This window comes from Talpa occidentalis, unplaced genomic scaffold (genome assembly GCF_014898055.3).
Source record: "Talpa occidentalis isolate TD23 unplaced genomic scaffold, MPIMG_talOcc4v2.1 talOcc4.4, whole genome shotgun sequence".
NCBI lineage: Eukaryota > Metazoa > Chordata > Mammalia > Eulipotyphla > Talpidae > Talpa > Talpa occidentalis.
The window spans coordinates 131,509,447-131,617,619 of NW_023604295.1; the positions used below are offsets into that span (position 1 = coordinate 131,509,447).

Consider the following 108,173-nt stretch of genomic DNA (forward strand, 5'->3'; position numbering starts at 1 on the left):
TAACATATATTGAGCTACATCCAAATGCACTTTTAAACTTAAAACATCAATAACTATTATATACTATAACCTTGAAGATTTACTAAGAATAAAAACTTTAAAATTTTGCTTTCTATTTGATTGCAAATTTTATATTGAAATGGTGTTAATCTGTCGTTTTATTCTTTGTTACATTGGTGCAAACAAATCATGTTTTATTTAGTAGCATCTTATATAATACCTCAAAAATGAAAATCATTTTCCTGCTGCTAGGAGCACCATGTTAGATTGAAACATGAAATAACTTTGTAACTAGTTGGTCCAGAGATAATTTAACCCCCTGCCAATTTAGCTTACCAAAGTGAATGGTATTCTTAAGTTTTGTTCATTCTATTCCTGTTTATTTTACTGTTTGGTCCAAGGATCTTCTCCAGCCATCCTTGGTTGCTGCCTAAAGCTTGCATATTAGCAAGGATTTCTTAGACAAGACTGTGAGGATTGACCAACAACTGTTCTCTAAAACACTAACTCGGTATAGTGAGGGCTAGTAAAAAGATGGCAACAGTATTCTGAGATTCTGTTACAGGACTGGGAGAGGGGCAGCCCAAACCCCGCAAACCTGCCTATTTTAAATGGGTTCTGCCATCCGCCGCATCAACACAAAACACATGAGACTTTAATGGGAAGGAACTTTAATAAAACTAGGAAACAATACAGGAAAGGCAAAGAGTCTAGTTTCTAAGTGAAGCACCCAAAGTTACCCGTCCCCTCATAGGTAAAAATCCATCCATATGGGATCGGCCCAGAGCAAGGCCCCAAAGCCTGCCACAAGCCTAAAGCATCTTCCAGTGGGGACCCACAGAAAAGGATCAGAAACTACCAGACAAGCCCAGAAGGAAAAGAGCAAAATCAACATCAAGATAAAAGCTGCCATTTTCACCTCCCCACGGGTCTCACCCACATCTGTGTCACCCCGTCCACGACCAGAAGACAAGCGCAGTTTCTTCACGTGTCTCTAGGCTCCATGCGCCTCCTCCAGGTCTCCTGACTCCATCCTGCTTCCTTCTTTCCTCAGTCTCCTCTGCAGCCTCTTTTCTCCCTACTCAGCTCCACCCTACCTTTGGTGGGGCAGGGAACCTGGAACTTCCCCCTTTCTTGGGGACCACCCTGTTACAATTTCACAATTAAGAATTATTCCCTTTTAATATGGCAACACACCTGCTCTCCAGCTTTTATTAGTTACAGCCCAAAGAGTCCCACAATAGAATCTGGCAGCGATTAACATCTAATTCTGGCCAAGGAATGACTGGGGAAAGGGTTTTCTTCCAGAAACAATGACCAAGAGAGAATTAAGGCAAAAAATCGAAAAAAAAAAAAAAAAAAAACCCATAGCTTTTACTTAAATAATGAGCATTGCTTAAAAGCACAGCTCTAAGAAATTGTACTAAATCTATACAGTCTGGAAACATAATAATTTATTTTTCTTCTAGATTGAATGACAGATTATGAACCTGATGACATATCTTTACTTTTCTTTTTAGTCTTGATAGATACCCTATTTTATGTGTTCTTATCCTTTAAAATCTCAAATTTTAGGTTTAGTTTAACACAATACTCCATTTTCTTACCTCCAGTGATTAGCCTGAGAATAGGCACTTTGACCTGAGTCTGCTGGGCCCATCCTAGAATATTTCTTTGGTTTTTTTTTTTTTTTCCTTTAAAGATTTATTTATTTATTTGTTTATTTATACAAGCACTGGGTACAGTCAGAAGCGCAGGAGGGTGAGAGAATTCACCAGAGCCAGAGCGGGGAACAGAATAGGCAGACTGACGAAGAAGCACACTGCTGAGGGGAGCAGCAGGCCTGGCAGGAGAGGTCTGCGTGCCATGTCAGGCCCTAACCGGCAGCAGGGGGATCAAACCAGCGCTACAGAGGCTGCAGGCAGCTTCACAGCCCAGTGCTCAACTGCTGTGCCACCAGGGAAGGCCCTCTTTGGGGTTTTTTGCATGCACATTGAGAGAGAGCTCAAAGTGTCTACAGAAATCCCTGCAGAAGTCTCATGGACTGGGACGAAGTTAACACAAAGGTTAAGGTAATAAAAGGAACCTCGAAGGTGGATGGATAGATAAATAGATTCCTGATGCTGGCTGAGTCCTTGAAGAAGCTGGGAAGGAATCAGCTCTGTTTATGTAAATTAGTAAGTTCCCTCCCTTCCTTTCTTTCCTCACATCTTCTTTCCCTCCCTCCCTCTTTTCTTTTCTGCCTGCTTTCCTTCCCTTCTTTCTATTTATGCCATTTTGAATTCAATTTATTTTAGTTGCAACAAAGCAAGTCCTAACTAGTTCACCTATTCAGGACGCCAAACTCGGTGGAGCTACATTCCAGATTCCCTGTGATTGCAACATGTATCTGCATCAGAATAATAATTCCCTCCATCTGCACACATCGAGGGCTTTCAGCTACTTCCTGCAGTTAGAGAAGTGGGTGCAGCTTAATGAATGTAAATTCCAAGCAGGCTATTTTGCATTGTTGAGGCCCAACCTAGTGGCTAAGTATCTGATGTCCACAGAAGAGCACAGTTTGATCTCTTTTAAAATATAGGCCTTGGGCCTTGGGCCTTCCTGGTGGTGCAAGTGGTTAAGAGCCTCACTATGAGGCAGTCCGCAGCCCCTGAAGCCCCGAGTTCCATCCCCGGCCTGCCAGGGAGCAGCCCACATGGGGCAGGCTCCTCAGCAGTGTATTTCAGTCAGTCTGCCTGTTCTGCTCCCCACTCTGTCTCTGGTGAGTCCTCTCACCACCCCGCATCTCTGACCTGTACCCCAGCTCTTGTATGCATAAATAAATAATTAAATCTTTAAAAATAACTAAATAAATAAAAATGTAGGCCTTATTCAGTCAATAAAGATTTACTAAGTTTCAATTATGTATCAAACTCTGCTAGGCACTAGGATATTGTAGAGGGCATGATTCCGGCCCTCACACAATTTATAGGGACATGACAGTCAAATAAATAAGGAATTATTTATAAGCCCTGAGTAGAGAGAGAGGTATAAGGAATCACCTAGCTGTGGGCTATTTGTCGCTTGATGGAGGTTATTAGGGAAGGTTCTCTCACAGGAAGTTCTGTTAAATCTAGACCTGAGTGAGAACAAAGGTTAAACAGAAATGGAATAGGAGTGAGGGGGTGGGACAGAAGGGGAAGAATCATCCAAGTAAAAGGAACACCACGTGTTAAGATGTGGAGTTTTGAAGATATGGATATGACTGAGAGAAGGATGGGCGCATGGGGGCGAAGGGGAAAGAAGTTGGAGAAATAAAGCTAGGTCCTCGTGTGCTTTGGAGTTTGGTTCTGCAGTTGTCATTTTTTTTTAAAGATTTATTTATGCATACAAGAACTGGGGTACAGGCCAGAGGTGCAGGGGGTGAGAAGATTCACCAGAGACAGAGTGGGGAACAGAACAGGCAGACTGACCGAAGTACACTGCTGAGGGGAGCAGCAGGCGAGTCAGGAGAGGTCTGCTGTGCCATGTGGGTTGCTCCCTGGTGGGCTGGGGATTGAACTTGTGCTGCAGAGGCTGCGGATAGCTTCATAGCTTAACCCCTGGTGCCACCAGGGAGGCCCTAAAGTTGTCATTTTTTTCCATCCATCCATCCATCCATCCATCCATCCATCCATCCATCCATCCATCCATCCATCATCTATCTGGCAGTTTCTTGACTTTATTGGCCTGGAATGCTTCCTATCAGTCCCCAGGACTGGTCCCCAAGCACAGTGAATAGGATTAAAGTAGACAGGTTTGCCCCGGCCCCTGGACATCTGTGACAAAGGGTCAGCAGGTACAAAAGTAGAAATGCTGACACTCGAGTGTGACATATACACAGCCAGGCCAGGGTGAAGCAGGGCCTTCCACAGCAGGTGGACTGGGCACTGTGGTCCTGTTTGAGCAGAGGAACAGGGGAGACCCTGTTCAGGCAGTGCTTTCCTTCTAGACAGCAGCGTGGGAGCACCTTGTGAGTCTAGTCAGAAACGGCTGTGCCCATTACCCGCCCAGGTCAAAGCGCAGATAGTTAGAAATATTTTAGATAAGGGAGCTTGCCCTGTGCTGAAGCCAACACAAGGGGCAAACTGAGGCAGAAAGATGGCCATGGGGACTTATTACTCATTTTCTACCAGAGCACCTGTGACTAACTCTCACTGTATTTCTGTCCCAGCTAATTCCATCAGTGCAAGGTAGCATTTGAGGCCCTGTGCTCTGTGGTGCTGTTGCCCTGTCTCCCTGTTGGCTGTCCAGTCAAGTATGGCTAGTCATAGGCATCTAGGGGTAGTGAGCGAAATAGCAGAGATGTTAAGCCTGTAAGGAACATGGGGTATTCGGGGTCTTTTTTTGCCTCCCGCCACCAGTCTCTATAGCTGACATCAGCGGCTTTGCTTTTCTCCCAGTGTTCGTGGTGTAATTGCAAAAGGTGCTTGGGAGCATGAGCACAGGGCCACACACACCTGTAATTGTGGATACCTGGCCTGAGAACCAGAGAGCATGGGGTGTGCACATATGTAAATATGGACACCTGGGCCAAGAAGCGAGGGATAAAGGGGGAAATTCACCTAGGCTGGGGGCTCAGTTGCTACCTGTCTGCTACTTCTCTGCCTACCGGTCTGCCTGAGTCCAGTCCCCTGATTCAGCATTAAAGGCTTATTAAAGGGCCTCCCCGGTGGCGCAGCAGTTGAGTGCTGGGTTGCGATGCTGCTCGCAGCCTCTGTAGCGCCGGTTCGATCCCTGGCCACTGGGAGAGGGTCCTACATGGCGCGCAGACCTCTCCTGCCGCCCACTGCTCCCCTCAGCAGTGTACTTTGTCAGTCTGCCTGCTCTGCTCTCCCCTCCGGCTCTGGTGAATTCTCTCACCCTTCCGCGCTTTTGACTGTACCCAGTGCTTGTATAAATAAATAAATAAATCTTTAAAAAAAAAAGGCTTATTAGAGATACCAAAGGCTCCAAAATTCTCTTCTTCTCTGCCCAAATCAGCAAAGAACCTTCCCAGCCTGGGATGGTTGCACAGCACAGCCTGAACCAGATAAGAAGATAAAATGTGAAACCAGAATAAAAAAGACACAGTCGCTGGGATGTTAGGGTTTCTGGAAGCATTCAATAAAATAGAAGCAAAATCAAGGAGTTCAAATAATAATTTGCTGAGGCAGAGAGTGAAACACTGAGGCTTAGAAGAATGCTTCGTGAGATCATTTTGACAACATGGCAGTTGAACATAATTTCTCTACCCCATCAGGAAGAATTAATGACTCAGTACATTGGGTAACATTCCTGCCACAAGAGGATTCCCAGGTGCTAGAGGATGCTATGTGCTGAATCTGTGAGTTTAACCAACCTAGTGACTAGTTATTTATTGTATATTGTTTACAAAATGCTTAAAATGCTCAACAAATCACTTATTAAATAGCACCTGTTTTTCCTAGACTTCAATTCTGCTAAATCCCAATTGCAATAAATTCCCCTATGCATGGTGATTGGTTCTCACAAGACAACATACATTGCTGGACCAGTCAATCTTGTGGGTCTAGACTGGAGGATGAGCTAGTAGCTCTCAGGCAAGAACCACAGGTTGGTCAATTGCATATTCCTCACCAGCACATCCCACCAAGTAACTACCAAGGCCATGGCATTCAGCAGGTGCTAAGTAAAAGTTTGAAGGAATGACTGTATTGAAAGCATTATGTCCAAAAAATACTGTGGTGCTTTCACTGTAAAATGTGGTAACAAGGTAGATTAAAGCCAATAATTAGTACATGTGTACTTCAAAGATTTTAGATATTAAGGCTTTTGGGAATGATATTCTTTTAAATGTAGGTGGGATGTTTCAAAGCTATTTCTTGAAATCGTTAAAGGCATAAAGACCTGTGTTTCCAACAGGTATATATTGAGACTCTTCTGGGTTAGACTTGTGGTGGGAAGCTAGCCTCAGGGCGTTTACCTTCTAGAGGGAAAAGAGAGCAACAAGTAAAGAAACATCGTTTTGTGATGAGTATGATAAAGGGAAAGAATGGGAAGGTAAGACAGGCAGTGCCTGGGAGTGCCTATGACACAAGGAGCACCTCAGAGAACTCTGGAGAACATGAGAGAGGCAGGCTGGAGACAGATTCCACAAGACTGTGCATTGTGAGAAGTTGGGAATTTATTCCAAATATATTGGAAAGCTGCGAGAAATTTTTCAGTAAGGGAGTGATATAATCTGATATAAATTTTGAAAATGGGTTGCTATGTAAATAATAAATTCTAGGTGAACAGGTGTAGGAGTATTTGAAGGAGATTGCAATGACTCTTGTATGAAAAGTTGCTGACTTAAATTAGGGTAGTGACAGTGGCTATGGCCAGAAGAGGCAGATTCTATATAAATGCATATATGTTGAAAATAGGACTGATAGAAATTGCTAATGTGGGGCATGGGGTAAAGGGAAAAATTTAATGGATAAATTGGAATTGTATTGAATGAATAGATAATGAAGCCATTTCTGTGATGAAGTATATTGGGTGAAAAACAGGGGGTTTTTTGGGGGGGGGAGAGAGAAGCCAGAATCAAGACTTTTACAAGTGTGTTAAAGTTCCAAGTAAATATGAATATTGATTATAATAGAAAAGTTAGAATTTGAAGACAGTATAAAACATATTTCATTATATATTAGAAGGAGGGATAAAAGTTTTGGTATATTTGAAGAGCTTGTACCTGGATTTTTTTTTTAAAAAAAGACTTATTTATGCATACAAGAACTGGGGTGTAGGCCAAGGGTACATTGGTGAGAAGATTCACCAGAGACAGAGTGGGGAGCAGAACAGATATATATATATATATATATATATATATATATATATTTATTTTTTTTTTTTTGTGGGACCCTCTCCGGTGGCCGGGGATCGAACTGGTGCTGCAGCAGCCTCACAACCCAGCGCTCAACTGCTGAGCCACACAGAACAGGTATATTTACTGAAATACACTGCTAAGGGGAGCAGCAGGCAAGACAGGAGAGGTCTTCTGCGCCATGTGGGTCATCTTCCTGGCTGAGGATTGAGCTCTTGCCTCAGTGGCTATCTATAATTTGATAGCACTGAGACGTTAACCCCTGCACTACCAGGGAGGCACCTCATACCTGGATTTGAAAACAGTAGAGGCAAAGCTGAAAGTGGAAGTTGGAGAGCATAAATATGTCCTTACAGGAGTTCAGATGTGGCAGGATAAAAAGACCACTCTCTTCTATCTCTCTTTTTTGCTTGCAGGTGCATCCACACACACAATTTAAAATGTGGGTTATGTGGGCCTCCCCTGGTGGTGCAGAGGTTGAGCACTGGGTTGCGAGGCTGCCTGTAGCCTCTGCAGCACCAGTTCGATCCCTGGTCCCACAAATAATAAATAAATACATACATAAAGGAAAATAAAATGTGGGTTATGTACTAGATGTAACTATGGTTACACACAGCTAAACACATTAACATCTTGGCATGCAAGATTGTCTGTTTATCAATGAAGATGGCATAACTTTTTCCATGGTTACCTATAAAGTCACAAACAAGTAATTTATGCTCCAGTCCAGCTGACTTATATCTCAAATAGGCCAGAAATTCAAGGCCAAGTTTCACTTCCTTTGAACTGATTCCTTGACGGGTGTGGTTTGTCCAATAACAGAGGAGGAGCTCTACCATCCAAGATTTTTTTAATAAAGAAAATTTCCAGAACTATAACATTTTAGATCTGAAGGAGATCCAGGAAAACATGGGACAGTAGTTCTCAAAGGATGTTTGTCCATAAATGTCAAAATCTGAAATACCCCGAATTCTTGTTAAGACCTGGAATCTTGTTAAAACCTGGGACCCATCTCAGACAAATCTGGTGGGATTTGGTGATTGGCACATTCTACAAACTTCCAGATGATTCTGCTATATTTGAATGAGTAGTCTTACCCAAACCCTTTCTTTTGTTTTATAGATGAGGAAGACAGACATTGAGGGTGCAAAGAGGCCCCCCACCCCAAGTGAGACCACATAGGTGGGAGAATTTCACCCATTAGAAAAGATAGTAAAAACAACCAGTAAAACTGAGATTTGCGAGAAAATAGAAGACATCCTTTGTTTAAAGAGACAGATAAAAGTCAGCACAGGATTGCAATGAATAACATGTTGTCCATGTGTGTAGTTCCTAGTATATATGCCCCACCTAACCACAAATTAGTGTGGTTATCTGAAATTGCTAACATGAAGACCTTAGCCTTCCACTTCTGAAGTTATTGGTTTTAGCTACTCTGTTTTCTTTTTCTAGGCTTCCAAGGTTGCTCTTTTGGGGATGATTTTAGAAATGTAATTATAACTCTGGTTTCAAACTACTGGGCCATGTAATCAAACACAGATTGGACGTAGTGAAAAATAGACAGTTCTTAACTTTGCTTACTCTGACAAGGACTATGGCTGAATCCAAACTCAATTGCGTGGCATGTCTTTATAGTGGCAGTTTTCCCTAAAAACCCCAAAGAGAAGATTCATGCAGCTGTAGGAAGTGTAGACAGTTGGAAGATTTTGGAGCCAGCCTCTCTAGAAGCATTTTTTAAAGTCCAACACATCATTTAAATATCTGGATCTGTTTCCAGAAGAGTTTTTATTCAGTGCCATGTATTGTTAAGTGAAGAAAGAGCAAGTTTAGGAAAAAAAAAAATGCCTAACATGAAAAATTACCCAGATGGTGTCCAGTTTTTCTATTTGGTTGGAATACCTAGTGGGTTATGTATTTAGATTTATTATTTACTCAGATTTATTTAGTGTGATTCTTGAATCCAAAAGGCAACCTCTACAGAATAGCATCTGCTCCAGAGTTTCTCCAGAAATATAAATTCCATCTAAATCATCTGCGTATTTAAAGCTGTACCTGATTTAAATTTTTACCTAACTTTGTGTGGGGACAAAGTAGATGTTCTTTGTCATGATCAGAGTTTTTGTTCAATAGCAGGATTTAATCTTCTTTCTTTTTTTCTCTTGGAAGCAGTCTCCAGCCTCAGCCAAGTTTTCAGATGTCTATAGTGGTGGCCAATACCTCAGTTGCAATCTCATAAGAGACCCTGAGCCAAAATCACCCGCGTAAATTCCTGCAAGAGTTCATCTTAGTGCCAAACTAGATCCTTTGTCTAATGCATCCCTAAAATTGTACTTGATTTTCCCTACAGGCCTTCCAAAAGGGGGTTGAAATAATACTACCATATGGCATCGCCTTACCTTTTCTTTTTCCCTCCCTGGAATACAGGCATGTGCATAAGTACAATGAAAGAGAGTGTCTGTGAAATGATGATTACATTTTTATTCTCGCAAACCTACATCACAGTGCACCAGCCAGCCTCGTCAATAGATGGAAATGTCACCTTTTGCTTTGTGTTCGGACTAGCAGTACAGTTAGGCAAGTGGTCGCTAAATTTCCTTTCTTTCCTGGACTCTTCTCCAATTCTTGGCGCATCAAGATGGAAACCGGGGTGGGCTTGGTATAGATGTCACTGTAAAAGGCTCCACTAGCAACCCAAGAATATGTTTTTCCATAGGCAGGGGTCACGGGTCTCTCAATGACAACCGCGTTCCCCAACCCAGACCTGCGCTGTCCTTCCACCTGCGCGCCCCGGGCGTCACCTGGCTTTTGACGAGGTTCTGAGCTCACAAATAACACCCGCCGTGCGGGCGGCTGCCCCCGGGCTGGCGCTCGCCTCCGGCGCCCGCCCCTGCTCGCAGTGGTTTCTCCTGCAGCTCCCCTGGGCTCGGCGGCCAGTAGTGCAGCCCGCGCCGCCGCTGCGCCCCTGTCCTCTGGGCGGCCCCCGCGCGCAGGCTGACACTCGCTCCTCGGGAAGGTGAGGCGCGCGGGCTGCTGCGGACCTTGCCGCCCCCCAGTCGCGCCCGAGCTCGGCCCCGGAGCCGGGAAGACAAAAGAGGCCGCCGGCGCGATGGCCGGGCGCGGAGGCCGGGCGCTGCTGGCGCTGTGCGGGGCGCTGGCCGCCTGCGGGTGGCTGCTGGGCGCCGGGGCGCAGGAGCCCGGGGCGCCCGCGGCGGGCCTGAGGCGGCGCCGGCGGCTGCAGCAGGAGGACGGCATCTCCTTCGAGTACCACCGCTACCCGGAGCTGCGCGAGGCGCTGGTGTCCGTGTGGCTGCAGTGCACCGCCATCAGCAGGATCTACACGGTGGGGCGCAGCTTCGAGGGCCGGGAGCTCCTGGTCATCGAGCTGTCGGACAACCCCGGCGTCCACGAGCCTGGTAAGGGCGCTGCACCCCGCTCTCCCGGGGGGCGGCCCGCGGGGCCGCGGGGCTTGGACAGGCGCGCCGGGGAGGCCGGAGAGGTGGGCCCTGGGGTGCCTTCCGAAAAGGGCGTCTGGGGTGAGAGGTGGGAAGTGGACGGAGGGATGGAGATTGGCTTGAACCAGACCTAGGGCGCCGTGGTGGGCCGGGTCCCCAGATCTACCGCCTCTTCGCCCCCAGCCCCAATCCCTGCCCCAGTCTTACACCACCCGTGGGTGGGCAAAGGCCGGAGAGGCTGGAGGGGGCGCGGGTGGGCGCATCCTGCAAGGCAGCCGCGCGCGCCCGGCCCGCGGTCTCTCGACTTTGCTGTAGCAGAGACCCGAGGGGATGATTGGGAGCCAGGCGGGAGGCCCCTCTTGCTGGCAGACTGGATAGAAACACAAGGTGCAGTTAGGGATTTAGAGGCGACGAGGGAGAGTCATTCATTATTTGCTGCCTAATTTCCAGAGGGCCGGCTTGCGGGGTGCCCAGGCTCTGCGTGCTCGTGTCTCCCCTGTGTGTGCGTGTTGGGTGCTCGCGCCGCTGTGGCTGTTGAGGGACCATGAAGCATGTTGGCTGCACCGGGCGCGGGTGTGTGGGGACACGGCCCGAGGGTGGGAGAGTGGCCTTCGGCATTCCCATTTAGGAACAGCCGAGAGGCCTCTCCAAGGAAAAAGGAATATTCCGTTTTCTCTCCTTTAGCCACTTGGGATGAGTGGTCTGAAACCAGCTTTTCATTCCAGCTGTTTCCATGTAGTCATTTGTGCACCTTCCTCCTGAGAATGTCAAGGCACTCTTTATGTTCAATGTGATACCTTTATTACGAATAAAGAGGTATTTTTAAAAAACGTTCCTGGAACTTTTCTTTTTCTTTTTTCTTTTTGGACATGATATGAGTCTAAAGCCCTGTTTTCTGATAGCAAGGTTTTGTTAAAGTAATCTCTTCTAATAATATCAGTAAGGGGTGCTTCAATTTTTTTTTTTTGACAAAGAAAGCAAAAAAAATTGGCTAAAAATTTTCAATGCAGGCAGGGCCAGAATAGGTTTATAATGATCTTTAAGAGTCAAGCGTAGAAGGGATTTAAATGGGTGATCAATAGAGACACTTGGATACTCAAAAGTATAGTGTATGGGGTTAATTAATAATAAATCTTCAAACAGGAAATATTTCTTGCTTTCAGGTATAGAAGCAAAGAGATTTATATATATATTTACTGTCAAACTCCTAAAATCAGATCCTAGAAAGCATTTTATACCACATGGCTTAGCAGGATTCGGAATGTCGAATCTGAAAATTATACAGAGATAAAGAAAAATTCAAGTGTGATGACTCATTTTCAATTGTTTCCAAAAACCAGTCTTGATATCCTAGGAACAGATTAAAGCTGATGTAAATATTTGTGATTTGCTTACTCCCTACTTAATTAGAAACTTTGGTTAGTCTGCTCTATAGATGTTCCTCAGAATTTGTTACTTTTAAGAGTTTATGTGAAAGCTAATGTTAACTTTTTGTTGTCTTGTTTCAAATTAAAAAATTCTAAATAATATTCTTAGAATACAATATGCTCTTGAAAATGAAAACAATAATGGTTTTGCTTGAATGTCTAGAGTGCATAGCCCAGCAGGCTTCATATCCCTCTCTTAGATTGCAAGCTATGTGCGGGAAGGACTGTCCCCAGCTCCAGCCAGTATCTGGCACACAGCCTGCTCTCTCTATACACATTATGGAAAAAATGAGTTATCACTAGCTGAATAGCATAGTGTTTTGAAATAAAATCTATTATTCCTCATAAACACAAAATACACAAATTTAATTCATTTTATAAAGGCAAACTCTTGTTAACTGTGTGCTTTATAAACCCTTGTTAAATGACGGAAAGATTAAGTTCATGGTTTTAATAGAATATGAAAAATATCTATTCTTGTATTTTTAAAGGTAGAAATAAATTATGAACCGGCACTAAAAGAACACATAGGTAAGTGCCTCTTCCACCACCTTTTGTAAGGAGATAACTAGGTTAGAAATCTTCAGGGAACTAGTGTTAGAAAACAAAATTCAACAGAGTAAAATCTGAAGATCTCATTGACTTTGTTCAGTGATTTATGAATCGGGTGGCCCCCAATCTACCAGAGAGAAAGGAGTTCTGAGAAACTGGGTAAAAGGAAACTGGGGCACGGAGATTCTGTGAGGCAAAAAGCAGATTGGTTATTGCAAGGTCTTTTTCCTTTAAGGGAAGGCTGGGGTCTACCAAGCAGGTAACCTCACTTGGGCTCATGGGGTGATTCCTGATTGACTGGTTTAATATTTCATTTCTTGGAGAACCAAAACTATAATTCTCGCTTGGTGACATGAGACTAATGGATCCCCCACTCCATTAGTGCCTCTTCTCTTTTTTCACACTAGTTAATGAAGAGGTCTGATCAGTATATATGTTTGATAGCACTTGTGTGAATTACCTTTTTAGGCCGTTTTGGAGAAATAAGGTGTTCCCCATTCTTAAGCAACCTTCAAATTCCTTTAGATAAAGTTATTTTGAGAAATGACAAAGGAACATCCATAACTTTATTCTGAGGTAGGAATGGATGCATCTGGTGTATTTTGAGAGCCCAGATAGTCTACTAGGTCAAGTGCTCTGGGTTATGGAGGGATATAGGAGGGTCTTTGACTTTTGGGGAATGGAGAATCAGGAGTTGGAAGGACAGCATCAAAGTGCATAATGGTGCACAGAGGGTGCGGGAGAACTGGAGAAAGGAGTTAGAGACATTAGGTCAGAGGATTTGGTTATTGAAGAATGGATGATAAGAAGGCAGGAAATGCAAAAATTATGAAAATTCACCAACTCAGTATAGTTCATATACCTATATATTTTAACAGAACCCCCTACTTTTTGGGGGGACTTGAAATACATTTTCTTATTAAGCTTTTAGGAAATAATATTTCTTTTAAATTAGTTTAACAATTTCATTTGTTTGTCTACAACTTTGAAGTTACTGATACTCATTTTATTTTGCAGGAAAAGGGAGGTGTCATGTTTGTTTTCTTAATATAAATTTTTTCTGAACTTAAAGAAATATAGCTGATGTTTGATGATAGAGTTATCATCATAGAAAGACTCTACTAAAACAAAACAACATATCCACATAAAGCCTATGCCTATGTAAAACCAGACAGAGGTTTACTTATTTAGATGAGCAGGTGATGGACAGGGATTGTGATCATCCTTGTCTGGTACCACGCCATGGGCTGAACTTGGACTTATTGTCTGAAAATGACTCATTTGCTTAGATGATTAGTATTTGAATTCATCAAAAAAGAAAGAAAATTCCATTTTAAATTGATCAGCAAGGACTGTGTCTGTTCTGTAATGACACCATAGAAATCAGTGTGATTCTTGACTAGTTGTTTGCTGTGTGTCAGTTAATCATTTTATATCACCTTGGCAACCTGCAAAATCTACTGGAGGAGGGTTGTGGGTATCAGTTACCTCAAAAGACATGCAAATGGTCTTGGCACTGATTCTTCTCACACATCATAAATCTGGACCCCAGATGTGGGACAAACAAGACTGGGCTCATGCTGAATCTCTGTGTTGAGGTTGCACCCTTGGAAGATTCTATGTGCTCAGCTATGTTCCCATTACACATGATATCTGCCAGGCATGATCATCTCCCCCAGATTTCTTCCTTTTGCTTATATTTTATGTTTTAAAATATTTCTACATATAGAGACTCATGTGCTCAAACTCAAACATATGGCCTCTTAGGGCACTATAGGTGCATATCCATCATTGCTGTACTTATAAAAGAAACCTTTATTAATGTGTGTCTAAGTGATGGAATTTGTATTCCCAGACCACTCTTTCCAGAATTAAACATGCGCTAAGATTAGTTTGTTTAAAATGTGAATTCTTTTACGTGTAGCTCAAGATTGTTTTTTGGGACTAAATCTGATTTATAGCTAAAATGCTATCTTGGAAACATTCTTTAGAGCATAGAGTTTTCTTTTTCAAAGGCTGGAATGATTATTTTGGACCTATTCTCCTCCCCCCACCAAATCTGTTAGAATTTAAAGTGTATGAATGCCAGTGTACATTTGCCAAAGATTGTGATGGAACGTTTAATGCTGGCAGAATTTCTACACAACTTAAAAAAAAAGGGAGTTTGGATTATTTTGTCTCTCTTTTTTCATGACAGATGAGTATGTATTTATTAGTGGGAAACAATTACAATTCCTAACACTATAATTGGTGAAGATAGGTGAATTACATATTTGTTGTATCACATATGGTCAAGAATTATTTTTAGACCCAAGTGAGTCAACGCAGTTTTTGCCAGAAATAATGTACTTGATTGACTTGAGATTAGCTAATGGCAGAGAGGAAGTTGGGCCGACCTCTAATGTTATATCCTGTACACAGACAAAACAGGTAGCTTTTGATGGATACCGATTTGACAGGTTGCAAAGGAATCGTCTTCCAGCATCTCCCTTATTGAGGGAAATAGGAGGGAGATTCCCACCTTTATAGCCATTTCCTTCGGAAGTTATTTTTGACAAATGCAGACATAGTCTCTGTAAGAGGTGACACATAACCCAGGTTTCCCAAAAATGTATTCAATGGAATATTCCTTAGTTCAGCTTGGTTTGACAAGTATTAGGTAATAAACAGGTTTGCATATTGCAAGACTTATCAGAGTTCTTTACTAATTTAGGCTTCAAATCCAATTTAGTTGTACAAGAAGCAGGATTTTCCAATCTTTCATGACAGAACCCCCTTTTTCTTGGAGGAGTTGGTCTTGGAACTAATGTTGCCCCCGTTCAAGAAACCACTCATTATCATATTAAGGATAATTTGGTAATTCTCTGGAGGAACTCAAACAGGGAGTTCTTCAGGGATAGAGAGCTTATGTTTTCTTCTCCCTCCCTCCCTCTGTGAATAGCTAGCAGAGTGAGTTATGTAGAGCAAGCTCTTAAAGATGTGTTTATTGAATGGAGGATGTGATTCTGGGGGAATGAGGCATAGAACAGATAAACGGAACTGAAAGATTAAACTTACAAACATATTTCGATTCTTTTATTGTTCAGTAACTTCATGCTTTTGACTTCTGTTTGCCTCTTTTTCTTGTCTATAAAATAGGAATGCTTAAAAAACTTGAGGCTCACAGACTTGCTGTGAGGCCAAAGTAGTTTTGTGTACAAGAAAACTGGTGAAGTTCCTTGCATCGAGTTATCAAGAAGATGGCTCATTTGCCAGCATTTTCCTTCACTTTCAGTGGGTCTGGAAAAAGTGCCCCACTGACTGTCCATTTCCTTGGTGAGCCCGCCCCACACTGACCTGTCACATTGGTGTTGCACGAGCCAGGTTAAAGGTCCAGAAGGACTTTCCCTCTCACCACTTTTCTTGTTCACAAATGTTTATCTTGTATCACTTTTTAAAAGGCAGGGCATTCCTGCTTTTCTGCAGCTTCACATCTTACTTTGCTTCGTTCAGTAGGAACAGTGAGAGTGTTCGTTATTATTTAAAAATATCTTTAAAGGTTGTTTCTTCAAATAGCTAAATAAATCTAGGGCGATCCCAACATTTACCTTGGCTAAGTAACACACTCTCCTAAGGAATTTATAGGGAAACTGCTTAGGGCCTAATTTATTCTTTTACAGACTCAGTGTAAGGAAAAGATCTTTGAAACTTCCTCTCTTACTCCTCTCTGACTTTCTCACCCACCCTGGCCTCCTCTCTTCTTGTTTCCATCACTCTCTATAGAGCTGTAATATAAAGGTTTATAGTATATACTTTGATGTCAGGACCTGAGTTCAAACTCTGTCTCTTCCTATTTTAACTAAATACTCTTGGACAAGTCACTTAGCTTCTCTCTGAGCCCCCAAGTCATCACCTATGAAATGACAACTATGCTATGATTAAGTGAGATAATACATAAAGTTTTAATTCACTCATGTCAACAATTATTATGACCTCTATTATGGCATTTTCCATTGTTGACCTGAGTTTTCCCCCCAGAAGCTTCTTGGGGTCAGGGCTTATAGTTTGTTCATTTGTTTATCCTAAATGTCACTTTGTATAGGACACTCAGTGTTTGTAGACTAAATTAAATTTCTCAAATGGGCAAAGATGTGTATCATGAAACAAAGTGGTATTGAAGGTCATTGTTGATGTGATGCACATTAGCATGTTAGCATGCCAGATGATGATGATGTTACCAGCCAGTGGGGGTGTATTCTTGAGTTCCTCACTCAAGAAGGAAATGAGGACTCTCACCATGGAAGTTGACTTTGAAGCTGAAATTTATTGAGTGATAATGTTACAGGGCAGGGAGAGGGACACCTCAGAGCCCCCAAACCTGCCTGCTCCAAACAGGTTCTGCCATCTGCCACATCAACAAAAAACATGGAAGACTTTAATACAATCAGGAAACAACACAGAAAAGACAAAGAATATGGTTTCTAAACCAAGCACCCAAAGTTACCTGTCCCCTTCTGGGTAAAAGTCCACCCAAGCAGGATTGGCCCAGAGCAAGGCCCCAAAGCCTGCCACAACACTAAAGCATCTTCCAGTGGGGACCCACAGAAAAGGATCAGAAACAACCAGACAAGTCTGGGAGGAAAAGAGCAAAATCTGGACCTCTTTCCTCTTGAGGCATTTTAGAAAGTTAAACTGCTGTTCAAGTATTAAATGAAAGTGCTAAAGATGATCAGGAAGAATTTACGTAGTAAAATTTTGGTCTTTTAAAAATCTGGGTGGGCCCTTGGTGTGGGTACTAAGAATTACATGCTGTTTTGAACAGAGAAGTCATAGTCTTGGTTTTCTTTTTCTTTTTTTTTGGTGGGACCCTCGCCGGCGGCCAGGGAACGAACTGGGCCTCACAGCCCAGCGCTCAACCGCTGCGCCACCAGGGGAGGCCCTTCTTTTTCTTTTTTAAAGATTTATTTATTTATTTATGCATACAAGAACTGAGCACAGGCCAGAGGTGTGGGGGTGAGAGGATTCACCAGAGAAGAGGGTGGGGTGGGGAACAGAACAGGCAGATCTACTGTATACACTGCTGAGGGGAGCAGTGGGTGAGACAGGAGAGGTCTGCTGCGCCATGTGGGTTAGCTCCCTGGCTGGGCGTCGAACTCGTGCTGCAGAGGCTGCAGATGGCTTCATACAACCCTTGTGCCACCAGGGAGGCCCCATCTCAGGTTTTAATTTCCCTTCCCTCATGAAATGGCTTTCCACTCTTGCACTTGAAGATGCCATAAAGGAGGAGTTTTATCTGAAAACTAGCTGATGGGTCAGATGAGCTCACATTTAAAACATGTTTAAATTTGCTCTTTCCTTCCCTTTTCACTAATTATTGGAATGACTGCCAGTTCTTTACTCTGAATGTTTTTCTTTCTTTAAAAATTCAGGATATGATGTTTTGTAAGCGATCCAGCAGCCAGCTCTTTCTAATAAAATGTAGCCTGTGAGAAGAGCCTGTTTGTTACCAGTAACTTTCATTATTTTCAAAAGATTTCCCTACATTTTACCCATCCCCGTTAGTAATCTTTGAAGGATAAGATGTCTCATGTAGAGCATTACAGGGTTTAATCTTTTAAAAAATGAGTTAATTATGATAATAATCCTTGGACCAAGTTTCTTTCTTATTTTTCGTTGAAGGAGAATTTTTATTTTTACGCAAAGCAGATGCAACAGCATATACTTAGCCCAGATTGGTGTCACCTTCTTTAATCTTCACCTTCTCCAGCTTGGCCATTAGAGCCACAGACTTTTGGACCCAGGACAGTGCCTCCTCAGTGACGACAGATCTCACTGTATCTGTCATTGTCATTGGTCCTGATAGCTCCCACTAGCTTTAGTCCCACTGGACTCCTTTGTCTTCTGAGTTAACTGGTGTGCAGTTGATAGAGGAATGAGACACCCCAGCCTGATCTTCCTCTTGACAATGCAGTAGGGAACCCCCATATTCCCACACAGGGCTGGCAGGAAAACAGTCAACTCGATGGGATCCAGGTCACATGCCATTACCACCAGCTGAGCCTTCTTGTTCTCCACCAGGGTGGTGACAGTATAACCTCTGCTTGATGGACAATTGGCCTGTTGATGGGACATCTCCTGTGCCAGCAGCTTCTCAGCCTGGGCCAAGCATCTGCTTCTTCTCTTGCTTGGTCTCTGGTCTGTATTTGTGGGCCAGTATAAGCAGTTGAGTAGCTGTTTGGGGTCCAAGGTCTGGGTGAACTCGCTCACAGCAGGAGGCACTCTCAGTCTGTTACAGAGAATCAGCCTTGAGGAGGAAGTGGATGGTATTTATCTTAACTGGCACTTGAAGATGCAGGAAGAGTCTGGCTCTTGATGAAAAGCAGATTAAAAGATTAAAAGAAAAATTAAAAATGTAAATTTTCATTTTTTAATATCATGTCATTATGATCTTAGTTGATTCCCAGTATGTATTAAAAGAATCTTAGTGAATGCATTTAGAAGAGTTACACTATTAAAAAACAGGTAACTTGAATTTCATTTTTAAGGTTGTTATTTTTAGAAGGCTGGATGGAGCTGTGGAAGGAACAATAAGAGCCTTAACATAGTGCATTTTGGCTAAATCTCTATTGCCTTTTTTATCAAATAGTGACATCCCACTATGAGTTACTAAAAGACCCTGATTCTGCACTTTCTTGTGACTAAAATCAGAGTTGTCAAAGGAGGCTACAAAAATATATTTGGAAATTCAGTTGCAAGTTAATAGTTTAAAGCATTGCCTGTACTAGAGTTTTCCTTCTTTCTAGAAGATAACCCTTGCTAATTTTCTTCATTTATTTGCCAAACATATTAAAACTGTTAGAAGGTTTTGGTGGCTTTTAACCACTTCTATATTTAAAAAGTTTATAAAGTTTTTGGCATGTAGATATTATTAAAATGTGACTAAAATTATACATGAAAAAGTTCTAATGTCAAATGAAAATAATAATTTCAATTAAATTTATAATGTCAGTGCTTACTTTTCAGCTGCCAAGTCATAAAATTATGGGTCTTCCCATTTCTTAAAGGGAGATAGCCAAACTTATCTGTCCTCTCCTAATAAGTTGAATATTGATTCTCAAAGACTAAGTTAATATCCAAATATTCTCTAGTCACATAAGCCACCTCCTGGCACGTCAAAAGGTCTACACTTAATATTAGTCTGTGCATGCAGTGCCTCGAGAACAGTCCTTGACATCGGGACCCTTGCCCTCTGAAAGAATTTTTGCTTCCAAATGCATGAACTGCTGGAGACTATGAAGCTGTTGAACATGTGCAAAACACCTGATTAAGAAAATTCCTTCATCTGTGTGTTAATGCAAGGTAGGATTCCATAAGCTTTTCTCAAATTAACTTTCTTTTCCTTAGAACAACCTCTGTTGGGTCCACTGTTCAGGATAGCAGCTGGGATTAATGGAATGTCATGTTTTTTGTTTTTTAAAGATTTATTTATTTATGCATACAAGAACTGTCGTACAGGTCAGAGGCATGGGAGGGTGAGACAGAGTGGGGAACAGAACAGGCAGACTGACTGAAATGCACTGCTGAGGGGAGCAGCAGGCAAGACAGGAAAGGTCTGCTGCTCCATGTGGGTAGCTCCCTGGCCGGCCGGGGATCAAAGTCATGCTACAATGGCTGCGGATAGCTTCCTAGTGCTGCGTCCTACCCCTCGCACCACCAGGGAAGCCCTGGAATGTCATGTTTTTAAGTGTGAATTATGCACAATTTTATTGTACCTCTTAAACCCATTTCAGCTCCTAATTTGATCTCCAGTGGTAACTGGAGTGAGCCGAGAATCTTCATTAAGACAGTGTATTCATTTTACTTATGAAAACTTATGTAAGTTACTCACATAACTAAGTTGGTGGGTTGTAGGTTGAGGACAACTCTAGGCCTCACACAAGCAGCAAAACCACCCACTGTGTGATACTTATTTTTAATATTTTTGAGACTGTTTCCCCCTTATTTCTAAACTTCTAGATTTCTAGATTTATGGGCATGCTCCATATAGGAGATTCAGGTGGTTGGGTAGGTAGGAACTAGGGACACCTCACACTATTATAGCAAACATCCCCCCTTTTCCTTTGACTCTTTCAGTTCTTGCAAACTGTATCCTTGAAAATTAAATATAACATTCAGAAACAGGAAGTATCTTTCCTGAAAAGTTTTAAAATTCTTGTTGCTATTTTTATTTTAACACTGAACCTGATTCTATTGGTTGCTGTAATTCGGAGTCCTGTGTACATGGAGAGGGCGTGAATGAGAATGTGTTTCTTAAATGAATGTTCAGAAGGGTAAGATTGGTCCGTTATTTCCCCCCAAATTCCGAGAATCAAGGTATTTATAGACTCTGTAAAGACAGCAGCATAAGCAACATATTCATCCCTCTTCCAACATTTCTAAGACGTGAGAAGGCTCTCATTTGCAGACCATACGACACTTTCCATGATTCTCTCAATCCCACACCAAGGTACTATGAATGCTTCATTATCCAAAAAGTCCTACTAAAAGCTTGATATGTAAATGACCCTTACAGAATGAATTACCAAAAAAATTAGAGACATTCATTCATAAGCACTTGTAACTATCAGATATAAATGCCTTTAAACCAGTTCACGATCAGAAATCAAAAACTCTGAGTAGTAGAGGGCAACAAATGAGGTATCTTTCATTCCTGAATATGTCTTATATTTGCAGTTCTACTTTACTTATTTAATAGTAACAATCAAGTGACTGATATATGAGTGACACCCTGAAATGTGAAGAGACAGTTATGAAAGGGATCACCAAACAACAGTATTTCAACAAGTCCTTAATGTGAAGGTTTTGACCCATATTCTATAGGGGAGAGATGGGTCATCCATTGGAGGGATTTCAGGAGATGGGGATTGAGTACATTTTAAAGAATGAATTTGCATCTGGAAAGTAAAAGAAAGACTTCATTCTATGCCAGTATAAGATCATGCATGCTAATTATGGCCTTTTCTCATTGTCCCCAATAGTGTGACATAGAAATATGCAATAAATATTGTGACAGAGGATAATGTTCCGTTAACATATGAAATTTCCACCCAATTAGCTAGAATATAGTTTTTTGGGTATTGTCTTTTGTGGTTGAACTTATTATGAAGTCTTCAGGTGAGACTTGATGGCTGGTGGCATAAGAGGAACTTTGGGGATAACAGAAATGTTGGATGGCAGTGTCAGATTCTACTGCTCCTGACTGCTTTGTTGAGTAGGTTACTTTGGGAATGGTATGCAGTACTTAATCTTACTTGAGGATAAGCACTGGCAAAACCAGGTTGTCTAAGGAAGAACAGGTGCATGTAAGTTACAATACAATTACCAGACCTTATTAACAACCATCAGGTTTGCTCTATACCACAGTACTCCCAGGCAGGTTTTGGGGAATGGAAACCAGCTGTCTCGCAGCTCACTGACTTACTGGATAGTCTTAGATTCCTGAACTGTGATTTCCAAGTTGGAATCCCAGGAGAACATAAATACTGGGAGAAGGTCTTTGGGAGGGTGTTGCGATCTATTAGGCCAGCTTGAGGTGTGTGTAAAGCGTGCAAAAAGAACCAGGTTGTGTTGTTGGAGGTTATGGGGGCCAGAATATAAATAATTGAAATTGGGTGCAATTTCCTCTTAAAAATAGTACTTGTGTTGATGTGTTCATGTGTCTCCATTAAATTTTAATGTGAACATAAATAAAATTATATTTATTTTTTAAAGATTTATTTATTTATGCATACAAGAACTGGGGTATAAGTCAGAGTGGGGGAGGTGAGAGGATTTACCAGAGAGAGTGGGGAGCAGAACAGGCAGATCTACTGAAATACACTGCTGAGGGGAGCAGCGGGTGAGACAGGAGAGGTCTGCTACGTCATGTGGGTAGCTCCCTGGCTGGGTGGGGATGTAACTTGTATTGCAGTGGTTGGCAGTAGCTTGATCGCACTGTCTTTAACCCCTGTGCCACCAGGGAGGCCCCTAAATACAATTTTAATGAAACAATTATTTGTGCTTAAGAGGATGACATACTTGTTGAGAGTTTTTCCAAACCAGCAAATAGATTCTTAAAGAACTTGATTTCCATATTAGGAGATGTTTATAAAACATTGTGATGGTATTAGAATTATTGGCATTATATTGTTTATCTAACAAATTGCCTTAAAAACAATAAATATGTATAAGAACTCTACCTGAAAGGAGCCTAGTTAAATTGTGATAGAGAAAATAGTATATATTATTGTAAGAATATAAGAATATATATGAAATATGTATGGGGGAAATTTCTGTGAAATGAATTTCCAAGCTAAAATAGGTAGAAATAATATGAAACTGGGCCCTCCTGTCTCTATTCTAACCCATGTATGTAACAGAATGTGGGAAACAATCCTACAAAATCACTTTTCATTATCTTAGCAAAGAAATGGCCGCTATTAAAACTGCCTATCAAATCACTGCTAGTATTCGTTCTTGACGCTGACACATAAAACTCTCTCCCTAAAAGAATCAGAGGATACATTTTGATGGTAATTTATAATCAGGATATGAGCAAGCCAAAAAAAAAAAAGCCCAAATCTCCAGACTACTGTTTTTGTGAGAGGGTGTGTACCAAGAGCAGGAAATGGGATCATAATGTAGTGGAAAGACTTGAGAATTTTACAGTTAACTTGGGATAAAATAACTTTCCTTTTGATTGTCCTATTATTTCAGGTGAAAGTATTTAGTCTGAATTATTCAGACAATTGCTTTAATTCTCCATTTGATCTGTGCATAGCCATAAATAACCTTTGTGCTAGTGTCCGTGGAGTCCAGAGCCTCCTCAGGTGTGAGGTTAGGAAGGAGGCCTGGGGGAGAGAGTTTTATGTGTCAGGGTCAAGAATGAATACTAGCAGTGATTTGATAGGCAGTTTTAATAGCGACCATTTCTTTGCTAAGATAATGAAAAGTGATTTTGTAGGATTGTTTACCACGTTCTCTTACATACATGGGTTAGAATAGAATAGGGCTCAGTTTCATATTATTTCTTGCTTTTTATTACCTATTTTAGCTTGGAAACTCAAGAGACAGCACAGCAAAATACGTGGAATTACAAATGTGGTGAATTCTGTTGAGTTCAAGGGTATTACATGTGCCTTTACATATAGAAAATTGTGCAGGACTCTTGGGGAAAGTGTGTAAGCCTCAGAGAATGCGAAGCCAGAGAATGGGAACCCTGCAGGTCCTGATGTATTCCAGAAGTAGAATGACTGAAAAAAACCTTAGAGTGAAAGATTTGTGACAGCTTCATCTTGCCTGTGCGGTCCAGATGACTGGGCTAATTTGATAGGAAGACACCGCCATCATCTTAAGTGAAAAGAAAGCTAGACAGACTTTTGTGTACCATTTATTCTAGGATCTGAAAAAAAGCAAAAGAATATTTTTTCTTCACAAAATGCAGTACTTCAGTGATGTTAAATTTATTTTACTCTTGTCTCTCTTCCCTTTCAAGGAAAAAAAAAGTGTGTGCACCATGTGTATGTTAACCTTTCAAATAGAGCAGTTTCCATGGAAAACTACTTTTCAGATAGTCAGATGTGTTCCTTGCACAGTGGGGTTTTGGTTCCTGGGCTAAATATTACTTCCCACCCCTGAATTAGTCCCTAGAGTCGCTTTAGCTGGAATGAAGGATGTATTAGGTTTGTGGCCTGTGGTCTCTGTTTCATCACCTACAAACTGGCTTTGAGGTAGCTCTTTGAAAGCAAGCTGTCGAATGTAGGGAATATCAGAGAAGAAGGGAAGAGGATAAAAATGGCTAAAAAAGGTGGACAGGCTGAAACATAACCTTAAAATAAAAGAAGAAAATGAGGCAAACGTAAAAGCAAAATACATCAAGGACAGTGTTATAAGTAGAAAATAAAGCGTAAAAGATGAAAGAGGCTAAGCAAAAAATTTAATTTTTTGACATTAAATTTGTCAAAAGAATACAAATTTCCTTTTTTCCCTCACACATATAATACTCAGTATATGCCAAGCACTGTTTAAAGGTTTTAGCTCATCTAATCCTCAACTTTTAGTTGGAACTATTATCCATCTTCATCTGCAAATTAGGAAACCGAGGCACAGAAATTACGGGACTTGTTTACTATCACAGGTTTGTAAGTGGCAAAATCAAGATCAGAATATATATACCTACATTGGGGTACGTGTGTGTGTGTGTGTGTGTACATAGCTATATAGCTACACTGTTAAATGTCAAATAAATAAACAAAATCACTCTACTGATCAGTATACCTATGGGACACTTATTTGTGTTTAACTTCTTTCGAGACTAGCTTTTCTCTTCTTGTCACTCTTTTCTTTTGTAGGAATTCTCCTTTCTTATGAAATTTGGTGGGAGCTGCTGCTGTGTACTTAAATACTCTCTCCTTGCTTCCCAAGGAAGCATCCTGTCCACAGCTCTATATTAATAAAAGGCTGAAAAGAACATGTACCAGTGGAAATTTTCCAAAACATTAACATTTGTCTTTGTATTCAGAACTACTCGCCTACAAGTGCATTCACATATTCACACCTTTGAGTAGAGCATGTTCATCTAGGAAATCAAGGAAATCAGGAACTGCGTATAAATAAATATTAAAAAATGGAAAGACAAATGATTTCATAGATAGATCTGATTTGAGGTGAGTGAAAAGACGCAGGGTGTCTTTAGCCATGGTACCCGAGCAGCACAGTTCAAAGGATACTAGAGTTTTAAGATGGGTGGCTTATTGGACTTGAAAATCCATGTTTTTTTTTTTCCTGAAGTAGGTATTACCATGGTGACAGAATGGCCTAGCAACTGAATTCTGATTTCATTGGTTGAGTGTCTCCAGACTTGCTTGTTGAATAGCATTAATATGTTGCCTCCTGCTGCTTTTTATTGAGGAGACCATCTGGCATTAGCTGTATTTAAAGGTACAGGTTTGTTAGACAAAGAATCCCGGATGACATAATCAGAGGTGTTAAAAATAGGTTTTGCGGGCCTCCCCAGTGGTGCAGCGGGTAAAGTGCAGCGCTGTGAAGCTGTCCACAGCCTCTGCAGCGTGGGTTCGATTCCCGGCCAGCCAGGGAGATTCCCACATGGCGCGGCAGACCTCTCCTGTCTTGCCCGCTGCTCCCCTCAGCAGTGTATTTCATCAGTCTGCCTGTTCTGTTCCCCGCTCTGTCTCTGGTGAATTCTCTCACCCTCCTGCACCTCTGGCCTGTATCCTAGTGCTTGTATAAATAAATAAATCTTTAAAAAAATAGTTTTTGCAAGCATTTGTAGTTTAATAAGTGATAAACCAGTTCCATGTCATATGCCTGTTATAACCAAATACTTCATGATTCTAGGCTCCGACACTTGGAATTAAGGGGGTTTCCTTTTTGAACTTCCTTATGTTATATACATGGAGTGATCTAAATATACATCTTTGTATCTTCACGTGCCTAAAGATGAACCCAGGTGATAACATGTTCTCTCACATTATGTGTCCATAAGCTATAGAGTTAGAAATATATTTTTAAAATATTAATTATTGAGGATATTTAATATATTAGCACATGAATAATTTTTTTTCTTTTGCATTTTGGGCCAGTAAACATAAGGGGTTTTTCAAGTAAAGTGAAAAAAGTACAAAGTGTACTTATTACATATAAATGATAACTATCCTTTCTAAAGAATATCTATTGTGTATCTGCTAAGAGACTTACCCTGTTTCTAAAGCACTTCCAATAGAATAGGGCGGGAAAGGTGCATGTGTATTTACGATCATCAGGACAGTCTATGCTATGTATCTTAACAGAAATACAAAGTAAAGTTTGAGGTTAAAGAAATGGGAGAGGATACATTTAATGAGGATACCATTAAATTTCCTGCTTGGAACACTTGTTCCAAAAGACAGTTATTAGGATTCCATTAAATAAAAACTAATTTTTGCATACTGATGGGGAAGCAAAGTGAAATGATATGGAAAGTATTTGAGAAGTCTGTTTTTGTAAATCTGGGAGTTGGAAGAGGCAATCTCTAGGGTTCCAGCTCCAAATCCTGCCACTACTATTAATGTGGCAGTGGTTTATTATTGAACAAAATTTTAAATTACAACATATGCCACAGGGAATGTCTTGTCTGGCTCCCTAGTAACATAAAAGAGGACGTCCAAAGTCTCTTGTAATTAATTCATATTTCTAATCTCATTTTTATCTTTTTATTTCTTTTGATACATTATAATCAAGGAGAATATAATTGAACTGACTTCACAGTTTTTGTCTTGAGACTTCAGAGTGATGCTATTCTCAAGCTTGATCCTGAAACTTGCCTCTTTTAAGACTTGAAAATCTTGCTGTTATTATTTACTGATAAAGTTTTATTGAGATAGCATACCTGCACCATACAGTTCTCACTTTAAGGGATCAAATTCACTGTTTTTAGGTATATTCATGGGGTTACACAACCATCACCACAATTAATTTTTGAATATCTTCATGACCCTGGAAAAGAAGCTTTGTGCCCACTAGCACCTGCTCCCGTGCTCTGTTTCCTCCCAGTCTCCCCCAGCAGCTCTAGGCAGTGGCTAATATGCTTCTGTCTCTTCAAATTTGCCTGTTCTAGACATTTTATGTAAATAGAATCTTGCAACATGTGGGCTTTTGTGAAGACTTCATTCAGTGAGCTCATGGCCTTTGCAAGTTTCATCCAAGTTGTAGCATGTATCAGTACTTTGTTCATTCTATTGCCAAATAATATTCCATTATATGAATATTCTGTATTTTGTTTATCTATTCACCAATTGATGGACATTTAGGTCATTTATACTTTTTGGTTATGTGACTAATGTTGCTATAAACATTTGTGCAAAAGTTTTTATGTGGGTATTTATTTTTATTTCTTTTGGATATAGAGATCAAGTAGGGAAGTTACTAGGTCATACCATAACTCTCTGTTAACACTTCTAGAAACTGCCAGACTGTTTTCCAAAGTGGTTTCACCATTTAAAATTTCTGCCATCAGTGTATGAAGTTTCCAATTTTTCCACATCCTCCCAAACTTGTTATTTTCTGTCATTTTGATGATGGCCATACTACTTGGTGTGAAGTGGTATCTCATTTTGATTTGATTTGCATTTCTCTAATGCTTATGATACTGAACATTTTTACATATGCCTACTGACTGACCATATGTATATCTTCTTCGGAGAAATGTTTTTTTTTTCCCCAGATCTCTTTGATTTGGGGTTTTTGATTGGGCTATTGCCTGTTTATTGTTGAGTTTTAAGAGTTTGGTTTGTTTTTCAGTATGTCCTAAAATTAAGTCCCTTATCATATATGTGACTTGGAAACTTTTTCCCCTTTTCTGCAGGATGTCACTGGTATTTTGCATTTTTAGCATGTTTCTGAGGATGTTAATGCTGTTGGTCCAGGAACCACACTTTTGAGAGCCTTTGTAATATACTGTGATCATTCCCTGTGTATACTTATCAATACTCAAAGAGCTTTCAGTTAGGGTAGACGAAGATTCAAGAGAAAATAATATAAAATCAGTAATAGTTACACAGGGCTAAGAGTGCATAGAGAAGGAAAACATTGATTCTGGTTAGAGGGTTGGGAAATATTTCTGTAAGACAAATGGGGATGGGATTGTTTATGGATAGTCTAAGTTTGTTTATGGATAGATAAAGTCTACTGCTTTATCTCTGAACAGTGAAATCACAGAGTTGCAACTATTCCTTACATTTATTTCATTACAACATGCCTGGAAGAGCTAAGCTTTTGAGCACTTGAGCAAGGTCATTGTGGAGGGCATGGTGTTTCTGGAGTGCCTGATTGTCTGAGCAGACAGAACAGTCAGATGATGAAATGGAATGCAGAAAAGTCATATAAATGAGGCTGTCTAGAGTTTTCCGGCAGTGCTGTGTCCTGTAGTTAGGTTCTGTGAATTGATAACCTTTTGTATAAGAGATTAAAATAAATAATGGACTTAATTTGATGATAATTTTTGACTCTAATACTTTCAATGTATAAATGCAACCTTGATAAAGAAAATAAAAAACATCAGTATATCAAAGTTTTTAAATAGTTTTCTTCTTCTAGAAACTGTAAAATAACATGGTGGTCTAATTCTGGTGTAAACGTGGATGGACCAGTGTTAATAAATTTGTGTTATACTATAGTTAATTTAGGTTTTATGCTCACCCAATAACCTTTGGTATTGCTGAATTCTGTAAATTTCATTGTAGACTCATTTTAATGGTATTTATAGTATCTCAGGGTTGTGTACCAGTTGCCACTCTTTTCAAAGTGGTTTTGTCTTAATTGATTGATAATTTAAAATGAATTCGTTAATTAATTGACTAAATTAAAACTCAGATATCTTAGTGAGTTAGTCTTGAACTGTATGAACAATTCACTCAGAAGAAAATTTCATTTTGTAACAGGTCAAAAAAAAAAAAAAGTCCTTGAAGCCCAGGGCTAGGGACTGATCCCTTTTTGGTGTAGCCTAGTTTGTAACGGTCCTTTTCACAGCTGTGCCCAAAGTAGATCTCACACCCACACTGGTGAGAAGAGAGAGACTCTGACTCTCTCAGCTGCCAAAGACCCAGATATTAATGGAGGTTTAATTTTATTATACATTGGAATCCTGTCATTGCAGAAGGTTCTGGAAGAAAATCTCAGCAATACTGGAATGAAGAGAGAAAGTTTATAAGGTTGTAGCTATGAGAAATGAAAAGATAACAGTGAGGAGGGGGTTCTGTGTTTTGTATTTGTTCCTTTCTCAAAATAGAAGATGACACTACTTACTAAAAGATATTTCAAAGGCCAAACTGAAAACCCGGGATTAGTTTAGAAAATGAGAAAATCTTGTTTAAAATTAGTTTCATTTGTGAAAAGAAGTGCCTCTAGGTATGTGTGTGTGTGTTTGTGTGTGTGTGTTGTGTTCCCTTTCTGTGCATGCTGCGGAATCTGCCGCTAAAGGACTCGGATGAGATGTCAGAGGAAATAGGGAGGTGGTTATTTCAATATTACCTTTGGGGATCTTGACCACAGTATCACTTAAGGTAAAGATCTAGCTCATTATTTCTGAGAGTTGGCCTCTTCTCTCTGGAGGAAATAAATATTTCCCCCTACTTATCACCTCTGTGGGAAGATGTTATTAAAACAAAAAGGTGTCATGAGATGCTACCAGACCTTGTTTAAAAATAGGCATTTTTGTTAGCATTTCCCTTCATTCTTCGCTCCTTTCTTTACTTCCCTCTCTCCCCTGCTTTTCCCATCATCCCTCGCCCTCCCTTCCCCTTCCCCTTGATTAATTGTTTTGTTTACTTTATGGACCAGACAGTCAACCACCAGGTGTAGTATAGTGACTAGCTGAACAGTTGGCTTGGAACAGCCTTGATCAGTGCATGCCCTGCGTTCTCCATTGAGTAAAGAAGGAAACTAGCTTTCTCCTCTCTCTTCTGGCTGTGGCCACTTGAATTCTACTGCTTCTATACACAAGAGGAACCTTGTGATGTGCTGATGTGGGTTTATCATGGTGTAGGGAAGATGGCAACTACATTCTGTCCGTGTGATCGAAAGATCAGAGCAATAATTTTATTCAAAGTAAAGAGTGTGTTCTTATCACAGTGCTTGGTAAGTTTTCCTGTGGATTCTGCTGGATGAAATGCTACACCTGCCACTGAAAATTTGAGAAAGAAACTTTTTTTTAGTGGAAGGAGAGGGGAGAAGAGCAATGTGGAAAAGAGCGTTGAGGCTGTCTCTAAATTCCTCCACGAGATGAAAACATTCCTTTCTGTTCTCAAGGGAACCATCTTTTAATAATCAGTCCTGTTTCGGTGCAGCAATGACCGAATGTGAGGAGACAGGATCTGCGCAGCCTCCACTGGCTGAGCTCCTCTGTCTATTAAAGGTGTTGAGCCTACACCTAATGGACCACTTTTCTAACATAGCAGGTTTAGGTGATTTTAGGGGGCTTTTGGGCCCCAGTCAGTGTGAAAGTGAGGGCTTATAAATACATTCAGCAGATGCGGATTTGTTTAAAAGAGTGAGGCACATTATGGAAAAGTTGAGGAGGAAACAAAACAGAAGGATGTAAACTTTCCATGATGTGTGGTCATTGTCTGTTCCCACTTCCTTCCCTGAACTGGGAATCTGGTGAGGCAGAGCTGGAGGGATAAAGGATGGGGTTTTGGTCCATACACATCTGTCCAGCGCCCAACATGGCATCTCAGAATGTGATGTATTAATCCATTTACTAAATTAATGGACATCTCTTTATTTTAATTAATTAATTAATTTTTTTGTGGGACTCTCGCCGGTGGCCGGGGATCGAACTGGCGCTGCAGAGGCTGCAGGCAGCCTCGCAACCCAGCACTCAACCGCTGTGCCACCAGGGGAGGCCCGACATCTCTTTTTTTTAAAAAGATTTATTTATGCATACAAGAACTGGGGTGCAGGCCAGAGGTGCAGGGGGTGAGAGAAATCACCAGAGACAGAGTGGGGAACAGAACAGGCAGACTGACTGAAATACACTGCTGAGGGGAGCAGTGGACAAATCAGGAGAGGTCTGCTGCACCATGTGGGTCACTCCCTGGCTGGCCAGGGATGGAACTCCTGCTGCAGAGGCTGCAGATAGCTTCACAGTGTTGTGCTTAACCCCTTGCACCACCAGGGAGGCCCATGGACATCTTTTGAACACCGCCTTTGGCAGGTATGTTGCTAGTTTCAGCAGCTTTGAAATCAGATAGGTCTTATTTGATTTCTAGTTTTATCACTTAGCACTTTTGAGACTTTAAGCCAGTTACTCGATCTTAATGAGCTTGTCTCGCAAATGAAAAGAGAAGATCACTAAAATGGCTTGGAATTTCTTTTGTGGAAAACTGACTTGTGTATAGATAAGTATGGCATGTACTGCATGTTGTGATGTGAACTCGCTGAGCTCTGTGGCAGCACGGAGGAAGGGCAACCAGTGCCACCCAATGCGTCAGGGAAGAAGCGGCTGAAACCTTTTCTTCTCTTCCTCACACCTTCTGGCATAAAAGGTACCTTGGGCTACCTGAACACTAAGCACCTGTTCATCTTTCTGGAAAAGTGTAGTCCAAGGTCTTTCTGAGCGTGGGGATCGATCTAGCCAAGTGATCTTGCACTCATGCATATTTATGATACTGTTCTACATTAAATTATTAATAGCTTTTGGAGGAATAGTCTATTTTTAATATGGACAAGGAGAATGTTCAGTTTGAAACATTTCCTGAGCTTGCTGTTGCATTCAGGGAAAAAAAAGCCTTCACTTTTTTATTTTCACAGAAGATTTATGTCTTTTTCCTGCAGTAAAGTAACAAAATATAATCCATACGGGATTTAGAACTTTGAAAGTTATATAATTCACATTTTATACTTTTATTTTTTTCATTAATTTTCCTAAAATAACTTGAGGATCTACTGGACCAGGGCATTCATTTATCAAATCAATCAGATGACTATATTTTGAAAATAGTTCTGCATCTTTGGGTGAAATCCATTTTATTCCAAAGAAAGATTTTGGTGGTAAATAAAAGCAAAGCTACATATTTTAAGCATTTTATAATGAATGGGATGAATTGCTTTAAAAAAGGAATGAGCTCAAATAATCTGAATATATTTATATGCAATTAAAAGCAAGGTATTTTTATTTGAAAAATGAAATTTGTTATGCTACTATGAATAGTTTTTATTTAAGAAAATAGTGATGTAATCAGGAAGTTAAGAATGTTTTCTTGGATAAACTGTGTGTGCGTGTGTGTTAACAGCTTGAACAGTATTCCATTGTAGGCTACCTGGCTCCATCATTACTGTTCTGTGATGAAAAGCAGCTGGATTGCACAATCAGTCCAAAAATATTGAACAAAAATAGCCTAGATCTATCAAGTAAGGTAATTCAGAAGAATACATCCAGAAATAAAATGGAGCTTGAAAAGTACCACCTAACATAACTGCAGGGGCAACGTGTTATTTGCTCAGGGTAATCTTTGCATTTTGAAGTGACTTTGCAAAGTATCAGATGCAAAGAGCAGGAAGCCAGTTATTGTAAACAAAGTATAATCAACATGGGGATAATGGATTTACCTATAATTGCCTCGTTATTATAAACTGATTCCAAATGAATATGTTTGAATAAGATATTGATCTAGGGTCTTTGTTTCATTCTGGGCTGCTCATAAGTCACATGTTGGTAAAATGAATGAATGAATGAATGAGATTCTAGAAAAAGAGCCAGATTTATGACATTCAGCTTTCCTTGACCATATGTATATTTCCTTCACTATAATCTTGTAGCACTGGGGTTGGGTTTTATTTAGAAAGGTGGTAGGTTTTCTCACAAAGGTGCACATCAGCCACTGAGTTTAAGAGGTGGAGAAGGGCCATGTTCTTAGACTAGGAAATAATGAGGAATAGAATAGGTAGTGACAAGTGTGGTGTTGGTGGTTATGGAAATTGGAAAGCTGTCCAATTTTTCATAGTTGGGACTTGTAAAGAAAGAGTGAATTTCGTAAGCGTCAGATGTAGCTATATAAAAAAATTGGGGCTAGTTAATGTGATTCCCTTGAGACAGAGCTACCCATTATTGAGCAATATCTATGGGTCAGATCTTTCTTTATACAACAGTCTAATAAAGTAGGAATGGGACTTCCATTTCCAGATAAGGAAACAAGCACAAAGGGATTAATTAATGCTAAGCTTGTAAAACTAATGAACAGTAGAACTGGGAGCTCTTTGTACATTCATTCATCAACAAATATTTATTGGCAGTAAATATTTTTCATTATTGGTTTTGTCTTTTTCAATGGTAACAATTATGCTTCATTTACAAGGATGATTTTAATCCAGAGAAAGCCATGTGGAAAAGAACCCGGTAGAATAAATGTGAAATCTCACATTTTACCATCCCAAAGTGTCTAGGCCTTTAAGTTTAGTTCCTTTTATTATAATTTGTACATCCTGTTTGTTCTTTTTTTTTTTTTTTAAACCACCGAATCCCCAGTCTCTGAAATAGTGTCTGGAACATGGTGAGCACTTAATAAATAATTTATAGTGGATGAGAGAAATCAGAAGCACAGATTATTTTCTGTTCAGTATTAATTAAGTCTGACTGTCCCCCTCTGGTTCCTTGTGAAGGGCATTCTACTGAGTTTGTTATGAAGGACTTAAAATTCACCTGTGTTTCTTTCTTTCTTTTTAAAAAATATTTCTTTTATTTATGCTTCCAAGAAATGGTGTATAGGCAGCAGTGGTTGGGGGGTGAGAGGATTCACCAGAGACAGAGTGGGGAGCAGAATAGGTGGATTGACTAAAATTCACTGTGCCATGTGGGTCAGTTCCCTGGCCAGGGATTGAACTCGTGCTGCAGTGGCTGCCAATAGCTTCATTGTGCTGAGACATAAACCCCGCACCACCAGGGAGGCCCTCACATGTGATTCTTGGACTTACTGATGGGACAAAATTCTGAGGGTGACAGAGTTTTTTTTTTATCCTGTCTTTAAGGTAGAGGACACCCTTGCAGGTGGTTGTGAGGATAATGGAGGCAGGAATTTAACAAGTGTGTTGATTAAAAACACAAATATCATCAGCCAGCAGTGATTCAAACACATTTTGTGTGGATAAGAACTTTACTCAGTGACTGACATTCAAGACCATTGGAAAAATCAGGAAACACAAGAGTGGGAAGGACCCAGAATTGATCAAATTGGAGCCGCACTCCAAAAAATACAGAAGGCCAGAAGGTGGTGAGAAAAATGCCAGACAACAAACTGTGGAGAAAAATAAACAAGCCAAGAAAAGTCCTATTTAGCCTTAAAAGAGGCAGATGGTGACAGGAAGTATTCAGCGAGGGGTGATTGTGCCAAAAATCACAGAGGCTATAAAATTATCCATCTGTAGTTTGGGAATTGGGGGAAAAATTAAAACTCTTTGCTAGTATTACAAGAAAGAGAGATAGCACAGAAACAGAATATTAAGTAAGTGTGGATTTGTGTTAGCGTGATAGAAATGTGAGATGCATCCTACCACTAGAATAGAAGTTTTGTTGAGTTAGTGATTGTGACCGAAATTATAAAAAGGGTTTTGTTTTGCATAAAAGGAGTTGGATTTGTATTAAATCTGTTCTTTTCACATTATTGACCCAAGAAGAATTCTCCAAAGAATGTTAACAGGTTGCTAAGGTAGCAATCATCGTTTTCTAAGTGAAAGAAAGTACAAATCATTCCTATTCTTTTTTCTCCCTTAGAAAGGTCTTTGGAATGGGAGGTAGAAAATGAGAAATTACAATGTTAGGTTTATGGTAAAGAATTTTAATCTGAAAGTTGAGAAAAAGAAGGGAAAAACCAATCATTTGGAATTGTAATGCAAAAATTTGCAAAAAGTCATTGTAGGTATTTTAAGATAGAGTTAGGATTGGGAATAGTTTTAAAATAAAGAATCTAGGAACTGGAACTGAGCATGGCAGCACACCCAGTTTAGGATGTGAGACCCAGGGAACCTTCCTAAAGAGTGTCTTTTGAGGAAATCTGGAAGCGGTCCTGAACATGCACCTGGGGCAGCTACTGGAAAGCACTGGAAGCATCCACAAAGAAAACAAACTGTTCACTGAAAAACAACGGACAGATTTGAAGCTCTTGTTTATGAGAACCCACAGCCCACTTCTGGGGTTTGGAGAGAAAGGGAGATAATCCAGCTGTCCTGCAGGTTTGGCTCTGGGGTCACAGAACAAAAGACACGAAAGCCAAATATAAGCCTGTTCAACCAAAACAGCAGGAGTTGAACCACAGCAACTAGCTCAAGGACAAGTGAAGACCCCTTTTTCCAAGAGAAACATGGACACACCTTCCAGATTCCCCAGCAATGCCTATCCTGTACCCCTAGTTTATATAAATCATCCAGTGCCTCCATTCCCACTCACCGTATGCCCCAGTCTGGAGTCCCTGCAGACCACTCCACTGGCCACCAATGGTGGGCTCTGGCTGCTGCCGAGATCTTAATATTTACTACCTGCCTCTCACATTTTGGAATCCCAAGTTATTTCCACAAGCTTTGATTTTAATTCTTTTGGCTCTTCAGCTCCACAAAGAACTTGTCAATGAGAGAAGCTGGATGCAGATCCACAATAATGATTTATAATGATTCCCTTATAAGGGAAAACTTTTCAGCAACAAAAAGGAAGAAATACCATCCTCATACAGCATATACAGATGGCAAACTATATGCTGTGCACCTGAAATGTGCATATTGTTGTAAACTAATGCTACTGCAATGCAAGTTTTTTAAAAAGGAACAAGCACAAGGTATACATGACATGGATGCATTTCAAAAACATATTGAGTGAGAAAAAAAAAAAAACCCAAATGACTGCAAGTTGTATAATTCCATTATATGAATTCCTAGAGCTGCAAAGATAATCTGTAGTGGCAAAAGCATATTAGAATTACAGAGCATGTGTCAGAAGGAGTTGAGTGGAAAGAAGAATTGAACAAATTTTGGGGATGATGGAAGTGTTTTATATCTTAATTAGGATGCCAGTTATTTGGGTATATAATTAAAATTCATAGAACTGTAGTACTGTATTATTTATACCTGAAATTTGCTAAGAGAACAGATCTTAACTGTTCTCTTCACAAAAAAAGAAGTGATAACTATCTAGTGGAATTAGTTAATGCTATAGTAATCATTTTACAGTATATAAATGTATCAAATCATGGTATTATGCACTTGAAACTTACACAATGTTATATGTCAATTGTGTCTCAATAAAGCTGGCGATAGAAAAAAGAACCCAATTTCTGTGCTGAAATTTTTATTCAGAACTACTTATTCCAATTTCCTATGGCCCAACTTAAGGAATCAAATAAGACTGGGTTTTTATAATCTTCTTCTAGATCACTGAAGCATTTCTGCTACGTGCTTGAATATGTCTTTGATTTCATGCATGGATAACTTCACTCTCCTTCTGTAAAGGAAGTTAATAATGTAATGTCTTGGATTCTTACCTATTTTTGTTTTTGGATTTTTAATCATACTTGTATTTTAATGAATAAGGTAAAAGGGTGGGAAGTGGATGGTGTGGTGGAAACTTCTGCCTTTTCCTTGAGAACAGAAAGCAAAGAATTAAATCTATTATGAAATTTTACTTTCTGTTTAAAAACCATAGTTTCCAGACAGAGAAACAAGTATTGGGATATTTTTAAATTAACTAGAATCACAAAGTCTAGATACTTTATGAAAATTATTTAACCCTCAAAGTAACATTTTAACGTAGTTATTACTTTTTTCCTCATTTTATAATTGGGGAAAGAAGGTCGTATGAACCAAGCTAATATCCTAAAGTCACACATATAATAAGTACTGGCGTGAGAATTTGCACTCAGTTCTTTCTGTTTCCCAGCTCTTCCCATTATGCCAGTGCTTCTTAACAGGGGAAGTAGTTTTGCATTGGACTATTGAATCGCATTGTCCATTAGTCTAATTGGCCTTTGCACTTTACAAGGGGGGTTGTGCAAGCTTATGCATATTGAAAAAATTCTAGAAAGGCTCTGATTCCAAACATTTAGCTGGAACTGCTGAGGTAAAGTTTCAAAAGGCAATCAGCCAACCAACCAAACCACCAGCCAAAAACTCACCCACCTACCCACCCCAAACCCACACGATCTATAATGTAGGTAGTAGAGAAGGATCTAAATATTATTTTCTGCAAGTTGCTAGTCAATTAATCCAGCTTCCTTCATTGAATATTTTAAACCACATATTTAGAATGCTTTTTATCAGATTAAGAAATATAATTTCAGAATTTCTAGTATATTGTTTCATAATAATGCAATGGCTGTCTCTTCCCTTTGACTTAGTGGGAATGACTCTTCTGTGTTACTACAGAGTGATGGTCCATGTGTTTACTAGAGCATGAAAATAACTATGCCTCTGTACTTGCAGGTCAGATATGTTAAACATCTGTAATAATTAGTTTTATCAAATGTCATTTTGATATGAAATAAATGTTAATTTAAAGGCTACTAGGAATAAACTATGCTTGGGGATGTTTACTCAATCTATTTTTCTTTTCTGATGTTTCATTTATATATTCATAACTATGATCATAAAGGAGGTTTCCCTGGACTTTTTTATTTTATATAATCTTGGTCAGATTTGGAATTAGAGTTCTGATTTATTTCCAGAAAATCATGTCAGTTAGGCCTGCATATTTATTAATGTGATGGAATATGACTATTTAGGTCTGCATCTTACAGAAAAATTACAGTTTTTCACATTTTGTCTTATCAGCTATTTTTCCATAATTGCCTAAAATTGGTCAAAAGAAGCTGGATCTTAAGGCAGAAACAGTGGGTATGTAGGAGTAAAGTACAGGAGATGTTTGGCAATCCCACTTTGCTTTTTTCTAGTCTCCCTGAACTAGGATTTAGTCTTTTACTTGCTATGTTTTGCGGGTTGATGGTTTCTTCAAGGCAGAAAAAAATAGATGTTCCAAAAGATACTCTTTTAGGACCTACACACCTGGTGATGGATGGCTCCTTCTCTGTCAGTGGGCCGAGGAGGAGTTGAATCTTGACTCTGATGTCCCTTGTGTTGGTGACCAGCCTCTGCACTGTTCTATCTCCTAGGCCTGACCACTTAGGCTCCAGTCTCTGTGTCTTACTGTGAGTGACAAGGCCCATCCTGAGATTTTTCAATTTCTTACTCTTGTCCAAGTTTGCCCAACATGTGCCTAATACTCCCTCGATCCCTCCTACTTTTCCATTAGGGACCCTTGAAGTTTCTTTGTCTTCCCTCAAAAGTGCTTTTTCCCCCAGGCAAGGAGTTATTACAGAATGCTCACTTAAAGTTTGATTAAAGCTAAATATTTTGCTCACATTTTCATTCAGTTTATAATCCTAATTAAGAACACATCCTGATTTAAAACAAAAGTTACATAAACAAGAAGGCTTATCTGGACAATGGGTGCTTTCTGAATCATGGTTCCCTTTGTTAATGAATGTGTAATCATACATGATTTTCCATTTTTAACACGTTTTTCTTGATTTGCTATTATTTCCATTTTTTATTCCTAATCTGTTTTTTTTTTCCTGCCTTTTTTCATGAATAGTTTTTGCTAGAGGTTTGTCTAGTTCTGAATTTTGTGAGCTGTTCTCTCAGAATACTAAAAAAGGGCAAATGAGCTTGGGAAATTGTACCAAATACCACTCTTGAGAATTCAAAGTACATATTAACATAAGAAAAGATCTGAGGAGTTTTAAAATAAAAGGAAAAACTTGTGAAGTCTATTTAATGTTTTAAAGATCTTAGAAATAAAGAACTTATTTGTGTAGTGAAAGACTTTTTCTTGGCACAGTTATTAATTTTTTCCTTAACACCAATTTGAGAAATCTTAGTCTTTTTCATCATTATTATTCCCTTAAATAAGGAGTTTGGAAGTTTATTTTTTGAAATCATTGTTTTTCTCCTTTTTTACTTTTAAAGGAATCTTTAATTTTTTGGCAACTTAAAAATGATTTAGCTCACTCATCTTAATATTTAAACATGAAAAAAATTAAAACCATGGTAAAATCTGAGTGCACCTCTGAACATTTCTAAATATTTACTATTCGGCAACTAATTACCGCTATTTTAAAAATTAATTATTTAATATTTAATTTTTTCTTTGATCACTTTTTTAAGAAAAAGTTAAAAAATTTTAGTTGTATGCCTATTTTCAATATTTTATGAATTTCCAGCTTCATTATATGATTACTGGAGAATATGACTTTTTTTTATTGTAAAATTTTATTTTTAAAAATTTTTCACGTTTCTCTCTGACCAATTATGTAATTAGCCATTATGTAATTAGCCCCAGAGACACAGTGGGGAACAGAACAGGCCGATTGACCGAAGTACTCTGCTGAGGGGAGCAGCGGGCGAGTCAGGAGAGGTCTGCTGCGCCATGTGGGATGCTCCCTGGCAGGACAGGGATCGAACTCGTGCTGCAGAGACTTCGGATTGCTCCATCGTGCAGTGCTTAACCCCTTGTGCCACCAGGGAGGCCTTGTGCTTTTATTTTTTATTACTATCTGTTCTTTATCCTGCAGTCTGCAATATGGTCATCTTTATTCTTAATTTCTGTAATGATTTAAAAGTAGACACTTTTTAATTCCACTGATGCTTACCATAAAGATAATATAAATTTATAATCTCTTTATTATGAAAATATAAACCCTCTTTCAATATTTGTTAGTTTTTTATAGTCAACTTTGGAGATGTTAATCTGGTTTGAAGACCTCTATATTTTTATCTTGCTACAAAACTATTTTAGATCCTTCTTTACTACATCTTGTCAGTCTTGAATTAATCTCTTGGATCCAAGGAATTTATAAACTCTGCTCAACTTTCCTTTTACGTGCCTGCAAATAGAATAAGCCCAGGTTTGTCTAAATGCTGTTTAGGAAAACAGAAAATTTGACCTATTTCTTGGTTGGATTATAACCAGAAGGAAGTGGAAAAAAAAAAAGTAACAAACCTGTCCTATCGAAATAAAAACTATTCATATAAAAATAGTATACCAGAGTTACTAAGCTACTTGCAATTCAGTTATATCATGCAAAGATTGCTTGATTGCAAAGATCTATTTAAAAGCAAAACATTTCCTCAAAAAAAAAAAAAATCACTGAATGCCAACAAAATCAAGAAGAACTTAGTTGGGGGAGGATTTAGCTTCCCCAGGAATTTTTGTCAGTGACTAGAGACATTTTTGATTGTTACACCTGGAGAGATGCTGTTGGCAACTGTGGGGTAGAGGCCAGAGAACTGCTAAGCATCCTGCAGTTTGCAGAACAGCTCCTTGCAAAAATGAATGATCTGATCTCCACTGTCAGTATCTCTATGGTTATGTCTACTTTAGCTTAGGTGATACCTTACATTAAGTGGTTTTGTACAATAATAATATAATGTTGATGTGTTTTGTGTAAGTTTTCCAGGAGAGAAGCAGAAATCCAGATATCTGTTGATGTCTCAGTGACTTCAGCAATACATTTTGCTATCTTGTTCTCTATATTTTAATTTTTATTTTTCAAACATCCTTGTTTATTTTTTCACAATATAGGATTTCTCCCCTCAGGTGTGGTCACCATAGTTTCCCTACCACAGTCCTCTGCCACACTCTCCTCTCATCTCCCCCTCTTCTCTCTCTTACTGAGTTCTCAGATCTACGGTCTACTTTCAAGGGTCAGTCTTACAGTTTGTTTTTGTCTGAGCCTTTGTTTGGTTTCGCTCGATTCCACATATAAATGAAACCATCTGGTATTTGTCTTTCTCCTTTTGGCTCACTGCACTTAGAATAATCCCTTCCGGCTCCATTCATGTTGCCGCAAATGGCATGAGTTTATCTTTTTTGATGGCTGAGTAGTAGTCCACTGTGTATACACCACATCTTTTTTTTAATTTTTTTTTATTTATACAAGAGCTGGGGTACAGGGCGGATTTGTGGGAGGGCAAGAGGATTCACCGGAGCGAGTGGGGAGCAGAACAAGCTGACTGACTAAATACACTGCTGAGGGGAGCAGTGGGCGCAACAGGAGAGGTCTGATCGCCGTGTGGGTTCCTCTGAGACTGGCAGGGATCGAACCGGCACTGCAGAGGCTGAGGACAGCTTCACAGCACTGCGCTCAACTGCCTGCACCACCAGGGAGGCCCCCTACACCACATTTTCTTGATCCACTCATCTGTTCTGGGCAGTAGGTTGTTTCCATGACTTGGCAACCGTAAATAGTGCTGCAATAAAGACAGCTGTGCAGGCTTCCTTTTGCATTAGTATTTTTGTGCTATTTGGATAGATATCTACAAGTAGAAGTCTGTATTTTGGACTTGAGGATTCCTCCTACTTATGTAGACTCTAAAGTCTTTAGTCTGACTGGGGCATTTTTTTTTTTTTTAAAGATTTATTTATGCATAGCAGAACTGGGATGTAGGTTAGAGGTGGGAGGATGAGAGGATTCACCAGAGACAGAGTGGGGAGCAGAACAGGTGGACCTACTGAAATACACTGCTGAGGGGAGCAGCGGGTGAGACAGTAGAGGTCTGCCGTGCCATGTGGGTCATTTTCCTGGCTGGGGATTGAACTCAGGTGGTTATGGTGATAGCGCTGACTCTACCCCAGGCCACTGGGGAGGGCCCGGGAATGTCTTTCAAATCCCAAATCGTTAGACTCTATCCTGAGAGGGTTCTTCACCTTGTGTAGGTCTATGAATATCATTCCTTCAGAAGGACACATAGCATCTATTTCTGTTCTGACTTTTGCAAAGCAAAATTGAAGGCTAGGTTATTGGAACGATTCTTTTTACTGAATTAGAGTGTAAGGATCACCTTTGTTACATTGAGTGACTTACTCTGTTTAAACAGGAAAAAGGCTAAATCCAGCATCAGATGTAGTGATTGAGTTATCTCAGATGCTCAATGTCACCCTCCCTGTGTTTCTTCCCTTGTTCCTCAAATGTGGTGCCCACCCCTGACCCTTTCCAGCCATATCAGCAACACCTGGATCTTGTTAGAAATGCAGGCTGTGGGCCCGGGACCAGAGTCACCTAATCTGCTTGGTAATGAGGTGATTTCTGTGCACAATAAAGTTTCAGAATAAGCCTCTTTTATTGACTTTGGTTTAATTTTCAATTTTAATGGTGTAGTTTATATAATGTTCAATTGTGTAAATCATTTTATTTGAAAGTAGGAAGAAATAAAAATCTTTTATCTGAGGTGGATCATTTCCCATTTGTAAAAGAAATACAGGCACACACATCCATGGGAAAATTTAAAAAAGTATAAATCATCTAACCAAAATATTTCGCCTTTTTGTCTTCTTTCTATGTGTAGGTGTCTCTCTCTCTATTAGTTTTGCCCTCTGTTTTAAAAATATCATGCCATAAACATTTTCTCAAGCATTTTCTGTAGTCATTTATAGGACATATTGTTATTCTACTTATTATGCTGTGCATAATGCCCTATTTTGTGAATGTAACATGATTATTTTGTGGAGAATGATTTCCAATTTAAAAAGAAGAGATTAATATGGGTGTCAGGTAATAACTTACAAAAGTTTTAAATTAATTTCTTTCTGAATATTAGACCCTCTAAAGGAGGCCATGTCTTCTGTAGATAATGTGGCTAGAATTCTCTGTGATGCTTTTATTCCCCTAAGACTCCATTGTCCCAGTCACACAAAATAGAAGTGGATATAATACTTTTCAATATTCTTCATGGAATTTCCTCTAGCAACAGAGGGTGGTATTTAGGACCTCCAACAATCTCTGGTATAGTCCAAAGCACCTGCAATTTTACATCTGCTTTTTGTAGATGTGATTTCTTCTTTAAAAAATCATATGAGTTTGCATTGCATTCTATAATATAAAAATATTGTTGTTACTAGTGAAATGGACACTTAAGTTTTCCTTAAGATTATGCCTTGCTTTTCTATATTTTCTTCAACCCCTTGATAAGATTTAACTGTTCCAATGTGGGAGCAAAGAATGACCAATTGCTTACATAAAAAGACTGATCTTTTTCTTTGTAATGGGAGATAATTTTCCCTTGACATAAAAACAGAGACATCCTGGGCTCCTATACACATGTGTTACACATGGTATTCGGCTCCTGTGGGCACTAGAACAAATTACCACAAACTTGTTGTTTAAAATAACAGAAATTTGTCCTTTAGCGTTTTGGAGATATTGAGTAAATTAACTAGAGGCCTGAATTTTTATATTAGTTATCATTGTTTTGAAATCAAGGTGTTGTGGGGTCAGCTGCTCCCTCCAGAGGCCCTAAGGGACAACCCCTTCCTTCCCACTTCCTGCTTCTGGTGGCTGCTGGCTGTGGGCTTTTGGCTACCATCACTGGTCTCTGCATTGAGGATCCACCCAGATAATCCAGGATAATCCTTCATGTCAAGATTATTAATTGAATCAATAACTGCAAAGACCCTTCCTTTTTTAAGGTAACAGTCACAGGTGCCAGGAACTAGGCACAGGGGACATTTTAAAACCTGCCATGCCAATCTTTCCTCTTTCTTGTAAACAATTTTGTCATCTTTTGTACTATTTATCTATTACTATAATAAAACCTAGTGTCTTTTTTTTTTAATAATGTTTATTGAGGTTATATGGATTCAGAACACTGTATATGTTTCAAGTGTATAGTTTCATGCCTCTGCAAATGTACGTTACCCCAGGGGGCCCATTACCAAAGCTCCAATAATCATCAATAATAGTCCATTGAGCCCCCTCCCCTGGGGTCTCATCCCACTCCCTACTTCTGAGAGCCTCAATTTTGTTGTCAGATTTTAAGGGTTCATTTTGCTCTGCTCCATTGCTTTGTTTTTTATATTCCACATACGAGTAAAATCATCTGGTATTTGTCTTTCTCCTTCTGAGTTATATTGCTTAACATAATCCCCTCGAGTTCCATACATGTTTTCACAAATGGCAGTATTTCATCTTTTTTTTTTTTATATATAGCTGAATGGTATTTCATTGTGTATACATACCACATCTTCTTAATCCCCTCATCTGTCATTGGGCACTTTCGTTGTTTCCATAGTTTGACTGTTGTTAACAGTGGTTGTTTCCATAGTTTGACTGTTGTAAATAGTGCTGTAATTAACATAGATGTGACTATATCTCTCCCAGTTAGTGTTGTTATGCTTTTTGGGTAGCTATCTAGAAGTGGAATTGTTGACTCATAAGGAAGATCTATTTTTAATTTTTTGAGAAAACATACTGTTTTCCATAGGGACTAGACCAGTCTACATTTCCACCAATGATGGACAAGGGTTCCTTTTTCTCCACATCTTCACCAACACTTCTTGTTTCTGTCCTTAGGGGTATGAGCCATCCTCACAATTGTGTTACCTCATTGTGGTTTTGATTTGCATTTCCCTGATGATAAGGGATGATGAGCATTTTTTTCATTTGCCTCTTGGCCATCTGTATGTCTTCTTTGGAGAAGTATCTACTCTTCTCTACACTTTTTGATTGGTTTATTTATTTTCTTTTTGTTGAGCTTTATGAGCTTTTTGTAGACTTGGATATTAGCGCTTTGTCAGATGAATGGTGTGCAAATATCTCCTTCCATTTATCAGGGTGCTTTTTTGTTTTAATGATAGTTTCTTTCACTCTGTGACTTTGTAATTTGATGTAGTCCCATTTATTTTTTCTTTTATTTCCCTTGCCACTGTAGTTGGGTCTCCAAAGACATTCCTTGAAACTAATATCATAGGGAAAACTCTGACGTTGAAACAGCAATCATTTGAATTTTTAAATTTGTGGGTCAACAATTTGGACTGACGTCAGTTGAGTGATTCTTCTGTTAGTCTTTCCTGAATTCTCTAGGAAGCTGACTGTTTCCTGTATTCACTAATGTCTGACTATCCAGGCTGTGAATTACCTGCAAGCTAGAGAAGATTCCACAGAGATGTGGGCTCAGGGAGTTGTGATTTTTTTTATTTAACAAGATAAAAAATTTTGATTTTGCATTTTTTTAAATAAAAAAAAATTAACAATTTCTAGTAGTTTCCGGCATCTCCCATTTTAAGTAATGGGATTTAATTATTTGATAATTAAATAATAGAGTAAGGATATTGGGGGAATATCCTTTGGTCTTTTATACAAACTTAAAAAAATTATTACGCATTTCTCATGTTACCAACACTTCAAGTTTCTAGGTAAGTTTAAATAGAGATATACATAGTGTAAAAACCAAGACAAACCATAAGAAATTATAAGACTTTATTTATGCTGTGCTTATGTTTTGGGGTTATTTTTTCATGATGTATATATGACAAACAGTAAGAAAAATTTTACACTTAGCATCTAATCCTTGGAAAGTCAGCTGGCTTGAGGTCAACCACAATTGTGTTGGGAGTTATTCTGCAGGTCATTTTCATGTACCTGGATGATTTCTGCTTGCTTGAAAACTAAGTGGAAATATCAAAGAAAAATAGTAATGTTCTTGCTATTGCTACTGTGTATTTAATAATGGATTGATTCTAGTCATTTTTATTTTTCTACCAGTTTTTAATAGCTACAGAAATCACATAACCCAGAGGTAATTTTCATTAAAAAATATTACTGTTTGCAATAACCATATGTGGCCAAATGGATTGCATGTGTTGACTCAATTTTTGGAAGAAGTAACCTTAGTCATACTTAATACAAGACCTTCTTGTTCTCTGAGGAAAATGTGTCTTTGGGAAGTTTGTTCAAAAAAATTTTTTGAAGTAGTGCAAAACAACATGTGACAAAATAACATTAAAATTTTTTTTGGGGGGGGTGCTGATTTTCCAGATCTGAGTGCTTGTATAGGATTTCAGAATGTTTATAGATATATTCTAAAGCATACTTTTCAGTGACATTTTGAAGATGGGAGAACAGAAATGTTGTCAATTAATATTTAAGCTGCCTCATTTCTAGCTCAAATTGCCAAAGATAATAAGGACTTTCTGAAAATCCTATTATGATTGATGGGTGAAACTATATGATATGATAGTAAAACATACAGTTTTATGGAGTTTGAAAAAATACAGATATGTATGAAAGTGATTTTTATTTATATGTAGTATCTTCCATACAAAAGCAATGAAAAGGAAAATTTTTTTTACTCTTTTTAGGTTTATTTTTAAATAATTAAAATTTTTTTTACATCATTGTTCATTTTTAAACATTTGCTTCCCCCCACCCCCTCAGATCTAGTCCCCATAGAGTTTCCTTCCCCAATGCACCTGTGCACCATCACCTCAGTCCCCTGTGCTCCTCCCTCCCTCCCTCTGATCCCTCTCCCTCCTCCCCTGCAGGATGTCTCTGATTGATAATTGTCTGTTTTTGCTTTGTTGTGTTTTGTGCTGTTACTATTTTTTTACACTGATGTCTTATTGAGTTCCCCTATATTCTTGCTATAAGTGAAACCATCCGATATTTTTCTGAAAAAGAAAATTTTTAAAGGATATATACCTCAGGCCTACTAAGACGTAGAATTTTGAGTGAGGAAATTGTATTTCAAAAAAAAGCAATGAGAAAATTCACAAAATGATTTAGGGTGAATATTTGGATTTAGTCTGAAGACATGAAGGTTGAAAAATGTTGGCTCAGTCCCAAGGAAACAGAAGGCTGAAGGGACGATGCACAGGCCTGAGCCACCATCTTGTTATTACTAATGCAACCTTATCTCCCTAGAAGAAGCTGGCTGTGATGGTCGCCTATGGTCAGGCTTGTGCTCTGGTTTTCTTTAATAACCTTACCTCACCTGGACATTTTGTGCTTGTTCCAAAGATAGCTCTTCAGTGAACTGGTCCCAGCTACCTGCAGAGCCTGACCACTCTGGGATGAATCCTGACCTTCATCCTTAGTGAATTTCCAGTGAGTCCCCTGCTTTCCACCAGCCTCCTGGTTTTCTTGTCTTGGATCTCCTTTCGTGACCCAGTGAGCTGGATTTCGACTATGCTTTAGGGGCTGTGTTAACTCTCTATCTAGCAATTCCTGTTCTGGTGGGACGTCCTTGTTTTCCTCTGTCCACACTCATGCTATACCACCCAGATTAACTTTGGTATTGTTTTTGAGTCTGCTGCATGCCAGTCTGGCTATAGTGTAGGCACATTATTATTACAAATCTTCCTTGCAAAAAAAGGGCTAGCAGAACTGACTATCTTTCTGTATTAAGAGAGGGAAAAAGAGGGATTGAGAGCTCTGGGCCAGATACTTCCCACTTACTCTATATTTAACGGCACAGCTCTCTATGAAGCAAGTGTTAATATCCCCATCAATTAAGGACATATAATTAATAACAGAGAGGGGTTTTCTCACAAATACCACACTGTTCCCACTACATCATGCTGTTTCCTCACCAGTTTGAGACATCTGAAATGGAAAGATTCCACTTTTTCTGTATAACATTACACTATGTGGGTAACTGAAATGAAGGTCAGAAGAGCTTGGAATTTGGGGCAGAGCTATGTGAAAGGCGATCAGATTTTGCTTAGCATACAAAGACATTAAGTTATGATATGAGAGTGATAAAGATCACAGAGAGTAATAGAATGGTTCAATGTATGAGGAAAGATCTGAAGGGAAGGAAGTATGTTGAAGGCTTTACAGAGTCAAGTACAGAGTCAAATACAGTCCTTCCATTGCTGTGGCTAATACAGAACACAGATAACAAAGGTGATGTTACAGGGCAGGGAGAGAGGCACCCCAGAGCCCCCAAACCTGCCTGCTCCAAACATGTTCTGCCATCTGCCACATCAACAAAAAACATGGAAGACTTTAATACAATCAGGAAACAACACAGAAAAGACAAAGAATATGGTTTCTAAACCAAGCACCCAAAGTGACCCATTCCCTTGTGGGTAAAAGTCCACCCAAACATGATTAGCCCAGAGCAAGGCCCCAAAGCCTGCCACAAGTCTAAAGCACCTTCCAGTGGGGACCCACAGAAAAGGATCAGAAACAACCAGACAAGTCTGGGCAGAAAAGAGCAAAATCAAAATCAAGATAAAAGCTGCCATTGTCACCTCCCCACGGGTCTCTCACCCACATCTGTGTCACGCAGTCCAGGTCCAAGAAGCATGTGCAGCTTCTTCACGTGTCTCTGCTCCACACGCCTCCTCCAGGTCTCCTTCTTGCTCTTACGTCCTGCTTGTCTCCTCCCCAGCTTCTCCTCCCTGCTCACCTCCACCCTTCTCTGGGTGGGGCAGGGAACATGAAACTTCCCCTTTTCCAGAGGACCACCCTGTTAAGGTGAGAGAGATGAATCTAGTAGATAGGAAACCGAAGCAAAAGCATCCCCTGGATCAGGGTGGGCTGCAAGGAGATACGATATCCAGGATTTGAGTTGCCTGATCTGAAGGAGAAATCCTGTATGGTTTTCCTTAGCTCTTATCTTTAGCTGGTCAATAATGGCTGACCTAATGCTGGTCAAGGGCTGACATTCTGCTCCCTATGCCACCCACTCTCACCTTATCCACGACCTGAGTGTTCTTCTAAAATGGTATTTTTGCTTGTTAGCCTTGCCTACCTTCAAGCATCTTGACTTCTGCATATGTGTCATCCCTTCCCAGTTTGGCGCCTGTGTCTGCTGCAACTTGTGGAGGTCACCAATTGTTAAGAAGTCCAGCTATATCCCGGAGAGCCATGGAATATTATTGCCATTCGCTGTATCCTTGCAGCTTCTGGCTTCTTCCCCTTCTCATAGACTCAGATTTTGCAGGATCCTTTTGAGTTATGTCATATTATTGTTGTAACACTTCAAAAAAACAAACAAAAACATCCTTTCTCCCCAGATTATCACCCCTCCAAAAATAAAAGAAAAACCAAAGCAAACATGTCAGGCAAACAATGTGACTGTCCGGGTGTTGCCAGAGAAAAATAAGGCCAGAGAAGATAAAGGCACTTCCAGAACATATTTTATGGGCTCAAAGAATATGCCCGTCTTCCTTCCTACAGTGTTGGGTGAGCACAGCTATCTTCTAGTGTTTGGTCTTGGCATAGAAGATAGACATGCTGGCGATGAAGACACAGCATGAGGACCTGAAAATAATTGCAGATTTTTAAAATAAAACCTTTTCCTTAGAAAAATCTCAGAGAAGGGAATAAAATGAGTGTTTGTCCCCCACCCCAGTGGTTCACATGTTCCAGATGATTTTTCTAATTTATCTCTATAAAGTTCATAACATGTTTTTGATTTGCCTCTACCCCCCCTAAATCTTACATTTATTCTTTGTTTCCTAATTGCCTAAGTGGCACCAGCCTCTGACCTCCCCCAACTCTGTCTACCGAACCCCATGACCTCCATCACCATCCACATACAAGGTAACGGCATCTCTGATGTGAAGAACTACTGTGTCTCCTGATTTCTTTCCTTATTTCCTTCTTTGTCCCTCCAATTCATCTTCCAGACAGGGGCCATCACACTTTTTTTTTTTCTGTTAATTAATATTTCTGGCTTTGTATCTGTCTCAAGCTCTCAACTCTGTCATGTAAGAAGAAAGAATCCAGGGCCAGTATATAAACAGAAGGGCGTGTATTTCATTCCAGCTCATCTTTATTTACAAAGCAGAGAGCAGCAGGATTTGGTGTTCTGGCCATAGCTTGCTGAGGAGCCCTGCTCCACACATCAGCTAATCATCCTTCTTATATGTAAATGGAATCACCTCAGACTCCAGCTAAAAGCTATTTAATTGCTTCAGGCAAGCGCTTGCTTACAAGAATTAATTAGGTAGGCCTTGCTTCTTTCTTCTGCTTATTTTGAGCCCCTTCCTTCTTAATCATTTTGAGTCAGTCCTTTTGACCTGACTTCTTTCAGATCCTTGAAAGCTCCAAGTTGTTACCCTGATGCAGGCTGTTAAATGGGTTGGTTTCCTTTCCCTGGAGAACAACGCTCCTAACTCCCACTCAGCCTTCTGTTCTCAGCTTAAATGTCACTTTGTCGGGAACCATCCCTAGCCTCTCATATTAACTTAAGTTCTTTCTGCTGTATCTGTACTTTTGTCAAAACTTTTATCTCAATTTAAATGAAATACTTGTGTGATTGTCTATCATTTAGACATTAACTTTCAGATGAAAAAACCATAGTCTCAAATAATTTATACAGCCTCAACGAAGTAAAAAGGGGACATGATTTTGGTTAAATGACTTTCTGGGAGAATTGAAATGGTGATGCTTTTCTGACAATGGAGAAACTATACCTTGGAAAATAATACCAATAAGCAAAGGAAGAAAAGATGAAATCTTGAGCCCAAACTCGAATATTTGGAATAGTCTATGACTTGGTCTTTGAACTGTAACAGGGTGGTCCCCAGGAAAGGGGGAGGTTCCAGGTTCCCTGCCCCACCCAAAAGGAGGGTGGAGCTGAGCAGGGAGAAGAAGCCGCAGAGGAGACTGAGGAAGGAAGGAAGCAGGATGGAGCCAGGAGACCTGGAGGAGGCGCATGGAGCCTAGAGACACGTGAAGAAACTGCGCTTGTCTTTTGGTCGTGGACTGGGTGACACAGATGTGGGTGAGACCCGTGGGGAGGTGACCATGGCAGCTTTTATCTTGATTTTGATTTTGCTCTTTTCCTTCCGGGCTTGTCTGGTTGTTTCTGATCCTTTTCTGTGGGTCCCCACTGGAAGATGCTTTAGGCTTGTGGCAGGCTTTGGGGCCTTGCTCTGGGTCGATCCCATATGGATGGACTTTTACCCATGAGGGGACGGGTAACTTTGGGTGCTTCATTTAGAAACTAGAATCTTTGCCTTTTCTGTATTGTTTCCTAGTTTTATTAAAGTTCCTTCCCATTAAAGTCTCATATGTTTTGTGTTGATGCGGTGGATGGCAGAACCCTATATAGAATAGGCAGGTTTGTGGGGTTTGGGCTGCCCCTCTCCCTGTCCTGTAACAGATTCTCTTCTGTCTACACCCATTTCCTATATCTGTGGTTTTCAAATCCTAATTGTAACAGCCCCTTGATTATCTTCATTTCTAACACGGATCCTGCGAATATGGTATGAACCAGTTTCCATTTACCACCTTTCAGTGGGTCCAGAAAAAATCTGGTTCTTAACCTTTGTTTAATATTTCCTCACATTGTAATGAGTATTATGAAGTCAGACTCCTAGCTTTTGTTCCTGTGTTCTTCTTTTGTTATAACATCTTTTTCCCCCTAAATTAACATACATTTTTGTGATGTTTTCTGAATTCCATCTAAGTTCCCACAATGTTCTTTGGTTTTGTAAGTGTCCTTTGGTGAAGTAGCTATCTTAGTGGTAATGACCAGTATCTGCATATCAAAGACGAAAGGATCACTTTTGAATGGAGCCAGAATAAACACTTTTTGTTGTTGATGTGCGGAGATTTGGTGTGCTTGGTACTGGGAGGGCATCTACTTTTGGGATAGGAGGATCCAAATCTGGATTTTCCAGTATTGCCACTTGGTGGCAAAGTCATCTTGAGCAAATCACTTTACTTGGTTTAAGTTCTCTCACCTATTAAGTCAAATGATTAATACCAGCTCTACACAATCTCTGAGGCTTATATAAGGTAAAGTGATGATCAACTAGGATGATAATAATTTAGAAAGCACCCCATAAATTGAAGAACATTATATGAATTATAAGAAACTTTTTTTCCTCAGTTGCTTCCCTTCATCTATGCATACTGGTGGTTTGGGGTACAAGAATGATTCACAATCTATATTTCTTTGTAGTTCACCATTATTCCTAATAAGAATAATCTTGCATTCTGAGTAAAGCCAATTCAACTGGCTTGATCAGCATTTGGGGGAGAGGTGTTGTGGCCCCAGCTGTTGTCTGTGGGCAGTCCTTTGTGCCATGTTGAATGATGACATGGTCACCCATAAGACTTTAGATCCTGAATTGTCACTTGCCCCTAGGGTTCACCTCATCCCTGCTCCCTTCTCTGAGTTACTCCTTTTCTTGGCTGTTGACCAGTCCAGGTTTAACACCTGGCTGGTGATGAGAACCTTAGGATGGCTTGGATCCTAAGCTGAGGGTAAGAGGGTCTGCTTTGCTTTCTCTGCACCTCTGCCCACCTGTTGGAGGTCAGAGGTGAAGGATGTCACCCCAGTGACTTCTACATCCCCATGACTGCAGGTACCTCTCATTCTAGGCACCACAAAAGACTACACTTTTTATTTGGGAGTTTTGTATCACTATGTGACTTCACCTTTAAAGCTTTGCCATGAAGTGGTTTTTCTTCAGGTTAGTGTAGAGTGCTTTTACTGAGCTTAAAATGCCCCAAGATGTTTGTCTGTTTCCTGTCAAAACACACTTAGAGAATAGCACTACATTATTGGGCCCGAGTTTTTCAAGCCCAGCCAATTTTCTGTTTGGTCTATTTTAGAGACAGCCTGATGTAAAATAGATTTTAATAATTTATGTAATGGTCTTTTTTTGTACTGAGTAGTTTTATAGAAGAATTCAGGGATATAAAAAACTAAATTTTAATGTATAGGGAAATTATAACCTTCACTAGTTACTATTCTCTACTACTCTTTATATTCCATTTTTTTCTGGTTTTGGAACTTAATATTTCAAGTGATTTTTTAAGTTTAACACAGTATTGAAATTCTCGTGGCAAGGGACAGACAGCCCACCTCTAGGGAAAAGGGGATATATTAGTTATTAGAAATGACAAGCTCTGGGATTCATCCTGTTTCAGGCATGGCTGGGTCAAGTGAAAGTGAGACCCCCAAGGGCTTGGACATGAGGACTGCTGTGCTCTGCATTGTGTCCTTCTTCTGATAGGCACCTTTCTAGAAGTCACATTTCCACAAAGGTGCTTAGTTAGGCTTTTTTGGTCTGACTTGGTCACATACTTATATCTGAAACAGCTGTTGTGGTCTAGAGAGATGGAGTTTGCTGACCAGCTTAGGCCTGGATTATATGAACTGAGAATGGAGGAAATTGCGGTCCTTTTACTCAACAAAAATGTTATCAATTCTGGACTGGTGAAAGCATCCGATGTCTATTTTATACACCATTAAAGTGCTATTTTCAGGCTTCTTTATATAGCACCTGGATCTTGTATAAATCCATTAGTCTGTTTTTAAGGTATTCTGGATGGAGGGAAGATTAATCTGAAAACTTCCTGCTGATTATTTGTTAAATAATAATTCAGGCTGTCTGCTAGATCCTGGAGTTATAATGACAAGAAGACAAGGTACTGTTGTGGCTCTTGAAGTCATTGTGTGTAATTGAAGATATGTAGACATATAAATTCAGGCAATGTAATATCTACTCTGATGCCACTTGCCTTGGGTATTATGGGAGGAGAGGTAAACAGCCAATCTGGGATCAGGGAGTGGGGAACAGGAAAAATACAGGCCAGGTTGTCTGGAGGTGCAAACATCTGTGCTGAATCTTAAAACATGAGTAAGAATTTCAGGATGAAGAAGGTGAAACAGGTGTCTGGACAGAAGGACCATGAAGTGTACGTGGAGTTGTGACAGCATGACTTGACAGCCACCCTTGACTTAGCGCTGCTTGAGGATGAAGTATGAGTCCTGGAGAGGCTGGAGGGGTAGATATTGGAAGCCAGCCTCAGCTTTCTGGAGCTTAGATAAAGTCCAACTATAAAAGAATTTAGACTTTGTCCTGTGAGAAGTAAGGAGATTGTGAGGGAGCTCGCTTAGGAGAAGGACAAAGTCTGATATGATTTCAGAAAACTTGTTCTGGAGACCTGTGGCCCATAGTTAAGGGGGTCAGTTCTGGAGGATGGAAGAGACTTTAGGAGGCTATTTTAGATATGAGAGGGCAGTAAATAGAAGAATGTTGAGAAATATTGTGATACTGCCAATATAAGAAAGAAATATTGGCAAAATTTGGTATTGCATCTGTTTGAGAGGGTTGTTGTACAGTATAGGACTCTGCCAGCTACTAGCCTTCAGGTTGGGGAGATCATTTTGGTCTAGACAAAGCAAGAGGTATATTTGAAAGTACAGAAAAGCCTCCGGGCAAAGAACAGGGGCATCTGTCTTCTTGTTTGAGACACAGTTCTGCTGCATCCATCTTCTCCTCTATCATCTCATCCTCCTAGATCCATTGAGCATCTTCCATATAACAGTGTTGGGATCCTAATAATTAACCAAACAATCGCAATTACAGATGGAGCATTTGAACTGGTCATTTCAAACATGCTTAGTGTTACAAAGTCTCTAAGATAAAAACGGTTTTAAAAAGAAAACCATCCTAAACATTCTGGCTTGAAGACTGGTGTGTATCAACAACTGTAGAGGTTACTGGCGGTAGCTGTTACTGGACAGTGACTAGAGCAGAGTCTGGGTTTCCTGGAACTCAGTGGTGGTAGAGTTTGTAAGAGTTTCAAGGATGCTTGCTTAAAAAATGAGCACCAATGGCCAGAAACAGAGAAGGAGATTCTTAGATTTGCCCCCAGTGCAAAGACTGGTCCCTTAATGTAGGACAGCCTGACACAAATGCAGATTTGGTGCAGGGCACTCTTGACTAATAAGCATCCTGGCATTATAAAAGAGTAATGGTACTTTTCAAAAGTACCTGATTTGTAGTCAGGAAGAGGTTTAAGCCTTCAGAGAATTAGGCTCCTAGAATTCTTACTTAGAAAAAAGAGAATAATGAGAACACTTTATTTGCCTGGTTCATTAAAAATGCTTCTAGATAAATAGTTTCGCTTCCTGTTCGAAAAAATCAACCAACTAACCAACCTGATATTAACAACAACGAAATCACCACCCAAATAATGACATACAACCAATTGTCTGATAATTGCCAAAGGGTGTCTTTAAAGTTTAAAGACACTTTAAACACTTCAGAGTTTGGTAAACAACAAAAAGACTATGTGAAAAGGGAAATAGATATTAGGAAAAGTGAAAAAAAAAAAAAAAAAAACCCATGGAATTAACTGGAAGAAGGAAAGTGAACTGTGTCTTGTTTATCATCCTGATTTATAAGTCAAGGGAAATTCATTTCCTAGTTAAAAATTGTTAGAGATAAATTATTCATGGACGCGCCATCTGCGTTCCCTATTGCCAATTTATCCACAAAGAAGGGACAATATGCTGGTGTAGAAGTCTGCTGAAGCATTTTTTTTTTTTTTTTTTTGGTGTGACTCATCACTTTGAAGATTTACTTTAGTTTCAGACTTAAATGTAATATATCAGAGTGACAGGAGGTGCAGTCTGCTTTTTTTACTCATAAAAAAATTCAGAGAGACCAACAACAAAAGGTTGCTGTTACTGATAAGGAGATAAATGTTTGCAGTTGATGCTAGAAATTTCTATATACAAAGGGATAGGGGCAGCCATCTGATTTGACAAGGACAGCAGTTTTCTTAAATTGAGAACATGTCAGTGTTCTAGATAAAAGCATGTTGAAGTGATGGGTGAGCTGATGGAGTTATGAGACAGCTAAGCCACACCCCCAGATTGACTCATCAACATGTTGAATGAATGAATTGCAGCTCACTTCTCTGTTGAGTTTGCTTCTCTGATTTCTACAAGTCGTGCCTACTACCTGTCATTAACCAAAGTGTTGGGAAGCGATAGATGACTAATTTCACATAAGATTTCCACATCAACCTTTCTCGATTTCTTTAGTTTTTCCTCTCCAAAACACTGTGTGTGTATGTGTTTTTCTATGTTCTTGATACAGGGCAGCAAGGGGCACTAAAGCTGGCCAAGGACACTGCCCAAATAGTTTACCTGTCACTGTCTGAGTTCTTCACCTGTATGCATAATTGCAAGACTACTCAGGTTCAGGGCACAACAACAATGGGATTTATTTAACAAACCAGGGAAAAACAAAGTTACTGAAGCCAAAAATGTCTGTTTAACTCACCTGAGTCAGTGTCCAGTGTTTTTCAGTCCCAAACAAAAGCAGGTAAGATGGTGTCTTTCTGCCACTGCGGACATGCAGCAGCTATACTCTAGGTCAGGTTCCAACTCATGAAGACAACAGAAGACACAGCAGGAGATGCTGCTGGAGCTGCTGAGATGCCCCAGTGCAGCACCAGACAAGCGACACTCAAAACAGCAGCTGCAGTGACTGAACGACCCTACAAACGGCCCCCGCTCACACAGCTCAGTGAGGAGCCTGGCTCCGGGTCTTTGCCTTCTCTGCTAGGCTGTAACAGCAGCAAAACTGGGAAAAGTTTCAGTGGTTCAGCTACTTGCAAAGCCTCCAAACTTTTCCTCTCTGAGGTTGACTGCTGGAGGCCTTTCCATGTTCAGAGGCCCACAACAACCTTCTGGAAGATCGGCCGCAGTGGGGGCCAAAATCTGCTAATCCCAAATGCTGAAGATCCAAAAACGCTGAATCCTGAAGATGGAATGAATCGGTGCTCCCTTCTGCAGTCACTTATATTTCCTTTCAGTTTTAGCATTTCCCCTGGGGCTATCTGTCCTCACCAGCAACCCCCTCCAGGGGGCACCACCTGTAACAGTCTATGGCTTCAGTGTATGCTCTCTAGGTTTCCAGCATACCTCTCATCCTGTGATGGCTTTAACCAAAAAGACTATTATTTTTCTGTTAGTGCTGAGTCACCAGAAGGCAGGAAGAACGGTGGTTTTAAAGTGAATCTTCATCAACATCTTTAAGAACTGTATCTCATTACTTATCCAGGAGGCAGATCTGTTTGAGCTCAGGCCTCATCATGCAGAGGCTGGCAAATGGAAGCATTAGCAAGGCGTTCCATCATCGCAGAGATGTACCCAGCATTACCTAAGTTTCAGAATCCTCCAGCTACTGTTATGCTGCCTCCCAAACTGTGGTTTCTGGGACAGTGGTGTAATTTATAGGCTTTTGCGAAATGTCACTGATTTCATGATTCATAGGAGCGCTGTGGCAATAAATCACTTTATTTAATGATTTATATTCTCTAAGCCTAATCCACTACATAGGATATCCTCTTTCTCCCTTTCCCAACGAGTGTTGAGACAACCCACAGCTTTTAACAAACGTGAGCATCATTGCTGGGAGAACTCCAAGGAGGGAGCCAGACAACACACCTCTGTCAGTGTCTTTCCAGTTGGGAAATAAATGTCCTGAGGAGATTTCCTCAGTGACTTTTGAGTCCTTCCTAAGTGCTAGCCAATTAGTGCTTGAAAAATTTCCTCTGAGAGAATGGACTTTTCAAAAATTTATTTCTAACTTTTAATTAATTTATTTTTTATATGTTTTTTTATTTTTTTACATCATTGTTCATTTTTTAAACAATATTTACTTCCCCCACCCCCTCAGGTGGAGTCCCCTTAGAGTTTCCTTCCCCAACGCCCTGTGCACCATCACCTCAGTCCCCTGTGCTCCTCCCTCCCTCCCTCTGATCCCTCTCCTGCCTCCTCCCCTGCAGGATGTCTCTCATTTATCATTGTCCATTTTTGCTTTGTTGTGTTTTGTACTGATATTATTTTTTTACACTGATGTCTTATTGGGTTCCTCTATATTCCTGCTATAAGTGAAACCATCCGAGATTTTTCTTTTTCCTTCTGGCTTATTTCACTGAGCATAATTCCTTCTAGTTCCGTCCACGTTGCTGCGAATGGCATGAGTTTATCTTTTTTGATTGCTGAATAATATTCCATTGTGTATATGTACCACATCTTCCTGATCCGATCATCTATTTTTTGGCATTTGGGTTGTTTCCAGGTTTTACCTATTGTAAATAGTGCTGCAATACACATAGGTGTACAGGTGTTCTTTTGAATCAATGTTTCTGTGTCCTTTGGATAGATCCCTAGGAATGGAATTGCCAGGTGGTATGGTAGCTCCATTTTTGGTAGACTGAGGAACCTCCAGACAGCTCTCCATAGTAGTTGGGCCAGTTTGCACTCCCACCATCAGTGCAGGAGAGTTCCTTTTTCACCACATCCTCACCAACATTTATTGTTGCTTGTTTTTTTGATATGTGCCATTCTTACTGGTGTAAGGTGGTATCTCAGTGTGGTTTTGATTTGCATTTCCCTGATGATAAGGGATGTTGAACATTTTTTCATATGCCTGTTGGCCATTTGCATTTCCTCTTTGGAGAAATGTCTTTTGAGTTCTTCTGCCCATTTCTTGACTGGATTGTTTATTTTGTTTTTGTTGAGCCATGTGAGTTCTTTGTATATCTTTGTGATCAGTCCCTTATCAGTTGACTGGAGTGCAAAGACTTTTTCCTAATCAGTGGGGTATCTCTATGTTTTGGTTAATGTCTCTTGCTGTGCAGAAGCTTTTCAGTTTGATGTAATCCCAGGTGTTTTTCTTTTCTTGACTTTCTTTGCTTTGGGTGATGAGTCTTTAAAGATGTTATTGCGATGTATGTCTTGTAGTGTTTTACCTATATTTTCTTCTATATATTTTATGGTTTCAGGTCTTATGTCCAGTTCTTTTATCAGAGACTGGACTTCTTGGTGGTTAGAGAGGCTGGTGTGGGTCTTCTCACGGATGCCAGTAGACATACATCTTAAAAATTTATACCTGAAAGAATATATTAAAGCAACTGCTGGATGTCACTTGATGGAAAACCCATCAGACAGAGGCACATCCAAAGGGAAACAGTGAGGGAAATGCAGGTGCGGAAACAGTTCCTGCCTGCTCACCGCTCTGACACCAATTGCTCAGTTATTGTTAGGGTGCCTTCCCATCCAAAGGCACACAGAATTTTCTTCTGTGTTTTCTGTATCTTTCCCATCCTGCAGAGTACCTCTAGAGCACTTGAAATGGGGTGAGGGCAACAAAGAGCTGAATTTTTAATTATGCTTATTTTAATTAATTTGAATTTAAATAATACGAGGCTACCATATTGAACGGTAGTTCAGCAGCATGGTTCCATATTCCTCCAACCTGTGCTCCTGCCCCATTTTGTGTGTGCAGGTGCATTCAGAGTCACTTTTGTAAATGGTTCTAATCATGATCGATTATCTCTGCTAGTAAAACTGGGAGTATGGAATGCATTCCTCCTTTTGTATGAAAGATAGCATTCTTTTTGTAAACACTTATTATTTAAATAGCACTTGGGTTTGGCAGAGCTGCCTAAAATTTTCCTGCTAAAGGAAAATTTTGGGATAGCTTTGGAGGGCCAGGTTCATGACTGTTTGCCTTGCTAATCCTCGAAGCCCCTGCACTCTCAAGCTTCCTGATTTGGTTGGTAATTTGATAAATAGTGCAATTTTTTTATTTTTTTATTTTATTTATTTATTTATTTTTTTTTATAGAGGCATGTTTTTATTTATTTATTTATTATGTTTGTTTGTTTGTTTTGTTTATACATGCACTGGGTACAGTCAGAAGCGCGGGAGGGTGAGAGAATTCACCAGAGCCAGAGTGGGGAGCAGAGCAGGCAGAAGGACTGAAGCACACTGCTGAGGGGAGCAGCGGGTGGCAGGAGAGGTCTGCACACCATGTGGGATCCTCCTCCGGTGGCCGGGGAGCAGCCGGGGATCGAAACTTTCGAGTTTTGTGTGCCTGGGGAATAGAGAATAGGTAGCTCAGACATATCCTAAGCTCCTGAAGAAGCCTGGTGGATAATTCTTGGTGGGTCAGTTTTCCCAGGACACAGGACTTCATGATCACTCAGTCATTTTGCTGAGGAATGATGCCAACATTGGAACGTCCTGCTGTTGGCTGGCCCTGGAGCAAACCAGGGCAGTACTTGAGTTTTCAGGATATACTCATGTCACTGAGATGTGATTTCTATAGAACATTCTAGAACCAACAATGGAACTTTCGGGGTGGATATTTTTCATGAGATTCTAAGCTTCCGTAACTTTCAGTTACGTCTCCTGTCACGTTTGGGATTTCATTACAGATCTTTTTTGTTTTCCTTCGGCTGCATTCCAAGTTCACCAAAATTTTGGGTTTGGCTTTCATCCCCAGTTGTTGGGTATGGACTGTGGTTGAGGACCTATAGTTGTTTTGGTAAAACTAAAATGACCATATTCCTCCAACCTGTGCTCCTGCCCCATTTTGTGTGTGCAGGTGCATTCAGAGTCACTTTCGTAAATGGTTCTAATCATGATCGATTATCTCTGCCAGTAAAACTGGGAGTATGGAATGCATTCCTCCTTTTGTATGAAAGATAGCATTCTTTTTGTAAACACTTATTATTTAAATAGCACTTGGGTTTGGCAGAGCCGCCTAAAATTTTCCTGCTAAGAAAAGTCTCTTCCTAGAGCAAAACAATGTTTTTATTCAGGAGCATAACTATAGCTTTCACTAGGATATTCACTGCACTGCTTCCAGATTTCCTTCAGATTTTCCTCCAACTTATCTTCCTTGGATGTAAATAAAGTCAACATACAGGAAATTCATGCAAAATTCCAAATGCAGTTTCCACATTAAAACAATAAAAGATAAGGTGTTAGAACCATGCTGCTGAACTACCGTTCAATATGGTAGCCTCGTATTATTTAAATTCAAATTAATTAAAATAAGCATAATTAAAAATTCAGCTCTTAGTTGCCCTCACCCCATTTCAAGTGCTCTAGAGGTACTCTGCAGGACGGGAAAGATACAGAAAACACAGAAGAAAATTCTGTGTGCCTTTGGATGGGTAGGTGGTCAAGTTGATTGAAATGAGCCAACAATAAGGAAAAAAAACACTCAAGTTCCTAAAGAGTTCTTTTATTACTAAAAGTCAGTCTTTCTTTCTCCTTCTCTCCCACACTCTGATTCTAGCAGTTGCAAATATTCTTTCTGCACTCAGTGGTCCACAGCCTAGCAGCCTGGCACCCTCGGGAACTTACTAGAACTTCTGGCTCAGGCTGAGCTCCAGACCTGCTGAATTGGAATCTGCATTGTAACAGGACTGTCAGGGGATTCCCAGGGGCGTCCACATTTGAAGAGTTCTGCCAAATGGGAGAGATTGATACCAGCTATATTGTTGTCTTGCTGGAAAGATGGATTAATTTTCCAGACCCACTTAAGTGCCACAGTTATTTTTATTGCTCTTAGTAAAAACTTTTTAGTTGACATGTGTAGCTTTTAGGTGTTCAGTATAATAATTCAATGCCTGCGTATAGTGAAGTGATCACCGCAATCAGTCTAGTTAACATCCATCACTGTATATAGCTAACATTTTCTCTCTTGTGATAAGGACTTTTAAGATCTAGTCTTAGCAACTTTCAAATATGCATTCTGGTATTATTCACTATAGTTGTCATGCTGTACATTGCATTTCCGCCATTTATTTTATAACTGAAAGTTTGTACCTTTTGATCCATTTCATCCATTTCATGTCCCTCTTTTTTTTTTTTTTTTCCAGTTCAACATACTTTTATTACAACTTCAGTATAGGTTGAAGTTTACAGATTGTTTTATACTGAGTGCCTTTCAGGTAAGCTGTTACTTGTTGAAATAGGGGGAAGCAGGATAATCACATGGATACATTGCCTCCAAATCCAAGTTTTGCCTTTACGCTAAAATATCACTAGGGCACTTTAGACACTAATGGCCTTGAATTCAGTAGGGTCTGGGTATCCTTGACCTTATATTCTTCCATGATCACATTTGACTTGTCTTATTGGGATCTGCAACACTGTCAAAAAAAACACAAAGCTAGGCATGAACATTTATTTTAACTAAAATAAATGCTTTATATGCCCAGGACAGAGTCTGATGCAGTAGGTGGTTAAGTATTTACTAAAAGGAAGTGGATTTTAAAATACATATATTTTATTTGGAAAAAAAGTTTCATTTTATAAGAAACAAGAAAAGAAAATAGAAAAAAATAAACTAATGAAATTATATATAAGGAGCTTATAGAAATAGCCTCTATATAGTTGACTTGTTCAGACACTCACAAGGATCTCAGGTTATAATATATCTGGTAAGTTCTCCGGCAGTGTTGTAAAATATTCGGTATCACACGAGACCTCTTGTAAACTTTCTAAGCTGTGAAGTCTTTTATGGCAGCTACCATCATAAAACAATGATGTTTGAATCCTTCATCTCTGTATCAGTAAATATTTGAAAGAGAATTTGGACACAGAATTCACAGGCTTTTTTGGTTGATGTAGAACCTTGTATTTACCAACTACTGCCTTGTTGATTTTTTTAGTACTGTCATTAACTAGACAATAAGTTACGAGGGGTTTCATATATTCTGGAATGTCATTAAACTCATCAGGAGTTATAAATGGCATTTGTTTAATTTGTTTTGGGGGGAGTTTCTTTGTCGGTCTAGGATCCTCAGTTTTGCTTATTATTCTGGTCAAGACCTGAAGTATATACCAAAGATCTGGCTACTGCATCTTAAGGCAATTGGGGTGGCGTGTCTTCTTTGTTCAATGTTCCATATCTTTATACTCTTCATCAAGGGGTTCATAGAGTTCTTTTTATAAATATTTATTTATTTATACATACAAGAACTGGGGTACAGGTCAGAGATGTGGGGGTGAGAAGATTCCCCAGAGAGAGAACATGGGGGAACAGAACAGGCAGATCTACTGAAATACACTGCTGAGGGGAGCAGCAGGTGAGACAGGAGAGGTCTGCTGCTTCACGTGGACTATCTCCCTGGCTGGAGATGGAACTCATGTTGTAGCGGCAGGTGACTGCATAATAGCACTGTGTCTTTAACCCCTGCACCACCAGGGAGGTCTGGTTCATAGAGTTCTTTTAGTGAATTGTTGGTTTGTTTCTGAGACCAAATTTTCCAATTTATTTAGAAGCTCACGTACTATTATGAGCTCATTTTCTGTTTTAAAAACACAATCTTCAAGGTATGCTCTTGACTTTGACCCAGAATCTTAACTGTGACTCTGGGTTGAAATTCAAACTGCCCCCAAGGAACCACATCTCCATAGCCCTTTGGAAGATTCAGGGGCCCCAGCTATTCCTGTTGGAGTTTCTATGGTCTCAAATAGGGAAGATGGTTTCTATTATGCTAACAGTGGGACTCGTGGGCAATATTTCCATTTATTGGTTGCCTACTAGTTAGTTGTTGGACATGGTGTGCAATGTCTTATTTATATACTTATTTAATCCTTTCAGTAACTCATAATTGAATTAGTAAGCCAATTTACAGAAAAGAATACGGAGTCTAAGGTAAGGGGTTAGTTGTTCAAGCTTAGGTATACAATCTTAGAGCTGAAATTCAAGTCCAAGTCCATGCTCCACACTCCCTCAAATTTTTTTTTTTTAAGAGTGCTTTATTGTCACGCTGCTGTGTTCCATTTGCACTAAGGATGGACAAGTGAGTGTACTTGGGATCAGAAAAGAAATCTGTGTACACACATGAGGTATGCTTATATTTATGGTGGTTGTGATTTCCCTTTTCCCTCATTCTGACTTATTAGTGCTAGTTATAATATTTCTTAAGTTTTGTAAAGTCTTTGCATACTTTCATGGATTTTTTTTTCAAGTGTGAGGGGAGAAAATTCGTAGTTTTATTGAGATCAAATTTTTAAAAAGTCCATAACCCATACATTGTCAAAAGTCATTATTCTACTCAGTGTACGATCAGAATTCCTGGAGGCCCCTGAAAGTCCCACCTACACACTGGCATCATTGAACTGCTCCCCATAACTAGATTTTCCCTGTGCTTACCTCTCAATCTTTCCTTCTTAGTCCTGGAAGGACATCAGAATCACCTCTAGATCCTTTAGAGAATACAGATGTTCAGGCTGCCATCCCTTTTGGAATATGATCTTTTAGAATGAAGCTCAGAAATCTGTGTGTATAAGAAATCCACAAATGACCCTGAGCTATGGTGTTATAAGCCAGTGCAATTTTTTAAAAAAATTTTTGAACAAAAGAGGATGTTCAAGCCTGCTGTGGGGTGTAATCTTTTGGAAGGAGACCTAGAGTCAACACAATGCTCCCATGGGAGAATCTTCACAAGCTCAGTCCTGGCTTTCTATAATGCTGAGACCTGCAGAAAGATCCAGAGAGCTCCATTTGGCTCCCTTATCTCCTTTAAAAGATTCTATTGCATTGCCTACTGCTTCTGAGACTGGCATATGTTCAGCGTTGCAAGTCTTTAGTTATGATGTTGAAAAAATAACATCCTGAAGATATTTTGCAAATCAATTTGACTTGAGAGAGAGCAGCTTCCTCAGAGGAATTTTTTGGAGTTCACGTTGGTTCTGGGAAGAGATTGTTCAAGTAAGCTTTTATATTGCTGTTTTTGTTTTAGGTGGTTAATGTTGCTGTCACTTTATCTGTTCATTAGCAAACTGAAGTTTCTCCAGATTTGCTGCCATTGTTTGACATTGTCCACCCACACTGATTCTGATGACATCACGTTTACTCATCCTCTCATTCATTTGAAACTGGCTGTGCTGTTCATTTATGGGCATAAAGAGATGAGTTGTGGAATAGAGTTGTGTTTTTCCATTCCTTTTTGTAATCATGTCTTAGTTCTACCATTTTCTCTTTGCTTCAGATTACTACCAGCGTTGTCAACTAATATTTCTTGAGAACTGTAGCTACATAGGATAAGCTTAGAAGCTCGAATACCCAATACTTTTTCAAAGAAAGGATATTAGTTAAACCGTTTTTTACTGTGAAATTGTAGGGTGTTTAGAAGATCATTTAGTCCAACCTCTACAGCATATCTCTGAAATGCTTTTTTGCCTTTTGGGAGATTAATAACTGCCAGAAGCTGTTCAGTCTCCTGACAGCTTTAACTGAAAGCAAGTTTGTTTTTCAGCTGTTTCTCTCTGTGCCTTCTAGTCACGATTCTACTTTTGTCCTTTGGAGTTTTGCAGAATGAATCAAATTTTTCTCCACTTAACAACCTTCAGAAACTTGGAACAACATCCCCCAAAATGAAAATAAAAAGAAAAAAGAAAAACTTGAATAACCTTCAACCTTCAGAAATGTGATGTTGAATCTGAACTTCTGATGTCATGAAATGAACTTTTTTTTTAATTGAAGTAATGCATTTTCAACATTGTTTTATTTCAGAGGTATGGGGTCTCCTCCTGAATTTCTTATGGACATTATTTTCCAAAACAGACATACAAAGCACAGCCAAGTACGCTAATGAGTGTGTCAGCAAAGGCCCAAATAAATCACGATCACTTGTCATAAGCCAGGTCCATTCATATTTTCTCTCTCCCTATTCTTAGTACCAGATTGTGTGACTGTTTTGTTCTTATCCCCGTAGATTAATTTATATAAATTTTTTTTAATAAGATTACTAGTGAAAGATGGTAGACTCTTCCAAGAAGTTTATTCAAAATAACTAGAAATGAATACTTTTGAAAGAGGTTTTACTGTCACCAAACCATCTATCTTCAGTAAATAAATCCACAAATGCATTCTGGTAAGCACTTGATATAGCCCATAACTTTTGTACTTAAAAAATGATCCTTTGTCTATCTTGATAATTAATATCTACAGAAAAATTACAGATCAGTCTCTGTTTTTTGGATTTATGGATTGAAATTTCTGTGTTCATGATGGTCTTTTTATTTCATTGAGGTGCCATTGGTTTACAGCACTGTATATGATTTAGAGATATGGATTTATACCTCTTTAGATACATGTTGCCACACCACACCCACCACCAAAGCACCCATAATCCTCTCCATCGTCCACTGAACCCTTCCCCACTTTACTCCTGCCTTCACCCGACCCCTCATGATGTTTTTTAAATAAGTCAGAGATTTCCCTGAAACTAAGACTTTTGTTGACACTATCTCCTGAGATGATAATAATAATAAAGAACTTCACATTACTAGTTTTAAATAACTAATTTCTGTGATTTTTAAAATTGTGACTTTCTATGAGCATGCACAGAAGGTATATTGCTTTTTTTAAAATTTTTTAATTTTTTTAAAAGATTTATCTATCTATGCACACAAGAACTAGGGTACAGGCCAGAGGTGTGTGTGGGGGGTGAGAACACCCACCATTGACATAGCGGGGAACAGAACAGGCAGACTGACCGAAACACACTGCTGAGGGGAGCAGCGGGCAAGCCAGGAGAGGTCCGCTGCTGCCATGTGGGTAGCTCCCTGGCCAGGAATTGAACCCATGCTGCAGCGGCTGTGACCAGCTTCACAGGCTGCGTCCCAACCCCCTGTGCCACCAGGGAGGCCCAAGTACATTGCGTTTCTGATTGGTAAGATAATCTTGTAGGTCAAGACTATAAGAACAGCAGTTTTGAATACCTGTTAACAATGGTTGATAAGCATTTTAGAAAAACTATTTAATAGCTAAAGTACAATTTTTTTATTGATTTATTATGACTAATTTTAGAGCAAAGGCTGCATATAATCCAGTGAACCAGTAAGCTGCTAGAATAATCAATTATAGCAAAAAAAAATACCCTTACTCATCTTTACTTTCCTAAATTTCCCCCTGACTTAACAAATAATGTATAGTGCTTTGGAAAATAGCCTTCTCTTAATGCAAGAAAGAACCCAAACTAATTATTTTAATTTTTCCTGCATAAAATTAAATATAAGGAAAGTGGTAGGGTAGAGGATAGTCTGATTATATTTCTTATAATGTGTTTGAAAGTCTTCAGATTTCTTAGATTCTAGCTTCCCTTCCTGGAGAACACGTGAGGAAACTGGAAACTATCGCCAATAATTGCTCTCCATATGCAGTGCTTGCTGGGCTGGCTTATGAGGCCTATTTTTCATTTTCAGGGAATTTGTGAGTCAGTTGACCTCATAGTGCTAGTTCCATATTGGCCATGGTGAAATATTTACACCATGAAAATTTGCAAATGCTATAGACCAGAGCTGGTTGTTAACAGAACATCATATTATGGATATTTTTAAAAAGTTTCTAGCATACTTGTGTGAAAATAAATATTTTAATTTTCGAAAATTGTATGTACTTGTTAATAATGGGAGCTGTGACATTGTTTAATGGACTTGTAAGACTATAAATGTCTTCTGATCTTTTGTTTACCTCTCTTCAATTAGGATCTTATTTTTTTTTAAAGATTTCATTTATTTATGCATCCAAGAGCTGGGGTACAGACCAGAGATGCAGGGGGTGAGAGGATTCACCAGAGACAGAGTGGGGAACAGAACAGGCAGATTGACCAAAGTACACTGCTGAGGGGAGCAGTGGGCGAGTCAGGAAAGGTCTGCTGCGCCATGTGGGTTGCTCCCTGGCCTGCTGGGGATCAAACTCATGCTGCAGAGGCTGTGGATTGCTTCATAGTTTGGTGCTTAACCCCTTGCGCCACCAGGGAGGCCCAAATAAGATCTTAATAGAAACATCCTCGATATTATATATAGTAGAACTTTAAAATTATATGTAATGGCTAATACATAATTAATACTTTCAAAAGTAGTTCTGTAATGCAGCTCTGCAGAATAAGTCTTTAATGTAGTCTATTATAGTTGCCTATTAAAAATCAAGTGAAGTAAGATTTTATTTTCAGTATGTTATTTTTAAAATATGACTGAAGGAAGAAGTAAGGGGAAATAACATACTCTTTAATATTCTGTTATTTCTTTTGCAACTTTTTAAAATTGTTTTGCCTCTTCTTGATTTCTTTTCCTCCCTTCTTTTATTTTCTTTTCATCTCTTCCGTAGAAATCTGTTTTTATAACATACCCACCCTCTAGCATTGTTAATTTGATCCCTAGAGATTTTCATTTCTTTTAGGAAAATGCTCAGCATTTTAAACTGCTAAAGTGTGCAAAAACACAAGCCAATTAATGATGCTCTTACTGACAAGTTCTAGGAAACTTTCAGGGTTTGGTTTCTGCAAGAATGATTTACTGGCTATAATAGGTTAGAATGTCAAGCAAGTGGAAACAATTAGTCGCACTAATGTCTTAACCCCTGGTTTACCACTGAGGGAGGAAGAACATTGATTATAAGGCCTATCTGTTCCAAAGATGTTTCCAGCTTGTTTGTGCAGCCATTTGTAAGTCAAATCAGTGCAGTGATGGTGCTGTGTGTATAGTCGTTTGTGATCTTCTTAAGGTCATTGATCATATACATATTTTACCAAATCTTTGAGAAATGGAGCTTTATTTGGGATGATTTCAGTTACTCAGCAATGAGTGTAAATTGTTACTGTTACACTCCCTGACCCAAAAGCGTGGGTCTTTTGCTGTCTAGGGAGGGATTTCACAGAGAGCCCTAAGTATAGTTGATTCAGGCAAGGTTTGATTAATGGCTCATGCTAGAGGGGACCAGTGCTGGAAAGGAACATTTGCCTGGAGAAGGGACTTAGACGGAGAGATTTAAAGGGTAAACCCATGAGAAGAGGAGGAGAGCAGTATCATAGCTTGATCTGAGTTGGGCAACGCCTGGACACACTGCCCTTGCAGGTCTTTGGTGTTTTTTTTTTTTTGTTTTGTTTTGTTTTTTCAGGAAATTGTGAGACAATCACTAGTCATGACCTAATGCCTTTTGTCTAACATGGCACCGATGCCCACATTGTTTGGACATGATGTTGGGACAGAGCTTGCCAGTCTAGGATTTCATCCACTTGTTCAAACAGCACTTTGGAGGATTTGCAATCCCAACTTGCTGTTGCTTTACATTTGCCAGAAACATGTATTTTGAAATTGTCACTGACTCTAAGAATTATGACATCAGGTAATGTATGTCTTTCAGATGCATGAGTGGACTTACATATTTTTTTAAAGATTTATTTTTATTTATACAAGAGCTGGGGTTCAGGCCAGAGTCACGGGAGGGTGAGCGGATTCACCAGAGACAGAGAGGGGAGCAGAACAGGCAGACGGACTGAGGGCACTGCTGAGGGGAGCAGCGGGCGAGACAGAAGAAGTCTGCCTCACCATGTGGTATTCTCCCTGGTAGGCCGGGATCGAACCGGTGCTGCGGAGGCCGTGGACAGCCCCACAGCATGGCACTCAACCCGTTGTGCCACCGGGGAGGCCCATGGACTTATATTTTGACAATAATTTGAGGCTGGAGTAAGAACAGCTTCATCTCAGTGCTACACTTCTTAACATAGATTTTCATGCTTTACAAACTGCTTTCACATTTGTTTTTTTTTTTTCATTTCCATTATATATTTTCCCTTTGCTGCTTCCTTCTGTATCGGTCATTGAATAATTACTTCTAAGATATGAAGAAGGTCTTAAAAGTTAACTGATCAGGGCCTCCCTGGTGGCGCAGCGGTTGAGCGCTGGGTTGGGAAGCTGACCGCAGCCTCTGCAGCGCCGGTTCGATCCCCGGCTGCTCCCCGGCCACCGGAGGAGGGTCCCACGTGGCGCGCAGACCTCTCCTGCCGCCCGCTGCTCCCCTCAGCAGTGTACCTCGGTCCCTCTGCCTGCTCTGCTCCCCGCTCTGGCTCTGGTGGATTCTCTCACCCTCCCGCGCTTCTGACTGTGCCCAGTGCTGGTATAAATAAATAAACAAATAAATCTTTAAAAAAAAAAAAAAGTTAACTGATCAATACAAGAACTGGGGCACAGGCCAGAGGTGCAGTGGGTGAGAGAATTCACCAGAGACAGAGTGGGGAACAGAACAGGCCAATCCGCTGAAATACACTGTTGAGGGGAGCAGCGGGTGAGACAGGAGAGGTCTGCTGTGCCATGTGGGTCAGCAACCTGGCCTTCGATCGAACTTGAGCTGCAGAGGCTGCAGATAGCTTCAAAGTGCAGTGCTAAACCCCTTGCACCACCAGAGAGGACCCTGGCAGCTATTTCTAAGAGCCAAAATTATTAGATGCAGGAAGACTCACCAGTGGGTCAAATTCAAAGGGTGAAAATAAATGTTCTTATGTGGGTAAGGAGCTCTCTAGTCACTTTGAGACCATTAATTCTTACCCATTTGGGAGCTTTACCAGTCTCCCACAACTTCATCCTTCACCAGCTTGATAAACCTAGGGGCTGGGGGCTTCTGGAGTGTAAAATACTTACCTTTTATTTTTGAAGCAATGGAAATTTCTCCTTTCCCTTTTATTTTCCTAACCCCCTTCCCTCCCTTGATACTGATACATATACAGTTGGAACAAATTCAGGATTACAAATTTGGAGTTAAAAATCATTTGCTGGGCCTCCCTGGTGGCGCAGCAGTTGAGCGCTGGGTTGCAAAGCCGCCCGCAGCCTCTGCAGCACTGGTTCCATCCCCGGTTGCTCCCCGGCCACCGAAGGAGGGTCCCGCATGGCGCGCAGACCTCTCCTGCTCCCCTCAGCAGTGTACTTCGTCAGTCTGCTTGTTCTGCTCCCCACTCTGGCTCTGGTGAATTCTCTCACCCTCCCGCGCTTCTAACTGTACCCAGTGCTTGTATAAACAAAACAAACAAACAAACAAACAAATAAATAAATAAATAAAACATGCCTAAAAAAAAAAGTCATTTGCTGTTCTTGTTTGGAATTTGTTTATTTCTGATTCCAGTAGAACCCTGGATCCTATTATTTTTTTTTTTTTTTAAATATAAGTTATTGTCTTGTTCTGATGAGCACACAGACTCATTCAGGTACATGAACTGTATTGGGATACAGGTGACAGGACAGGAACTCAGCCCCTGAGGAGGAGGCTGGTTTGTTTCGTGAGCTAATTCTTTTTAAGTGATGGCTTCGTAGATGATGCTGTGCCTTGTGAGGTAACTAGAAAACAGCTAGTGACATGAAATTGTGGAAAAAATGGATGTAACTTTCTGAGCTGATACCATCCAGTCTTGCAAATACAATAATTCTCCAGTTGCAGAATTAGGAACTTGAGAGTCAATGCTGAGAAAAATGGAAAATGAATTAGTGAGTGAATGAGCAACATAAGATCAATGTAAAAACAACCATCCCTAAGTGCACTGAGAATTGTTCTTGCTGCCTTTCCTCCCCGTTGCTAGGAGAGAGATGAGCTAAGGTCAGGCTAATACGTACATTACCAACTGAATCCACAAGGAGTGACGTACTAGTTAAGCCTGGAATATGTTCTCTGCAGACATGGTAAACAGAAATGCGTATGTCATCCATTTAATAGCCTGTTGTAAACTCCTCTAGAATCAGAGAAAAGAAACTAAGTGATGGTGAAAATCTATCCCGTCTTTAAATGAATAGAAGTTGCACTTGACACAGAGGGTTATCCTAGTTTCTAGTTTTATCCCTCTTTCTGGATTAAGGATTCTGAATACAAGGTTTCTTCAGAAGCCTTTGTTAAGACTTTAAAACAAAAATAGCCTTAGGGAGCTGCTTGCTGGAGAGGTTTTGTGGTTCTCAAGTGACCATGGACATTAATCTTCTTCTTGGGAAGTCAGCTGTCAGCTGTTCACAACACTGCGCCTTCATTCCCAAAGAAGTGTTTCTTTTCCTGCCGAATTGGCTACAGCAGCAAGCCCCGAGGCCTCTAAATGTTCCTTGGACTGCTTGCCATTGATGTGCCTTTCAGCTATTCATTCATTCATTCATTCATTCATTCATTCATTCCATTCACTGCTTCAGGAAGGCCTTCTGGGTGCTGCTGCACTGCCATGTCCTGGACATGCTTTGTTGTCAGTTATCTGCTGGGAGGAGATTTTATTATTATTTTTATTTTTTTAAGATTTATTTATTTATGCATACAAGAACTGGGGTACAGGCCAGAGATACAGGGAGTGAGAGGATTCCCCAGAGACAGAATGGGGAACAGAACAGGCAGATTGACTGAAGACACTGCTGATGGGAGCAGTGGGCGAGACAGGAGAGGTCTGCTGCACCATGTGGGTTGCTCCCTGGCTGGCTGGGGATTGAACTCCTGCTGCTGCAGATTGCTTCATAGCATGGTGCTTCACCCCTTGTGCCACCAGGGAGGGCCTGGGAGGAGATTTTGAAGGAAGACCATTCATCTATTCATTTATTCATGAATTTATTTAATTTCTATTTGTTGTGTGCTTACCGTGTCTCTTTATGCTGGGCAGAGGGTGATAACCTAGTGAGCTAAAATCAGTACCATCATAGGATTAAAAGTAACAAAGGAACTAGACTTAGGCTAAGGATACACTAGGAAAACCATATTCATTCAGTATCAGAAGGATGTGAGGCAAAAATGTGTGAGTAGATTGCATCATGTGCAAGAGTCCTGTGGTAGAAGGAAGTATAGTTGAAAGATGGGGGTGGATGGAGGATGGCGCCTCAGGAGACTAGAGACGGGTTACCGAGACCACACAGGGGTTAAAGATCTTGTAGAGAATTTGGTCTTTATGGTGAAAACAAATTGAAAGCTAGCTGATGGATTTTTAGGGAGAGCCCAGATGAGTATGGGGTTTAGAAAGATCACTCTGGTTTTGGAAGGGAAGAGGGCCAGGATGAGACCAGAGAGGCCATGGAAGTATCCACGTTAGACCTTGGAGCTGCTTGGTTATGAATTCAACATTCCTTTGTCATTACTTCACTCCTGAACACTGTTCTGTGCACATCTGTGTCCTCTTCCAGACCTTCATTCCTTGATTTATTTGCTTTTGGGTCCGTATAGTGTCTAATGCCAAGGTTTGCATATATATATATATATATATATATATATATATATATGTATTCTACAAATGCTGTGCTTAAACTGTGGCTCTTCTTTGTTCTTTGTCTCACAAGACATGTCAGTAGGTTTAAAAGAACCCAGCCACTTGCATTCTGGTGATAGCACTATTGTGATCTAATTTGTTCTTGAAAACTGCTTTGGATTTCATTTCCATACATAATGTCATTATTACTACTATCTCCTTACATATATAATAGACATATTGAGGAAGGTTTGTTCCTAAGAAAGAGATTGCCTACATAATTGAAGAAGTGAAACCATATTGGAAGTTTTCTGACTTTGGTAATCATGATTTGCAAACATAAATACATAAAGCAGCAATAGGGAGTGGTGCAGACTGTGGCAGAACTAGGAAATAATTCCCAGCCCAGAACATTTAAATAACAAAATATAATGTGGTATCCAAACAACATAGTGGAGGGTGAGCAAATTTGGCTAAGTGACTATGAATTTGCTATTTAAACTTTAAATGATTAAAGACTTTTTTTTTTTTAATTCAGAGGAGTAATAGAAAATTTCACAGTGCTTACTTTATTCTTTGGGCTGTGACTCAAGCTCTTTTAAGTGATTGGAGACTCAAAGCTATGTTGGGGTGAGGGAACAGGACAGGGTGCATCCAACAGTGCAAACTTTTCAAATAACTTTGGGAGGCAGGCATCTAGTACCCTCTGGCTACTTGGTCTCTATTTCCTTTTGGAATGGAATGCTACCATTTCTCCGTGCCTCAACCAAATGAATACATCCTGTAAAAGGCATGGAAACACATTAGTTTGACAGAAAGGAAAAAAGGCCATGATGATGTTTGAAATCAGAAGCAAAGAAAATACTTCTTATCTTCTGGGCAGGTCCCTAGGGGTAGTTTTATTAGAGACTTTCACTCAAAGCAAAAAGTGAGGGAGTATAAATAGCACTGGTCCTGTTCCCATCTGATCCTTAGATTAAGATTAGTTTAAGCTCAGGCTGAGAGGTCACACAAGGACATGGTTTTCTCTGGTTGACAGTCTTTTAAATCACACACACACAGGAATCTCATGCAAAGGGTATTTAGATAACATATTTCCAGGAGAAAAGTAATTTCAACTTCTATTCTTTTACCAGGGAAGAGCTGTGCTAGTGATTTAAAAATATGGGAGAATCCTTTCCAGGAGAAATTGGGCCTATGGGATGGGTGAAATAGAAAGGAACAGAACAACAGGATTCATTAACATCACAGCTGCTGTTCTCTGCAAATTTATTACTCCTTCTATAATTCAATGAAAAGCAGCAGAAATGGGCAGTGTGATTTATGTTTGGGTTCTGAGCCCTTCAGCAAAATTTAATTTTCTTTGGGTTGTACTTATAGAATAAAAATAAAAATATCTGTCTTTCACATTTTAGTGAACTGTTGTAAAGAAAAAATTAGAATAGATATGTGATAAGTCACCTCACAATGACAGGATAATGGGATATATTATTATTATTACTAGTATTTAGAGCAAGAACATAGCACTTGTTATCTGCCTTGTACCGACCGTTCTAAGCGCTTATACTCAATATTTCCATTAGCTCATATAATAAGCTAATGAGGTAAAATCGGTGGTATCATTTGATAGATAAGGAAGCAGAGTCCCAGAGACATGAATTTGCTTGCTCAAGGCCAGCCAGTGAAAACTGGGGCTAGGCTTTGAACTTATGCAGTCTGGCCTTGAAGCCAATGCTTTAGGGCATAGACTTCTAACTAAATGAAATCAGCGTTTGTATCCTGGCTTCACGGGCTGTGCAGCTGTAGCCAGGCCTCTTCAGCAGTCTGGACTTCAGTTTGTTCATCTGCAAATAGAGATGGATAAAATCTACTTGTAGACATTTGGTGAGGACTAAATAAGAGAACAGCCCAAGTTCAGTGACTGACCGATAGGAGGCCCACAGTGTGTTGTTATTACTATTAGTTATTGAGGGTGGAGTGGGTGTTTTTCTGCCCTGCGTGCCATAACCCAACTCCACTGGTTGGGTCATTTTAAACAATAGAAATGAATTTGCTCGCAGTCTGAAACCTGAAAATCCAAGATCAAGGTGCGAGCAGGGCTGGTTTCCGATGACATTTCTCCTGGTTGGTGGGCCTTCTTCCTGGGTTCTTCCATGAAGGTCAAAAGGGTGGGGAGAGAGGGAGAGGGTATGTCTTTTCTTTTCTTATAAGGGCACCAGTTCTATTGGATTAGACTGCGCACTTATGAATTCATTTAACCATAAATACCTTTTCTAAGATCCCAGCCCTAAATACAGACAATTTTAGGAGTTAAGGCTTCAATGTATGAATGGCTGGGGGCAGGTACATTTTAGTCAATAGCAAGTGAGTAATAAGGGAGAGAGACAGGGAAATAGAAGGGGCATTTAGAGTGTTTTGATGATTAAGGCAGATTATCTTAGATATCACCTCTGGAAGGAAAAGAAGCTGTCAACTATGGGTAATTAATTAGAAGATGCACAATCTATTTGACACTACCTCATTTGCCTTCTCTCTGAAGCTAGAAAAGTCTCCACACTCTTTCTTTGGGATTTTCCAGGTGAGCCGGAATTTAAATACATCGGGAACATGCATGGCAATGAGGCTGTTGGCCGGGAACTGCTCATTTTCTTGGCCCAGTACCTGTGCAACGAATACCAAAAGGGGAATGAGACAATTGTCAAGCTGATCCACAACACCCGGATCCACATCATGCCCTCCCTGAACCCGGATGGCTTCGAGAAGGCTGCATCTCAGGTGCGTGGAGCACTTTCTCCATTTGGTGTATTTGCACATTTTTTGTGTGTGTTTGCTCATTTATAAGTAGTGCACTCACATGAATTTTACAGACAGGTCAGGGGAAAATATGAGTGATGTTCAACTTGATGGTAAGAAAAAAGTTCAAAAGGTAAGGGCGAGAGTTTCTTCAGCAGAGATTACATGTGAGAACTTTTGTTAATAATTCAATTTTTAATTGAATTAATTAAATGAATGTTAATTTATTTTAATGAATGTTTTTGTGGTTAAACAAATCATATTCATTCATCCACATTTATGAACAGGTCCATTTCGTTCTGAAAATCTATAACTATGAAAAATTATCTACTGCCATGTATTGAGGAGGATTTAATGCTTTTCCAGCCGCTGAATGAGGTGATGTCATAGCGCCCTCTACTGGGACTAAGGAAGTTTTTATTTTTTGCCTGAAAAAACGGTTTCACTGATGTTTAAGCCTTGTCATGCGTGATGAATAAAATTAAAAACAAAACCCAAAAAACCCAACCCTCCTACCTCTAAACTAAAATTAATTTTTTACTTTTTTATGAGGCAAAATAGATTCACAACACTGTATGATTTAGGCCACCACGTCACACCCACCACCAAAGCACCCAGTCTTTTACCTTAGACCATTGGTCTCCCTGCTCACTTTCTTCCCACCCCAACCTCCCCTCCCCTAGTAGGCTCAAACTTGAAGTCATAATTTCTAGGGTTTTTTGTAAACTAAATTTAATACATTTTAGCTGCTAGAGAAGTTGGACAGTAGTGTCATTTTAAGCAAAGATACATGGTACATCTCTTCTTGTTTGGGGTGGAGGGCATTGTTGCTGTGTTGTACAGTTTGAAATAATTTTCTTATTTTATGGGAATACATTAAAGTATATGCCTATATACTTTAAAAAGTCCATTTTTACCTTAAAAATAAAAGATCTAATTACCAGGTGGTTTGACAGTGTAAGAAACAGTGAATTTCTGTAAATAAGTCTAATTTGATCTTCAGTTATGAGAGAAAAAACACTAGTACTGGAATTATTTAATTTTAAAGATGATATTTATATTTGCAACATAGATTGGACAAAAGATTATCATGCTATTTTCTGTCGTAGACTTTTTGACTGTAATTTAAGTTTAAAAAAATTTTTTTACTCATGTGGTAGTGGCTTACTACATTGTATATGATTCAGAGGTATAGCATCAGTTCTCTTCAGGTGTGTCACCACCCCACACCCACCACCAAGGTACCCATAGTACTCCACCACAGTCCACCATGTCCCTACTCCGTGTTCTCCATCCTAGCCTCCCCCTCTAGATGCCTCCATTTTAGTATTCAACAGTCATATACCTCATAATTTAAGGTTCTTGCGCTGTCATAACCTCAAAAATACGGGATTTATCTATATGTCAAAAATTTGATGTTATTTAATAGTCAAGAAAATCTTCATTATGGAATAATAGCTGAGTATCTTGGAAATTTGTTAAATTACCCTTTGTGAAATGAAGGGTTTAAAATTCAACAGAATTTCCTCAACTTGAAAAGCTCTAGAACTTTTCTTATAATGCTTATGTTTTTTATGAAGACTATAAGGATATGTATATATACATTATATATATTACCATGATTCATGCTAAGCTCATTTGCAGTTTCTAATTGTTTTTTAGTGATTTGTTCTGGATATATAAAAAATGGATTACTGTGATTTACAGAGGCAATGAATATTTTAATAGTGACTTGCTTTGAAGCACATTATCTATGACTACTTAATATACATGGACTTTTTAGCCATTTGATGACAAGTATCTTTTAAATATTATTAACATTTAAAATACTACTCTTTGAAAATATATTTTTTAATATCTATTAAAAATATCTAACTACTTCATGCTTATTTCAGTAAAATAGTGAAAATACCATTATGGGAGGTTATTGTTAAAATAAGAATCTCAATAAATGATCTTAAAAATCATTAATGAAAATCTTAAGTAGTTAACACAACAATCATGAATAACTGATGATTTTTCTCTTTGATTTGTTTAGCCTGGCGAGCTGAAGGACTGGTTTGTGGGTCGAAGCAATGCCCAGGGAATAGACCTGAATCGGAACTTCCCTGATCTGGATAGGATCGTTTATGTTAATGAGAAAGAAGGTGGGCCAAATAATCATCTGTTGAAAAACCTGAAGAAAATTGTGGACCAAAACACAAAGGTAGAGAACACATGTAATTTTCTTGGGTTCTGTCCTCTAGCCTATGGAATTAAGTTCCAATATCGTCATCACAGTGGTGGTCATAGACGGCAAGGATTGTGTGGGATCCATAACTGTGGCTGTACAAGTCCAGGCTGAAAAGGCTGGAGCCTTAAAGTTAGTCCTGTTCCCTAGAACTGGGCAGGTACATTGGGGAGTGAGTTAGAAGTTGGGGATGAGGAAAGAACCCAGCTGTGGGTGTCTCAGTCTTCACAAGGACTTTCCCAAGGCCCTTGTCAGCATGTCTGATCTGCTTCTCCTACAGCACTTCCCAAAGTTGACCTTTTTTTCTTCTTTTCCAGTAATTTCTCCTCCCTTGCTTTTTAGAACTCTACTTTCTCCTACCTCTTCTACTGCCTTTCAAATCTCTGCTAAGTTTCTTTCCCTGCTTCTCCCGCCCTGCCTTAAATGTTCACCTTTAGGATCCCCTGTGAAACCCTGTCTCTTTCCCTAGGTTTCCATCCTGGCCTGTGCCTTCAATGCCACTTATTATATGAGGTCTTCCAGGTTCACATCTACAACTCCAGATTTTCTTTTCTGGATCTCCCTGAGATCCCTTTCTCATTTTACTTGATTGAGTCCCTTTATCTGGGCACCCAGGATCCGAAGCTTACCATGACCAAGACTAGGCAGTCTTCCCTAAAACAACGTGCGTTAAACCCATCATTAAAGCCTTGCTTTTTCTTTGTCTGTCACCACTTGCCAGTGATTAGTTATTGAATCTCAGTGATTTGACCTCCTTAGCTTAGCTCCAGTCTTTATCTCTCCTGCAAAGTAATTTTACTGCTTTAGTTCAGCTCCCTTATCAGCCTCTGCCAATATACAATGGTTGCTGATTCTTGTTTTGTTGTTAGCTTCTCCCAACTCTATTCAGTCTTCTCAAATTCCTCCAGAGTACCCTTTGCACACAAATTATTGCTCTTTTGCTTTCCTTAGTTCAAGACCTGACTCCCTACTTGCCATGTCAGTGTTGGAAAGTTATTTTAATCACAGTCTACTTCCATTTCTTCATCTGCGATTTGGAGGTGACAATAGTGTTCACCTCAGAGGAGGAGTCTAGAGATTGAACGAATTGATACACATGAAGTATTTGAGGTCAGGACCTTGAACTCTTGCTGTCATTTCAGCATGATTTTCAGTACTCTCTGTTTTGTACCCCCAGTTGGGTGGACACGTTTACACATCCACTAGACATTTGGTATTCTTTCAGATCAATATTGTCTGAACATTGTTTTCAATTACTTGGAGGGGAAGAAGAGCCCATCATGAAGGAAGGGTGGAGAAGAGCTCTTTTGGCAGCTCTCAGTTCCTCCTCTATTGTTCCAGAAATTTCCAGCTGGACTTATCAACGACTTCTAATACTGTTCCTAAGTGAGAACTTGGAAAGTACAATTTCCTCATTTTATTATAGTTCCAGGGTCATTCAAGTTTCCCTTGGCCTCTGTCAGCTGCTGGCTGGCCCATTCCTTGTTCTGACTGTGATATCCCTTGTTCTCTAATCCACCAACTATGAAAATGGAATAAATATGGCTTTCATATATTTAAAAAACCAAAGGCAAATACTTATAGAATGTACTATTAGCTGGTCTCTAATAGAGGCTTTTAAATTTCCAAGTTAGTTTATATTTGCTATGCTGGGAAGTAGGGGTTAAAAGTGCAGATTCTCATGGGTGCTGACTGGGGAGGTACGGGGTGTGTGTGCTCAGAATGTAGATGATGGAGAGGAGCTACATTTTACCATGTCTTCCCCGTGTTCTCCTTGCTCTTCCAAACCTCTCTGAAGAAAAACTCTCCTGATCTTCCAAAATTTTCTTTTTTTCAAAAAAGATTTATTTTTATTTATGTATACAGAACTGGGGTATAGGCCAGAGGTGCAGGGGGTGAGAGGATTCACCAGAGACAGAGTGGGGAGCAGAACATACAGATCTACTGAAATACACTGCTGAGGGGAGCAGTGGATGAGACAGGAAAGGTCTGCTGTGCCATGTGGGTTAGCTTCCTGGTGGGGATCTAACTCATGCTGCAGTGGCGCATTCATTTGATAGTGCTGAGACTTTAATCCCTGCGCCATAAGTGAGGCCCCCAAATTTTCTTGCTAAGTCATTTCTCTCACTTTTCTTTAGCCTGGTCACCTATGCTGTTTTCTGGGATCATACAGGAGTCCGCCTAGATTGCTTGCATTAAAATCAATCAAATAGGACCTCCCCTAGTGGCACAGGTGGTTGAGCGCAGTGTTGTGAAGCTGTCTGCAACTTCTGCAGTGCCCGTTCCATCCCGGCGGGCTGGCGAGGGTCCCACATGGCACAGCAGACCTCTCCTGTCTCACCCGCTGTTCCCCTCAGCAGTGTATTTCGTCAGTCTGCCTGTTCTGTTTCCCACTCTGTCTCCAGTGAATCCTTTCATCCTCCTGCGCATCTGGCCTTTACCACGGTTCTTGTATAAATAAATAAATAAGTAAGTAAGTAAATAAATCTTAAAAAAAATAAAATCAATCAAATAATTGTATTAAGTTTATGCTCACCTTTAATAACTAGAATTGTGACTAAAATGGAATAAATATAACTTTAATATACTTTAAGAGCAAAAGTCATCAAATTATAGAGCATAATGTTTGAGCTACATTTGCAGCCTTTAAATGGAAGCTTTTTTTTTTTTTTTTTTAATATTAAATTTTATTTTTATATTCCCCCATACAATTGCAAACGCCCCATTCTGACCCCAATCCTTCCCCTCCCGCCCCCCACCCCCCAAAAAGTGTCTCTGGTTCATAGTTTTTTGTTGATTTTGATTTTCACTTTCTTATATTCATTTTCCTGGTCCCTTATTTAAGTTTTCTAGATTCCTGCTATGAGTGAGACCATCCGGTATTTTTCTTTTTCTTTTTGGCTTATTTTGCTGAGCATGATCCCTTCCAGTGCCATCCATGTTGCTGCAAATTGCATGTGTTTATCTTTTTTGAATGCTGAGTAATATTCCATGGTATATATGTACCACATCTTCTTGATCCAGTCATCTATTTTTGGGCATTTGGGTTGTTTCCAAAGCTTAGCTATTGTAAACAGTGCTGCTATAAACATAGGAGTGCAGGTGCTCTTTGGAATTGATGTTTCTGTGTCCTTTGGGTAAATACCTAGGAGTGGAATTGCTGGATCATATGGAAGCTCTATGTTTAGTAGGTCCAGAAATCTCCACACAGCTCTCCATAGTGGTTGGACCAGTTTGCACTCCCACCAACAGTGCACAAGAGTTCCTTTTTCTCCACATCCTCGCCAACATTTGTTGTTGCTAGTTTTTTTAATATGTGCCATTCTCACTGGTGTGAGATGGTATCTCATGGTAGTTTTGATTTGCATTTCCCTGATTACAAGTGATGTTGAACATTTTTTCATATGTCTGTTGGCCATTTGCATTTCCTCTTCAGAGAAGTTTCTTTTTAGCTCTTCTGCCCATTTTTTGACTGGATTATTTTCTTTGTTGTTGCTGAGTCTCATCAGCTCTTTGCAGATTTTTGTGATCAGTCCTTTATCATTAGTGTTGGGTGCAAAAATGTTCTCCCAGTTGGTGGGGTTTCTCTTTGTTTTTGTTATTGTCTCTTTTGCTGTGCAGAAGCTCTTTAATTTGATGTAGTCCCAGCTGTTTATCTTTCTCTTCACTATCACTGCTTTGGGTGATGTGTCTGTAAAGATGTCTTTGATGTGCAAATCCCGTAGTGTTTCGCCTATATTTCCTTCTATGTATTTTATGGTTTCAGGTCTTATGTCTAGTTCTTTAATCCATTTTGAGTTGATTTTTGTGTATGGTGTGAGGTAGTGGTCAAGCTTCATTCTTTTGCATGTAGCGACCCAGTTTTCCTTTAAATGGAAGCTTTAAGGATAGGTCATAATTGGCTGTAGATAGGGTAACCAAAATTGGCTCGATCTTAGGAATGCTCCAGAAGTCTCTCTATGGATTACTTAAATTTAAGTAATTAAAGTACCCAGGATACTCTCAACTGAGTGATTTCATGTTCCCTAACTTATCTGTGTCTCAGTTTACTCATCTGTAAAATGGGGGAACATACAGTCCCTTATCTCATAGGGTGGGTGTAAGGACTCAGTGGGTTATACAGAACATATTTACTAAGTATTAGCTATCATTTTGTTCAGGTTTGAGAATGATATATCCATACATTGAAATATCTCAGCCATTAAAGTAATAATTTAGAAGGGTATTCAGTGACATGGAAAAGTGTTTTCTGTTGTCAATTAAAAATACTACAGTACCAAATGGTTGTAAGTATCCTCTTTAAAAAAATTTAAGTGTTTTGGAAAAATACTGAAAATGATACATAAAAATGATAGCGGTGGGTATCTTTAAAGGGTAAAATTTTGAGTAATGATGATTTTTTCTTTTCTTTATCTTCTCTACATCTTCTATTATGAATGTGTTCCTTTTTAATGAGAATAAGTAAAATAACAAAAACAATACCCTATTGTTTTTCCACAATTATAAGTCACACTTTTCCACAATTTTAAGTAGTCTCTGAAACATAGATTAATTTTGGTACATTTTTTGACTGGTTATTTACTTTGTTTTTGTTGAGTCTCATCAGCTCTTTGTAGATTTTTATGATCAGTCCTTTATCATTAGTGTTGTGTGCAAAAATTTTCTCCCAATCAGTGGGGTGTCTCTGTTTTGATTACTGTCTCTTTTGCTATACAGAAGCTCTTTAATTTGATGTAGTCCCAGCTGTTTATCTTTGCCTTCACTGTCACTGCTTTGGGTGATGTGTCTTTAAAGACGTTACTGAGGTGTAGAGACATGGACAAGTTATTAATGGACCTGATCTTCAGATTCCTCCCTGTGAAATGGAGATGAAAATCTTTACTTATATAATGAGAATGTTATGAAGCTCAATAAAATAGTACATGTGCAGGCTTTTCATAAACTGAACAGAGATATCTAAATACAAGATCTTATTATAACCATCAGACCCTACTGAGGTTCTTGGAAGTTTGAGGCTCTCCCTAGTTGCTGTTAAAAACTCATCAACACTTTTGGGGGGGTGGGTGGAGGGAGGGGAGGGATTGGGGTCAAAATTGGGGGGGTTGAAATTGTATGGGGAATATGAAAATAAAATTTATTATAAAAAAAAACTCATCAACATAAAGAAATTAAGGTTTTGGCTCCAAATTAATTCTTTGGTATAAATTTCTTTCATCCTTTGTTTTTCTTCCAAGATACCAGGGACTATGAATCATTCAAAAGACAACATGAATTCCTGAAACTTTTGTCTTTGATTTAAAATTTAAGATGATCATCCCAAAGAAAACTGATGTTTTAAAGTAAACTCTGAAAGAGACCCAATATTTTTTTTTTTAGAGGGATAATGTTTGAATCCGGGAATTGGAAAAAAAGCAAGCAAACATTGGAAATAAAATCTACCACATGTTTCTAGAGTTGAATCATCACAGACAAAAGAATGCTGCTCAGCAGTTCAAGTCTTTTCTTCTCTCCTTGTCTTATCCTCAGCCATTATTTTTTTTTTAAAGAATTATTTATTTATACAAGAACTGGGGTACAGGCCAACGGCACAGGAGGGTGAGAGAATTCACCAGAGACAGAGTGGGGAGCAGAACAAGCAGACGGACCAAAAACACTACTGAGGGGAGCAGTGGGCAAGACAGGAGAGGTCTGCCGCACCATGTGGGTATCTCCGTGGCCAGCTGGGAATTGAACCCATGCTGCAGAGGGTGTGGATATCTTCACAGCCCTGCGCTCAACCAGCTGAGCCACCGGGGAGGCCCATCCTCAGCCATTATAAACAAACATCCCCAAATTTGTAAGTGATGTGTATGCTGGTTTTCAAGTTACAAAGAGAGAAGAGGCTGGCGACCCACAAAAGTAGAACTTTTAAGGAAATGTAAGCACTGTTGAAATATCTGAGTGAGACAGGAGCCTTTTATTTCCTGTGAGAATCACAAGTTGCTTGAAATATGAACAGCTTTCAGTCATGTTGTTTTTGTTTTTTGCATATCTTTTATATCAATCAATTCCACCAATGAATATCAAATTTATAACCCTTTGGCCTCTACTTTTTAATACAGCTTGCACCTGAGACTAAGGCTGTCATTCACTGGATCATGGATATCCCGTTCGTGCTGTCTGCCAATCTCCATGGTGGCGACCTGGTGGCCAATTACCCATATGATGAGACACGGACTGGTGCGTATTCTTCCTGCTTCTCTCACTAGTTGCATCTGGAAAAGACTTTCGAGGGCTTGTAGGATGATTTCTGTAACATTAAAGAAACTGGCCATGAAGTGATTTTGCCTATAAAGATTTTGCCTATAGAGATTTTGCCTATAGAGATTTTGCCTATAGAGATACCTAAGCTTCACAGGATCATCTACCTAACTATTTCATGGGGCACAGGCATATTTTTGGCAGGAAAAGCCTGTAACTTAAAAATAAAAAGTTTAGGTGAGAGAACTATGAACTTGAAAGAATATTTAGACAAAGGTTATGACAGAAGTCATAAAGGTGTCACTCCTGGCCTATGTGGAAAGGAGAGAATGAAATCTGTGTAGATTTGTGTAGAAGAGGGCTTAAAATGGAGGCCTCTTCTTAGTGCTTAATCAGGAGCCATGTAGGTCTCTCTCTGCATGAGGTTAATTGTGCTCTCACGTCTTTGTCTTTGTATTTGGAACTATTTCCAGTGGTGCTCGGAGGTGCTTTGGTTTTCTTTAACTACTTTTAGTTATACTGCAGGCATAGCATCTGTAGCCAGATAGATAGGTTCAGTTTAATTTTTGTGGTGCCAAATTTTCTGCTTTAGATCAATCCTCAGGGGCTTTTGAGGAATTTGTAAACATGGAGTGATAATTTTAGATACTGAAAACTTTGAGTTTTGAAGAAAGTCTTTGGCAAAACATCATTAAACTTTCAAGATTTTTGTGGTTCATCAATAGCTGAGAAATTTAATAACCTGTCAACTATCTGAATAAGGATACAGTGTCTCAAAATATAAAACATTTCTTTCCATATTAAACATAGGGGATTTTTTTTTAAACTTTGAACTCAGTTACTGAAAAAAGGCTGTATGAGAATGGCTCATAGTGGCCATGACGCTGGTCCATGTACATTTTTTAAATGAAAAATGTTAACAGTGGAAATCTCTACTGTTTTCTCATATCCAGTTTACTATGAGCTTGTCACCTTTTTTTTTTTTTTGTGGTTTCTAATTCATAAGTAGAATGTCCCTTTTACCCAATTTCCTATTTATTCTATTAGGAATGGAAGACATATAACCTAAAAACTAAGTGTAACTGTTGAGTACTTAAACTTTGGCTCCATTCCCATAGAGATGTAACTTAAAAAAAGGCATCATAGCAGGAATTTAGAAAACCTAAATAAGAGACCAGGAAAATGACTAATCAATGCAAAGTAATAATCAAAATCAACAAGCAACTATAAACCAGAGACACACTGGGGCGGGGGGGAGCTGGAAGAGGAAGAACTAGAGTCAAAAATAAGGGGGGGTGCAGTTTGCATGGGGAATATAACCAAAATGAAAATGCATGCATTGTACAAAGATGAAAAATGCTGTAAGAATTATATAAAATAAAATATTAAAAAAAAAAAGGCATCAGCAAGAGGTCCACAGTAAGTCACTCTCTGGAAGCATGCAGTGCTTCTTGAGTTATGTCAGTTTCTTCAAACTTGTGGCTTTGTTTTTAGGTACTGCACATGAGTATAGCTCCTGCCCAGATGATGCCATCTTCCAGAGCCTGGCTAGGGCTTACTCCTCTTTCAACGCCCCCATGTCAGACCCCAATCGGCCACCGTGTCGCAAGAATGATGATGATAGCAGCTTTGTAGATGGAACGACCAATGGTGCAGCCTGGTACAGCGTGCCTGGTGGTGAGGTCCCACTTCGGTCTTTAATTATGTGATAGTAGTTTGCTTGTATTTGAAATTGAGGTGCAGAGAGGGAATGAGATGTGGGGAATCTCCTGTCCTCTTCAGTCATTAAGTCATTAAGTGGTATGCTTTCCTTCGTTTAATTCACTGAACCTATAATTCATCTATTAAAATGAGTCCATTTTCTGCATGAATGATCACTATGTATAGTTTTGTTGATTTTTAAAAATCAAGATGCTAATTGAAGAAATCTAGGAAGTGAACTAGCACAGCCATTGGGAAAATACTAATTGAATGTTGTCACTATTCTCCTTTTCAAACTTTGACCTTAGGGAATAAGATAGTATCTTTATTACCTTAGTAATGCTTTGACAAATAACTGTAGAAGGCAGGCTTTGACCTTTAGCTTATCTTGGTCCACACACCATTTTGCATTTCTTGAATGCTAGAATAACAATGGCAGGCAGAGCCTGAGGAGGCATCTTCACCAAGATTATGTAGCTCTCCTGGCTCTTTGCTCTCACAAGAACTTCCCAGAGCTCTATTTTTTTTATGGTTACCTGTACCTATAAGAGTGGTATAATATTCACCTCCTGAGATTGAAAAGTGAAATGTAAGATATTGATATTTTTCCCCTGTCTTTGTCTATGAATAATTTTCTGTGGTCCCCCTGGAAATGAAAAAAGAGAATTAGGGCAGTAGGATCAGTAGCTAATCATGGGTTTTATATGCTTTTTGGGGGGTTAAATTTGGTTAAAGTATTCTCAAAGACTACTTTGAGAAAAGTATTCTTCCTGAGGTACGTTTATTGTTTTAACTTATATTTTGCATCAAATCAGATTTAGCCCCAACAGCTTGTAAAATAATGTCTATGTCATACTTGTATTTACACAATGTCAAACAGATCACACAGGAAGTAATTTTATACTTCACTTTTTATAAAGCGTTAGTATTCCCTTGGGATTACCAGCACATTGTAGAATACCAAATACTCTAAGGTAGTAATAATAATAATATTAATCTGGGTCAATGATTTGTCTCACAATAATCAAGCAAAGAAAACTTTCACTTTCGTTAATTCTCTACCTACTAAATAAAGTCAGTATCTTAGGTCAGACTTTCTAGAAGAGGTGAGGACTCAGATGCTCAGTTTGTTGAGGGGGTGCTTTTTAGGGAAAACCTGTGTGGAATGAAAGCAGCAGGGTCAGTATGGGGATGGAGCTGAGCAAGGATGTGGCTCAGGGGAGGTCTAGCCTTTCTTAGCCTGAGCCATTGAGATGAGGCTTCAAGCCTTAATCACAGGCCTGTAGACTTGTCCTATTCTGAGGCAAGGGGGCAAACTCTTGGTGGCGCTTATCAATTAGTTATTGTTATGGGCTGCTGTGGAGGGGTTTGGTCTGGAGATGATGGTTGGGTATAACCTCCCAAGTGACTTGCTCCTATCAGCATTCCACCAGAAAACAGAAGCAGCTGTGAGCTCTTGTTAGCCAACACTTAACCGAAATTTGGGGATGGGGTTACTGCCCTCAGAAAAGCATTTGGGGGTGGGGGTGGGACAGCAACAGCGTCCATTACTAATTTGAATCCGGTTCAAATTAAAGTTGTTCTGGATGCAGAATCATATTTTTGGTGAAGATTGGTTTTAATTTTCAAAATATTTTCATTTTATTTATTTTAATGAAGTGCTGTTGTTTTACATCCTTGTTAAAATTCTAATCCTATTAGGATTTCTCCCCTCAGGTTGGTTACCGTAGCTGCCTTGCCACTTTGGTGAAATTTTAAATATTACCATTTGGTTTTATACACAGTGGATACCAAGTGACCATTAAATTCATACTGGGGCTTTTTTAAAGACTATTAAAATCTATTCAGCCACTTTGTACCTTTTGATTGGAGAATTGAATCATGTATATTTAAGTCATTATTGATAGTTAAGGATTTACTAATGCCGGATTAATTATTGTTTTCTGTTTCATAATTTTTTCTTCCTTTCCTCCTCTCTTGCTCTTTTCCTTTGTGAGTGGAGGATTTTCTATGGTGGGGTGCTTTGATTCACTTTAAGTCTTTGAATCCACATTGCTTTGTGGCTACCATGAGGTTTATATAAAATATCTTATCCACTCAACAGCCCACTTTAAGCTGATCACAAGCTAACTTTGATAGCTGATCACAAGCTAACTTTGATCACAAGCTAACTTTGATAGCCACTCTTGCCCCACTTTTTGATTTCACAATTCATATTTTTTTCATATTGTGTATCCATCAATACATTTTTGTAGCCATTTTATTTCTTAATGTTTTTGTTTGAATAACCTTTATGCAAGTAGTAAGTGACTTACACACCACCATATTACAGCATGAAAGTATTCTGAGCCTGGCTATATACTTACCTTTGCAATGTGGTGAATTAGGCTATTAACTAGGTCTCTGGGACTAAGCTGTGCCACCTTAGGACAGCAAAGGCTCAGGTTAAGTGATACAGTTCCTCTTACCTCTTCAAGGTGTCCAATCCTGGATTTTTTTCCTCTAGTGCTGTGGTGGAGCCTCTCCACTGGACTCATGGACTTCCACAAAGGTTTTCTTTTCGTCTTAATTGTCATAATTGTGCCCTTTGTGGAGAAAGATGTGGAAACTCCTATTTCACCACTTTGACGACATCACTGCTGTTTCTTCTTTGAGGCTTTTCCAGCCATGTGGACTGTAGCTGACACCCACATTAGCACCCCGCAGCAGCCGTGCATTAAGTCATATGATTGCTTAAGACCCTTGGGAGTTTGCACTGTTGAAATAATACCAGTCTCCTAAGTATGTTGTTCTATTGCTAACAGTAGGTGATTTCTTTTGTGGAACCCATAGGCTTCCCAAAATGCACTGGTTGGTGGATCTTTTATTTAGCTGTCCATTCATTATAACGGCCTATACAGAATTTTGGTTGCCACATGCATATTTTAACTTTCCATTTGGTGTTTTGGCAGGAATGCAAGACTTCAATTACCTCAGCAGCAATTGTTTTGAGATCACCGTGGAGCTTAGCTGTGAAAAGTTTCCACCTGAGGAGTCTCTGAAGCGCTACTGGGAGGATAACAAAAACTCCCTTGTTAGTTACCTTGAGCAGGTAAATACAATCTCCTGTATTAAATGAGAGATTCATGAACATTTAAGCCTGGTGTACAGTAGTCTCCTGAGAGGAGTCCAGTCCAGGGGAATCCATGTGACCCAGGGTGAGGACGCTGCATTTGGAAAATGTGTCAGCTGTGGTTAAAATAGGCTTTCGTTTGTCATGAGGTTTGTGATTCATGAATATTCACTGAGAGCTGATTAAATTGGAGATTTGTGTAGAAGTCCGATGAAGCCTGTTTTTATTTCTAGAGCTCTAAGGGCAGTTCTGGGACCCTCCTCTGTCCTGGTTACCATGGGGATGTCAAGTATCTCAGGCAGATCATGGCTGGTGGAAGCCAAGCAAAGGAGCAAACTCACACAGTTTCAGAAGGTGTGCACTCTGGGGTCATGGAGGTATAGGGTTGGCTCCTGAGTGTTTTCTTAAATTTTGTGCCCCACACGCCTCATTAGTCTCACCCTAGGCTCAGCTGGACCGAGGTGATAATAATCATGGCTAACACTTTTTGGGCATTTCCTGTTTCCCAGGTACTATTCCCAAGTACATGTAATAATTGATGCATTTAATTCTTAGAATAACCCTATGAGGGAAGTTATTCCTTCTCCACTTTCCCCTCTTCTCTCTCACCCATCTCTTTCCCTCCTCAGTCTCTCTCCTTTTCCTCCTTTATTATCATCATCATCATCGAACTATAAGTGGAGAATCAGAAACGAAAAATTGCATAACGTCACTCATCCAGAATTTGCATCCAGCTGTCTAGTCCCAGAGTCACCATGTGATAGGGCCTCTCATGACATAGCCTAGAACATTATCAGGTGGCCATTTCGTGGCCTTTCCAGTGGGGCTTGCGCAGACCCTCATCACCTGTCAGAAAAAAATAACCTTACCTACTCAGACTCATTCCAGGCCTGTGCCCTGCCAGCTCCACTCCTCTGTAGCAAGCAGACATTGGCTGCAGGGGCAGTGGTTAAAAAAGACCTAGTCTCTGTTCCTTGCCTGCAGTGCCTTGACAGCCTGTAGTTATGCATATATGCATAAATAATATATAATAAATATATGTACATATTGTAGGGTAAAGAAAATGTCAGGCTTTTCTGCCCTCCTGCCATCAGGATAGATGGTGGATCCTTGCGGTCCTGAATGCATGCCTGATGGTGGGCACCTGGAGTAGGGTGTGGGCAGATGTAGATAGGATTCACCTGGGCTGAGACTGGGCTTTTAAGGGTGGCGTCATGAGGACGCCAGGAGAAGCTGAAAGAGAAGCTGAGAGAGAAGCAGAAGCAGAAATCACCAGAGATCACCAGAGAGCTCAGATAGAGTGAAGACTTGCTGGGGGCTGGGAGGCCTGCTAGCCTCCCAGCACCCTGCCTGCCATATGCCTGGTGAACCCCAATAAAAAACCTGCAAAACCACTGAGGACTCTGACTCCTCCTTTACCCGGTCTGCAATGGATCAGAAAACCTGCTCAGTGACCATTCCTGACCCTACAATATGCATATAAATAAATGCCTGTATTTATACATATATAAATACATAAATAAACATGCATACAGGAAACCAATTGTAAGGCAGGAAAGGACACAGGGCAGTTTTCTGATCCAGCAGACATGGTAAAGGAGGAGTCCTGGAGCCCTCAGTGGCTTTTGCAGGCTTTTATTGGGATTTACCAGGTACACAGCAGGCAGGGGTGCTGGGGGGCCAGGAGGCTGGCAGGCCTCCCAGCCCCCTGCAAGTCTTCACTCTGTCTGGCTCTCTGGCCTTCTCTCTGCTCCTCTCGTGGTTCTTTATGCTTCTGCTTCTCTCTCAGCTTCTGCTGGCGTCCCCGTGACGCCACCCTTATAAACTCAGTCTCTCAGCCCAGGTGTACACACTTCAGGTGCCCGCCATCAGGCATGCATTCGAGACCACAGGGTTCCCTCATCTATCCTAATGGTGGGAGGGCAGAAAAGCCTAATACTTTTTACCTCACCCTACACCAACGCACTTAAAAAACTCCAAAATCGAGCTTAAAAATTCCTTTACACGTGTGAGCTATCCAAAGGAGACTATTAAGGAATAGACCCACTGATTAAAAAACACCCATCCTGCAGGAGGTTGTTCAATCAAGGGAGCCTGCTGTATGTTTACATTAAAAGGTGTTTTTAAACAATGAACACTAATGATACTTAGCTGTTTTGATCCTCAGCAACCTTGATGGGAACTATTGTAAAGTCTCCTTTGTATTGGGACAAATCTTCCAAAAGCAGTTAGCTGAAAAATGTATTTTGGGAGTAGAGGAGTTAAGATAGTGATATTGGTGTGTTCTCTGTTTAGACATCAAAGAATATCTCCTTAAAACAATGCTTTTCATTTTATTTGCATATTTTTCCAACAGCATTTATTGAACTGTTTTTGTTTCTCAGGCACCCTGTAAGGCACATGGGCATAGTGACTGCACTCAAGGGACTTTCTTTTATCGGGGTTCAGAAATATAAATTCCCAACTACAAGAGAACACCATAAATGCTAAAATAAAGGTTAACTATGAAGAACAATGGCAGTACACAGAACTCCCCAACCCAGTCCTGGGAGTTTGTAGAGTCAGGAAGGACCACTGAGCAGGTTTTCGATGACCCAGCAGACCGGGTAAAGGAGGAGTCAGAGTCCTCAGTGGCTTTTGCAGGCTTTTATTAGGATTTACCGGGTACACAGCAGGCAAGGGTGCTGGGGGGCACTGCGGGCAAGGCTGGCAGGCCTCCCAGCCCCCAGCAAGTCTTCATTCTATCTGGGCTCTCCGGCCTTCTCTTGCTGTTCTCTTACTTCTCTCTCGGCTTCTCTTTCGGATTCTGCTGGCGTCCCCGTGATGCCGCCCTTAAAAGCCCAGTCTCAGCCCAGGTGAATCCCATCTACCTATGTCCACACCCTACTCCAGGTGCCCGCCATCAGGCATGCATTCAGGACCGCAAGGATCCAACATCTATCCTCATGGTGGGAGGGCAGAAAAGCCTGACATTTTTCCTTACCCTACAGAGTTCATGAAAGACTTCTTGGAGTTATACTGTAATGTTTACTGTAGTTGTTCCCAATAAGGCATTACTACTCTGATTGACAACTAAATAACAGGTTTATCTACTGCTTAAATCTTCTTAGTTTGTAACATAAAGGTGCAATACAAACCAATTAATTGTAACATTAATTAGAGTAAATAGTTGGCTAAGGAGGAGTGTTTTATTTAAACACAAAGTGTGCCTTCAGGAGAGAGGAGAGCATTTGTCATATTTATGGTGGCATTTGGGCATGCATTAATTCATCAGATGGTATAGTGATATCTAGAAACAAGCTGAAAAGAAGTCATGCAGTTCTGTTTTAGGACACTTGGAATGGAACGTTTGGTCTACCCACAGCTCCAGGTGACCTGCTCTGATATGCCAATAATATTATGGTGCCAACTGGAAAAGTGAAGTTAGGCACTTACCTTGAGCCCATCTAGCTTGCCTAACAGGACACTCCGATTTCGGAATCAAAGGCTGACAAAAGATCAGTGATGGCTGCTAGCATTTCTCTGTTGTAATTGTTTTCCTGATAATGAAACAGTATAGTGGTGATTAGTAATTGAGCACCTGGGCCTAAATTCTAAGTAGGACTAGTTTACAATTCATGGAAAATAGGTGGTTAGGAGACCTAATTGTGTAATTGGTTGAGAAGAAATCTCTTGTAGAGTTTTAAGGGAAAGTTTGCAGAAACTGAAATTGTAACATTAATTAGGATATATAAATTGGCTAAGAAGGAGAGTCTCCCACTCAATAGCATTGTAACTGTCTGTTTCTCAAAATTCCCAAAGATTTTTTTGAAGAATCATTCAAGGGTACCTTTCTTAGAATCAACTAGATTCTTGTTAAAAGAGTTCATGTCTCATCACTGAATCACACTCCCTGCAGGATCTCCATTTCAGTAAATTTTCTGGGTGACCCTTAAGTACATGAAAATTTAAGGGCTACTAATGTAAGTAGTCCTAGCAACAGTGGAGAATTTTCTGGATGCTTTTTTTTTTTTTTTTCTTTTTTTGCCTTGGTTGATTGATATGTCCTGGACTCTGAAGAGAAAACATAACAGGAGGGGCAGGTTAAAAAGTGAAATTAGAACTTTTATGATTCCCTTCAAGAAATCAGATTCAGCAACATCCTGGTTCTCTGAGACTGAAAAGTAAAGAAATGAATATTGATGGGTGTATTTGTGCTTAATACCAGCACACATGAATTGCATGAAGTTATGTGTCAGAGTTTGACATTTTCCAGTGATGAGGAGATTTAAAACTTCATTTCTCTGAGATTTATAATATTGGTAATAGCAGACTATAGCACTTAAAGGAGAATAAAATACATGTGGGTAAAAACTTTCTCTTTTATGAGTTTTCTAATTTCTTTGAAGAGCCCTCCTGCTAACAATTTAAAATGTGTTTTTCTCTGGTTTTATGCTCGATGCCATCACGATGTGCATCACTCCTCCTTTTCTCCATAATTTTTCTGATCCCCATTGGCATTTCCACCTGTGAATTTCACTCAGAAATCTGACATTTCATGTTTCCAGTGGCTGCTTTTTGATCTCTTGCAGTTTTGGTTGGCCAGGCATAGGTAATTCTTGGGGAAAGGTCAAAGATTCACTAAGTCCTCAATCTATTTTTGTTTTTTAAAATGTATGTGCCCTTTGCATTCTACATGTGAATACAATCATCAGTCATTACTACTGACAACATATATAGCTTTTTACCATTTGTAAATTGCTTTGCAGAAAGAATTATTTTTATTGTTCTAGAGGTTCTGCTTTTTAAAAATATTAGCAAATGCAAAAAGATTTGCTGATAGCCAATGGCATCTCTTTGATGAAACATCTCTGATGACAAAGGCATACATGAGACTCATTCTTCCTTCTGCAGGGAATATTCAAATATCATCAGTTGAAAAGAAAATTCATTTTATGGGGGAGTGAGGAGCAATCTGAGCTTTTGAGAGGCCCAGGGTATATTTTGCTATGTTATCAAATTTAATAAGTTTCCATTTGATAGTCCAGAAGCAGTACTTTCTCAAAGACCTGAAGTGATTCTCTGTCACTTCAAGCACATATTGACTTGGTTGAATCATCATATAAAAATAAAGAGAAAAGCTGTGTTTATAATTTACATTGCAGTAGTCAGTTGTGTGATGACTGCAACTAAATTCAGGGGAATTATTCTCAATAGCAACTCTTCCATTTCCCTTTTAAACCCAACTTTCAGCTTTGATATTTCCTAGGCTTTAATGCCATTTATTTTCAACCAAAATAATAATCCTAATGGATTTATTGCAAAACTAGCCCTATATATATATTTACATATGTACATACATTATATACTATGTATATAGTGTATATTACATACAGAATATCGTGTGTTGTAATACATACTGTATAGAATATATACTGTATGCTACATAATATACTATATATGCACACAATACAATCTATAATACTATACATAGATCTATATATTATATATACTGTGTATACAATAAATATTAAGTCTTTATGTTCAGCATGAACAAATATTGGAGGAATGTAATATAATATCCATGTTAGCTAACCGGACATATAAGGTATACACCAAAGTGACCAAATTAAAAAGAAAATAATGAAATATGCTAAGACCAGAACTACTTTACAGATATGACAGATTTTATTTATGTTTGTTTTGGTGGTTCAGAAGGTCCCTCAAAGTCTTCCCTTGTCTCAGAATAGGACATCAGTTTTCAGGGGGTTACTTCTCACTAGTCCACCTGAGAATAAGCAGAATAGAGAGAGCTTAAAAATTCAGTGCTCTTTTGAACACGTTTTGGTTCTTGAACAGTGAGGATCTATAATATTTTGTTAGAAAATAAGGAGATTATTGATATGATATGTGTTTTTAGTTTTTTTTCCTAACATGAATATTTTTTGTCATTCTTGTCCTCCATAGATACACCGAGGAGTTAAGGGATTTGTTCGAGACCTTCAGGGTAATCCGATTGCTAATGCCAGCATCTCTGTGGAAGGAATAGAGCATGATGTGACTTCTGGTGAGTATTCTTTGCTATGATCTTAAGGTGTTACCCTTATACACAAGCACATGGCTACTTGCTATCAGAGTTACAATTCTGCTATTCTAAGCACAACAATTAAATGCCTCAGATGTCTTTTCCTCATCTCTCCCCCAACTTTGATCTAATCAAATTTCATTTGTGGGAGCAGGTCAGGCAGGTACTCAGGGAGACTACTGTGTTAGAAATTGGGGTGCAGCAGGTGGCGCCCTCTCCACAGCCATGACACCCCAGAGTTGTGAGATAGTGCCCTTCTACTGAAGTTCCTGAGGAAAAAGAAAATGAGCTCGTTGCACTTAAAATATCTGTCTTTCTGATCTCTCTTAAGACGTGCTATCGAGCTGTTAATTGGTAAGCCTCAGGAGTAAGTGAAAAGTGGAGAATGAGGTAAATGCCAGCTTGCTATGTGTCTGCTAGGATTTTCATACATTTCTTCATTTGATCGGTTGAGTAAGTCCAGACTTCCTCAAGGTTAAATAGGATATTTTGGGATTAAAGTTGATGTTAGTTACTTTCAGCTTAAAGCTTCACTTCCATTTTCCTGGAAATTTTTCATGAAAAATCTTCTTGCTCCTGTGGTAAACATCTGCGAACTCATTTTTATTTAACTCTCATTGGTTAGGTTTTTCCCAGGAACAACATCTTTTTAGTCTAAACTCTACATATTTTTAGATCTTTTAACTTATTAAAAGGTCTTGATACCCTCTGGCCACAAGAATTCTTTTATCTGTTAACACTAGCAAATATTATTCTATACATATATTTTCTCTGCATTCCATGATGTGGAAATTTTAGGAAACTCTAACATAGGGAGTAAATACAGGTAGGAAGGCATAGGATCTGAGAAGTGGGATTCGGGAGACTCTAGTATTTCAAGGACAGTATGGTAAGGAGACACAATGGTTGCCCTGGAAACCTGCAAGTGTTTCAAGGAGGTGTTAAGTGTCGAATAAAGATGAACATTGTGAATGAACCAGTGGTGAGAATCTTGACAAAATCTGTTTCAGTGGAGGATGGCAGCCTGCTGGGGAGGGTCCAGGGGACAGTAGAACAGGGGACATTAGGGAGAGAAAGTATTAAGGAATCGCCCCAGAAATTTTGTTGTAACGAAGTGGGGCACTGACTAAAAAGAGATGTGGAGACTACAGCTAGGTTGGAAAAGAGTGAGGGAGTCTTTTTTTCCTGATTGTTTCTGTTTTCACAGTGAATTAAGATGCAAAGCATCAGCTGAGAATGAGGATGGTAGGAAAGAGGAGAAAGTGTGAATTGTCCATAGGACCTTGCCACTCAAAGTATGGCCCTCAACCAGTAGCTGAATTAGAAATGCAGAATCACCCCAGAGCTAGTGTATTAGAATTTGCATTTTACCCTGTTACCCAGGTGATTTATAAGCACTGATTCAGAAAATAGGAGCGTGCAAAGACAAGGGAGAAAGGGACTAGAAGGGCAGGACAGTACCACGACCTGTGTGAGGCTGGTGTTTATGAATCCGAGATGGACCAGCTTGGTCGGGGTTGGGGCGGGGTGTGTTCCCAGCTTTTTGTAGCCACATGGGGGCAGGCGTAGAGGAGAGTTGAGAATCATCCAGGATTGGGGGTTTGCCAGGCTCTTGTAATTAAGGGGGCAAAGCAGTTGGTTAAAGGCATGTGCCTGAGAGTGATTATGATAGTGGACCTTGGAACTGTCAGTATGTGGGGAGCACAAGTGTATGAAACATAACTCCACTTAAGAATTCTCTGGAGAACTGGTTGGCAATGCAGTTCCTAGAAGGCACTCCAGACAACATATTCTGATTCTTTTGAAATCCATATTTATAGTAAGTGCTTTGGGGATTCTGGTGAAGCTGTCTTTCGGCCACTGTTTGTGAAACACTGATACTCTCAGAACATCAGGTCCTTGGCAAGAATCAAAGCAGTAGGGGCTCTGACCCACAGCTTGGGAACTTTACATATCTTCTTCCTTGTGGTTCTCCTGATATATTTATGAAGCCCATTATTGCAGAAGATGTGTCAGACAGTTTAACATTTATATCTGTATAATTAATTGCTATGAGAAAGGACTCCTTCGAGAGAATTTCACTCTTTTCAATGGAATTTCATCACATTACATAAACATCTACGTTGGAAATAGGGAATCGAAGAAATTGAACCGAGGTTTACTGGGTATTCCTTAGATGGTATCATTATGCATTTCACATAAATGCCTTGTGATTTGGTATTTTCTTTCCCTTCAGCAAAGGATGGTGATTACTGGAGATTGCTTGTACCTGGAAACTATAAACTTACAGCCTCAGCCCCAGGCTATCTGGCAATAACAAAGAAAGTGGCAGTTCCTTATAGTCCTGCGGTTGGGGTAAGTGATCACTATGATAGTGTGGATTCATCAAGCACCTACTGTGTGCCAGGAATATTTAAGTGTCTTACATTTAATCTTCATAATAATGCTATGAGGTAGGTACCATTATTTCCCCCAATGAACAGATGAGAAAACTGAGACTAGTAAAGTGATACCCAACAGCTCACTAGATGATTTACTACCTCCCCATATGAAGCTCTGTTGTTTTTTTCTTTGATTTTTGAAGCAATTCATAAGAAAATCAAATAGAACTTTAAGAATTCAAACTTTTATTTGCCAACCTTGATTATAATCTCAAAGCAATTCTGTTTTCTGTTCTGTTTATCTTTTTATCTCTAGCACTCAGCAATGTTCAAACATTTATTAAGCTCACACTGTAAGCAAGACCTTCTGTAGTAAGCACTTTTAAAGACAGCATCTTATTTAAATAGATGCCACTTATTTTGCCAGGAAGGTGATGGTGAAGAGAAGAAAACTCTTAGAGAAGGGTTTGCTATGGTCTTTGGAATTACATTACTAGGACGTGGAATGGCTTCAGGATTTCCAATCAGAAGTCTTACCTGTCAAGGATTTATTGTATTTTTACTTAGGCATTCCAAGTTTGGAGTATAAATGCTTGGTTTTTGCAAGTAAAATATTTTGAGTTTTTAACTGATGCTTTGGTTTTGATTGCATGTGTGTGTACATTAGGCTGTATATATGTACTAAAATCAGGTGGTTAAATTTGGGCAAATGAAACCTGGAGAAAGGTAGCTCCAGAAGCAAGTAAAATGTTCCGCTGTCTTGTCCATTAGCCTTTCTAGTGTGAGGTAGTAGTAGGAGAGAGCCCCAATCCCTTTCCTAGATATCCAGGAGGTTTTGTGGTCGAATCAAGGGAATCTTAGTTCCACCTGCAGTACGGCGCAGCTATCTGGAGGTCTCCAGGAGGGCCGGGATTGGGGCTGCATATATTAAAAAGCCCTTTCTGCTGAAGTCTATGGATTCTCTACACATCTGATGGGGACTCCCTGTTCTCAAGGGGAGTTGAGTTCCCAGACCACTGGTCCTTGTGGTGGTTTGGAAATGTGTGTGTTCCCATTAGTTTCTTTAACAGAATTAATATTCCGGAAAGCAGAACCTTGTGGTTTGGGACACCAGGAAACTTGAGGTATTCATATTTCCCCAGCTTTTAGGAGAAAATTTAGGATTAACACATGAAGTTTACTGAAAAGGTAAAAAATTAGTTATAAACACCTAAGATTATGGAGGGGTGGGGGGAAACGCCTGCCTTTGAATAGCCTGCCTTTAGATATTCTGCTTTTAAATAATCCTGCAAAGCTGTTTGATCAAAGCACATTTCAAATGTAGTGATTTTTGGTGTTTTTTTTCTGACAGTGTCTTTTGTTTATCATCAGTTTTTTTTAGGATATACTTTAATTCAGGGGACTGGATTAAGCTATTCTATAAGCTCTAAAATTAGTCTTTTTAAATTTCAATTTTTAAAAATATATATTTAAGTACAATATATTGATGACAATATATCCTTATCTTCTTGTTTAGGTTGATTTTGAACTGGAGTCATTTTCTGAAAGGAAAGAAGAGGAGAAGGAAGAATTGATGGAATGGTGGAAAATGATGTCAGAAACTTTGAATTTTTAAAAAGGCTTCTAATTAGCTGCTTTTACTCTACCTATATAATGTAGTAGGATGTAATGTGGCCATTTTCTTTTAGATTTTGTGCAGTTAATATTGAACATTGATTTATTTTTTAATCATTGGAATATTAATAGACGTTACTTAAATAATTAAAATGTTAGGTAAGAATATAAGAGCTTGATCTATTTCTCCTCTTATACAATATTCGTTTTGCTACATATATTACACAGAGGACTATAGAAAAGATATATGTGATCTAGCCATCTTAGACTTAAATGCAATATTCCACGTTATGTACGATACAGAATTTTTGGAGTAATTCTAGCTTTTAAAAAGTAGTGAAGTCCTTTAACATTATTGATGACAGTGTCACATAATGGATGCCACTGAAAAGGCCAACAGCTACATCTTGGGTTTGTGAGCACTATATATACTGCAAGACTTAAATAGTTCAGTATAAATTGTCATTTGTCTCCTGTGCTGACTAGCTATATAAGCATGATCTTCTTAATGCATTTTTTGATGGAATAAAATCTAATGTTTAGCAAGAGCTTTTATGAAAGGAATGGAAATGGATTTCTTGTTTGCACATACAAGGGCAATACCGTTATCATATTCAGCCTGTTTGTTAACAGAGTTTAAGGTTTTTTCTTGGTTGTGGATTGGCCCAGACTTGCATTTTAAATGAATAAAGGTAAATGAAAAATCTCCGTGGTCTATATTTTAATTCTCTATGATTTTTGGTCTAAAGTTGTAGTTTCATAATAAAACAGCATTCCCTTGATAGTGACTTCTCATTTGTTCATCCTCTAAAATATTAAAAATAACATATTTAAATTAAGTGACTGCTGTCTGTCAAACACAGTGCAAGCTCTGTGCATTATTACGGTGGACAAAATGTTCTGATTCCATGAAGCTTATGGATCAGTTGTAGACATGGACTTTCAAGTAAATATATAGACAAAGGAAAATATAATTATACACTCTGATGAGTAAAATGACAGGAAAGACTAGGGGATGAAAGGAATGACAGAGTAACTTGATTGGATGAGGGGACTCAGGGATGACCTTTCAGTGCCTATAAGCCCAGACCTAAAATATAAGGAGGGATGAACAATGAGAATGACTAAATGTAGAGGTGTGTATGTGTGTTGTGTATGTGTGTCTTGTGTGATCCCATGCACACGTAGGTGTATGGTGGTGGTATGGCTAATCAGTGCTCTAGGTGTAGATTTTTGTTAAATCAACCTACAAATATATAATAGCTTAAGCACAATGGAAGTGTATTTCCTACTCAGGTACCTGTAACTGGGCCAAAGACAGAATGATGTGACTTATCTCCACATAGCCATTCTGGCATGCATTTTGACAGAAGATCTTCTGTCTCCTACATGATCTGCTGAAGCTATACTGGTGGTTATCTCCATGGCAACCAATGGAAAAGAACATGTAAGAGCATATGGGATATAACTTTATGGCCATACCTGGAAGTGATATACATTGCTTCTGCTCATGTCACATTGCCTAGAATTGTATTTACTGAAAATATAGCTGCAAAGGAGTCTGGAAAATGTAATCTAGCAGCACACCTAGGTATGTGAGGAGACTAGATACAAAGGACAGGAGTTGCAGTGGCATTGGGGTAGGAAATCATGGGGTAAGTGAAGGGCAGAGTGACGGAGAAGAGAGATGTGTGACATGGAAATAAAGGCCTGGAACAGGGACATGATCATGGAGGGCCTCAGGCGCCAGAATTGAGGATTTAAGGTATTGCTTTAGAAGTACTGAATTTTTTTAAGTTAGGAAGGAACTGAGTCTAATTTAGGTTCTAAAAGTCATTCTGGCTGCTGTATAGAGAGTAGAAACAAGAGGGAAGCCTAGTTAGGAAGCTATTGCAGGGTCTGCTGGAGAGGTGACTTGGATCATGTCATGGCAGTAGAGGTGAGAGGTAGGTAGGTTTGTAATACAGTTTAGAAGTAGAATTAGCAGGTCTTGGTGAAAGATTGTGGGTGATGAGGGAAAGGCAGGTGTCAAAGATGACATCATGTTTGTACCTTGAGCAAATGGGTTCATGGCATGTGTATATTAGAGGAGCAGCAGATTGGAAATGATGAGAAGAAAATCAACATAGGAAATGTTAAGCTTGAGATGCCTATGCATGTGGATGTACAAATGGAGGTGTTGAGGGTTTGGATGGTGTGTGAAACTCTAAAAGGATGTTTGGGATTGAAATGGAAATGTGGTAATATGGTTGTAATAGGCATGTAGATAAGGTGGCCATGTTATTTAATCTTCCAAAGCAGGGACTTTTGAGCATGAAAGGGTACAACTAATTTGATCAGGACAGCAGGAATAATCCAGGATTATCTAAGGAAAGATTGAGAGTTGGATAACCTTCATAAAGATAGTATGTAAAGTCATGGGAATATATAAAATCCCTTCGGAGGAGCCCACAGAGTTAGAAGAACAGTAAGATTAGGATTAAATGTAAGGAACTTTGAAATTTTGCTCCTTGTGGTTTATATAAAACAGGATTAAAGCTAGGTATGTTATAGTAAGAAGGAACCCTAACATCAGTGGTTTAATTAAAAAGTAATCTCTTTTTCACTATGCTTCTGTAGGTCTGTGTAACCCTGCAGGAAATTTATTCTGCATGTAGTGACTCAACAATGAAGCAATTTTCAAACTTGTAGCTCTGTTGTCTCAACACAAGGTGTCCTCAGTCTCTTGTCTTGGAGTCACATCTGGCCACAGCTCACCGACCACAAATAGTCACAGCTTTGTTTAACCTGGATGTCTGGTGAGCAGCCCTGTCACTGTCACAGTCTACCCTCTGCTGCCAATGTAGCTTTACTCCTCTGTTCCCAATCCCCCCAAATACAGGATTCACCTAACTCCTCCACAGGGGAGGCAACTTTAAGTCACATCAAACCAGATGTGACTTCAAGTTTGGAGTATTTGAGTGGTCCCGCAGTAGTCTCTCTATGAGGTTTGCATGTGGTCATTCTTGCTCCAGAAACTTATGGAGCAAGGTCATATGCATCCCTTAAGCCCAGCATATAGTGGTAGCATAGACTCAAGATAATATCAGTAAACACTCCCTATGGATGGTGAGGAATGAGAAGTATGCAACACTTGCTGGTTTGCAGAAATATCTTAATGAGCAGATATTTTATAGGTCTCGCCAGAAAGGGTGAGAGAATGTCCTTGTTTCTGAATCAATTTTATGCTCTAGAAAGTACCTCCTTCTATCACTGTTCTCCATGGCTATGGTATTGCCTTCTTGACTCTTACCCCATTCACTCTAGGACTTAGGCTGACAGACACTGCATAGCTGGAATGAGGGACCTCCCCAGTCACTGCAGTAGAGGGGAAGCAACACTGAAGAACCAAGCATGGACTTTTCATTGCTTTATCTTGGAGGTGACACATGTCAGGTCAGCTCACAATTCATTGTGACCAAAGTCACATGGCCCTGCCTAACTGACAGTCTGCAGGAAATATTGGGGTTGGGGGTGTGTGCAAGTAGATTGCATATCTCTGCCATAGGGTCATACAGAGCAAATGACTACCCACTCAGCTTTTGGAAGAAAGGTGTGAATTCCATGTGGTCTTACCTGGCAACCATTTGTCATGATACAGGATTCAAAAGTTCCCACTATCCTGGTCATATTCTTATCATGCTCCGATATTGTCCATGGAGGGGTCTAGAAATGAGTGCTGTTGGGAGGGAAACTCCTTTTGTTTGTTCGTTGACTGTGTGGAGAACCTCCATGGGAATATGACTCCTAGCCCCTCGTTCCCACCCCTCATTCACCCCTCATGGAAAAGCCAGTCATTTAATTGTTAATTGTTAGGTGATGACAGATGAACTAATTGGACAGATTGGAGCAAATCTATCCAAGGACTGTAAGCTTCCCAATTCCCACCCTTCTCTGCCCCAGGCACAGGCATCTCCAAACTCTCCTGTGGGTGCCAAGGTAGGATTTGGGTGTGTGTGCTAGGATGAAGGAAGGGCTTGTACACATAGAATATTAATAAGCATTTTGGCCCCCAATCGAAAGTCACCTTTTCCAATTAGTTTATCAATAATAAAGCTGACAGTTTAATCTCTGTTGATCTCCAGTGTCTTATTTTTCAACTGGTTCTGAACTCAGGAATGAAAGAGAGAGATCTTAAATGTTGGAACTCTAGAATCATTAAGAGCTGTATTAGGTGGTGTTTTTTTTGTTTTGTTTTGGCAAAAGTAAATTGGGGCAAGCACTTCTCTCCATCTGGATACAGAACTTCTCTGGGTATAGTCCAGGATGACACTGACCTTTTTGGAGGTCATGTCACATTGTTGCCTCATATAAATTTAGGTTAAATGAAAGCTGTGAATTAATACTTCTGATTAGTACTAAAGGTTAGAGCAGGCAAGAAAGGAGAGGATAAGAGAGCTAAGCCTCAAGCAAATCTGGATTATGAACCATGGGGCCAAATTGTTTTAGGTAAGAGAAAACAGGGAGGGATCTGGGAGTTGATTTTAATGAAATAATGCACACATTTGAATCTTGCTTTTTCATTTTCCTCGTTGACAATGAAATCAGACACATTCCAATGGAAGGGATAGCTCATCTCAGCTGACATTTTGATTTTCAATCCTTTTCATAAATATTACTTGCTGAAAGGGAACTGTGAACTTTGATATTCATGTTTTATTTATACAAGCTCTGAAGTCTTTCCATGATTTGGTGTTGTGGGAGGCTAAAAAATCATCATTTGTTCCAATATGAGTCAGCTTTTCTTTTCAAAATTCTCATGAGGATTGTCTTCTGTGGTGAGAATTGGATGACATTTCTGCCTCAGAAATGTCAAGATAGAATATTCTTGGACTTTTAGGTATCACTTAGTAAATACACTAAGTCCTAGTTTTGCTGTTCTTAGGTAAATATCTTTCTAGGTATATGCAAATGTTCGGAGTCTACACTTTATTTCTTTCTGCTAGATAGTCTGTGAATCAACTCAATTATAATATAGGTGTTTAATCAGCACCCTTTTAACATGAAGGCCAGAATGAGAAAATGAAATAAAAGCACCATGAATATATACTTCAATATTTGTGAGGTTATGTCCAATCTGCATTGTGACAACCGGGTGTTTCTGAAATGTCATCACCGAAGCATCCATGTTGCGGTGACAGTGATTGCAGATGACAGTGATAGAAGATGGAGGGTCACTGCTTAGAAGTTTTGGGTAACTGGATGCGAATGTCTATCCAAAGATGTTTGTTGAAAGACTCCATCTTGCAGGTAGGGAGAACATAGTAGCTGGTAAACAGCATAGATGTTAATAAAGATGTCCCAACATTCAGCTATAAATAAACTTGGTGTTATCAATAGCAAGTAAATTTGACACATTTAGAAAACTTACTAGGAAGGAAATACTAAAGAAATAGACAAAAGTACCCTTGCCTTTTTCACTTCATAAACACTTAAAAATGAACCTACTGCGATTGCTATAAAAACTGGGGAAAATGTAGTCTTCCTTGTATTTCCTTTCTAGGTAATTTTTCACAATTAAACTGTTACTAACTATATCATAAAACTGATCTGAGTAAAATCCTGTTCATGGACTAGCAAATGGACTAGCAGGAAATTTAAAGACTTAGTAAGAAATCACTAGCTGATGATCATAAAACAAAATGACATGAAAAATATCTAAAGCAGAAAGGAAGAAGACTTTTTCAAATCACTAAATTAGTGATCGAGTTAGTGAAGTTTCAAGAGTTTGAATATCATAATGTTGCATTTTTCTTCCTGTCCCGATTACATGACTTACCAATTTCCCAGTGAACCTTGTGGCTAAAGCTGCTGTTTCTTTTTATCCACATTTACACTAATATTTATTCTAGAAATTCCTGAAAAATCAGCCCTGACACTACCAGGCCTATTTCCATTCCCTGCCCTTGCAAAGAAATAATCTCCAAGCAGCTGGCTGGCTATAGTCATTTGCCTACAGCTATGCTTTGCCCAAGAAATTTCACTGCAGTCTTGACTCTGTGTTTATTTTAACCTTGAATTTGAAGAGCAAGATGGTGAGAAAACAGCACTGAGTCTAACCAGGGCTTCGTACATGGGTTGCCAGGGTTTATCTGGCTACATGTATACTGCTGTGGGATTTGGAGTCTGGCTAGGGAAGATTAGGGAGTTGGGTGGTGCAGCATTCTTCACTTTAAACCTTAAATATATTTCCTTGTGCATTAAATACACAGAGGTGTTTCAAAGCCAAGTATGTGTGTAATTAAAGTAAGAAAGCTCCAGCTTTATGGGCACACCTCAAGGTCCAGACGCCACACGTGCTCTTTGTCAATGCATGGACGATAGCAACAAACATGCTGAACTGACAGGTACATGTGGATTAGTTGGGTTCTTTGCCAAGTGAATGGTCTTGTAGGCTTCTGCCCGCATAGACTTGGTTTTGTTATTTCTTCCTCCTATTACTCACTCCTGCAGAAGTGGGAATATGGCCCCCAGCAAACATGGCATAAACCTCTATGATCTAACGTCTTAGCTGGGAAACACCTGCCATGGCCTACTTAGGTGAATGGAAACCATGCCCAGTATTGACAGATTCCTTGGGATTGTACTGAAAGTAATGGAAAAGCAAGCAGGAAGTTACTTTTTCCCTTCTTAGAAATCACTTTTAAACCCAGTAGCATTATTTTTGAATTTTAGTAATAGAAAAACATGGTGCCAATTTCTCTCGCATTTCTACTTCTGTTTTCCTGATCACCTGTCTCTCAGATACCAACGTTCATAACTTGCCCTTGCCTGTCTTCTTCCCATCTCTTCTGCCTCCTCTGTCTTTACACTTTTTCATTCTCCTCTTCTTCTCTGAGTGAAGACTGCATTTGGGCAGCAAAGTGGCTGAGGTCAAGTAGCCTGGGTTTCCTTCTTCCTCCTTCTACGGGCCCTCCCTCTGGTAGGGCCTTACTCAGAAAGCATCTTCCTTAGACCAGTCTTCCTCTGGGCAGCTTGCTCTTTACAGAGCTCAGAGCCCTCTTGACCTTCCCCATCACTCTTTTTTTGGCCTCCCTGATGGTGCAAGGGATTAAGTATCGCATCATGAAGCAATCCGCAGCCTCTGCAGCATGAGTTCGATCCTCCGGCGGCCAGGGAGCAACCCACATGACGCAGCAGACCTGTCCTGTCTCTCCCACTGCTCCCCTCAGCAGTGTATTTCAGTCAATCTGCCTGTTCTGTTCCCCACTCTGTCTCTGGTGAATCCTCTCACCCCCCAGATCTCTGACCTGTACCCCAGCTCTTGTACACATAAATAAATGAACCTTAAAAAAAAATAAAATTACTTTTAAAAAATATTTATTTATTTATGCATACAAGAACTGGGGTACAGGCCAGAAGTGTGGGGAGGGGGTGAGAGGATTCACCAGAGACGGAGTGCAGAGCAGAACAGGTGGATCTACTGAAAAAAACTGCTGAGGGGTGTAGCGGGTGAGACAGGAGAGGTCTGTTGTGCCATTAGGGTCACCTCCCTGGCCGGGGATCAAACTCACGCTGCAGTGACTGCACATAGTTTCATAGTGCTGCGTCTTATTCCCTTGCACCACCAGGGAGGCCGCCTCTTGCCCCCATCACTCTTAAAACTCCCTGACCCTGGCTCTGACCCCAAGATCTCAGATCCTAATTCTGGAGTCTGCCTGGGCTTATCTGAAATCAGGTCTCCTGAGTGAAACAAATTTTGTAAAACTAATAAAAAACTAATAAAACATTGGAAGAATGAACTCAGAAGATCAGGTGGTGTGGAAGAGTAGACAGAGGCCTGGACGTGGCCCAGATGACCCGAACGGCAGCTGTAGCTGGGTGAAAACCAGTGGGCTTGGTGGGCTCCAAACCTTTGGAATCTCAGTCTCCTCATATTTCGTTAGAAGACAGAAGAGTTATTATTAAGATATTAGCTTTCTCCTGATGATCTACTGTGTTCACACATGGGAAATTTTCTATAGAATGGAAGGGGAAGTCAAAATGGAAGGCATATTAAAATTTTCAGGTTATATTGCTGTGTGCATTTTGGTGAACATGTACCAAATAGCTCAGAAATACCTTTGTAATGACCAGTAAAATCTGGCCTTCAAAAAACTTCTAACTCTTAAATAATAGTAATGTTGACAGCAATTTTTTATGTTGCAAAAATTCCCTAAGACAAGCAATCAAGTCATTAGACACACTCCCTCCACTGCCACACCCTTCAGGGTGAATCTCAGGAATGCAAAGAAGATGATGAGACAGCTTTAGGGGGGTGAGGAGTCGGCAAGAGTTCCTGAAAGCTGATAATGGAGAGCAGGAGCAAGAGCAGAAGGGAGCAGGCATTGGGGGCAGGGAGGAGACGGACAGGGATGCTGCAGGTGGTGTCAGATCCAAATGAGAGGATGAAGCTCCGAGTCCAACAGTATTCTTCTGATGTAGGACATCTTCATCTCTGTTTCTATAGCAAGCTCTGGCCAGGAGCTGTCACCACCCCATTCAGTATCAACCACAACCACCAGCTTGGATGGGTGGGGGGAATACCAGAACCCCGGGGCATGTCAGAATCAACCACATCCACCAGCTTGGGGGTGCGGGGGGAATACCAGAACCTCAGGGCATGCTGTCCTGGATCCAGAAATGTGACAAAGAGGGCTGGGGGGCAGATGGCGCCACTTCTGCGTCCATCTATTATCTGCTTTACATGGACACACTTCCTTTTCATTTTTTAAGAAGCTCATGTTAAGGAGCCTCCAATTCCCAGATTTGAAATAAGCTGTCTTTAAACTTCTCATGGCTGTCAGGGTATTCTGAAATCACATCTGGCTCATCAGGATAGTGTCGGAGAATGCAGGCGAGAGGAGGCTGAGGACCTGCTGTGTGGTATGAGCTGTCGGTCTGAACTGTGGCCGTTAAAATCAGCCTCCACCACTTTTCTCACCTGCCATGACACATGATGGAGGGTAGGCAGAGGGAGCATCAGGGGATGCTAAGAAAAGATGACAGAGAAGAAAGAGCTGCAGGCCTGCTTCCAGGGCATGAAGAAATTGGCCAAGAGCTGCAAAAGAGAAGAAAGCAGTTGCTTTCTAGACATGGGTCTCCGAGCGTTTCCCTGACAACAGCAACCTCGATTCGGTCCTGTCACTCAAGATCTGGCCAAGAGGATCTGATTCCCTGCCTCTCGAGGCTATAGAGAATCAGGGTGTCCCTGGAGAGCGTGCCAGGGGGCTTGGGCCAGGCAGCCAAGGCCCACAGGCCCGATTACAGCCCAACGCAGAGGAGAAGCAGCTCCTGCCATCCTGGGCCGAGAGCCTGTCAAAGAAGAAATCAGGCCACAATCTGGCCACTGCCTGGGCCATGCCACTTAAGTCCAGGGGCATCCCGCCAGGGGGTGAGGAGCCTGCAGGTGCAGCAGCCAGGTGCTCCTCAGAAGCACACCCACCACTTCCTGGCCTCCCTGTGTGCCTTTCCGGAAAGTTCTGCAGCCTTCAGCTCTGGCTCTGTTTGTGGGGTGGGGGAGGCCTGCTTGCCTTGAGGGCGGTCGCTGGCACTCTAGACCCACCTGAGGCGAGCTTGGCTGACAGCCCCCCTCGCCCTGTCATCTCCAGGACATCGGGAAGCCGAGCCCTCCTCACGCCACCACAGCTGCAGCTCAGCGGCTCCTTCAGGCCCAAAGGCACCTCAAAGGCCCCGTCACCATGCCCTGTCTCCTCAGTAGGCATCATTTACTTCTTTTGGCTTTCTTTTTTTTTTTTCTTATACTAACATTCAACCCCCACTCCTGTCTCCCCAGCGACCCTCGCCCTACCTTTCCTGACCTACCTTGCCATTCCATCCTACTTTACTTTCTTGTGGGGTTC

The 108,173-nt window shown here is 39.9% G+C and overlaps 1 protein-coding gene across 1 annotated transcript; it reads left to right on the forward strand.

Moving 5' to 3' along the window:
• Window positions 1–9,935: 9,935 nt before the first annotated feature.
• On the forward strand, window positions 9,936–98,986 carry CPE (carboxypeptidase E). The gene is made up of 9 exons (XM_037526410.1): window positions 9,936–10,257; window positions 74,736–74,932; window positions 76,989–77,156; window positions 83,282–83,399; window positions 84,915–85,097; window positions 88,073–88,212; window positions 94,180–94,279; window positions 96,534–96,652; window positions 98,195–98,986. The coding sequence occupies exons 1-9, from the start codon at window positions 9,951–9,953 to the stop codon at window positions 98,291–98,293; spliced, it is 1,431 nt and encodes a 476-aa protein (XP_037382307.1). The 5' UTR covers window positions 9,936–9,950; the 3' UTR covers window positions 98,294–98,986.
• Window positions 98,987–108,173: the final 9,187 nt, after the last annotated feature.

Excerpts from the sequence above, each read along its gene's own strand:
- CPE (XM_037526410.1), top strand. The coding sequence starts at position 9,951 with ATGGCCGGGCGCGGAGGCCGGGCGCTGCTGGCGCTGTGCGGGGCGCTG. Across the intron at positions 74,933-76,988 it reads TCGAGAAGGCTGCATCTCAG|CCTGGCGAGCTGAAGGACTG; the intron begins GTGCGTGGAGCA and ends TGATTTGTTTAG. Across the intron at positions 96,653-98,194 it reads CTTATAGTCCTGCGGTTGGG|GTTGATTTTGAACTGGAGTC; the intron begins GTAAGTGATCAC and ends CTTCTTGTTTAG.